The 111,799-nt window shown below is 37.0% G+C and overlaps 1 protein-coding gene across 3 annotated transcripts; it reads right to left on the bottom strand.

The window, feature by feature from the left end:
* Nucleotides 1–18,131: 18,131 nt before the first annotated feature.
* FAP (fibroblast activation protein alpha) lies at nt 18,132–89,428 on the bottom strand. 3 transcript variants are annotated; one of them, XM_007183178.3, is made up of 26 exons: nt 89,147–89,425; nt 88,729–88,813; nt 72,698–72,796; nt 71,640–71,734; nt 70,651–70,725; nt 69,034–69,086; nt 65,630–65,702; nt 64,805–64,925; nt 63,743–63,897; nt 61,618–61,721; nt 59,330–59,465; nt 55,636–55,680; nt 49,484–49,588; nt 49,315–49,385; nt 46,889–46,942; nt 45,130–45,254; nt 41,180–41,227; nt 35,967–36,065; nt 35,426–35,495; nt 34,488–34,682; nt 28,998–29,052; nt 21,998–22,097; nt 20,860–20,924; nt 20,286–20,358; nt 19,950–20,023; nt 18,132–18,532 (listed from the first exon to the last, which is right to left on the bottom strand). In XM_007183178.3, exons 1-26 carry the CDS (start codon nt 89,150–89,152, stop codon nt 18,431–18,433), a joined length of 2,283 nt encoding a protein of 760 aa, XP_007183240.3. In that variant the 5' UTR covers nt 89,153–89,425; the 3' UTR covers nt 18,132–18,430. The 3 variants fall into 3 exon arrangements, 2 of the variants coding, with proteins under 2 accessions (XP_007183240.3, XP_057407539.1); XR_009009078.1 differs by lacking the exons at nt 18,132–18,532; nt 19,950–20,023 and adding an exon at nt 22,583–22,665 and having other exon boundaries at nt 89,147–89,428; XM_057551556.1 differs by lacking the exons at nt 18,132–18,532; nt 19,950–20,023; nt 20,286–20,358; nt 20,860–20,924 and adding an exon at nt 22,543–22,665 and having other exon boundaries at nt 89,147–89,428.
* Between the last annotated feature and the right edge of the window lie 22,371 nt (nt 89,429–111,799).

Genomic DNA, 111,799 nt, shown 5'->3' on the forward strand with positions numbered 1-111,799 from the left:
TTGCAACAAGAACTAATGCTTCTGGCAACTTGAACAATCACAACTAAGAAACTAAGAGATCACTGTCATAAAGAAAATTAATGCTTGCTTCTGAAGTCTTGGAAGTCCCCTGGTTGTTTTATAATTGGACTGAGTCCAGGACATGTCATTCACTGCTAGTGACACCCTAGACCAGGTTGTAGAATACCTCGCATCACAAGCAGATGCCTCATGAAGCCATGGGATGCCAAGGACATCATGATGCAGTGTGGATGGGCGGGGTGGGACCAACATTAATGTGGCCAGAATGTCCCCACAGGACAAGCACCCCTATTTTCTGAATGAAAACCTCAAGTCCAGTGTTTGTCATGAACTTCCCTCTGCTACTTTCAACCGACCATGTTTACTTTGAGAAGTGGGGATTTCAATCCAAGTTTGATCATGCTTATCCATAAAATATTTGAATGAGTATTTTTAGCAAATGGCATTTGGTTTGAAATAAGTATTTTATAAATATTATCATTTTAAACTATCAGTCTTTTCTTTAACATCTTAGCCATACTTACTATCTGTCTTTGGCACTAAATAAAACATGGAGACTGTAATACCTGTGTGATATTTTTTTTCCTTTGAAATATTAACTCTTTTTAGATTAAGAGGTCAGTTAGACAAAGCAACACAATAGGCATTACATATTCATCCTTCTTCATTCATCAACATTCAATTATTAATTTGGCATTTTGCTGTGCTTCAGTTTATCTGGTTGGCAAACTTTGGAAACCTTGCCAAATATATAGGCAGGGTCTTCTGATTATAATTTTTAGTGATAAATTTATGCTTTCAGAAACTTAAAAATTAAAGCAAGCATTTCTCTTTAGGATTACGTCATTGCTGGAAAGTCAGTTGAGAACTGTAATTCCTTCCACACAATGTCCCTAACGGTTTTACAGTATCTTCTATGATGTCCTCTGGAGGCAGATACGGAGCAGGTGGTTTTCTGCCCCTGAGAGAGCTGGTAGAAGAAACAACCATACAGAAGAGAATGCTCGAAGTCCTCTCCAGGCAACAGAATGAGCTCTACTGAAAGAAGTAACTGATTTTTAAAATTGTATTTATTCATTGTGCAAAAGTCAACAGAATTGTGAAAAATTTAAGAATAAGGTTGTTTGAATACCACGACTTGAGAAAGCAAATATTTGCATTATTTTGGTATCAAAATCTTACTCAATAAGAGAAGACTTTCCAATTACTTCCCCACCCCTGCTTTAGGCAGCCTACAGAAAGAATCTGCAGTTTTATAAGAACCTTACATTTCTACTCAAATTTAAAAGGAGATATGGTACCAATAGTATTTCCTGAATAGAAAGTCTTTTAGAAAGATTAATCTTTGACCTAGGCAAGGTGACATACAGTGTATCCCTAAATACATTGGTGCTTTAGGCCAAATACTTTTAAAACTGGCTAGATCATTTCCTCTCACAGGTGTTAATTAGTGTGTGGAAAAGAAACCATACCACGTAATCATTTACCCATTGAGGATCTTCATAAAAGTGTTCTTTGTCCTTAAGAGCTTAAGTAGGTACTTTAGAACATCTGATTTTCTTTTTTAATGGTATTTACTATAATTTCATTTTGGAATGTAAACATTTTAGATATTTTATTTATTACTATTGGTCCTCAATACATAGTAAGTAATTATTAATCTATGCTTTTACTCAGCTCCATCCACAGAAGTCCCAGTAATCGATGATATTTGCTCTCTGCACAAAATATGCTATGTCTTATTTACAAAGAGCTGATTTCATGGACTTTGATTTGCTGATAGCCTTATCAGCCTTATTTGAATATTTGAATGATGATGTTAATTCTGCTCTTTTGGAAAACCATATGTTTTCATTGGTAAGGAGCAATTGCTGTTATAACCTCTCTAATGGACACATTTCTGCTGAATTTAAAAGACTCCTTCTGTTCACAATAGTACACACATTTATCAAATCCAAAGAAAAATATTTGTTTTTCAAAATGTTACCGCTTATTTTTAAAATGCAGTTCTCATAACAGTTAAATCTTGTAGTAAGTGCATTGATTTGAATCTTTGTTTTTCTTTCTATTTTGTATCTTTGCATTGAATTATTTCTTCAACTCACTTTGCGGCTACAGTATGTTGAAGTTTATGTAAATGCATTTTATATCACTTTTTCATCTCAACTCTGCCCTGTGTATTATAGTAATAAAGTATAAGATGAAAAAACAGCACTATAATTCATAATACTTTGCCCCCTTATGAATACTTAACTGGACCCCAAACAGGATTTTCAGTCTTACAATCTGTCAGTATTAATCTTACCTTCTGACACCAGGAGGTGGGACAGAGCAGGTGGAGAGCGAGCGAGCCCTCTTTTTGGGACTTTGGTGTGCAGTGTCCTGAGCTCTGTAGTTCTGCACCGAAGCGCACTGCTTTTATATCCTCTCCAGTGTTGTTTAGCCTCACAGATATTACGCTGACAATATAAATTTTTCATCTGTGAATAATGGGTTTTTGTTACAAACAATTTCACTCGCTCACTCACTTTGCTCATCTGCATTCTACGTTTATATTGGGTGGGAAGTCAGAGACCAGGAAACTTTTTATTTACTCTTGTCTTTTTTTTTTTTGCTGAGAATGATGGAAAGGGCAGCTTGGAGATTCACCTTTCACTCTTGATCAGGCATGAAAATCACTTAAGTACTCTAAAGTGAATTTTTATGCTGCAGACAAAAGAACGTGAAATTACATAGTCCGTGGCCAACCCACTTTGAGCATAGCCTTATTCGAGGGTCTTATAAGCCCCTCTTTGCTATTTAGTTACGATGAATTTATCTTAGTATAATAATCTATTCATCCTTTCATCTACCCAAATAATCAATCACTCACTCAAAACATACTTATTAAGAATCTTACACTATACGAAATTAATTTGTATTAATTACTGTATTTCTTACTGTATTATTTTGTTGGGGAAGTTTAAAGAATATCAGTTAAGACCTAATGTGTCCTGTTGTTAAAAATGGGATTCAGGAAGAAAGGATAAAGCAAAGTGAGGATTAAACATCCAAGATAGGTGATGGTAATAAGACGGGGTCTAGTATTTCGTTTTCCTTCTAATGGATATTTAAAGGCTAACTCTGCTGATAAGAGAGTTGGACACTAATTTACAAAAGAATGAGTTACTATGTATACTGTCATATTTACTGAGCTTTGTGATCTGCCACTTAGGACTTCAGTGACCTATGGGATTTAGCAGATATGAGTCTGGTCACCTTAGAGAAAGAGAAAAATGGGAAATGATCTGGACAGACAGCATGACGACAGTGTTGGTGTAATTAGATTTTAGTTTGGCTGCTATCAACAAGCTGTGTGGCCTCAGTCAAGTCACATACTCTCTTTATGCCTCAGCTGCATGTTTAGAAATGAGAGTGTTGGTTAAATGACTCTTCTAAAATAAAAATTTGTTTTCATTTGACCAAATCATTGCAACATGTGTTAACTAGATTCCAATATTCTAATATAATCGACCGCACGGTGAAACTTGCACAGAAGTAAATCATTGAGATAACTGTAGAAACATTCCCAATGAATTTAAACTGTTCACTTTGTGGATTGGACCCACTGTTGGATGTAGAGCTATTTAAAGGCCATAGAGATCAGTTCTCTGTGAAACTGGGGGACCTCAGGAAGAAGTATTTGTGCTGGTGATTACTGATGGTATATCATTAATGTTAGCCTTGCTATTCAAAGTGTGGTCCAAGGACCAGCACCACTTGGGAGTTTGCCAGAAATGCAGACTCTCAGGGCCCAAGCCCAGACTTAGTAAGTAATTTGCATTTTACCAAGATTCCCAGGCAATTCATATGCATATTAAACTTTGAGAAGCACAACTGTGTAAAATACATATCTCATTTTCTTCACCTTCTCCCCGTGCTGGCTCGTGTTTTGACCTGAGGACGGCTTTCACCAGCAGAGGGGGTGAAAGAGCAGAGAACTGTGGGCACACCTCGGGGCTGTCTGGATTAACAATTAACGCATGCTGTAATGATTTGAAAGTGTGGATTAGTTTACTGTATGATCAAATTGTTCTTCCCTCTGGCCTCAATCCTCATGAGTATATTGGCTATATTTTTATTAAATTGTTTGGCATTCAGTTCTATTTTTTCCCCTTTACCTATTTGAGTAGATGTTTCTTCCCCTCTTTCTCTGCCTCTGTCAGTCAGTCTGTCTGTCTTTCCTTTGCAGAGGCTACTTGTTTGTGGGAGCAGCCTGAAGAAGGGGGCTCTGCAGTGACGTATATAAGGGCGTTAACATGGCGCCTGGCATCTCAGTAAATGCCCTCTCCCAATATATCACGAAAAAACTTCTTTTTTTCCCTCCACTCCGCTTGCTTTCTATTATTTCAGAAGTGACTATCTCGAGTTTTTTCAGGAAATCTCCTCTAGCGTCATCTCCAGCCCAACAACACTGATTCTTGGGGGTCCCCAATACCATTAATGATAAGCGTTCTGAGAGTGCAGAAGCACTAAGAGTGCCACTGAACAAGGCACTGCTCTCCTCCCTTGGAAGGGGAAATCAGGCACCCTAACAGACATGGTGTCGTCAGAAATTAAGACAAACAACAAGTGCAACTTGGACTAGTGGATCTTCTTGCAATGACTGTCCCAACATCAACATCCACTTGGCCTTCAGTTCCCATCATCGCACTTATTCAGTTATTTAGACGTGAGGCAGGGAAAGTGGTGGCCCTGCATTTATATAACTAGTATTAAAAAGCTTGTCTGGGAGCAGGGAAGTTCTGGGAGAAGTCATCTAGAGTTCTCCCATCAGGCTGTGTGGCGGCACCTGAGGTATGGCCACGTGATAGCTATGATATGCCTTCCGGAAAGGTCAATTTGACTTGATAAAGGTAATTTAAAACATGACTATTATATGGAGTGGAGTGCAAAAATGTGCATCAAATTTTAAGGTGAAATAAGTTCCTACTCAAAGCTCTCTTACTTTCTTTACAGGGCCGCGTGCTTGGCTTAATGTCCTACTCTCACCATCTTGAAATTCTTAATAATTTTTGAACAAGGACTCCACATTTTTGCTTTTTACTTGGCCGCACAAATTAAGTAGCAGATTCTGCTTAGGACCTCACCTCACAAGATCATAGGGTGCAGGGGTTTTGCACGTTTATTTTCCTCAGCTGTTCAGGAAACTTGAGTTGAAATGCTTGAGAATGGCAAAGATCCAGGTTCACAGTGCACTCTGGTAGCAAGACTATGGTCGAGGGGAACGCTCATGCATTGCTGATGGGATTACAACATATCACAACACGTTTGGGGCACAATTTGGCAACATTAACAAAATTACAAATACCTATCACCCTTGGCCTAGTAAGGCTAAAGCACCATTCTGGAAATTTATCCCATCTATATTCCTACCTATATATGTAATGATGTAGGTAAAAGTTTCTTCATTGCAGCCTATGAATAGTAGTAACAGGTTGGACCCAATCCAAGGGGCCATGGATAGAGCAGTTTTTATAAAAAGAATGAGGAACCTATTTATTCGCCAATATGGAAAGTCTCTAAGATATGTTGTTAGGTGAAAATAGGAAGGTGTATTATGGATATATAGTAGGTTACCTTCTGTGTTAGGAGAGGGAAGGAGACAAATGTATGTTTATTTACTCATCATTGTGTTTAAAAAAATTGGAAGAATGCACAAGAGATTAATAAAAGTGCTTACCTGTAGGAGGCAGTGTGGAGCTGTGGGCTAGACAGGAAGAGTACAAAGAATACTTCTTAATATATATTTGTTATGCCGTCTGGAATTTTTTACCATTTCATTTCATTATTTATTCAAAACGCTTAAAAATGCAATTTAAAAAGGGATGAAAGCTTAAACTTTAAAGCTAACTGTACAGCTACACTTTGACCTAGTAATTCCACTTCTAGGTGTTTTACCCAAAAGAAATGAAAACGTATATCCACGAAAAGACATGTATAAAAATATTCACAACAGCTTTATTTACAACAGCTAAAAACTGGGAAGAACCAAACTATCCATCAACAAAAGAAAAAATAGACAAATTGTGGTATGGAATTCATATAATGGAATCCTACTGAACAATAACAGATATTGGCAGCAATATGGATGAATTTCACAGATATGATACTGAGTGAAAGAAGGTGGACACAAAACACTGCATACAGTATGAATCCATTCATAGAAGTTGCAGAAGCGAAACTAAGGTTAAATAAAACGCAGAACTGTGGTTGTCTCTTGGAAGAGGAGGATAGTCTGGGGGTAACTTTCCAGGGAGGTGGAAATATTCCATATCGTGAAAGGGGTGTGTCTTACCAAGGCATGTCCAGTTGTCAAAATAGTGCAGCTAAGATTTGTGATTTCAATTTATGTAAATTTTAACTGAAAGAAAAAAATAGTAAAATTTAAAGTGGTATGGAGAAGCATGGCAGAATATTGATAATCGTTGAAATTGACTGATGAGTTATTACAATGAGGTTTTATTATGTGATTCTACTCACTTTAGACACGTTTGAAATTTTCCAAACTAAAAAGTTAAATTCAAGCTATAATAAAATAAATGTGTGGGTGGGCCATTAGCACCAATTAATCAGTTACTCTGGAAGCTAAAGAGTTTGACCCTTCAGTTACCAAGGATGAGCTAGGTAATGTAAATGAAGTTCAGAGACACGTGGGGGCAACAAAGCTTGGAGGTAAATTGGTAGCACAGGGCCAGGCCTGGGTAATGGAAAAAAAACTTCAAGAAGGCAGGGTGTGAGAACCACCGTTCAGAGGTAGTGGAATAGTGATCACAGCTCCTTCTCAATCATTTTCAAGGCCTGTCCCTAGGGTATGCCTCCGCCCTCATGTAAGACTTAATAGTGACCACTAACACTTTCCCGATGAGTTTGAGGTCCATTTTGGTTTCTTGGAGGTAATCCTCTCCATATGCATGTTATTCCTCTTCTCCATAACAAGGATCTTCTGAAAATAACCCACGAGCCTGCAAAAGATCACCCCTCCCCACCCCCAAAAATTGTCTATAGAATATGAGAGAAAAGTTTACATTAACTCAGGTTTGTTTTTTTTTTTAACTTGGAAGAAAAAAAGTAGCGAGTCATTTAACAAAACCCTTTGAAACTTTAAAAATTGAGTACATATAACGTAATGATCAGATGCCTTTCACGTCTCCTGAGTGTCTTGATGAACACAGGGGTCCAGAGGCAATAAAAGAAGAACATCCAAGGCGAGTTCTGAGTTTGCCAGAGGATGTGAGATAGATTTTTCCTGAGAGATATTTAAGAAACAGGTCATGACCCTTTCATCTGGAATAATTCCAAAGAAGCCTGCTGGGTGAGGGGAAATTCCATAATAAGATCAGCGGACAGTTTTCCCACCCTGAGGCTCTGAGACCCTGTAGACAGTCCAGCTCACAAGTCTGAGGAGGGGACCGTGCGGCATCATGGCTTTGCATATGTTGATTTTATCTCTTGCTAGATCCCTGGTATAATGAGATGTTTAAAATTGTTCTAAGTTTCAGCTGTTATTTTTATTCATGAAGGGAACAAGAAAGAGAAAGAAAACAAAATCACATTGATACAAAATAATCATACCTCATAATTTATCATCAGAATATATATTTATATGTACAAATACATATATATCATTGAATACATGTGTTATGCTTCTATTTTTCCCATATTGTGACTATAAAAAACAAACCATATGTCATTACATTTATCCAACCTCTTGCTCATCTGGAAAGACTTTTTTCCCTCAAGCTTCTAAGAGTCTTTAATGTGAACCAATGAAAACATTGCAATTTCTCAAAGGCTTCTGTAAAAAGAAGTAACCTCAGCCATTAGAATATTGAAAATTTGAAATCTGTATCCTAAAAAATGCTGAAAATGCAAAATGGAGTTATGAACACTTTTTTTTAAATTCATGATGTCTTATAATCAGGCTCGCCCCCTGCCTGAAACTTGCTCAGGGCTGGTGCTGCCACATTATATTTTATCAGATGTACCGCAAAGATATGCCCAGTTTTTTGATGATATTGAAATGATATAATCATAGACTGAAGGCTAATTTATAAAGCCCTCTAGGCTATTGTCATATTTTTAAGTAGAATTTTATCTAATTTAAAACAATCCATTGTTTGACTATGTTATTCTTCAAACATAGAGAATTAATTTCTACAATTTCATTTCGTAATAAATTACCCCAAATAATTTATCTCTGAACTCAGAAACAGTTCTATGGCCTCAGTACTGTGTTCTAATCCTGACTCCTTCTGACTGAAAAGTAAATTGTTTCTTTGCTGGAACGCTGTCAGAGGAAGTAAAGACTGAGTTTTCACTGCCATTTGAATAAAAATCTTTTTATCCTCATAGAGCACACCAGAGTATTAACTGTGAGCCCTGTCGAATGCTGAAGAAAAGTAGATTCTCCCTTTCTTTCTCATAAATCTAGTGCATGGTCAGAAGTATCCTCCTCCATAAACACTGATCAGCTAACTCTAGAAGTCCAAGTCTGGATGTTAGACCTCTTTCTCCACCGCTTCCTCTCAACACTAGGCATAATGCATAGCAAAAAAGGCAACTCACTGAATATCTTAAATTTGGGTTTGATTTATTAAGCAGCAATTTGCATCTAATGATTTTCTGGACAGTTGTCCTACATAAATGTATCATTTAGGACACTTGATATTAATGAAAACAATCAAGTATAAATTATAATTTCAGGGCAATGTTTGACTCAGCACATGGATGAAAGCGTAAAGCCATTCATTTCAGTGGGTAGCACGTTATACCAACCATCCGATGAGGTGATTACTTTTTTACATTTTCACCTGCGATTCATATATTGGCCTAGTTATAGGCAACCAATGTAGAAAATATTTGAGGAGCAAGTCCTCTAAGATAATTGAGATAGCCACCATTTATTAACGCCTACTAAAAGCAAAACTCTCTGAATATATTATTGTTTCATCCTCATAATATACAGTGAGTTAAATATTTTTTCCTCCATTTTACAAATAACGAGGCAGGGGCTTAGAACAGGCAACCAAGTTGCTTAAAGCCGCATCTGGATCTGAATCCAGATCATACTGCCTTTCTAGAGGAAGGCTCTACAAAGCAGTGGTGGGAATCCCGGCAGAATCTCCTAACCTCCTCAGAATCTGCCTTGACTTCTGCCTGAATCCATTCACAGTGGCCAGATGGCTAAGATAGCAAGAGCACTAAAAAATAAACAATTGGCAATTCCAGGTATTTTATAGTTTAGCTTTTATTTTAAAAGTGTATGATTTTTGGTTTATTCACAATGTTGTATAACCATCACCACTGCCTACTTCCAGAACCTTTTCATTACTCTCAAAAGAAACCCTGTACCATTAGCAGTTATTCCCCACTGCCCCTTTCCCAGCCCTTGACAACCACTGAAGTACTTTCTTTCTGTATATTTGCCTATTCTGTGCACATATCCTATAAATGGAATTGCTCAATACATGCATGTAACTTCTTTTACTTAGCATAATATTTTCAAAGTTCATCAACGTTGTAGCATGAATCAGTACATCATTGCGCTTTATGATTGCATAATATTCCATTATATGTATACATAACATTTTTGTTTAACTATTCATCAGTTGATGAACACTTGGTTTGTTTCCACTTTTGAGCTACTGTGAATAATGCTGCTATAAATAATTGTCTGGACTATGCTTTTAATTCCCTTAGGTAAAGTAGAATTCTAGAAGAATTCTAAAGAAGAATTCTAGAAGTACAAATGATGGGTTATGTTTAGCTTATCAAGAGACTGCCAGAGTGCTTTCTAAAGTGACTGTGGAGATTCCATTTTTGAAGAATCAGATCCATGAGTTTTGGAGATGTCACCCAATTGACTTTTCACCCTTTCCAACAGCTACAGATTTTACTTTCTGATGAAGAAGCTGGAACATTGAAAGAACATAGGATTGAGAGCAGAGTAAGGGAATGAGACAGGTCTTGGCAAAAAGAGTTTGTTCTTATAGTTTTCTCTAGATTGATGTGAAAACAGAATGCAAGGAGCAAAGAAGGAGGCAGTCTGAGGTTGGGTATTGGAAAGAGTCATTTTGGAAGAACTGCTATACTGAGTGCGGTTGAGCAGGAAGTTGGAAGAACAGAATTTAAGAGGCAGACAAGTGAATATCTGGTATTTGAAAAGTCTGTTTTGAATGCTCTTGAGGTGTAAGGTATGACTTAGTGGGTGAATTCTATGGGTTTTCTCTCTTCCACAACCAGAGGTGTGATGGTGTGAATGACAGGTGGTTAAATAAGTATAACAAATTTTAATTTTTTCTTTAATTGAGAATAAAAATATTCCTTTTATTGGCAATGAGGATGGATCAAAATAAATATTTATAAAGCACCCAAGAGCCTAATTTCCTAAAATATACTCTTCTTTTAGATTAAAAACTTGAGTCTACTGATTCTAGAAAGGGTGCTGTAATTATCATAGATTACTTATGCTGAAAATCTTTACAAATAGAGTTTTTAAAACTAGATTTTTAAAAAAAATTATTAAGATTAAATTCACATAACAAAACCAAACTGTTTAAAGCGAACAATTCAGTGGTATTTAGTACATTCACAATGTTGTGTAACCACCAACTCCATCTAGTACCAAAACATTTCAATCACTGCAAAAGAAAATATGCCTTCTCCATTAAGCAGTTTCTTCTCATCCTCAGGAAACTACCAATCTGTATTCTGTCTTGTGGACTTACTTATTCTGGATATTTCAAATAAATAGAATCATACAGTAGCCCTTTGTGTCTGGGCTTCTTTCACTTAGCTTGTTTTCGAGCATCTATCACGTTGTAGCATCTATCAGTACTTCTTTTTATGGCTGAATAATATTCTTTATATGTATAGACCACAATTTGTTCATCCATTCACCCATTGATGGACGTTTGTGCTGTTTCCACCCTTTGACTATTGTGAATCAGTGCTGCTATGAACATGTATGCCTATACAAGTATTTGTTTGAGAACCTGTTTTCAGTTCTTTTGGGTTACAACTAGAAGTGAATTGCTGGGTTGTATAGTAATTCTATGTTTAACTTTTAGAAGAGCTACTAAACTGTTTTCCACAGCAGCTGAACCATTTTACATTCCTGCCAGCAGTATATGAGGGCTCCAATTTATCCATATCTTTGTCAATACTTCTTTTCTTCTCTTTTCTTTTCAATAACCATCTTTGTAGGTGTAAAGTGGTACTTCATTGTGGTTTTGATCTACACTTTTTCTGATGACTAAGGATATTGAACATCTTTTCATGTGCCTGTTGGTCATTTGTGTAACTTCTTTGGAAAAATGTTTATTCATGTTCTTTACCCATTTTTTAATTGTGTTGTTGAATTGTAAGATACACAAGGCCACACTTAGCTGTATCAGTTGGATCCTGGAAAGTTCAATTCACCCATTTTGAATGGTCACCTAGAAAAATATGATCTTAAATGTACAACTTTTGGAAGATATATTTCACTGGCTTATTTTTGATAACTCCAAGTTTACAATCTGAATTTAAAAGAACCAACCAATCAAACGTTCAGGGTTTGAACTTATAATCTATCTGATCAGGAGATAGAAACAGTGTAAAGCATGAGTATCCTTGTTTTACAATGTGAAAGAAACCTCTAGTACTTGAAATATATTAATTAAGTGAAATATATTTTTAAAAATACTTTAAAAAAAAAAAAAGAAAGATGCTAAAATAATCAATAGCATTCCAGAGACTTATCTGACTTTTTTCAGTCTCAACATTTTGTGCTAAACTTACCCAGTCCGCAAAGTCATCTAGGGGCAGTGAGAATCAGGGGTAGGTCCGTGCAGTAGGCTGGTTTCTATTTCCTAACCCAAATTATTTTTTGTTCCAAAGACCGATTTCTTTTTCTTTTTTTTAAGGTACATTCTCAGAGATTACTTCTTTTTTTACTACTTTTTTTAAAATAATAAATTTATTTATTTATTTTTGGCTGTGTTGGGTCTTCATTGCTGTGTGCGGGTTTTCTCTAGTTGTGGTGAACGGAGGCTACTCTTTGTTGCGGAGCATGGACTCTAGGCACACGGGCTTCAGTAGTTGTGGATCGCAGGCTCAGTAGTTGTGGCGCACAGGCTTAGTTGCTCCGCGGCATGTGGGATCTTCCCGGACCAGGGCTCGAACCCGTGTCCCCTACGTTGGCAGGCGGATTCTTAACCACTGCGCCACCAGGGAAGTCCCAAAGACCAACTTCTTAGATCTCTGGCTAAGATTCATGTCCTCCCTAACCCCATTCTCCTGACTGTGGATCACCTGCTGCTCAGGGATTTTTTCTTTCTCTTCCCTTTGAAGGGGAAAAGGCAAGTTTCTATTACATACTCATTTCCTGAAAGGATGAGATCTGTTTCCACTGTGAGATCACACATAAGGATTCTAGTTTCATAGGCCTTCCTATTGGCAAAATGTGGGAATACATTCAGCAAATGTTTATCAAGCTCCTTCTACCTTATTCCAAAGTCTATCAAGGCCCTGGGTGCAGAGAGGTGAAAAGACAGATAGGGTCACTCCTTATAGAGAGCTTATATTTGAGTGGGAGAACTAAGTACCAAGCACATATCTAAATAAACATGCTTTATAGTGCTATCAAGTTATAAGTTGGTTATAAGTGCTATTAAGCAAACAAAATTAGATATTGTGGTTGGAAGTCTCTGCCCGTGGAAGAAGCAACATTAAATCCAGTGACCATTAAAGCTAGAGAAGTTCTCTCTAAAGTGGTGACACCTGGGCTGAGACCTCGATGGGCAAGGACACAGCCAAATGAAAATGTGAGAAATCCACATTCGAGGCCCTGAAACAGAAATAAGCTTGGTCTGCACAGAAAACCAGGAAGGAGACCAGTGGGGCTGGAGTTTGGAGAGCAGCGGGTGGAGGTAGAGCCTGAGAAGAAGGACCCGTGTGGTGCTTTGTAGGTTGTTTTGTGAAGCTGGGTGAGGGAACTGTCCGTGTCCTTCAAGCACACATTTCCTCGGTGGCCTGTCTTCCCCCAAGGTGTTTCCACTACTACTGTCAAATATTGACAATATTACTATTGTCAAATGATTCATTCAGGGTCGATGAGTTTCCTTATCCTACTGGTTCTTCTTTAAAGGCCACATTGTTTCAGAAAAAGACAGAGATTCATTTTTAAGTGATGGATGATTCTGATACTTCTACTAAACTCACTGATATGGGAAAGAAATGATTGGCTTCAGATTAAACTATTAATTTCTTGAGAATTAATTTACTGAAAATACCAACTAAAAAGTTGGTTTACTTTATGTATCTAGGCAGACCCCTACAAAATACTTACTATATGCCAGACACTATGAGCTCTATGAATAACAACTAATTTCAACCTCCAAATAATGCTATGGGATAGGAACTATTATTATTCCCCATTTCACAAATAAGAAAACCGAAGCAGAAAGAATGTATGAACACTCACCAAAGTTACACAGCTAGTACGTTGCTGAGCTGGGATTGAAACCACGTAGTCTAGCTTTAGTATCTGTGCCCTTACCTGTTACAATCCACTGCCTTTAAAATAAGTTATAATGAACATATTATATTTAAAAGAACTGGCACGTGAGCGATCTTGTATTTCATTTGAAAGGGAGGCCTTTGCAATATTGCAAAGTATTGCTTTAATCTTCTAAAGAAAATGAGAGAGCAGTATTGTCTCCTGTCGGTGTATAAAAGTACTTGCATGTAGTATAGCATCATCTCTTACAGCTGGAAATTTAGCGAAGTGTCAGTGTGATACAAGCAAATTTTATGACCTACCTAAAATTTTCTATTATGTCCATGAATATCTGAAAGGATGTTTCAATAACAAACTGAATCATGAGTGAATGAATAGTAGCTTTTTAGCAAATAAATAACATTTATATCCTTTTAAATGATTTGTTAAGACATTTATTTCAAAAATTCACCCTCTTTAACAATGAGAAAAATTCCTACCCCCAATAAATCATGGCTAGCAAAGATGCTCCTGCCTTTGCTTGTCAATGACCAGTAATTATGAAAGTAGGAACATGAGTTGTCAAACCATGGCAGAATGACCTCGGCTTGATTACGCCTCCCTCTTATGAACGTGATACGGACTCTGTATAACCACAGAGCAAAGGCTGTACCGCTGCACCAACGAATATTTGTTAAATCATGTATTGTCAAAGCCATTTTTAAAGTGAGTACAGTAAGTAATGGGGTATTAATTAGAGGCCAATAGAATGAAATCATACTGCTCTAGCTTGCCAACGACATACCTGTGTGTCAAAAAGAAGTGTCTGTGACCAGCATGCTAGTATTGCATGCCAATAATCTGAGCAGGTGGTCAGTAGAGACTTTTGCCAGGAGCCAGATCTTTTTCCCCATGAATAGCTTGGTAAGGTCCAGGCACTCATTTCTCCCTGAATTAGAAATTATTTCACTTCAGATTGCTAGGGTACCTGTTCATAAAGCCAAGGAAGTGTTTTTAGCAGTTCTTTCACAAGCAGAGAATGACTTCCTGTGTTCAGAATTTTTTAATCTGTTTTATTAGATAAACTCAAAATATCTACTTTACTGGATACATTTAAAATATCTGTTAGGTGCCTTCTTTCTTCTTTACAAACAGGATAATTGAAAATGTTGTTTTGGTGGAATCTTCTCAGAAGACCACATAATCACCATTTAAATTAGCCCTACTTCATTTCACATTTGCTTATTTTACTGTTGTTTCCCAGAACTGTATTTTTTTTTTTACAATTAGAACATCTGAATTTTAATTACATTACCATCAAGAAGCTCATTAAAGTCACTTAATTGGCAACATTTCAAAAAAAAACCTTAGCTGGGTTTAATATATTTTAAAGAGTTACTGTCAAAGTATAATTTCACCATTACAAACAGCTTGGCAACAACATTTGCATAAAGATCTGTCAGTTTCTGAAAAATGCTCAAATGTTGGGAAAATCAGATTCGTTAAGTTGCCTTTACTGAAACAGTCTAGAAATGGAGAACTTGTCACATACATTCATCTTTGTAACCCCTGCAGTACCCAGAATACTGCCATGCACAGTATAGGTTCTCAAAAAATGTTTCTTGAAGGAAATAAATCATACATTTTATACTTTGGAGAAGATTTTTTTAAAATTTAAACCTCAATCAAAATTCCCTCATTTGTGTTAAATTTAACAAGATACCCATTTTTTTGCTGCTTTTTTCTCATTCACTCTGACAAATATTTGATGATCATTTAGAATTTTGAAACCTTTAAAAATAGCTCTAAGGCCAGCATTGCAGGGTTGAAATTTGAGGTTATTTTGAAATGGCATCATTTTTTATGGTTTTCCTCTTACACCTACTAGAATCTCACCCCCGGAGTACTGATGTCATTTGAACTTGCATTGTAGTTACTCACATTCATATCTCATCTTTACAAGCCTTAAGCTCTGCCCACAGATATGCATACTGTTTAACATACATGTCTTCTGCGCGGGAGGGTCACCTATAGTACCTGAGTCAGTGGCTTGCAATTGCATTTGTTGAATGAATGCATGAAAATCCCTAGTTTGCGATATGTGAAGGATGATTCTACCCTGCAGCATGAATTAGGATGTTGGGACAACCTCCTCCCCAAATCACATATGAAAGAATAAAATGTGGCAAAGGTTAGTTATTATTATAATTCACTTCCTACAAATGGAAAAGGTAAGACGTTTAATCATCCCTTTTAGTTTCGTATTTTCTACTAAAATCTTTGTACTTTATGTACCTCTTATTTTCCAAGCCAAAAGAAAAATCTAGTAAAGCTGTACAAAATGTGAACGTTAAAAAAAAAATTAAAAAACAACCCTGCCAGTCTAGTTGCTGCCTTGCTCTGCACTATATCCTCAAAGCCTTGTCAGGTATACAGACAGCCTCAATAAATGGTTGTTGAATGGATGAATAAATACATAAACACACACTGATAGTCCTGAGGAGCGCCTGAGGGGTCAGGGGAGACTGCATCAACGGTGATGTAGAAAACCCGAGTCTTCCATGAAGACAGAGTCGTTCAATCATTCACTGGTTGGCGAGCTTCTACCATATGCTATGTTCCAAGATATGGTCTGTGAAGATTCCTCTAGGATAGCACCAACGAATAGCACTTTCTGTGATGATGAAAATGTTCTACATAGAATATCTACAATGTTATTTTACAGACCATGGAGAATCCCTGGAAGTTTCTACTTGGGAAAATGACGCAGTTATATCTGTCTTGTAGGAGTTGCCTCTGTGGCAGTGGGAACCAAGGCGTGAGGCTGGAGACCACTTCTTGCACATTGATATTAAACACCAGATTTGCATATTCCACAAAGGCAGAAGATAAGTCGGGGTAACAAGACTTCCTTATTATACAAATAACAATTACAAAATTGCCCTGCTGTCTCCCTTAACAGAGTGTTAGAAAAGGATTGTTGGCTCGTCTCCCTTTCCTAGCTGGAGAGAGCGAATGGGGAGAAAATTATGCAGAAATCTCCTGGGCTTGCTTCACAGGCCGCTCCATGTGGAACAGAAAAGGAGAGTAGTGCTTCCCTCTGACCCTGAGGGCATCAGCAGTTGTATAGATGTGCAGAGGAGGGGCTGTGGCCAGTCCTGAATCCTTGAGGGTGTTGCCCGGGCTCCCTGACCTCCACCAAGTACCCTTCCTGACAGGTGAGGTGGGTGGGACTCTGTGGCCTGAATGGGAGCATGATTTCAAAAAGTCATAGGAGAAAGAGTGCTGGACTGAGAAAGGTCTGAAAACTCTAGAAGAGTCTGTGGTGTATGGCCTTTGAGGTCCCTGCCTGCTGTAAGTTTCCATGCCTGGACTGGTTCTTCTAGTTATACAGCATGACAGAAGGTGTGAGGGTCTTCTACCTGACACTGGGAAGAATCAAACCAAGGATGGGGGGGCTTCCCTGGTGGCGCAGTGGTTGAGAATCTGCCTGCCAATGCAGGGGACACGGGTTCGAGCCCTGGTCTGGGAAGATCCCACATGCCGTGGAGCAACTAAGCCCATGCGCCACAATTACTGAGCCTGCGCGTCTGGAGCCTGTGCTCCGCAACAAGAGAGGCCGCGATAGTGAGAGGCCCGCGCACCGCGATGAAGAGTGGCCCCCACTTGCCGTAACTAGAGAAAGCCCTCGCACAGAAACGAAGACCCAACACAGCCCAAAAAATAAATAAATAAATAAATAAATAAAATTAAAAAAAAAAAAACAAAACCAAGGATGGGGAAAAATCATCCAGGGCAATTGAATGCTGGGAACCATGTCAATGGAAAGTCCCCTCGGCAGTGGCTTCAAGATACTTTCAGCATTCATTTAAGACATCTTCTGGTGACCTGGTGTGGATCTTTTTAATTCTGTGGCCATCACAGAGATGGCGTACTGCCTGTGTTTCTAATTGATGGGGACAGTTATGGACAGAGCATTGCCTTTGGGATTGCTGGCATTATGGTTCTTTTTTTTTTTTTTTTTTCTTTTCCAAAATAAACCCTATAACATAGAACTAAAACCCCAGAATAATCTCACAGATGTAACATTTTCCTTCTCCAGCTGTTGATGTCCATTTTTATCTAATTTTTTGTTTTATTTAGTTTGGTGTGGCTTAGCAATCAGAAAACAGTTAACCATTACTCATTCTAAAAAGGGATCCAAAATAGGAACATTTCCAAATTTGCAGCATTTCTTAAAAGGAGCCTGTATCCAAAATTCTGACTTTATCTTTATCAAATGCTTTTGGCAATGTTGAAGAAATCTTCTGGGAGAAATTTAATAAACATTTCTTGGAGGGACAGCACAGAGTGCAAACGTCAGGGTGCCTCTACACAATGCATTGCCAACCTGATTTCTGAACAATGCTTTTGCACACTCTGAACTGTGGTTTCCAGCATTTGGAGTTCTAATTACAAAAACCCAAAACTGCTTCTAGATTCTTCTCCTCCATGACCACCCTAATATTATTCAAGCACTTGCCTAACATAAGCATTTCTTTCTCTGATAGAAACTGGAACCTGAAATTAATGCACACAGAGAAATTCATAGCATTTTAACTTCTGACTTTATTCTTTTTCCCTCAAACGAACAGGTGATAAAACACTGCCTGTGTCCAAAGCGAAAGGTATGGCATCCTTTTCTCTTCTTTCACAGAGTGCCAGAAAATGTAAACAATATTTAGGTTGAACTTCTGAGTCCTCTGAATTTTCTGTCAGCCTTCAGAACAACATTCGTTTGTTTGTTTATACCAACATTTAACAGCATAAAGAGTAAAACAAGCAAACAGTCTGAGGCATTTATAGGAAGTGTTCAGATTGTGATACAGTCTTGTATCTGCATCGTTTTTACTCTGACGAAGAAAAACATTGCTTTAGGAAGTGGGTCATGTGGGTGTATAAGTGCTTCGTAGACAGGCCGGATATGCCATGGTTCTGGTCTGAGTACCACTGAAACACAAAGGGAAGAAACCTATTTTATTCCTGCAGACACGCAATGCAACCAGCTTTGGCTTTTTGTGCTCTCAAGACCTGATAATTTTTCTAATATTATGGCTGGAATTCTACCTAAGAACACTTGCATAAATAAAATAGGTTACAGATAAACATTTAGAACAGGAAGATTTAAAGCCTTTTCATTAACCTTCACTACTGTTTCATATTTTTCAAACTTCTATTTGAGATCTCAGTGGCTGAACTTCCACAGCCGCCAGCATCCTGGGTTCCAGAGCTGGGGTGTTAGGTCAGTTACTTTGCTTCTCTAGAGCTTGGTTTCCTCATTTGAAAAATGAGGGGGTTGGATATGATTTTCTCTAAGGCTCCTTCTAGCTCAAAAATTCCATGAATCTAATTCCTATCTGTGGCAGAAAATTCACAATATATATAACTGTAAACACCCTCCATAGGAGTTAAAAATAGTATCATTAAAAAAAAAAAAAACAGGGAGATAGTATTACAAATTTAAACTTTATTGCTGGACAGTTGCCAGTAAGATTATTGTTTTCACTGAATAAAGGTGGCTAGTGGTTATTGATGTAATGCTATATACTTATGAGTTGAATTTACTTTGGGAGTCACAATTTCAAAAATGGGTGAAAGGGGTAAAAAAAAGATCAGAAAAATCTTGCCTCACCCTCTTTAAATTATTTTAAGAAACCAAATTTCCAAAAGATGGGGGTTTCCTTTTCTAGGTGCTTGGGCAACATAAGTGAGGGAGAATTTATGTTCCCTGAAGAGGGGGAACAGTGGCCACCAGGAATTGTCTCCCTTGCTTTGGCTTTTGCCTTATTTTCCTCTCTGTTTCCATTTCCCATTCTTCATGCATCTGGATCTCACAGCTAGCTCATTTATTCATTTACTCAGTAAACATATGACCTTCTGTGATGGGCCGGTCACATGCCAGGCACTGAGAACACAGAGATGGAAGGATTCTCTAACCGTGGAGCCGCGTGATTTCAGAGAGCCTCTAAGGTCTCATAACATTCTGCGATTGCTTCTTACTAAATAAACAGAATCTTCTAGCCTCTTTGAGCCTCTCAGATTTCACAGGGACTCTACGCACATAGCTACACTTAATACGTAGGACCACAGAACTATTGGATGTTTGAGCTAGAAGATCCTCTAATCTTGTGGATGCCTTTATTTTATATATGACTCAACTGGGATCAGCAGAGGTGACATGGTTTGCCTAGTGTCCTTCAGGGAGTTCATGAAAAATCCAAGAGTTATTTGCTAATGTCCTGTCTACTCTACCTTACAGCCTCCTTGTCAGGTTTTAGTGTTAAAAAAAAAAAAAAAAAAAAAGAAGAGTCCTCCTTTTAGCTTAGGGGTCTAAGGCCATGAACATGAGTAAAACAAAATTATGTACCATTGCCTGGAAATCCACTTGTGCATTAACCAGAGCTTTAGCAATCTGTGCTGAGTTTTGAAAGTGCACATTATCTGCAACAAAGAGAGAGAGTTAAAGTGCTGTTAAATACCAGAAAGCACAGAGTGACAATGTACCGCCTGGAAATGAGCACCAACAATTATCTAGTCATGCAGTTGACATTGTCAGCAGTGAGTAATCACACTCGCTTATGGAAATGTCCCTGACTCTTAGGTATTGACCCTGAGCACAGGCATAGGAGGATGCTTAATGTTTCTTAAACAAAGTGATGCTGGCTCAGTATTTTTATGTGTAAGAGTCTTGCTTAAACCTCACCATCTGCTGTTCCGTGGATGAGAAGATAGTCTACATTTCTGAAATATTCTGCTCTTGCCATCACAGTTGAATTCTGGAAAAGGGGAAAAATTAACATTTTAGTTGCTGCAAGTTCTAATAGAAGACTAGCTAAATCATTGTGCAATGGACTTAGCACCAATACTGAAATTATGTATTGCTTTGGTTGATAAATATTTAAGAGTCAGAGCAACACATTTTCATCGTCATTTGCATTACTTCCATCTGATTCTTAGTTTGAAAAACTGAAAGTTTATGTGTCATATGTTACATATGAGTGAGACCTTAGGCATAAATGATGCCCGCTCAAGCTGTGTAGGAGTAGGGGGTGGGGAGGAGGATGAGGAAAAGGGAAGTTAGGGAAGGAGGATGGGGAAAGAAAAAATAGAATCCAAAAGGAGTCAATTCCTTTTTAGTGAGGTGTTTTGCAGCTGACAAAAGATCATCATACTTGCTTTGGGGACCCAGCAAAACTGTAAACTCTGAATGACTGCTTTACAATTATTTAGCACATTTGAAATAAATTAATGACCTAAATCAAACAGAAAATGCTTACTTTATAATGCTCGAGATTATCATCCTTTGTTGGGAGGCCCATGAATCGCTCTGTGTAGATAGATGCTGTAAAATATATGAGCATATGAGTATGTTGTTTGCATGTGATATGTGTCATTTCATTAACCAACCAGACCCCCCCCCCGAGTTTGATAACTGCTCCCCAATTTCCCAGGTGGAGCTGCCGAGGAAGGTTCTTGCTTCCCTTTACTGTAACGCTCCACCCAAGTCATTCGCTCTGCAAGTTGCCTCAGTAGGGCTGGAGAAGCAATGCAGGAGAAGACTGTGGAAACAGGAGCAGCTAACGATAGAAAGGGCTGCTCTTAAGCTTTTTCACTTCTACCCAAAGTTCTTCAGTGGGGAGAATGTAGAGCTAGGAATGACCTCATTATATTTTAAAAGAAATGACAAATGCAGCCACCTCTAGTACCTTTATTGGTGTCTTAATTAATTTGGGATGGAACTATGTCCCCCAAGTCCTCCTCGAACACACACACACACACACACACACACACACACACACACACACGTTTTTCTCTGAATGGAGATTCCCTACAAGTCACAATTGTCTCATTTCCACCACAACACAGGGAAGAGGATCTGATGAAAGCTAATTTTCATGCATTTATTAGAGTTATTTCCAAATAATCATCCTGCATTGATGTTCATCATAAAAATAGGCACACACGGAAGGTGGACTTCTTGAACAAATTTTTCTTTCTTTGATTTCTAGAGCAACGTAACAGGCAGCTGCAAACTGTGGCGTGGCGGTGATTTGCCTGGTCCCGTCCTGACTTTCCCTAAGATGTGCTTAAAAGCTAGTTCAGCTGCACCTGTGTGTCTGTGAAAACATAGAGTTAACTCTGATTTTCAAGATTTGGTTCATCAGGGGGCACACGGTTTCTGGAAGAGAATAACTTACATTGGGTTTTGGAAGAGTTCTTCCTCATCTTAAAATTGCTGTGATTATTGCAACATGATTATAATGAATCATATAAACAACCTCATTTATAGATTATATTTTTCCCAGTGATGCTGGGGTGAATTTTACTGCATAATTTGTTTTCCTAGCAACCTTAAATATAGAGTAATTATGTGTTAAATGTTTTCGCAGCAACATTTATGAAATATTTCCATACCGTAATATTCCCAGCTGGAGACTGGAGCGACCGCTATTCCACATTTGAAAAGACCACTTCCTGAAGCAAGGGCCAGCGATGAAACATAACCTCCGTAGGACTATAGAGACATTGTTACAAGTCAGTCCCAGATTGACTCTCATAAACTCTCTAAGGTATTTGGAGAGCAATTCTACTCACAATAAGTGCTGATGGGGGCTGGGGAATATGGATAGGGTAGATTAAATGTCTATCTTGCACTCTTGGTAGCAAACTCCACCAGACATGACAACAATGTCAGCTTAGTCAGTTACAAATACTTGGTGTGCTGATCCGAACATGGTGCGGGCAGTTTAAGAGATACTATAATTGCAATTTTTCTGCAAAATTCTTTTTTCCCCCCTCTATGTTTTTCCAACCAGGACCTTGCTATGGCAAAAACAGGATTTTTACTTTAAAAAAATGCACAAAAAAGAAGATCATTCCCCAAAAGTAAAAGCAAGATACTTCCCACAACGTGCAAAAAACTCCTGTGAGGCAGCACTTATGTCTGTATATTTACTCACTTATTTTCATAACAGAACAGCAAGGGAAGGACACAAGAACCTTTTGAGTAGTTTAAGACACGGCCAGAGTTTGTGTATAAGGTAGTGTTCCGTATTCTGTTTTGAGGATTTCTGGCATAGCAGCTGAAAGGAGGAAAAGTCACTGGTGTCTTTAAAAATCTTACATGCCCCCCCTCCCCAACTTAATGGAAAAATAAAGTAATACAAAAGGGGATACAAATTGCAGAGTCTGGAGTAGGTTTAGCACTCATCAATTTTCTTCCCCAGGGAATTGGTAGGTGATTCAGAAATGTGACCCTCATAACAGAAGGAGATGTGTGCCTGTGTCACTTGGAAATTTGAACCTTTTCCTAAAAATGAAGAAATGAACAGAGCGTCACAGTAAAGCTCATCTCTCCCTGGAAGGCAAATTTGGTCTGTATTAACCTGCTGGGAGAGAGATGTTTCCTCTAGGAACATGGATTAAGCAGCGTTCTGGGACATGGACCCTCCTCCCCCCTCCCCGCCACCCCAAGTGTGCGTGCTAGATTAGGAAGTGACTCTCGGTGCTTATTCTTGCCCCAACACAGGAACGTCCTTACAAATCAAAAGAGGACAGTGTGACTCTCTAAGGGTGTGACTTGCTTTTAGGACTTTATTGCCACAAACTTCTGGGAATCATTTGCCCTCCAGTCAGGAGAGATCGTATCATCCCTTGTTACAGAAAAGTCAGTCTTGAGAGAGGGTGAAAGAGAGAGTGGGAGTGAGAGCCCTGCAGAGCAAGGGAGAGACAGGAGACAGAGGTGGTGAAATCAGGCAGCAGGTCAGTGGCCTGGGTCTAGTCTTAATCCGTGAAATACATGGCCTGAGGGAATAAACTAAACCATCTTGCTGAATTCAATTGTTAGAGAAAGAATGCTAACTAACTAGTTTACATACAGTCTTATGTTTCCAACTCTGGGGAAACTTATTGAGGACCCTTGGCTACAAAACACAGACTAAAAGTGGCAGCTCCAATTATACCATGGCCTCCTTTCATTATACTTGGAGGAGAACTAAAATGTGTTTTAATAGAGGAAAAATATATTTTAAAATAGAAGGAACATGTGGGTTTAAAAATCATTTTGATAAGTGCAAATTCTCTATCAGGATCAAACTTTCACTTAAAACATAAAAATAATCTGTTTTGATTAGCAGGTTAGCAACAACTATTACTGAAACAAAAGATTTCTTCTTCCTTCTTAATTTTTGATTTAAATGAAAGTAGAGTAAGCTTGAGTCCTTTAGAAATATGATTACTGTTTATGGTTTTATTGGAAAAATGTGATCACTGCAAATTATAATACTGGGTTCTGCTTCTCCTCTCCTATGCCCCAGAACAGAAAATAGCATGGAGTGACATTCGAAATCAAAGCATTTGCATATAGTAAAAAGGGTTTTGAACACTTCCGTCCAAAATCTTAGGAATTATAAAAATATTAATTTGTATCTATTCAGTGATTAGATAATAGGGCAGTATGTAAATAAAATTGTCATGCTTTCAACATGAATACAAATTGCCTCTAGGAATTTGTAAAAGCAAACTAGTGTAGCAGCAGCACAATAAAAGAAGGTGTACTTGAAATTCTCAGGCAGCTTAGAAAAGCTGTTTCTATTGTAGAAATAAAGAGAAAAAAAAACACCCGAGCTGACTTTTTTCTGCTCTCCCATGGGTGGGGCTCCAAGGCAGAGTGGGTGGCTGCAGAAAGAAAAGAACCCACGGAGCAGATTGGCCATGAGAATTCTAGAATTTTGTCCTTTGCACTTAGATGCCTTGCCATTTTGTTTAAATGAAGGATATCTTTAAAAACATTCTTAGAAGGGCACAGAATTTTGAGGGATTTATGGAATAGTACTCTGATGGGAGCTATAATGCAGATTGGAACATTTCACCTACAGACAATAACAATAACTAGCTAATGTTTGTACGGCCAAGGTCATTGCAACAGTCTTTGTGGTCCCACAGGCTCTGTGTCCTTTCTCTCCCCCCTCCCACCTCCCCTTGCTCACTGGCTCTCTTGACGTTCTTTGAACTCTCCAAGCATGATCTAGCCCCAGGACTTCTGCAAATGCTGCCACCCTCTGCCTGGAATTCTCTATCCCCAGAAATTGGCATGGCTCACTCCCTCCCATTTGAAGTCTTAACTCAAAAAAAAAAAAAAAAGCCTCACCTGTCCTTCTAATCTAAAATTGCTCCAATCCTGTATGATGCTCCTTGCTCCTTTCTTGCTTGGTTTTGCTTTTCTCCATTGCACTGATCATCGTTTAACATCCTATATATGTTATTTATTTATCTTTCTTATTGCCTTTCTCCCCAGCCATTCCCAACTCAATAAAGGTAGAGATTTTTGTCTGTCTGGTTAATGAATGTCTCCCTAGCACTGACAATACAATCTGAAACACAGTGGGAATAGAATAAATATTTGTTTAATATATGACTTTCCTATTAACTCATCTCTCACACTGACTTGATGAGGAAATTATTGTTGCATTTCGTGATGAGGAAACTGAGGCTCAGGATAAATTTAGAGTAAGCGGTGGAGCTGGGACTCAACTGCAGGATGCCTGCCGACAAGCCACTTCCTCTATATCCTTACATTAGGGCAACCTCTTTGGGAAGTTTTAAGTTCAGAGTCTAATATAGTTTCATTAGAGGTGCATTTGTCCTACTTTTACATCGTTGATCACACATAGCGATTCAAATTGCTTATAATTAGTCACTGGAAGAGAAGGGAGCTAAGATTAAATCACGAACTAATGCTTATTCAACACCACCTGGCTAGGTCTATATTAACAAAGCAAAGCCCATAAATGAGGTTGTTATTCTAATAATTTAGGCAAAACCCCTGCTGCTCTTCAATTGTCAGAATAATTGCTTCAATTTTTCTTCATATAAATTAAGGTTGTTTAACCTCAGCACTATTGACTTTTTGGGCTGGATAATTCTTTTTTGTTGGGTGCTGTCCTGTGCATTGTGGGATATGTAACAGCATCTCTGGCCTCTACCCACTAGACGCTAGTAGCATTCCCCTAGTTCTGACAACCAACGACGTCTCCAGACATTGCCAAATGTCCCCTAAGGGGCAAAATTGCCCAGGTCAGAACCCCTGTCATAACAGACACTTCCTAGGCATAGTGCTGTGTGCATAGTAGACGGCTAAGAGGAAGCTAAAAAACAGACTACTGGACTTTAATTTGTGTGCCAGAAAAATGAAAGTGTAAGATAAAAAGATAAAAATGCCTTCTCTCCCCTTCTTAATCTGGATAATGGAGGGAAATGTAAGATTTGCAACTCATTGACCAATTGACCAAAGAAAAAAAATTGCGTGGCTAGCTTTAGAGTATTTCTCAGACCACTAAGATATCTAATACTTCATAGAAACAGGTACTTATGGAACACAGTGATAGCTAAACAAACCCACATGGTCATTCTCAACGTCTTTCTCTTTCCCTTCTCCAATTTCCCATAGGTCTCTGCTTATTATACTATAAAAGAGCACTCAGAGCTATGACCTATTCCTGCCCCCTTCTTCACTGCCTAAATTCAGGCCCTTGGTATTTGTTGCCATTATCACTGCTTTCTTAGCCCTTTGGACCACTCGCACTCCCAATATCAGGCTACTCTTCATTCTGCAGCCAAGAGTATCTTTCTAAGGCTCCAATTCCACTCCCTATTGACTTCAAGACCACCACTAAAAGAGGTACCCATGGAGTCAAATACTTTTTCGTAATACTGTATTAAACAAAGTTTAACAGGATTCTTTACTATAGGGGCTATATACACTATTATATAGACTTCAAAGTTTACCAAATTATTAGACCAGAGAACATTTCCCCCAAATTTCCTGATACTAACATGACACATTTCGGGGAACATTGACTTACAGGATTAAATTCAGTTTAAACAGCATCATAGATATGTGAGATGGCCAATATTGCGCTAAACATTTGAGAAACAAAGTTGAAGAAAGACAAAGTCCATTCCTTGATTCTTGTGAGAGCAAACAATGCACAAACAAGATAGAGCATGGCAGTTCCTATAAAAGTAGTATAAAGAGCTATTGGAGCACAAAAAGTCATATCTGAGTTGGGTCTTAAAGAACAAGTAGGAATTTTGTGTTTTGGAGAGAGGAAGACATGGGGAATGGGAGAAGAGGACAGGCATTGCAGGTGTAGGAAACAGGACTGATCAACACATGGGAAAAAGGAAGCACAGATATAAGACAAATTATTCATAAAGTGTGGGGAGAAGTGGAAGGAGAGAGACTGGAAAAGTAGGTTGCAACCAGATTGCCAAGGGCCTTGCATGCAAGGAAATGTGTTTGGGCACTAGGCTGAGATCAACATGTAGCCCTAGAAAATATGTAAGCAAAAAGGCAACATGGTAAGAATCGTGTTTTGGAACAACAACTTCATTAGCAACATTGGAGTGTGTGAGACCAAAGCAAGGAGGCTAGTTAAGAAGCAACTGGAATAGTTAAACCTGTACCACCCAACCTATGGTCCACGTAAGTGGACCCTCAGACTCCACCCTGGAGTACTGGTCGGGGGTGGGTGTTGCCTGGAAACTGTTTTAACACGTTCTCCAGGTGATGCTTATGCAAGCTAAAGTTTGAGAAGCTCTGATTTAGGTTACATATAAAGAAACTTGAACTAAAGCAATGTCAGTGGGGATGATGAGAATAGACTCAAATGTTTGAAGGCAGAATTGATAGAATTTACTAATCAACAGAGTATTGGAGTCAGGGAGCAGGGGAAGCTGAAAATAGCTCTGAACTTACTAATTTGGGTGACTAGGTGTGTGGTGAGGTCCTTATTGAAGATGAAGACTTGTTTTAAAGTAGACTATAATACATTTAACTTGGGCAAGTTAAGCTTGAGGCCTCTGTAAGACACTTGGGAAATAGGATCAGTAGCCATTTGAAACGTGGAGCTCAGAAGAGAGAGGAGGGGGCTGGTGGCAGGCATCATCATCTTTGAAACCACGTGGGTTTCCCCAAGGAAGTGAAGAACAACAAGAATCAAGACCAGACCCAGAAAAACACTGACATTTAAGGAATGGAGTGTAATGATTACAGAAACATAGAAAAATAAGAAGAGAAACATGTCACAGAGACATGGATAAAGCTCACTCTCCTTCACATGATGAGTGGGTTTCTTAAATCATCCCACACGCATGGTTCTCTACCAAACCACTTATACCTAGAATGTTCTAGAAGTGAAGTTAAAAGGTGGCTTTCGGTTATTTCAAAGCCTGAAGTAAAAGCAAAGTGAAGTTCTAAGAGAAATGTTAATATTATATGTAAGTGTTCAGTTCGAAATGTGAATCTTTCAAGGGTTTACTTTAGGAAATTTCATAAAAATGGATGGTAAGAAAGGTCTTCTCTGAAATATTTCACTATAAAAAGATTTCATTTATTTCCACCCATTTGAATTCCATTCTGTTTAGATACTTAACATTTGATAGTTTTAAGAAGGACCAAATGGCTTGAAGTAACAACTTTCCACAAATTCATAACAGTTCTTCATCTGGTCACTGAGCTGAGAGATGAGTGGAATCCTGCAGATTCCCTTCAATATTGGGTTTCATTCCCTCCATCTTGTGCAGGCCGCGCTCAGAGAAAACAGCCAAGAAAAACAACCCAAGCACAAATGGCTGCAAATTGACTTGCAAATGTACAAATTCAGACCAAAAAGTGAAACAGGAAATCTTCTTTGAAGGGTAATTATCATAATTTATAATGGGCAAATCTAAACTCTTTCCCATATTTCTCTAAACTTTCCAGTGACTTCATTGCCCGTGACTGATAAATGTTGCCACTTCCTTTTAATGTGTGTTTAAAAAACCTGTGCAGCTCTTCAAACGTGGGAAATTATCTCCATGATCTATAACTAGTAATAAATAATTATTTCTCTCCAGTTAGCAAAAATTAACATTAGGTCTGGTAAAAGAATTTGATTACAAGAAAAAAAAAAAAAAGAATCAAAACAGCCAAGATATAACTAGGATAGGCTAGGTCCTAGGAAATTTATATTGTGAAAGTTTCTATAATTTCAAACTTTATCTTAGCTTTTCATGAAAATGAAGTGATGACATATAAAAGAAAAGAAATATATTAACCCTAAAATAACAAAGGAAATTAAAGTTCTGATGAATACGGCTCAGTTCAGTATACTCTAATACCAGAAATTAAGTGAAAATGTGTCGATTACGAGTTAATTTGCTATACAGGTAAGAAACTAAATGATTGAAAAAAAAGGAACAAACACTTAAAGCCACCACTTTGAAGCCCAGATTATCCAAATTGACTGTTTCCATTGACAGATTAAATTATGTTGCAACATTAACATTTCATGAGAAACCTTATAAGCGAACACTTTAGAGAATGATGATTGCTGAACCAAATAACAGGCATAAAACATATAAAACAACTCACCCAGCCCCATATGGCTATTCTTTTTTCATCAATGAAACCCATTTCTATGAATTTTCTAAAGTAAAAGAAACAAATTTTTAGAATTTTAAGTGCGTACACATGACATTTACTTCATTACACACGCATAGTTAATCCAAAGATTTAATAGAAACGCTACATTTTCTTTGTTTAAACACTTGCATAATAAGGCTGCATTTACAAATAGTTAAAAGAATATTATCATGCTTACTGCAAGGGATAAAAGGATCCTTTAGACTCTCTGGTACATCTATTGAGTAATACGTTCAGGGCTGTAAGGCCTCCTACCCTAACTGTGCTGGTGATTTCCTTGGGACTCAGGTTAAGAGACAGGCTCATATTCAGCAAATGAGAATAGACTGAAAGGGGAAAATGTTTTTTAATGCAGTGAACAAGCAAATGGTTAACTCAGGTTCTAACACTAGAGCCACATGTTTTTGAGTTTACTATTAAATGCACTTAAGATATTTTAAAGAAAAAAAAAGAGACACTGGCTCATAGTAACAAATTTCCAAATCTCCAGCTTTTGGGAAAAAGGATTTCATTATTGCTGTTTTAAAATTTATTAATTTCTTATGATTCTGTTTGCTTAGATGTTAATGTAAAAGAATTTCAACCTAAAATGGGACTGAAGAATATAAATGAAAAATTGCACACATGTGCCCTCAGGACTGAGAGGCTGATTTCCATATATGCCTGATTTCCAGGAAACTGGTAATTTTGAAATTTTCTTAAATGATAGGGAGTTGGTCAGGGGTTGCCTCATATCAACCTTGGGAAGTTTTGCTTATGGTTTCCAGAGGCGTGAACAAGAAATGACCCAAGTTGGGTTGGTTTCTCAAAATATGCTGACTTGAGCTTTGTTTGTAGGACAGGACTGCTTTTGTCTGCCCAGGGAGTAGTCAAAGCTGGTCTCTGTTTGTTTTGATTTTAATGGACTCTCACTGAACTCTCCCCTCTTTCATTCCCTCCATATAAACACAGCCTTCCCCAAACCCTCAATGGATGGGCCTATAGCTTGCTACAGTTTGTGAGTCCAGAATTTCAATTCCTCTGCTATTCCTGAATGAACTCATTTTTTGACAATTTTGAGCTTGCCTTGTTTTAACCTTTTATGTAGGTTGACATGCATTATAATCACTGTCTCATTTTTGGTCACATCCATCCATGGAAAAATATCCATCCCTCTCCCATTTCACACTTAGGTACCCTCAGTTCATCATGGTTTGGACAATTGTATGCATCTTTCAGGATATGGACATTATTCATTCAATTTCCCTCACAGAAGAGCCTCCATTTAAGAATGAGTTTGAAAATAAATCTATCCTTAGGAGCAAGGGACCACGCTGAAGGACAACCTTCAAAAAGTCCTGGGAAGCCCTCAGAAATCTAACTACATCATTGGTACAAAAAAAGAGTGTTTTAGGCTAACTTATTCCACGCTTCCTTGATGGCTGGTGTTCTAGAGCAATTGTGATTTATTTGGGGAACGTTTTAATAAAAACTCAAGAAACTCTTAGAGAAGCAGAAGCAGTGGAAGAAAACAGCAAAGTGGATGAGCCATTATAGAGGCCTGGATGGGACAGTGAAGGAAAAGAGGGGAAGAGACAAAAGTGACACTCATGACCCCAGAAAAATACTATTTTTTTGGTTGCCTTAAGTGACGTTAATGCCCTTTCTCATTCTTCTCTGGAACTAGGACCGAGTGATTTGCATTAGTTAAATAATGGAATTTCTTAAAGGGATTTCACAGCAACCATTTTGCTCGTTGCATGGATTCAAAATGCATGTTTCTGATGCATAGAGGAGTTGGGCAGATGCCCGGCACAAACAGATGGGAAGAAGCCCCGTCAGTCACAGCTTACTCGACACTGATTCTGAGGGACACTGAAGAGTCTACAGGGGAGAAACGCAGTAGCAAACGGAAAGTTGCTACCTGTGTTGATGCTTGGTCACAGTAAAGTAGAGAAAACGGTCAGCAAATTGTGGCATTTCGGCAATTCTCCCACAAACTTCAAAAGCCAAGTGAAAGAAAAGAAGGTTCACTTTCTTTGTCAAAAAAATAATCTTGCTGCTAGTGCTTGAAGCCAGTTCTGAGCCATAAAATCAATCGTGATTTTATGATCTCCCAGAAGCTAGCAATCATATTGCCTTGCATCTGGGGTAAAAGCAAATAACAGGTGATACATAGGAACAGGAAATTCTTAACAGCTCCCTTCCTAGGTTTATTCCGAAAGGATGACATTTACAGGAAATGATAGTGCAATAGTTAACATGGAAATGAAACATTAACACTTACTGTGGAAGGACTAGGTTAAAGGTTAGCTAGATAATCTGAGACTAACAAGCCTCTATAAAATTTACCTCCAAATTCTGAAGACCTTCCAGGAGGGTTATCAGAGATACTGTTGACAATGTGGTTAAATCAACAAAATGTTAATAGCAAGTGAAAAAGCATTTTTTCTAATTTTGGAGGCTGGACTGGACTTTACAACTTTTCTCTCATAAAAATGCCCTAAATCTAAGGTCAGTTCGAAATCTTAGTAATCAATTACTATTATTCTATTTTGGAAATGTTCTTATTGATACCATGTATAACAGTATGATATATTTTTTTCTCATATAATCCTTCTTTACCGCTAACCCTGAAGTTATATAAAATTTCAAAATTGTGGGAACGTCAAAAATGCCAAACCTACCTGAATGAGCAGATTTGATCCTATAACTACTGACATTTTAAGGGTCTCGCATATGAACCACTTGCAGAGGAGCCTGAAGAAAGCAGGTCTCAGTTTTACTTAAGCTTTGACTTCACAAGCATATCCTTTGGGGCTTTCTCTTATGTATAGTCAAAATTTGTGCAGTTGTAGGGCCTCTCTTTTTTTCCGGCTTTGCTTTGCTTGAGTCTGTTTCTTGACCCTGACTAGTATTTACTGTGGTTTCTGAATATGTACTTATGATTTTTTTTGGTATATAAAAAATTGAGCCAGATTGCATTTCATAAGAGATCCCAGGGAAAAATTTCATTCTTTGAGGGGAGGTAATTTGAGGACTACCATAGAGGAATTACAATCCCAATTCCTCAAGTCAGACATTCAGTGTCTGATTCCTAAAACACTTCTCAGGAAGATATGTGATTGAATTATTTCTAGAATTATCACTATAAGTCTATTCTTTTAGCTTTTGTTTTCTCAAAGCATAGGGTTTCAAGGCTTCCCTTTCCCTTTTGCAGAATAATGGTTTCAAGCAAAGCCAAGGCCAGTCCCCACTGGCATCTCCATTGCTGTATATGTGCTTTGCCATACAGCTGCCCGTGTTCACTAAGGTGAATACAAAAAGTTCCATCTAATAGCCATGTTCCCTTGAGTGCATGTGGTTTATTCACTCTTCAAAAACTGTAAGTGCACTGAATGTTGAGATTGTAAATTGCACAATTTTATACAGAGTATTGTAATAGCATATACTAATATTTCATCTGTTCTTGAATGGCTGAGTCAATGAGTGAACATATGCCTGATCTATAGTAGGAAGACATTCTTCAGGTTCCATCCTAAAAATGGCTCAGAGAAGGTAAACGTAGCCAATTACCGCCTCTGGTCCATCTTCTTTTCAATTCTAAATGCCAAAGGCATTTATATTATTGTGAAAATCAATAGAATTTGTGGCTTCGTGTCCTATATGTTAGACACCAGAAATAACAATTTTTGTTAAGGTCTATACATGGGTTTCATGTTTAAATTTTCATTTCATCCAAGGAAAAACATTAAGAAGCTATCAGTTCTATCCGTTCTGTTTCTTGAGGTATTCCTCTTAAATTTGAATGCTGCATTTTTCGTGGTAAATAAATGCACAAAAATATAATGATGTATGATGTTAATGATGATTGTTTTTTAACCAGTGCCAAAGCAAACCACTTTTTAGCTCTACCAACTTTGGAAAGTTGAATTACAAACCATAATTTACATCTCTGTCTTTTGATGTTGTCCCAGGATTACATGTCCTTGGTGTTTATTGCATGGTTTAAATACAAATAAATGTGACCCGACCCACAATGCCAAAAACAATACCGTAAAGAATTAAGTCTATAATGCTGACAATTGTGTTAATATTCTTAAGGCGTACCACAGTCTTTACATGAACGATTGAATCTCAGAGTTTTTCTTTGAACTATCTTTTCTATGACTCTCCATCAGGCCGAAGACTCCCTCAAAAAAGTTAAAATAGTGGAAAGGCCAAAAATCTGGATCAGTAAGAAAGACGGAGCCTCCTAGAAGTTAGGTGTGAATGATGCCTACAGATTGTATAGTGTTATTTAATAATTTATTTATCAATTTTTCTGATTTTACTCAAATAGACTTTGTTTTTAACTGAATGTTTTAGGTGTAAGTGTGTGTCTATTACAGTTCACAGAATGAAAGAAAAATTTGAAAGCATATGGGTTATGATTACTTTTCTATTTAAAAAAAATAATTACTTGTGAGTCTAAATTCTGCTTTGATTAGAGACAAGAAAATACAGAAAAGTGTTGTCTGGGCCTGGCTCCTTGTTGTTAAATATAATCTGTGTTGTGTGTGCTGCATTGAACTCAATAACTGCTAATGATATTAAGATGATAAAAGACACATACTAATTAATTTTCTAAATTGCTCTTTGCTGTGAAACAGTGTCTGACCTTTAGACATCACTCATGAACATATATCCATGACTAAGAGTACAGTCAGCCTGTGTTAGCTTTTACATTTACAAACTACTATTCTCCAACTTCACCTACTCACATCATAATAACAGAAACCCAACAACTGTACAGAAATATCCAGAAGAATCCTGCACAGTGTTTGCAAATTAGGAACAATTTTGGTGACTCTATTCTTTTTGTTTCAGGAAGAGATGATTGAGCCATAAATTGTGGTTGAGAATGTAGTTGGGAAGAAGAACTCAGATTATAAATCTCTTTCCCCTAAATGTTTCTGTAAATTTCTATTATGTAAAAGAAATTTTTTGTCGAATGAAAATAGGAAAACACATTCTTGCTAAAATAGCTAGTTTAATTACAAAAGAATGCTAATATCTATAAGTATATAGTGCTGATGAAATCTTGCGCCATTTCTAAATTTATGAGGTAGAATCCACAAGGCTTGAGCAAATTCAGATGTCTGGCTTCCTACAGACCATCCCTAGAGTTATACAAATTTTTCTGCTAATTGTGAGCCATGGTAATGAAAGTCTGTTAGAATGACTGAAACATGGAAAGAGAGTGTTTATCATCTTTCACCATAAATCATTTTTCTTCTCTCTTCCGTGAATAATTTTTTCTTATATTGGGTAAAAATATCACTTTAAGGTTAATGATAGCTTTAGATGAAGTTAGGAAAATAGACAAAAAAAACTTAAGACATTAAGGATGGAGAAACCCGAGAATGACTGCATGACTTTTGCTGACATCAGTTTCTGTTTGAATGAGAAGGCGCTCACCTGACAGCTGTGATCTGGTCCTCAACTTCATAAACACCCAGCTTTCGATACACTGCATACAGAAGTTTGTCCCCTTGGAAAGCTGTTCCTCGACCATCCACCAAGGCAATGACTATCCCTTCCTTACTTGCAAGATACGATATCCAACTAACAGCGAATACAGACCTTACACTCTGACTGCAGGGACCACCATACCTAAAGAAAAAAGAAAAACATAGAATCTCTGACTCTTTTGTGAAACTCAACTTCCCATCATGGCCAAGAATTGCCTTTAGTATTTCCCAGTACATTTGTATGATAAAATTTCAATAACAGTGGCATTAGAACTGGCTCAAAATCAAGAGAGGACCAGGCTTTTCCCAGAGGTTTGCTACAAGGAAGTTGTTTTGGGACACAGCCTCTCCTATTCCCCAAAACGGATACATCTAGGGTTGGCATTTCAAGGAATATGTGTGGGTTTTTCGTCATTTCTGCCACCTGCCACTTGCTAAAAGCAGGCATAAGATATACTAAAAAAAATGCATGGTGTTTTAAGCAAATTGTGTGTAGGTCAGCACTGATTTTGGGTGTGATTCCACAAAATGTATTCCATTCCCTTATTTCATTTCTAACTCAATTACATAAGATGTTAAGATGATTTACAATATTTTTTGGCTGCAATTTCTCTATCTCAAAGGTATTCTGACACATTAGGCAATTTGCCATACAAAGGAAATTCAAAACATTAAACGCAAGCAAGTCCATCTAAAAATCTCAAAACTTTCTCAGGCTATTTTAAATAGCCATATTTTATTTACTCTGATTAGTTGGGCAATATATAAAAACAGCATCAATAGGAACTGTTACAGAGGAGAATGGTTCATTCTATCTCACAAATGTGTATTTAATCCAACATATTTTCAGTAAATAGTTTTTAAACCAAAGAAAATATTACATACACTTGAATTAGCAAGGGATACTTCTTTGATCTGTCAAATTGAGGAGGAAGAATCATCTTGTACCATAAAGCTTGAAAAACAAAAACAGAGAAAAATCTTTGTTCCACTATACTCATAACATTATTTATTTTCTTTAATAACAATATATAACATAAAATCAATTTATAACTAGTAAATTGTTGAGAACAAAGACTATGTTTTACTTGATTTTTATTACATATTTTTGTCCAATTTACAAATTGCTAGAAATGTTGAACTATTATTTTTCTAGAAACAAACATTTTAAAATTAAAATTAGATAAACTCTTTTTAAAAGTATCAGTGTTGAAATGGAGCTATAGAAAAGTATAAGATCAACCTATACACAAACATATGGAAGATATTTCATAAAAATTTAATGTGACAGTAAGATTTTTAAAATTAAGATCCTGTAATATTGTAGAGTTTGGGTTATAATATTTACCCTACAATTTTGTTTTTAAAAAGCAAGATAAGTGTTCAGCTTCATATCTATTCATGAGAAATTTTTAAAAGATCTTACTAATATCATCCACTTCAAGTTTCTTAATTTCCTCTTTAGGCAGCTGGATATTTTTCAAAGCATTTTCCAATTCCTTATTTTCTTCCAGGATTTTAAGTTCTGAAAAAAACATAAAATGTTCATTTTTAATTAATAGAAATTCCATAGGAAAATTCTTTCTTAAAATGTCTTTGGCTTTACTAAGGATGAAACTGAAACTGTATAAGGATTGCTTAAGGAGTTTCATATTGACAAGGATATTTTTAATCCAGCCTTTAAAGCAGGGATGAGCTTATGAAGGACATCAGTCATTGTCTCTTAAATGGACCCTGATGGCATCAAAATACATTTTGAGCAGAATCACAGAAGTAACAATGTTTACTCAGCCACATTTTCCTGTTTTTAACTTTTTTTAAATAACATGAAGCCATGACCTGAGTAGGTGACATTTAAAAAAAATTATTTTTACTGAAAAAGTGGTAGAAGCAAAATCTATACTTCTGAACCTCAAATTTAAAATAATGAAGTATGTTTTATAGTTACAAAGTTTGTTTTAAAATCTTCAATGTGTAAGGTCAAATATTAATTCTGTGATTTTTTTATATCTATTTCTTTCTTAAACTTTTCCTGCTGTACTTGCTTAATATAGGATATTCTTCCTTTCTTTTTTCTTTTTGCAATTGAATTACTGTGCATCCTATTCCTTCAAATCCTTTCTTTCAAGGTAGTCACATATCTTAAAAGAACAACAGTATATACACACTATGATTTCTGTCTTTCACCTTAAAAGATCTCCTAAAAAACTGCTGTTTATCTTTGAGCTTAGTTATGTTTCACACTTTAATTTTTGTAACTGAACAAATATATTGATCTCCTGATGCTGTAGATCAGTGATACATTTGAATGGATTTCTAGCAGTAGAGGACTTTTTGTAAGCTTTGTTTTGACCTGGATAAATATTAGGTATCGTCTAGAGAGAAGTTAGATTTTTGTATAATAAGTGGAGTTTGTGGCTTTATTTTTTAAAAGAGGGTCTGGATGACTTCTGAGATATGTCAGTCCTGTGGTCTCCTTGTTTTTGTGCCTTTTTTAAAAAGTGGTCCTTGAAGATAGGGAGCTGGGGGGAGTACTTGTAACTACACTAAGTTTGCCAAACCACTTCCCTTGTAACTCTCAGTTTTCATATACTCATGGCATTTTGCTCCAAAGTGTTATATTTAATCTTAAAACAAGTATAGATGTTTTGGTATGAGTTGTATAAGATACATAATACATTTCATTTTAACTTTGGACAATCCATTAGGAAAGAGATACTTGTGGCAACTTAAAAGTTAAAACTAGAAAAAGGGATAGCAGGGGGAGGGGAGAAAGATAAATTAGGAGTTTGGGATTAACATATACACACCACTGTATATAAAATAGATAAACAACAAGGACCCTACTGTATAGCACAGAGAACTATATTCAATATATTATAATAACCTATAATGGAAAAGAATCTGAAAAAGAATATGTATATATGTATAGCTGAGTCACTTTGCTGTATGCTGAAACTAACGCAACATTGTAAATTAACTATAATTCAATTTAAACAGTTAAAACAAAAAAGAAAATAAAACGAATACTCAATTATAACTACAATGGAGCCAGCTCTTCCTTCTCCTTGTGTGGGTTCTGAGTGTGGAACTGTCAAGGATAAAGGGAATCTATGTGGAGTAAGCACAAAGAATGGCTGCAATATTTATTTATGTAGACCATGTTTATCACTCTGTAGACAGATACTGGAAGTCAGAGACAACACGCAGGTGTTGCCTCATTGGGTTGACCTTGATTCCTTTTCTATTCTGTTCCTAGCTACTGAAATTTTCTGATTCATGACTTACTGAAATGACAAGTTGAATGGAAAATCTTATTAAAGCTTCTACAGTCCAGGGTTGCATTTTTATGGATAGTAAATGTGCAATTTTCCCACCCCTTGGAGGCAAAATGGAACTTCACAGGGCTGTGAGGAGAGGGAGGGGTGGCAATTGGACTTCTCTATGTGGCTCTGCATTAGCAATGTATAATGTGGCAAGGAGTGCTACAGCCCAGGCTGTACCTTTTACCTTCTTTCACTCATCATTGTATACTCAGCACTCAGCATGCTCAGTACCAAGTGCATGATATGTAGTATGTGCTCTCCAAATGTTTGAAGACTCTTCATTACAATGAAATCAAGTGGTAAGAATGATGGATCATATATGAGATTTTTGTTTAAATCATATTAACTATGACATATTGTTCGTTGATTAAATTATGTGAAGAATCTGCAGAAAATCTGATAAATAAGGTTATTCAATCAGTTAGGTAATTTTAATGAAGATCTGCTCTGCCCAAAGCAACTAAGCCTCAGCTGGGCCCTCCATGTCAAGTGCCAACTCTTCTGGGTTTTTATAGCATCTGGTTCAAGTACTATCTGTTATTTTCCAATGACTTTACCCCACTTTGCAGAGAAAATGAAGCCATTGCACTGTTTTCTACAAACTTTCATATAATTACATCGGTAATTTCCTCATTCTCTCTCATCACAATGCTGGAGATTAATCTCCTCACCTGTCTCTGGACTCCACTTTGCCCACCTTCTCAGCAACCTCCCTCCTTTATGCCTTCAACCCCTCTTGGTCTCCAAGTTTCTTCCATCAGCATTCAACCATGCTCAAATGTTTATCAGCTTTCAAAAACTAACTTAAACCTCTATCAATCTCTTCCAGTCATTATCCCACCTCTTTGCTCATCAGTCAGACCTACTGAAAATAGTCGCTTTTTATTTATTTACCTCCTATGTAGACCTAAATTTGCTTCAGTCTGGCCTCTACCTCCACTGCTCCAAGGAAACTGCTCTGACCAAGCTAATGCTCATCCTTATTTCGCTAAGCTCTTGATTTAGAGCAGGTCTTGCTTCACTCTCTGAAACACTTGACACAGATAAGCACTCTCTTTTTCTTGAGATCCTCTCTTCCCCTGCCTTTCATGACTCCATACTCTCAAGGTTGTCCTCCTTCCTGTTCCCCCTGGGTCTCCTTTACAGGTTCATTTTTTGCTTTCCATTTCTCGTGTTGGTTTTCTGCACAGTTTTACTCTAGGCTCACTTTCTACTACCCTTGCCCACCCTCATTTTCCCTACTCTGCTGCATCATCCATTTCCATGGACTTAGTAACCTTAGTAACCATTCATTCCATAAATGAATGACTTCATGATCATTACCTTCAGTTCAAACAAATCCTCCAACATCCAGATCCCAAACTATGTCACTCCAGGACAGCTCTTCTTAGTTATATGCCATCAGTACCTCAAGCTCAACATTGGAAACAAAATTCATCATCTCTCCAAAATGTTCTCTCCACTGTGAATCCCATCTTTCAGTAAAAAGCATCAATACCAATCCACTTGAGCAAGCTAGACATCCAAACAGCATCAATCCCTCCTTTATATTTATGAGTCTTAAAGTCGATGTAGCTATCATTAGGAAACATTTCCTAAGCCCCCTACCCCAGATGAGGTGCCCTGCTTATATGTTTTTATGCTATCTCTATTTCCCCTATCTTAATACCTTACCCCACTGTGTTGTAACTGCCCATTCACACGTTTGCATTTCCCACTAATCTATAATCTCCTTGAGGATAGGGACCATTTCTAACCCAGTATCTGTTCATTTTAAGGATCTAGTATCTAGTACAGTGTCTGTTTTAATGTAATAGTGCTTAATAAATATCTATTGAATGAAAATTTGGGGCACCAAATGCAATGGAAAATGGCTGAGAAAACTAGAACTAAATAGAAGAAATAACATCTGCTCTAAAAAGCAACTCCAAAACTTATTTGGGAATTTATTAAAAACACAGATTCCCTAGCCCAATATAAGACCTACTGAACTGGAATTTCTGGGGGCGGCCTGAGAATCTGTATTTATAATAAACCTCTCTGGAGAATTTCATCATGAGGCAAGTTTGCAGAACTGAGCTGTAAAAAAATTTGCATTATGTTTTGAGAGTTAGAAAACGTATAAATACATATGACATATATGAGACTGACATGAATACTGTCCCTATTTTGTAAGTATTGGGTGAAGTAACAAGGCTTTGTAAGCAGTACAGAAATTTGTATCTGGCAGGAATATGAGAAGGATAGTAAGAAAGTAGAAACTCATTAAAAAAAGGAAGCTGACCTTTATTTTGCAGTCATGATAAAATGAGAATTATACATTTATGGTGACTTCCATTAAAACCAAAACTTACAAATTCCAAACTATTCTTGCTTTAAAATTTCTCTCACTGCAGGTTGAAATGAGAAATACAATCTATTATTCTTAAAAGTATTTCATTATTAGACACAAGGTAAAAAAAAAACCCAAACTTCAAACTGAAACTAAGTTCACAGTGTCATTATTACAATGCCTGTCCTGTCCTGAGCTCCTGAATCTACTCTGTTTTTCCTCATTGCCTTATTTTCACCTATACTTAGGCCATTGAGCTGGCAGCCAAACTAATTCCAAAGCAGAGTGCTGAAGTCCCTCGACTCCATCAACTTCAACCTTATAATGTTTAATAGTAAATCAAAAGATAACAGAGAACCGCAGGAAGAGTCTCAGGGCAGTTATACACTTTGATATCTCCGCTGAGAGCAAAAACGGTCATCTTTGAGCTGTGAACTATTTTGAACCAATATCACAAATGCGGGATGGAGGAGCTCTGTCTTGATAGAAATTGAAAATGGAAAGAGCCTCCAAATTTCAGGGCTCTCATACGTGGCAACAGTGTGATGTAGCTGTTAAAACAAAAAAGCTAGCGTGATAGTCACCCTCTGCTTCGAACTGGAGTTATATCTGGAACTCTTCTCCAGTTTGGGATGTTACCAAAAAACCAGGTCTTCTTATTTGGGAGGGAGATTGTACTAAAAATCTTAAGTTTCCTTGCAATTCTAAGCTTCTGTGTTTTTGATAAGGGTGATTGGGGAAGACAGGATTAATCCCTCTTATATATTTGCATTAAGCCAGGTTCTTACTGCAAATAATTATTAAATTTCATATGATCAGGTTTGACTCAAAGAATAGGCTGATCTATATAATCATAAGCTATACAATAAGAGAATCCATCACTGTTCCCCTTGTTGGCGTGGGGAAACTGTCTTGCTTCCTCTAGTGTCATAAGAGTCCAGGATTTCTTAGGACAAGACATCAGCGTGGGAGAGAGAGTACCTTGATCAGTGTGGCCGTCATGAAGGGTGGATATTGGGAGGCCTGGGCCTGTGCATAGGATGAAAACAAAAACATGGGTTAGTTTTAAAATAACATTTAGTTTTCAACAAGAACTTCTGGTAGTATTTGTGATTACTGTCAAGCTCAATTACCTCTTTTAATTCTGCAACTATTTTTTTTTCTCCCATAGAGAAGTAAACATCACCTTTTAAGTTACACTGAAAGAACACATGAGACCAGAGCCCAATCAAAGGACAGACATAAGAGAAGAGTTGCCTGTGCACTTTTCCAAGAGTGATCCTAAATAATTAAGATCTAATTACACAAATGGGTCCCAGAAGCTGCAGTGATAAATGGCCTTCTGGGAAGATATGCTGTATGGGCCAGTTTTAACTGTGTTTTTATTATCAAATAACCTTCTCCAGTACCTAGAATGTATTTTCAATCTGGCTTCTTGGTTTGATGTTCAGTTTATTTTGGTAAGTAGAACCCAGCATCTTTTTTTCTTTCATTTAATTACTATATGCAGAAATACATTTATATAGAAAATATTTCCTGTTCAAATATGCTGTGACGGGTCATATTCCCCATGAAACAGACCCAAAAGGAGTTTTGTGCACCAAAAGTTTACCTGGGGTGCGGTGTTGACCTCAGCCAACCCCACTGGGAGCTCTGGAGATGTATGGCCTGCAGAGCTGTCTTGAATGGGGCCAAATGAGCTGGCTTTTAGACCCCAGAATGAAGTGGTAATTGGCTGTGGCCTGGGATGAGAGCAATCTCGGGGGTGGGAGTGGGGGGCCCAGCTGTGAGGTGTCAGCCAGCAGCCCTCTCAGCAGCTGGAGAAATGAGTGATTCAGACCTGAAGATGGAACGTCCGGGTGGCAAATCACTGTCCACCATATATTCCAACATGGAATTCAGGTTCTCTGTGCAGAAATTGGCCCTTTTAACAAAACCTACAAATATTAAACACGATCACTTACTGGAACTATAGAATAAATAATACCTGGAAATACATTTTTGAAGGGTAAATTTGCTCAGGCATCCAAGGAGTTAAAAGCAACAACCATGGAGGTTGGGAGATGTTCATTTGCACTCCTGATGCTTCCTCCTCTGTGGCGGGAGTGCCATTAGAGCATCCTTGGTCCCAAGCAAGGAGAGGGGGAATGACCTATGTGGTAAGTTCTGAGGAAACCGGAGTATGAGTAGCTCCTTCTTCTACCTTGTTCCTGGCATCTTTCAGCCTGCAGAGAACAGGACTGTTTTGATCTGTTCCAGTCTGTAAGTGTGACAGTGGCCGGCCCCATGGGCGAAGCCAGTGGCTATCTAGTTGTACCCATATTTGTGTGAGTAATTGTAATTCTGGGGCGCAGTATTAGGAAGCTTCACACCTTAGCCCCATTTTCCAATTAACCTTTACAGGTAATAAAGCTAATATTGATTTCCTGCCTGACTCCTCAGTCTAACCTGAGAGCGAGGAGAAGCGATATTGTTTATTAGGCTCCCTCAAAAACCAGCAGTTCTTTACGGTGTAGAGTCTCATAATTTTAAAGAATTTAATTTCAGAGGTTTTCATTTTGGTTAGCTTTTCTTCAACGTTATTAAAAGGGACAAATACACATTAAAAGGGACAAATACACATTATATTTTTTGTTAGAATGTAAGGCAATGAGACATGAACCTGAATTTCTAGACTTTAGTCAATCAACATTGACCTTATGCAATTTTCATGGGTGTGCAGTTCCAATAGAGACAACTGGCATATATATCTCTTTTGCCCAAACTATGAGGCAAACTAATGACTAACTGCCCTTGACACAAGTGGTCTGAGGGTGTGATCCAAGTGGCATAAGCATCCTTTGCATTGCTTTTGTTCCATCAGCATCATCAGTATGATTTTACCTATTTCAAAATCCTATTATCTGGGATTTACTCACCATCCCTTTTGGAGAGTTTGAAGTTACATAATGAAGCTTTACTCTTAGTCCTAAAGGGAAAGATTTCAAGGTTTTTCCTATGATGGTGCAGTGACTCATTTTACTGGAGCTTCAAAAACACCAGACGATGTGATGCTTCCCACACAGTATATTTTTTGCTAAATGGGAAATTACCATACTGCCGAGGAAGAGTGAGTGTGGAAAAGTCAGGCGATTCAAGTTCTAGAAAGGAGTCTTTCACCAACTTTTGATGAGAGCTTAGTCTTTGATTCCTTACTCTTCAGGGGGCACTTAGGCTCAAGTAGATCTCAGGAAAACAAAGTGATATAAAAAGTGGTATAGTGCTTTCAAAAAGCATTAAAGCACTGCACAAATGCAGAATGCATATAAATATAAATGCATGTTTCTATGTGTAGGGTCACTGATGTCTTTATCAGTAAATATATCAGCATAAAAATGAGGTTTTGGGTACACTTTGCAAAAGGCAGCAATGTTTTGATCTTCCCTAGAACCTATGTTCATTCTGCAAACCTTCAATGTCTATAATGCACTAATCATTCTTTTTGGACTTATGAATATAAAGATGAAAGGAAAGCAGATTCTACCTTCAGAGAGAAAATAGACAACCAGATGACTCAGGACAGTTAGTTCAATGATACTATGTGCCTGGCATGTAAGCTTTCAATATATGCTGCATAAACACATAGCTTGGGATGAAAAATGTTGCATATAACTTGAGAGGGACATTTAATGTATACCTTGAAATGCCATAACCACAATCAGCACATATGGTCATGAACAACAATCTTTTGACTTTTCAGAGATGCCACTGACCAAACCTTTTGTGAAAATGTTGTATTAAACTGACATCTTGTGCCATCTTGAAGGGAGCATTTGGATTAAAATGCTTACTCATTTCCACGGCTGGGGCTGAGGTTTTGGGCCCAGGTGATTGGACTGAGGAAGTGGCATGTCAGGGTGGTCTTCCATCTGGGAAGTAAAGGAGACCTCAGGGTCCTCTACAACTGAGCAGGGATCTCAATCAGTCAAAGATTCTATTTATTCTCTGAGCTGCCCACCGGAATATGTGGAGTTGATGCCAGAAACAGGAGAGTGGCATATGTTTTGTAATAACCCCCCTTGTTTTCTGTCCCCCCTCAACTCCCATGGAAACTCAGGGATTAATGGGAGTAGGGGGGCGGTGTCGGGACAGAGAATGGAGGGTTAGGTATTTTACAGATCAGTTTTCCTAATCCCCATGATGACTACCAAGGTCCTAATGTATCTCATTGATCTACTGATTGCCTAACCCAACTTTACTACGTGTCCAAGATATAGATGAAAGGTTACACATAAAATGAAATTATCTGGATAGAAATTGTTTGCTAAATGGACATATAGCCTAAACATCCAGGAAATGTCTAGTATATTTTATTACTTGTTTATTTTATACTTGAATGAATTACTTATCATGTTTCCCAAATTTAGAAAGAACATACTAGGTGACAAAAGCTCATTTTCCATCCGCATTGAAGCTATAGTTAAAAGAATTGCTGGCCTCCAAGGCAAAGAGCTCAGGTTTCTTTCCCTGGCTATAGGAGACTGACATTTCTGCAGGTAAATGGGGCTGAAGTCCAGCAACCATTTTATCAGAGGACATTTCTTTTTATGATATTGTTTTGGCAATACAACATCATGGTGCTGTGGCACTTGGTGGGTAAGAGGTTGGGATTTACAGCCAAGGGACTCTTGCTCCCATCTGGCTCTCATGCTTACCAGCAGTGTGGACCTTTAACAAAAGGTCTGTTTCCTCAACTGCAAAAAATGGAGATAATAATTCCTTCCTATCCTCCTTACATTTTTCCCCATAAGCATTAGATAAGATAACCTAGATAAGTTCCTCACATATAATAGGTGCTCAGTAACCTGTAGCTAAGGTTTGATCAGAGAGTGATGACGAGGACAAAGAAAGTGGCAGAGGAGGGTGGAGAATGCGTTAGGTCCATTACCTACCGTAGCAGACGAGTACATAGTACTTGGCATAGTCGCTGAAACTTGCTGTGTAATATTGGCACCTTTTTCTCCTTAGATGGCAAGTAATGCACTTCTTGCTTGGAGGATAGCTTCCAATGCTAATTCTAGAGGAAAATGAAAATAAAACTAAGCTGAAATTTTGAGATTGTATTTATCAAAATGTACTACTCCATGTAAAATGACTAATTTACATATTGACATCAAACTCACTCTATTTTTCTGTTGCCAATATCGTTTAAAGTAAAGGGGGAATCACAGGATTTTGATCTGTCTGATTTTCAGTCCATCTTTGCCTGAATAGGCACAGACTTTGAGAGAGAAGCCCTCTGTGGTTTTCCTGTGGTGGGAGAAATATCTAACACCTCGAATGGGAGCCAAGTAGTCACTTCTCCTAACCATCACTTTCTTACACTTTACAAAGTGGTTGAGAATGCATAGTTCTTCCACGTCCCGTCTTTCTTCCTGTGTTCCCACGGCAAAAGATACAATGAAGATCTGACAGTATCACCAAAAAAAGGGGTCCCTGTCCTTATATATCTAGAAGGGGAAATTAGTAATTAGCCAATTGCAAATAAGAAACATGGTTCTATGTAGCTCCTGTGGCTTTCATTTTATTTGGCAGGAAATTTGGGCTCATGGAAGCGCTTCCTGGAAATGTTCCCTCCACACATTCCTACACAAGCCAACCTGTACTTACCAAGTTTGGGCCCACTCTCTGGGTGACTGGCTTTAACAAACTGCCTCCCGGACTTTACCCCAAACACTCAGAGTCTCATCTGGGGATGACCAGGTGGAATTATGCCAGGATGGAGGCAGAGTTGGAGTCCTGCTGTGGTAGTAAGGTTACCTGTGGCCACTGCAGTGTTCCTTCCGCTGCTGCACCTGACCTTGCCTTGGGCATGTTAGAGGGTGGCCAGAGCCATTGCTATCATCAGAGAGGGAGTCTTCTCAACAGATGAGAAGCCATGATCCAGGAGGGAACAGAGGAATGCAGCAGAGGGAAAAGTTTCTTATTTTCTCAGCTACAGTTAGTAGTATTCATGTTCATATTTTGGTGTGATCTTGGAAAACATTAGGTAGGCAGTTAACAGTAAGGGATCAAGGTCAGCATGCCCAGGTATAAATCCTGGCTCCAACAATATCACCAACATCATAGAGTTGTTGTGGGGATTAAATGAAATTACATATGTAAAGCAGATAAAAATGTGCCTATCGCAGACCACCAGCCCATGGTAGCTATTGTTTTTGTTTCCACATCCAGAAGGGGCTTTAAAGGGCACCATTCCAGTCACCAAGGGGGCCAGTGGACTAACTTAAACACTAATTTAGGGACAGAGGTGAATTCTTTCCAATCATAATAGGCTTATGACAAAGCGAGTCACATTAAAAGAAAGCACACATTATGGGAATAAATACAATGCCTGGTACACAGTAGGAAAATGAATTTCCTCAATTACCTCTAAATTTAGTTGAAATGTTTAGTACCATGTTTATATCAGTATTAAAATTTCTTGATTTTTCTTTTTGAAAACAAACATTTTGAGTCAGCTAATATGTTGGGGGGTGTACATTTTTATACTGATGTGGTGTACAACAGTCTGAATATTTTATTTTAGTTCACAAATTAATTTTATTACATTTCAGCTTTTTAAAATATTCTATACATTCTGAGGACTCTGACAGATTTTTATTTAAATTTCAATATATAAAAATACTAGAATAAATTGATATAAATTACCTATAGATATTTCGTCTTCCAGGGTAGCCTTCAAATTCATTGCTAGAATAAAACCTGAAAATATATTCAGAAGTTATTAAATAAGTATTGATGACTAAATGGTGATAGAATTGTTAATACTAGTACTAATATAGTAAACAATATAGTCCAATGTTCATTTATGAAACAATTAATTGGCACTTATGTACACAAATCCCTGCTGTTCATACCTCTGAATTTTGTGTTCTTACTCTGACTTTGTAAATTATAATTCATATATAAATATATTTATAGCTACATAAAATATACTTATAAATATGTTTATAAATTATAAATTATAGGAGAAATATTAAATTATGTTGAGTACTCTTTTTTCTTGTATGTATATTATACTCTGATGCATTAGTTATGAGTCACACAAAATAAACTAGGATGTTTGATTAATATCAGCCCTTTCATTTCCATAATTAACAGTTTACTGATTTTTTATGTTATACTATTTAATCTTGTCTACGATTCCGAACATCTTTAAAACTTAGTTTACAGAAGCACTGACAGTAGATAACTTTTCTATAAATCAGGAAACTCGTCCACCCAGGGATACCACACAAAGGGCCATGTGAATTTACCCAGAAGCAGAACAAGTCACAAGAGAACACACTTGTTACTTAAGTATCTGGGTCCCAGTTTTAAACTGTTTTACTATAGCCACAAGGTGGGAAATCCAATTTAGTGGCATGATTTTCACTCCTCTGTGAGTTCATCTGAATATCACAAAGCAACTGACTTTTAATTTTTTATTTTTATTTTTAGGATGAGCTCTATTACTAGAGTGTTAAAAGTTTGGAATAACCTAGGTTTGGTTACTAATTTTTAATTCTCAGAACTTTTTATTAACCCAGGTACTTGTATATCCTCACTGAAATAAAAACTTTGTAATTCCCAGTAAAAGGAAAAAACAACAGAATACACCCCACTCCTAGTATTAATTTTACCTTTTAAACCAGCATCCTTCTAAATGTCTTTACTGACTTCACAGGACTCCAAACAACACTTATACTTGCCTTTCCCACATCACCTCAAACTACCTGTGAATAAACTATTCAGTAGCTTTTCCAAACAGCCTCCTGCAGTTTTCTTGTCATGTCAAAGGTTCCACAATTGTCTTTATCTCTAACACTTAGAACAGAGTCTACTTTCCCTTTTTCCTTTTCCTTTTCCCTCACAGCCACTGACCCACCAGTGCTGTTCAGCCTCTCTCTTCACTGTCTGTCTACTCTTCCTTTCATTCATTTGATAGTAGTGTGCCAGGCACTATATGCCAAGTTCCAAAGATGCAAAAAAAGGAGGCATAGTTTTCCCTTGGAGTCCACGTTTCATGGCCACTTTTCTAGTTCAGTCCTCTGTCACCTCAGGCCTAGATTATGACCATACCAGGGTCTTCCTGCTTTCAGTTTTCCCCTACCTCCTAAACATATTATTTCTGAACTGTCCCATTTGTTTTTATCTTGTCACTCCTCTTAACACGGGCGGTTTTAATGGCTCCCCCATGTAAAGTCCAAACTCCTTTGCCGACAGTTCAAAGAATTCCATGGATTAGCAATAGGTTTCTAAAGAGTTTTTATCCAGTGAGGCTGGACTAATGATCCTCCTCTTTTGCTCTTAGAATTCCAGCTAATGGCACGCAGGTTACAAGAGAGTGCCCTGGATTTAGACTTTACTAAAAATAAGGGAAAGGAACTGCACATTCTTGATTAGAGATGTTTGATCATAAATGCTGATTTTAAGAAGATTTATTTAGACAGTACGCAGGATGGACTGAAAAGGAAAGACCTGGAAGGAAGAAGCCCCATGTTGAGGTTAATAATAAGAACCTTAGATTTAATGTGTTTTAGGTTTAAATCCTAGTTCTGCCACTATGTAGCTTTGGCCAAGTTAATTAAATTTCCAAGTATCAGTTTTCTCATCTGTAAAACTGGGATCATCATTTCTACTTTACAGTACATTGTACACAACAATCACTCAATAAATAATAGCTGTTATAGATAATAATCTTAAACTTATATAACAGTGAATCACTACAAGAACATTTCTATATCAAGGGGCTGTCATCATGGACTTCTGAATCTTGCTTATTGCTTCAAGTGCTGGGGGGAAATCTATCTTTAGAACCAGTTACTATTTTAAAATTTTTATATTTTTAATGTAATTATATACCAAGTACCAGAAAAGAAATAACCACCTACTAAATCTTCTTTCCAAAGGGAAATCATGTTGACTAGTTATTAAAGAATGTGCAATCTTAATGAAACCACAGCTGTCTGAACTAAACTATAGAATAAGCAACAAAAATGCTCTTAACTGAAAGAAGTGGTGCTGTATCCTTTGTATGTCCATCAGTGCCAATTAAAACCTGAATGGTGCATCAAGCTTCATGCAATACTTACAGTGAATCCTGTGTTACTCTGAATATATTTATGGCCTCCCACTTGCCACTTGTAATTTGAATAGCATTTTCCTATAAAAAGACAAACATTATGTTGTGTGAAGCTGAGCGTTATTTGAGCAACCTCAAGTGAATGATCTTTGAGGAGATAAATCTTGGAAGGAACATACCACAGTGTCTTTGATATAGTGAATATGTTTGTAGCCATTCTTGTCGCTAAATATTTTGTAGTATGAAATGGCATCATAGCTGAAAGCTGGTGTTGAAACAAAGAACTGAAAGAAATGAACAGAGGTTATGTTCAGAAGACAAACCAAACTATAGATTCTTTAAAGCCATGTGGGGTTATAATTATCGGGACCAGAATGCCTTGCCTCCTCTCCTTCCGTCACTCACACCTGAAATTCCATTCTTTCAGATGGACAGCTTTTCTGGTGCTTCTAACAAGCACTTACATATTCCAACTACTACTTAATTGCTACTACATACCCGTGGGCTTATACTGTTTAGGTTGATTGAATTTCTATGTTCTGAGATTATGTGATTTGAAATAGAGTTAAACGAATCACTAATGAATGTTGATGTTTAACCAAGTCAATCTTCAAAATGTGGCTTTTGACCAAAGTGACCCTTCTGAAGCTCTTTTAACTCTTGATTTGTCTGATGTCAAGCACCTAATGCTAATGCTACAATAAAGACATTTTAAAGATTAAAATATCATGACCTGCTAGCCACAGTTTTTAATGGCAAGAAGAGACTTCTGGACTTGAGAGAAAAATGTAATGCACGACAAGCCAACAGGAGGATTACTCCTTGAACTCAGGGAGCAGAGCAGACCTCATTGCTCATCTCTGACCTCTTCCCAGGGCCCATGCTCTCCGCCTGCTGGGAATTTCGGAGGACCTAAGGAGTCCCTGCCACAGGTCTAGTGTGACCTGAACAGAGCAAGCCACACCTCAGCATCCTGAAAGGTACAGATAACTATAAAGTCCTGCAAATGTCCTCACACAAAATTTTAGCTAGTAATTTCTCCCTTAAAAAAAGAGACTCATTTTACATCTGTTGGTTTCCTTTTTTTCCCAGTCATTGGGTTGGGGAAGGATGGTAATGTGATGAAAGTGTCCCATAAGGAAAGAGCTATTTCACATCACGCAGAGCAGAGCAGAGCAGAGCAGAGCAGAGCAGAGTAGATATTCCTACAAGTTATCCCAAACCAGCTCTCTTAGCTGGAGTGCTTCCACATGACAGCAAACCAAGACTTTCAGATTCTTTAAAACTGCCCAAGCAACAACATCCAAAAGACTACTGGTATCTTTTAGCTACAAACACCTATTTTGCTGATACCATCTTGCTGGGACCCACTTTTGAGCAAAAAGAAAGCAAAGGAAGTAGCTGTAGGCCTCTTTAATGATGGTCCTACCTGTGATTTGATACTTGATGCTTTTTGATAAAAGTCATGATTAGAATTTCATGATAGTAAAATGCAACTTATTTGATGTGGTGTCGGTGGGGTCTAAATAGTGTTCCCCTAAATTCTTTTCAACCCAACCTCAGAAGATAACTGTTGTGGACTGAATGTTTGTGTGCCCCCAAAATTCATGTGTTGAAACCCAACCCCCCAGTAGGATGGTATTTGGTATTAGGAGGTGGGGCCTTTGGGAGGTAATTAGGATTAGATGAAGTCATAAGGTAGAACCCTCACGAATGGGATTAGTACCCTTACAAGAATCACCAGAGAGAGTGCTGCCTCCGCTCTGCTCTCCGCCATTGAGGATACAACAAGAACTTGATGGTTTGCAACCCAGAAGAGAGCTCTCACCAGAACCTGACCCTGCTGGCGTACTCATCTCAGATTTCCAGCCTCCAGAAATGTGAGAAATAATTTTCTGTTGTTTATAAGCCACTCAGTCTACAGTACGTTGTTATAGCAGCTCGAATGGACAAAGACAATGACCCTATTTGAAAATAGGGTCTTCACAGATGTAATCAAGGTAAGAAATGAGATGCAATCATAGTGGATTAGAGTGGGCCCTATATCCAATGACTGGTGTCCTCATAGGAAGAGATGTGGACTCAAAGAGACCCAGGGAAGAAGGCCATACGAAGACGGAAGCAGGGATTGGAGCTGGTGGAGCTCTAGCCAAGGAAGTCCAAGGATTGCCAGGGGCCACCAGAAGCTGAAAGAGGTGAGGAAGGATTCTTCCCTGGACACTTCAAAGTATGGCCCTGCTAACCCCTTGACTTTGGACTTCTAGCCTCCAGAATGATGAATTTTTGTTGTTTTAAGCCAAATTTGTGGTAATTTGCTACAGCAACTCTATGGAACTAATATAGTGTCCTAAGTCTTATCTATTTGGCATAGAATTGATGTTTTTAACAAAATGTAAAATGGAATAATGAGAAACTGCTGTCTCCTTACGTGATTCCTTTATTAGTTTCATTAATAATAAGACCAGCCCTGGTAGGATTTTGCGTATTGAGACTCAGTGAAATTGAGAGCCAAGAGGCCCTGGAATAGGAAATTCTGATTTGCAATTTTGCCGATGGAATTTCATTAGCATAGGTCTGACAAATCACTGTTTCATTTTAGAACGAGGCTTTACCCTCTTAGCCAAATGATTACTTACTAGTAACCACTTTACAGTGTCTCCCTCTCCCTCCCCCCAAAATGAAAGACAAAAACTGGCTCTCCATTGTCTTAACCACTACAATGGAACTGGGGTCACAAAATATTATAAGGTGCCCTAGTAAAAAAATACTCTCTTTACATCTGCAGTTAGGGAACTCTAAAAAAAAGATTTACTTCTAGATTAAAACTGAAAACTTCATTTTCATTGAAAATAAAAAACAAGAGGGCAGAGTATTATGTTTTAAGATATTAGAATTGGGCAAACAGGAAGAATATTTTTGCTAGGCAAAGACTGTTATCTTCTCCCCTTTTATTGCAGACATCCAAGACAGCTGCTTTAGATGAGCAGGTAACTTGGGTGAGGTAAAGAGAGTGTGAAATATTTCCTCCTTCACCTTGCCAGAGTGAGGTCCATAATGCATCCTGAGTTAAGTCCCTCTCGAGGCAGGTCACGCCTGGGCCCTAGATAAGCGCATGTCACTAGGTGGGCCTCAGTTTTAACAAGGCCCCTTCACAGGTCCCTTTATCATGCTTAGATGTACTGATAAATTCCTCACCTCTACGTGCAAAGCCACTTAAAACATTTTTCTTGGAAGGTAAGGTTATTTACCACCAGTTAATTTCTTGCCACAGTTGGTAAATAACCTGAGGAACTACTTATCTAAGGCTGGTGCCTAAACTGAGTCCACATGCAGTCAAAAGCACGGACTTTCAAGCATCAAGTAGAACATCCATTTTTCCGAGCCAAAGGATTTTGCCAACCGCCTAAAGGAAGTGTGGCATGTTGCTTAATTACTTTAAAATAATTTAAATGTGGCTTTGCAATCTAAGCATTATGTTTTCAGTGTTTGTTCTTCACATTTTAGTAATTAAATATTAGATTCTTTGATTAAATCTTCCTTTTTGTCTGTTCTCCACAGGGTTAAAAAATATATACATATTCAAAGTGAATTTGTTGTTGTTATTTTTCTAATCAAATACCAAAGAAGAAGTTGGGGTACTTCCTCCAAATTAAGACACAATATCTCATGCAGGAGGAAAGGAAAGTGACAAGTAAAGTTCTCAAGAAACTATTTGCTAGTTCTGTGCCTGAAACTAACATGTTAACTACTTTTAGCAAGTCATTTAATCTCACATTTCTAATTGATAGGTGATCTCCAGAGGTCTTTTTCAGTTTAAATCTCTTTGATAAATACTAAAGGAACAACTCCTCTAAAATTGCTCTTTAAATTTATATTAATGTGACTAGCCTGTACACCTTATCCAAAACCTTCATAAATATTATCTGAACAAATGTCTGAAAGACAAACATTTCTAGGTTATTTCTGGGCAATTTTATTAAACCACTGGTTTCATTATAGGTCAAAGGAAGCTATGCAGCATATTACCACACATGAGTTATGACTAAATAAAGTCATGAGTTCAAAAATGTGTCAGAACTTATAAAATCTAATGACTGACCTCTTGAAAGCAGTTGCCTTGGGGAAGTGTGAACTTACTCTTGAAAGCTACCATTTCAAAAAAAATTTGACAATTCCTCTTCTGATATCAGAAAGTTTACTGACTATTGGATACATTTGAAGAGATTGAGATTAGTACACAAGAACAATAATTTTCCCAATAGAATTCTAAAGCTACAGGTATTAAAATGATCTAGTGCAAAATCATATGTTGCAGATACATATTTCACTTATTCACTAGATTTATTTTGGCATGACTTTTGATTTAATGTAGAGACATCATCTTCCCTCAAAGGACACATATGTGCTTCCACTGAGGGTATTTAAAACAATATTCTAAAGCTTTAGAAGGCAATTAATTAATTAATTCATCCATTCATCCAGCTCTTGTTTGCTGAGATTGCAAGGCTGGTGCTATACAAACTATAAAAATTGATAAGATACAATTGTTTTCCTCGAGATGCTTATACATAGGAGATTTCAAAAGATGCATTGTAAAATATTTCAGTGTGCTTTGAATGGTGGCACTATTGTCAGAATAAATGTGTATGGATTCTTAGATCATGTCTTTGATAAGGTTGTTGGTATCATTGTTTAGCTATTTGTAAAATCACATCATTCATGTTACTTTATAGAAACTCTAGTTATACTATCTTCATGGAGAACACAGCTAAAGGACATATTCAAGTTTTCTTTCTTCCCTCATTCTTTACAGGAAATCTCTATAATGGCAGTAAACTCGTAAATTAATTTTTTCCCTTTCTTCAAGTTTTCAAATGCTGATCTAGGAATTATCTTTCTGGAAGGTGAACTTCTGATTGACCAAGAATCCAAACAAATTAGAAAATCCTGTTCTTTCACTGACTACTTCTCATTTTTCCTGTGTTATTTAGTACAGCGTTGAAGAGTGAATTAAAATAGGATTTTCAGGACTTCCCTGGTGATCCAGTGGTTAAGACTCTGTGCTCTCAGTGCAGGGGGCCCAGGTTGCATGCTGCAACTAAGAGCCCGTATGCTGCAGTGAAAAAGATCCCGTTTGCCACAACTAAGTCCCAGTGCAGCCAAATAAATAAATAAATATTAAAAATAAAATAAAATAGGATCTTCCTTTTTTTCTGAATTACACACTTATCCTTGTTACCTTGTTATTTTAGAATGCAATGTACATTTACTTATACAATTAATAAAGTAATAACTATTCTCTAGTTCATGAATAAAACTGAAGTATCTTTAACTGAAGACAGAAAGTAAATATATGTAAGCTAAAATTGCTGACTCCAGGAAAGTATACAGAAAAGAATTTTTACTATCTGAAGATTTTTACTTCACTTCACATCCCATCTTAATTTAAAGTTTTACAAGACATCATCTTAGAATTGACTTCTGAATTCTTTATCATCCCTTGTCTTGGGTTAATGTGTTAAACTAGTTCTTAAGAATTTCTTTTTCCTATGTATGTGTCCAAATCTCAGAAGAAGTAGCCTTTTTTTCCCACCCAAATGCTAGTTGAATTCAACCACATGTGTGTGGTAAATGGAGTATCCACACAGCATTCACTTATTATCTGTCCTATTTTGTATTCTTCATATAGGATATAAGATACAAGTGATATTTTCCTAAAACATGATTTATTTCTACACAAAAATCCTTATAAATCACTGAATAAAACTATGCAAAAAAGTCCAGATATATGTGGTCACCAACCATAACAAAACGCACACTTTCCTATTGGATACCACTTTACTTAAAAACTAGAATGAATATGCATATATATGAAATACATCTAATCATTTCAATTTATATAAAATTTAATAAGCGGTAGGTTGTCTCTAAACCAAGGATACCCAATGTAATTATTTTCCTTGGATTCAAATGGCTAATAATTATTCAGATTATTTTAAGCAAATCAGGGATTGTGTTCTCTTTTGAAAAATGATCTTTATTGTATTTTTAAAGAGGTAATATTAATTATGGATACCAGAGAGTTGATTGAAAAAGTTAAGTTTGGAACATGAGGTATATGATTTGTTAGATTTGTTGATTTGAATAGAATTCTAAATATATACACATTAAAAATTGTCTGGCACAAAATTGCTGAAGGGATCACTACCTTTGTGTTTTTTACCTTGATATTTTTCTATAAAAGCAAGTAGTGCCAGTTTGGATACATTTCAAATACTCCTTTGATAGCTGAGAATTTCATTAAAAGATAAGGAAAAGATAGCAATCATACTCCACCATCCCATCCAGTTCTGCTTTCTTCTATATGTTCCTGGGTCTAAAAGAAAAAAAGATCAAATAAAGCATAACGTTAGGAGGACAGTTTTCCCTAAATATAATCTGGACATTTGAACAAGTTAAGCTGCCTGGTCGGAGTATATTATTGCTAGTCAACTAACTTCACACTTGAGTTTAAGATGACTATATTCAAAATCTAATACAACAACACACCATTGCATACACAAGGATGATCTAAGGGCTGTATCTTATTGCAAACCATTCATAATTCTGGTTAAATTTTCCATAAAGCAGTGACTGGAATTATGACAATATCTATGGAGGCCTAGCACAAGCCAAACACTTGGTGTCATGTAGGTAAAAAGGCATTTCACAGTGGAGTTTAGGTTAATTTTTTTCTTTTCTCAATCTTATGAAGCAGCTAGAAATCTTAAAATTTGCACTGAATCTTATTTTGGTATATATTTTAGCATAGTACAATCAATCATTCATTGAACAAATATTTAAGAAGCCTAAAAAAATGAATAGACTTTTCTAGACAATTAGAGGAAAAACATTCTAGATAGAATGAAAAGCATAGAGACAAGGCCAGCTTAGAAAACCACAGGTGGCTCAGCATGGCTGAATGGAGGGTGACTGTGGGAAAGAGAAGATGAGAGAACGTAGAGGGATCAGCAAGATTGTAGAGAAAATTGTATTCCACCCTAGGAAACGTGGATTTCTCCTGCAGGTAAGTCCTTCAAAAGACTTCAGAATCACAATTTGAAAAATATAATCGGGAACATGATACAGAGAATGGATTAAGTGGGTAAGATAGAGGGAAGCACAAAGATCCATTAGAAGGCTACTGTAATGTTGGAAAAAGGATGCTGCAGACCCAAATCTAGGTAGCGGCAGTGAGGGTGGAGCAGAGAAGATGTAGCCAGAGATACATAAAAGTTCAAATCCTTAGAATGAATTTGTAGGGCAAGTGGTAATTGAAAACCTCTAGTATTAGATAAAAATCACCTAGGAGAATAATAGGGAGTTGTGACAGAGACTGTAGGATAATTAGCAACCATTTCCTGTTTTTGCTAGGACTTCAGGTAGGCTACATTTTCCAGGCCCCCTTCCAGTTGGATGTGGTCATGTGATAAGTTCTAACCCGGGATATGTGAGCAGAAGTGACTCATGCTGTTTCTACACTTAATCTATAAAACCCTCTCATACATGATCCTCCATTCTTTTTCCATCCGCCCTCTCCCACCCCCCCCAACCCCGCGGGATGTTGATGACCAGGTTTGAATAACCTTGAATACCCTTAGAAGCCACTAGATGAAGATAGCAGAAATGTCATCAACCTGTGTTCCTGAATGACTCTGTGAAGCAGGGCACCCCATCCCATACCCTCACCATTCCCCACTTACCTGGACTCACTATTAGATGGTTATATGAATGTGCAAAAAATTTCTATTGTATTAACCCACTGAATTTTTGGAGGGGTTTTGTTGTTATTGTTATAGCAGTTAGCCTATCTTGCAAATACATTAACTTGGAAAATAATAAGATTTCTAGAGAAGTCAGAAGAGGAAGAGCTGGAAAGGAAAAGAACAGTCAGTAAAGTAGAAAGAGAACCACGAGAGAGTACTGTCAAAAAAAGCAAGGGAATAATAAATTTTAAAAACACAGTTTGGATTTTCTCTTACAAGGATAGGCCAGTGTCTCAGAGAGAACAAGTTAAGACAAGACTTAATAAAGTAAAACTTTTTTGATTCATTATTTCTAGCTATTAAGATAAAATTAATTTTAATTCCCTTTTCAGAGAAGAAAGAATACTATGATGTTTCTTCCCCAAACTACAAATTTCTTAATAAATCTTATTAATATAGTTATATTAAGCAATTATTGCCAGTTTCCTTTGCCTCTTTGTTTTGGGTATGACTCCCAACATGAATAAAGTGTTGCCAAGTCACTTAACCTTAAATGTTATTTGTTTTCAAAACAAAACACACACACACACTCACACACACACACACACACACACACACACACACACACACACACACACACACGGTCATGAGTATGGTTACTGGAAAATTCAACCCTGTTTTTCTTAAATCTGAAAATATGTTCCAGGAACTTACCAGACTATTTTGAAACAGAGGTTGTTTTGAAATTCTAAGGTTATTCAAACCTGGTATTCTAAACTTAATCACTGATTTTGGCCATAAAACTAAAGCTTATATTCCAGGGAATTCCACATCTCATTGAATGAGCATCTTATATGTTCTGTCAGTTTGGATTAAGTTGTCTCAGATTTGATAAATTAGAATTTCAAATTCCAAAGCAATCACAGTTTTAAATGCCTAGTTTTAAGAGCTAAAAATTGTATCTAAATGACCAATCTTATAGTTTTAAACGAGTAAAATTAAAGCAATAATTCCTAGTATCTAGATTCAATGAAAACGTTAAAGATATATTCACCCAAAGCTGACTAATCAGACCAATGGCTTTTAATTAACTAGAACAATCAAGTTTTGTTTTTTGTTTTTTTGCCTATGATACTGCATTAAAGCCAAAAAATCTTTCTGCTTTGTATATCAAACTATAAATAAGATAAAAATCAGCTCTAGCATATTCCATCAAAATTAGTCAAGCTTCTTATAGACACAGTAGTGATTTAAAAATATTTTTAGCCTGAGTAATGTTGACTATTATAGTCCTGATATACTTCCAAACAGATTCATATGACTTTTTTCTTGCAAAACATAATGTCCTAATTTCTAGATGGAATTTAGTGTTTTACTTTGATTGCTTTGTGCTTTCTTTCTTCCTTTATAAAATAGGTTTATTCTATATTTGGTTTAATGAAACATTTCTTCATAATTAGATGTCTCATGAAATGTACCCATAAAATTTCCTATTTAAAGAAAACATTCTGTGTTTCTTAGTCTCTAATATGAGTACTTATGAACAGGCTTATTTTGAAGCTTTTCAATTGGTGAAGTAGTTTTTTGACTCATTAATTCAACAGATTATGTTTGGATTTGAGCAATAAAAACAATTAAAACTCAACAATAAATCTGTGCCTAGTTTTTTTTTCTCCCTAAAATTAGCACAGTATTGAGAGCACTCTTCTAAGATAACAGGATAGCAAGATAATTTGATCTGTTTCATGTCATTCTTAGTTATCTACTTTTGATTTTCAAATCGGAGTATTTGGCTTTCCTTTGATAATATTTGTTTACTTTGGAGTTTTTATTTTTCAGTTTTGACATTGAATAGAACATGTTACCATTTGCATTTTTTCTCTAATTCTTTTGAATAGAACACATCTATTTCCTTAATGGACCCATCTTACCTTTTCAACTTCATTATTTTGCTTTTTTTGACTGCCAATCTTATAATCTTAAAAGGATGGATTTCCATCCTAATTCAAAACCAGATACCTGATTTTCCCAGTATTACGTTGTTTCATTTAGTCTTTTTCTCTATTCAGTTTCAATGCTAAAGTCTTTCAAGAAAACAAAAGGTACCTTATTTATTTAATACAAATAATGAACCTCTTAATAGAGAGTGTTTTTCTGCAATCAGGAGTTGAATGAATGCAATAATTCTGCTTTATAATATAAAATGTTAGCTATAAATAAGTCACCACTCTTGTACTTTCATCTTCAGAAACACACCTCTGTGGTTTTAATACAACTTACCTTTGGACAGCTCCATGTCTTCCAGTCTTCCCTGAAATCACATATAGATAAGACTGAAACATTCTGGATTCTTTTCAGCCACTGCAAACATATTCGCTCATCAGTAACCCATGTAAGCCAACTGAAATAATAATCACTGCAAACAAATCAAAACAGACAGTCACAACCATAAATCAATATCACATTCAAATAATTTCTTAATTTGTGCTTTCTAAAGGATGTATTTTATTACTCTGAAATATTTATTCCATAGATAAGGAAGGCAAAACATTCCTTTCTCTGCAGAGAATGTTTAAATATACCTGCTGACTTTTAAAGAATATCTATAAGAGAGTTCATTCATCTAATAGAATTATTTTACACTTGAGTTTTCTCCCAGTTGGGATTTTTATATCTCAGGAAAAAATGTAAGACAGAAGGCCAAAGCTACTGGTCAATCTAGAGGAGAAAAAGCATTAAACTGGTTATTTTCCCATAGCTAAACTCAACTTTTCACTTCTTAACTAGTTGAAAGAGAGCTACGTGGGTAAAAGATAGGCAGGCTTGTGTTGGAAGCTGAGTTTTAGCTGTGACCACGGTCAGGGGTTGAAATTCGGGTTAATAAAATGGAGATGATGTATGCAAAGTAACTCAAACAGTGCTTGGCACAAAGTGGATGTCAATGAAAGGCAGCAATGGTTACTTGGCTCTGAGGGTGAACTTGTAGTTAAGAGAACAACAATGTAAATGAACCACAGAATGTTGGACATTAATATAAATGGAATCACAGAGCTAGAAGGGGTCTCTGGCTCAGATTCTGGCTTTATCTCCTACTATTTATACTACCTTAGGCTAATTACTTAACATATCCATGCCTCTGTTTCTATATAAAATGGGAATAATAATAGTACCAATTTTAAAGCTTTCTGTAAAGATCTACTGAGAACACTTAAAGCGCTTACAAACTATGCGCACTACATAGTGAGTGCTCAAAAAACGTTAGCGGGCTTCCCTGGTGGCGCAGTGGTTGAGAATCTGCCTGCCAATGCAGGGAACACGGGTTCGAGCCCTGGTCTGGGAAGATCCCACATGCCGCAGAGCAGCTAGACCCGTGAGCCACAACTACTGAGCCTGCGCGTCTGGAGCCTGTGCTCCGCAACAAGAGAGGCCGCGATAGTGAGAGGCCCGCGCACCGCGATGAAGAGTGGCCCCCACTTGCCACAACTGGAGAAAGCCCTCACACAGAAACGAAGACCCCACACAGCCAAAAATAAATAAATAAATAAAAATAAATGTACTAAAAAAAAAAAAAATGTTAGCTATTGCTATTGTATCGTTAGTATTTTACAGATGCTTAAACAAGCCTCATGACTCCTTACATGATGCTCTTCCGATCATTCTGCTTGCATCCTAAGGAGAATGACACATAAAAAACCAGATGTATTCAGTCAAGTTTTCATCAACTAGATTAGGGTGGGGAATAATGGATAATTTAAAAAAATTAAAGCCATTTTTGATTATCTGAGAGTGGATTCATCTTGGCAAAGCCCAGCAGAGGCCTCTGATGAAGTTTTTTTCCTATTAGTGATCAATCATCTGGCCCCGGCTGACTTTCCTTCCCGAGGCAGGAGGAGAGGAGTCGAGCCTTGGCCTGATAGGGTGTGGGAAGGGGTAAGGAGGACCACCAGGCAGGGCTTGAGGACCCCTCCCCTTTACCCACTTCAACCTGAATGACCAGGACTAATCAGACAAGATGTACATAGGGCACCATGCTGGGGAAGTGAGAATGCTTCTGTCCCCGTCTGCCTGCAGTTAATCCCAAAACAGATAATTCTACAACCAGACCGTTTCAAATAGACTGCATCCTAGTGAAAAACGCTAATAGTTGGAGAGGATTGGCATGTCTTCTCCTGTTCGTCATACACGTGTGATAAGCATGATCTACAAACCCTGGGAGAAAGTAGGTCAGACTTGAAAGAAGCCAGGGTGAGGGTATATACGAATTTTACTATCTCTCTGTTTGTCTCTAGTTTACACTCACACATCCAGAAGTAGCGCTTAGACTGACCACCATGGTCATCTTTATACGTGTGAAAAGGGCTAATATTTTCAAATCAATTTAAGAAACTTATTTGTGAATTTCAGTTTTTGTTATATATTTAGCTGGGCATGCTAATTTTATGTATTTATTTATTTTTGCTGTAGCATGTACATCATAAACTCATTAGAAAAGAAATGTAAACCTTGATGAAGAAATTTCAGTGTTAAAATTCAGTTTGAAAAGTGGGAAGCAACAGAGATTAATATACCTTGAGGCTATCATTGCTGGAACTGGCACTTCTCTGGGACCTACATGCTCGGGATAAGTGCCATCAACAATAAAGATCCGAACAATGGGGTTCTTAGCTCCAGCCTGTGAAGAAAATGGAGATATATAAGCACATAAAATTCTAATTATCACCAACATTTTAAAGACAGTTTAGGAACTTAGGTATATTTTTATAAGCTAACAATGTTAGGTATATTATTGTTGAAAACATTCTAATTAGAACATGACCACGAATTTCACTGCAGTGCAATTACAAATATTGTGCAACCAGTGTGAAAACACATATTCTAAGTGATCAATGAGGGAGCTTTGATTCATAGGGAAAAACATTTGGGCTATAAAAATGCAGTTCCATAAGTGATATTCTCTTTTCTGACTTTTAAGACAGATATTTCCCATTATTATTGTTATTGGGATAATTATAATAATATTTCTTCATGTGCCAAGGGGAGTGCTGAGGGGGATTGATTTGGGGAAGGGAGGGTAAAGAATAGATAATGAAAGATACCTTTTGCTTTTACCCTGTAATTTGGTCTAGGACAATTACCAGACAGTCTACTAGCTGGTTACATTATTACTGCCATCAATACTCCCAAATTAGGAAAATTCCACCTCAAAATAAAGTGTCATGGGATTTACGCTGTTCTTGCTTTGTGCTTTACGTGCTAGTATATGCCCTAGATTTACATGACAGTATAGTTCATGCCCAGACATCTTCTTAGAGTTCTGTGATTTTACCACAGAAAAAGAGAATCTTATAATTGTCAAACAGTTTAAATCCACAAAATTTAGATATATAGCCATAAATGGCTCCATGCTGTTTGGCTTTATCTAAGAAATTGTCCAGGCTCTCCTCACACCTTCCTGTTTCACTCTGAGGTTTAGGTGGGGCTTTCTGCTTCTTTCGAGTTGTCTCACTTCTCAGTTCAATGTCAGATGTTTCAGCAACTTCAGCCTTCAAAGAAACATGAGAATTTGGGTCCTGACTTCTCTGTCAGTGTGAGTTACTACTCAGTTCTGGATTTCTTCATCTCTTCCTGCACCCTACGGCCTTCTAAAGATCCAAGTTCTTTTACATCTTTTGGGTTCCAAGTATCATACCTCTCACTTCCAAACATCTCAGCTTTCAGACTTTATATACAACCCCTGAGGGGTCTCTTACCTAAGCACTCATCTCCTACCCATTGCCTTTTCTCAAAAGACTTTTAACATAGATTTTAGACTATCTGGAATTTCTATTTCTCTCGCTATGGCCACTTTGACTTGCTTTGGAATCCACTTGTGTGTAAGCATATCCATCCCGTCTTTGTCACATATAGGGACCCATTGGCTCCATCTATGACAGTGTTCCCCTTGGCAAGGGAAAACACTAGTGACTTAAGAACAAAGAGCTAAATTCTAAAATCACTTCCACTCCTTGTGCAAGAGGAGAATTTATGATTTGATGCCCTTTCAGATTTCCTGTCTAAATTAAATTAGGATACGACGTTTCTCCACCGTGACCTGGCCATTCTTCTTTTGCATACAGGTTGACTCTCTTGAGACATGGGACTGCATGTGAAGTATGTAAGCTAAGGATTCTAGTATATTTATATGAGAAACTTAGGGCTTATACCATGTCTAATTCCCTCAAAGAAGGACCTAGGCTCATAAATTTAACCTACCATGTATGTCCAGAAAAGACCATAACTCAGGCTTACTTCGACCCGACAGGAACACCACATTCAACATTTTAATTTCTCATTCAACTTTGAATTTACATGAGAATTCAAGAGGGAATTGCAAAACAGAACTTTACCCGAATTTGGAGCATGAAATATGAAAAAAATTAAAATTAAGTTAAGCTTGTTTTTCCTCCATGATCTAGACCATATGTTTTTCAAAGACTCTGCAATGGATTTTGCAAAGACTACTTCATCCAGCCCAACCAGATGTCCAAAGCAACAGATGTCCACATAAATAATAGAGCACAGTACAATGTTTGCCTTACAATGCACAAGGATAAGAAGCTCTCCAAACTTGTTGATCCCACCTCTATTCATGGTATTGGTTGCTCATTTTGACACCAGGGAAATGGAAGCATCTGCTAAAAGTATTCCACATACCTTTGGGTATGGAATATTTATTGTTCTAGGATATTGTTCATCACCATAATAGGAATAGGCAATAACTGGTATCTCTGTATCATTAAATTCTGCATATGCCAAAAATTTTCCATTAGGAGACCACCAGAGAGCATATTTTGTAGCAAGCATTTCCTCTGAAAAATAAATACTACCATATTAATTACTATGACAGTGTACTGTTAAAATCATCATAAATACTTCAAAATACATTGTATATAGCCATTTATTAACTGAAATAATTTATTTAATGTGGATGTGACATATGCCATGCTTTGGTTATCAAAAGATAAATGATCTAGGTTTAGAGGAATAGTTTAACTTAATACCCCATATCAAACATCAATTAGTCTTCTGGGGAATTGACATTAATCAGAAATGTAATTTTTAAAATAAATAGTAAACGTCTCAACAATAATTAATTTTCCCTTTTGGGGCCGCTTCTGATTTTTACAGTCATCTAAAGTAGCCAAAACAAGGAGAACTGTACTTATACTACAGAGTGACATAAATTTGAAAGTTGACTTTCTCTCCTGGGAATATTTTTTAAAAAACCAGTTAATTCAGTTATATACATTTTTAATAAAGGCAAGGACTAGAAGACCTTTTAAAGTCCAGTTAATTCCTAGATACTACATGACCCAGAAAGAGGACAAAATTCATGAACGCATCAAGAACCGAGAATATTTTCCTGCAAAATAATACAGACAGTTGTTTAGTTTTGGAAAAAAGGTTTATTTTGCAAGAAAAAACAAACCCGAGAAAATGTGTTAGAAAACTAACACAGCATCTAAGGACCATATACTTCTTGGAATATAAATTATTACTACTACTTTATAATGCTCATGAAAATAAATTCTACAAGTCAGATGACAAGATTTTGTTCTTTCAGAATTTGCACGTCCTGTTCATAACCTGATAACAGCTTTCAGAAATGCCACCATTCATCTCAGTAACATACCACTCATCTAAACGTTACTAAACGTGTGCGATTATTTTCAATTAAAAGCCTAACGGCAGCAGTAAAAAAAGAATACAGCATACCTTCATAAACCCAGTCTGGGATTCCATTAAATATTTTATTTTCTTTTCCATTATATGTTATTTGAAAAGGTGGGTCTTCTGGTCTTTGTTTCAGATAGATATTGTTTTGATAGACATATGCCTAGAAGTGGTGGTAAGTTAGTTAACAAGGAGAAATTTCATAAGAAATACAATAAAACCTGCATATTTGTGTTAATTATTCACCTAATACTTTTTAAAAGAGTGATAATCCAGATGCAAAAAGCTTCATAACTAAGATATCATTTTAATAGGTCAAGAAACCCCAACGAACTTACATTAACATTATGATTTTTAACATAACATAAAAATTATGATTTTAAAGTCTATATATTAAATAGAGAATAAAGTCTACTATTATATTCGTTGCCTTTATTACCTAAATAAATAATTGTGTATATTGACAGAAAGTCAAATAAATCTCTGAATATTAATAGCTAGCCAGATCTAATCTTTATTTAGAGTCCTTAAATAAGAGCTTGGACAAAATTTCATGTTGTCTGAAGCTAGTCTGGGAAACTTGTGAAAACCATATTTTTCCTGAGCTTTCTGGCACAACGCATTCTGGCTGAGTATAAGGATAAAGTTTTTGACTGCGATATTTAAAGAAGTCTATCCATGAGCTTGAGATTTTACGGAATTCTCAGATGGGTTTCAATTTATCAAAACTCTTCCCGTTTTTAACCACTTAAAATAGTCATAAATGTATTTTTTTTTCTTTCAGGCATGGAAATTTAACAAAGGCCAAAATCAAATGGCTCCTCTTTTATTTGAATGATTAAACACTTCTATAATTTAAACATTTACTAATTTACTCCCAACAGGCGACCAGCATAAATACTGAATTGGACGAGGAAGCTCATTTCTTCTTATAAACTCTCTAGAAGAAAAGAAAGAAAATAAATAAATACACTTTGCTGTTCAATGCAAATAACAGGTATAAAAAGAACAAATAAACAAACAATAAACATAAAGCATCATCGTTTCTGCTTCTTCAAACCTAATGGAAAAAATGTGACAACATGGGACAGAGGACATGGGGTAGTAGTTGGAATTCTTCACTAGTTACTTACAGGTCATTTAACTTCTGACCTTTTATATTGAGGTGAGTGGATTAAAGGCTTATAGACTGAAAAAGTGGGAATACCTCCAGAAATTACCTAATGGAACCCCCCTCATCTTATAGAAAGTAAACTTGAGGTTAGAGAAATGATATGACTTTTTAAACATCATATTGCTAGCTGTTGGAAGACCCCTCATTAAACTCAAGTCTTTTAACCCTCAGGACTGTAAAATGTGTACACACCAGGCTGAGATGGTTGCTGAAGTGCCTTCCAGCTCTGAAATTCTATAATTGTGCTGAAGTTTAATATGTACTCTTCCACATTTTCATTCACAACCGCCATCTCTGTGAATGCATATGCATTTCAAATTTTTGAAAATAAGATGCCATTTGACAATCTCCCCAGGGATCTGACTTGAAATCAGAAAAGGAAAGGAACATCTGATCTCAAGCTAAACTGAAAAAACAGATCATATACTGGGCAGTATGCCTTAAGCTTGAAAGTCCTCCACTCCACCCATGGGGAAATTTCAAATATATTATTGACCAAAAATCTCACTTTGATGCTTAGAGTCGCCCTGCAAATACTCAATCGACTGACTTGCACTGTGGAGTTTCTACAGTTCTTCGGCAAGAATGTGTTCAGATTTTTATAAGTGTTAAAGAGTTGTAGGATGCCGTGCTTAAGTTTTGACTATTATTTTCTTGAAGACTGTATGAATAGTTTCATCAAGAATGCTTTTGTGGAGATGCAAAACAAGACCTGCCTCCGAAGTATAATGTGAGGAGCCTGAAGGAAGACTCCTTGTCTCCCCCCTCCAAAAAAAATCTCTCCAACTTGGACCTAACATATGCTTGATATTTCTACTTTTCCCATTCTTCTAAATTTTGGACACCTGTGAAGACTTGCAACGCACGTTACCTTGATTTAACTTATTAGGTCATGAAGTATGAGGCCTAGCGACCAATGAGGGAAATGGCACTAGACAGATCAGCTTTGATTGGAGAAAGAGTGATGGCCCCGGAGGAAGGAGACTATTGGTGCTGCAGTGGGAATCCTGATTGCTGGAGGGCAGTTTATGAGCACCAGGCCCCTGGGAAGTCTGGAACAGATCAACATATGAGGGCACAGGCAAAAGAATGTCCCAGAAGAGAAGACATTCATCCCTGGTTTACAATTCTCTCTCAAACCAGTGTCCACATTACCTTTGACATTGTAACACTGCCTTAGGTTTCCATATACCAAGGAATCATCTATGCAAGCATGCAGACAGCACCAAGCTGAAAATCTCAGTGCACAGTTTCTTCATGGCAGGCAGGTCACCACAGCTGCCATTGTCTGTGTTTTACAGTATGAGAGAAAGCGGAGGAGCGTGCTTTACAAAGGCTGTCATCCCCTCAGTAATCCTTCCCTTGCTTGAAATCAGAATTATCTTCATTTTCTCTATGGTAGATTTCTTATAAACCTTTTGAAGGCACATAGAAGACTTGGAATGAGTGATATTCAGTCTTGCCTTGAATCTCAACAAATTTGTCATTCTTCCCTCCTTAAATTATGGTATATTTACCTGATAAAAAACCAATCTGGCAAATTAGATAGTTGTGCAAGAAAAAAAACAAAATAGTGGTTTGATTAAATTCACTGTACAAAAGCTAAATATTTAAAATGATTCTAGGCCATAAAGCTTATACAAACCATGATTGAAATATTAGTATTGTCATCTCCTTTTGTAGTGCTGTTTAATTTGGTGAACCTCAACATAGGTAGGATGTGGAGAATTTCAAAATGATTAAAAGAAAAACAAAGAAATGATTAAAGCCTTAAGAAATTCTACTGAAAGAGTAAGGTTTCCACTTCACTAGTCTAAATGTTTCTTGAGAATAGGGTTGGCACCTCAAGCTCATTTGTGTCTCCCCACATATGCTTTTCACATAGTAGGTGCTCAATAAACACTTCTTGAATTTGGTAACAATGTGGATATAGAGAAAAAGACTCAGAGTGCATTAGATGGATTTAGAGTCTACGTTACATAGCAGTTCCTATTTCTTAATTTGACAGTTTAAGAAGATCAGAGTTATTCTTTTCTGAACATTTAAAAGAAGTAGAAAGATAAAGTTTTTTTAAATTTTTGTGTTCTTACTAGACAAAAGGGGAAATAGACCATAAGATTTTTCAGTACCTCTTCAAGCCATACAATTATTTTCACTTTTATATAACAGCAAATAGGATATCACATTAAGATGAGTAATTTAACCAATTCATTGTCCATACTTAGTCAGAAAGATTTTTCTAAAGTGCAAATCTGATCATGTCATTTCCCATTTAAAACCGTTCAGTGATTCCCTATTGTCATCAGAATGAGATCTAAACTCTTCTTAATGGTTTCCTCATTATTATTTGGCCCATGATTTCTGGCCTCAACTCCTTCCCAAACTTACACCACCTCCTACTAGTAAGCATGCCCTCCTCCAATTTCAACTCAACTGACCTACTTTGAGTTTCCCAAACACTTCGTGCTTTCGTTTCCCTTTGGGCCTTTACATGTTGTTCTTTCTGCCAGGAATTCTCTCCCTCAGCTCTTTGCCTACCTACTCATTCATTTAATTTTTTTTCTTTTAAACTGTAAATATTTCAAATAATTAAACATAAAGATAAAGAAAATAATATAATAGATGACAATTTAGCATCTAAATTTAAAAGATATTATCATTTTACATTTTAAAAAACAATTCGTTTAAAATTAATTAAATTTAAATTAAATGCTGCATCTCCCTCCCTTCTGCTTCCTTCCAATGAAGGAGCCCCCTCTCCCCAACATTGTGTATCATTCCCATGCATTTTTGGTACTTTTATAAATATGTGTACTTTTATAAATTATATATTTATAATTTGGTGTTCAAAAGTAGGAAAAGTAAAACTATAGAGTGTATAAAAATGTAAGATATTAGTCAAATAAAAAGAGGTGAATATTCCAAAGGAGTATTTCTTTGAATTTCTTAAGTTGTATAGGTATACATATATTGTAAAGAAGTAAGAAATTAAGACCAGAAACAAGAGAACGCAGTCTTAATCTCAAATCAGAGTCTGGAGTGAAAAAGTCTCTATATGAGACTTAAGTAGTGTTAATAAAAAGACATGAAGTTTTACCCATTTGTAAGATGGTAGATGTGATACGTTGCTGTATAAGAGTATCTCCAAAGCTGTCAGGAAGAAGAGGCAAAGACAAATCATGATTCTTAAAAAGCTCAGGTCAATAATGTATAATCATAGGTCACTCAATTCAAGCTTCAGAATTATAAAAGGACTATTTTCACAAGGCACTAGGAAAGACATATTTCAATTCTAAATGAGTCTCATTTAAAGAGTTTTACTGGGGACTTTTGTGCTGTTCGTCCAAATTCCAGAACTAATCTCAGCAGTGATTCAACCCTCACTCCATAAAAAGCATATCCAAAGACATTTCTTAACATAAAAAGCTTTTCTCTGACACACTCTACCCTAAAAAATGTTCCCTTTATGCTTTACCTTGATTGAAGTAAAACCACTATAATTTCCAAGTCCCATAAAGATTGCCCTGCACCTGGGTAATTATTATGATAATAACCCTTTAAAATTGGGTGAAGAGAAGTTATTCGACATATAGTTTTGTTGCAAAATGCTTGCTTTTCTTTGAGCATACTTTTTTAAAATAGTAGAGACTGAAAAAATAAATAAGAGATATATAGCGTATAATTCCTCCAGAAAAAAACTGCTCGTTTCTCATTAAGTTTATTTGTGCTGTGGTTAGTGAATAAAGCAAGTATTAGTCTGGATTTTGTTTCCTAAAGGGCTTTCAAACTTTGGGCAAAGAAGCTCCCGTGGATTGAAACATATCTTTCTGAAGATTGCAGGTGACCAAGACCTGGTCCGTTGGAAAATAATCAGCTGTCTGAACAATGGGGGAGGGGCAAGCTTGACTTTTCATTCTGTGTATTAAGGGAGCTTTGCATCTCAAGTAGAATATGAAAAATGGCAGTTAAACAAAAGGTTCTTGATCTAAGAGTAACTATTAGAAGTTGAATTTGATAGTAAATTCTTCTTCCCTTTTACCAGCATAAGTAGAAAAAATAAGGTGATTATCTTCCATCCACAACTTCATTCAGGAGGGGGAAATTAAGTAAGGCTAAATAGTCCAGCTATGTGGGATTCTCCTACACTAGGCTTTCGAAGACACAGATTTAAACCCCTGGTCTACCAGGGTTAATTTATATATATATATATATATATATAAATATATATATATATTAATATACTGACTGTGGAGAAAAGGGAACCCTCTTGCACTGTTGGTGGGAATGTAAATTGATACAGCCACTATGGAGAACAGTACAGAGGTTCCTTAAAAAGCAAGTGAATTAAATAAGGTATATCTTGATTTTTCCATTTTCAATAATAATAAATATCAACAAGGTTAAAATATGTGAGAATTGACTAATGATTTGTGATACCAAATAACTTTTTTCTGATGAATATCAGTGCCCCCAAAATAAGTTTTTCCCTTAAGATGAAAGTAGTTTCTACTACTTGATGATAACCAGACAAGAATGTCAAATTCTGAATTATTTGTATATGTTTCTGTTATGCTTTGGGGGCTCAGCTAGAATTGCATCAATTTCTTGAATATTTAGAGATAAAGATAGACTCTTGCTTCCTCTTACTTTTATAAACCAATCTGTGGGCTAGTAGGAGATACAATCAGATAAACCCAAATTAAATAGTCAATACCTTTGAATAATCACTTTCTAGATATGCAAATTGTCGATCAGGTGATAAACCATAATTTGAAGCATTCACACTTTTCTGAAATTATGAAGAAGTTGATTAGAATACAGAAAAAATAACAGAGCCATATAAATTTCTAGTTCTAAAAGAATATTGTATCATCGATATACTCCCACATATACATTCAAAGCAATGTTTTAAAAGTTTAAGTAGTACCTACTGTATACAAAGAAATTTACTACACATTAGGGGATGAGGATGTGATAAATAGGATATACTTTGTGATTTCAAGAAGCTTATAATAGTAAACTTCTAAATAAATAACATTACAATTCAGAAAATTTTATAAAAGAGATATAGCATTGCAAAAGCGTTAAACAGGAAGTGATTGAATGCAAATAATGAGATGGTTTGTTGCACAGAGAAGGAGAAATATCAGCTGCACTTGACTCTAAACGATTACCAGGCTCTTGAAGGTAGAGAAAGTAGGAGGTCTGAGAGTCTAGGAGGACAGAAGAACATGTGCCTATATATCATAGGACCAGTCACTGAGCCTTTATTAGGTACTGTCCTAAGCACTTTCAAATGTTACTTCATTTAATTCTTATACTAACCCAAAGAGGTATTATTATTCCTACTTTACAGAGGAAGAACCTGAGGCATGGTGAGGATGGAATAATGTGGAATCTTACCCAAGGCTCCGTAACTAGTAAATGACAGAGCCAGGATTTGAACCTCAGTTTGCCTGACTCTAAGAACTGAGTTTGTTCATTTTATCTCATAGGATACCTGTTTCACAGAGGAAGAAAAATGCTAGGTGATTTGAGCAGGCAAGGACAGTAATCTAGTGTGACTAGAAAAGAGAATGGGAAGATAACTGTGGTGGGGGATGGAGCTGAGAAGGCAGGTTGGGTCCAGATCAGGTGCTCAGTGTTCGGACTCTGTCCTTTGGGCAGAGGTTTCTGAGGAGGAAGATGATGGAGGATACATACCATGGTGGCATTACTCAAAATAGTGTATGATTCTCCTGTTTCAATATTATAAAATACTATATTATTATCTGTAGATTGACGAAGATATTCTTGTCCTTGAAACAAGAAGGAAAACAAAACTTGAAATGATCTCCCTTAACAGGAAATACATTTATAACAAAGAGAAACCTCTCTTATTTCACATACTGACTTTCTTTTTCCTCTCTGTCTGGTACATATTGCCTTGTCAAATTTAAAATATGATAGTAAGTTGATGGTGGAAGGGAGGAAAGGGTTGTTTTTCTGCATTACATAAAAATGCCATATTTGCTAGTAGGAGCCTTATTCTAACCAGTTCAGGGTGCTTAGGAGTAAATTTGGATTTTCTCTGTGTTACAAAGAGAATAAACCAGTTTAAAATTGTATGTTTCTTCTGCAATAAAAAAATATATATTCCATTTAGGCTGTGTTTGACTTAGTTTAAAACCTATTTTATATGCTTATTATTTTCTAAAGAGAAAATGAAAATATTCCATTTTGTTTAGTGGCACTTTAGATATAAATTATATATAATATAAACAATTTAGTTGCTCTTACCACTTGTTTGATTAGACTCATTTGACAACATACTATTTTGAAAAACTATATGTAAATACCAATTTTATGAACCTTAAAGGATTTGTCTTCAAGTTAGGATTTGTTCATTTCTCAGATTATCTAGATTAACAATGGAATTTTTCTTTTGGTAAAATTCTCATGACCTCTTCTAAATAGGTGCTTATTTCCCATTCTGAAAAGCTATATCATATAATCAGCTTATTCTAACAATGCATTCTCAGATTTTACTGTTCTGCTAAAGCTACTACTGTTTTGGCATCATTACTATTGGGCAAACCCTGTCTAAATAGTTTTGTGAAAAAATGTTTTGTTGGCCACTTGACTTATCTAAATCATTGCTGATTTTATCCATTTCAACTAAGATGGCTTATGTTACCATAGAGAATTGTTGGCAATAAAAATAAAAACCAAAAATCAGACATTTAAAAAAACCCCGAAAGGTAAAGAAATAATTCACTTACCTGAAATCCAGTTTGGAAAAAATGTTTTATAAGAAAATGTCCCATTTAAAATATCCTTCAGTGTGAGTGCTCTTGTTGTACTTCCTTCAGATTTATGAACTTTGGGGGAGGAGGAAACATACTATTACTTAAAAGAAGATGAATAACTCAAACGTCTCTCATCTGTTATTCCTCATATAATGAAAAGATCTGCCATTGCTAAATCCTTGTTTAACTCTTGTCTTAATAGCTCTGAGTATTATTTCCTTTTTGATAGACAAGCTAATGAGGCTTAGAGAAGTAGTTTGGTTGCCTGGAAAGGAATACTGGCAGGAAAATCTCGAGGAGTGTGAAGGGGACCATGCTGAGCAACAGGGACATTATTCTTCAGACAGTGAAGAATTTTCAGAGGTTTTTAAGAAGGAAGATGAGATGAGGTTCCAATAACTCTAGGTCTTGAAAAGCTGGGATTGCAGACCATGCAGGTTTGACTAAAAACTTAGCCTTTTAAGCAGTTCATTGTAGTTCCTCACATATGCTAGGTTTGGATTTCTACTGATTTATCAGTGATATATTTTAGCATCCCAATTGGTCAGATGACATCATCCAGAATCCTTACCTTCAGACATCTCAAGAGAGGCATTAATGAAAGTAGGTCATTTCTTATCCTGGCTAGGGGTTTTTATAAAGAGAAAATGGACCAGAAGAAAAGAAAACCACATCATCTATACAAATGATCTTGGAAATTCCAAGAGTAGAGGTTTTCCATATAAAAACTAACCTAAAGTAGCTCACAAACCACAAGCAAATTTCACCTATATTTGAACCCTCCAAAACAATTTTATGTTTCAAACGTGATTTCCATTATCAGAACAAATTCATTATAGAGCCCTGAAACAGTCAGATATACCAGAAACTGTGGCAACCAACTTCCAATCCTTCTTCAATCCATATTCCTGTTCTCCATCCCTCCCACCTTACCCCTTCTCCAGGCCATCACTTACAGAACCAAAACTTAGAAAAGTGTCCTATACCTTGAATAGCATATATGAATCTGGTATTTGTTCATGTAAAAATAAAACTGTCAGAGATGAGCTTAAATTTATATCTTCCTGCTAAACACTTCCACAGCTTTCTATGACTCTTAAGATAAAGACCAAAAATGTTAGTCTAGACTATAGGCCCTAGCTGGTCTGGACTATAGCTACCTCTCCAGCCCCTTTTTGCCCCATTCTCACTACTTTGTAGACTCCAAACATGCTGGGATTTCAGTTTCTCAAATACTAATTTCTTTCTCCAGGGCTACTGAATCTCTTCCCACCCTCTCCCTTCTCCTTATAACTTCTCTTCAGCCTTTAGTGCTTAATATAAGTGCCACTTTCTCTGGGAAGCCTTTCCTGACCCCCTGGTTTAGGTCTGGTTCCCTTGTTATACATTACCATAGGCCAGGTTCCCTTTTTAAAGAACATTTGTCTTGGTTTGTAACCTTGTATGTATTTGAGTGATTATTTTATTCATATTTCTTCACCTCCCACTGTATTCTCAAAACAGTCCATAAGGCCAGAGACCATGTCTAAGTTTTGCTCACCACCACATCCCTAGTGTCTAGCACATAATAGGCATTTAATAAATACTTGTTGAATGAATGTATACATGAAATGAAGGATTGATGGGTGGATGGATGAGATTTGTGCCCTCTTCTTTACAGAATGGTTCTACTACTAATTTCCTATATGACTTTATAAGTTAATCTCTGGCATCACAGCTTGCTCATCTATAATATAAAGGACTGGACTAGAAAATGCTGATAATACCTTCCAATTTCACTACATTAGGTTTTGAAATTTGAGACACAACATGCTCTATTAACCTTATAGTCACATAAATGTACTGCCATGTGATAAGGTCGAATTGACCAACTGGATAATAGCATCTTCTGCAGTTTTAACTGATTCACACTGATGTATGTATGCTCCATGCTTTTGATTAGGACCATGAGTTATTTTCTTAATTTACTAAAAATTATCCTGGTAGCTATAAGAACATAAATGGCTGATGAACCCCTATGCAACGAGGCACTAAATACTTAATAACATTAGATTATTCTAATAATCATCTTTGTACAGGTTCTTTGCATCCTAAGTAAGGTTGTACATGCCATACAATTATTCATAATGAAAGTGCTTCTATTTAATTAAATGGTCTTGTGCAAAATTCATACCACTGATTTTATAATTCCCATTCTATAAATAAAATACTACCATTTTACTGCAACAGCATTAGTATAATTGCTAAGTATTTTAATTCAATTTTATTTAACTCTCTTAAGAGCAAATTGCAATCTGTTTCTAATATAGTCAAGGGGAAATTCTAACACTATTTACAATGGAAATTATTTTCCTTTTGAGATATATTTAATTTGTATCCTCACAACCCTGAACATATAGATGAAAAAAATTTTAATTTACAGAATTCCTTTATTATGAATACCAAGAAACTAGGTAATTGTTTTTCTTTAAACTTTTTTCAATATTAATTCAATAAATGAATATAATCTTGGTGATATCTTTTTTTGTCTACCATAAATAATGGTTTGATTATGGCTAATGACTTATATAACAGATTTTCCTATTTAAGTATCCTTGCATATAATTTTCCTTACTTGCAATTACGTTTAATTGAGAAATTCTTAGCTATGATTAATCTTCATTTTTATAGAAGGTTAAATTAAGTGAGCTAATTCAACTGAAACGTTTAGCTCTATGCTTGGCAGTCAATAAATGTTAGCTTTTGTTATTGTCATAGCTTATCAGTAGTCTTCAAATAAGTATTTTTGATCATTGTTTCTCAAACTAATTTGACCACTGGGACTTTTTTTTTTAATATCTATGACTCATTAGTAGATATTTTTAATATCTACTAAAATCATGGGTATGGGTAATGCAGTTTCAGATTAAGCTATTAGTATATATAATTAAGGTTAACTTTTATTCTAATATAATGGAATTCATCAGTTATACTTAGAACATCTTGGTCATCCTAGGGCTCCATAAGTGAAATAGTCCAATTATGATCATAAATAGGGTTAGTACTAATATCCCACATATGGATAAATAAAATTTATAAAAAACAAGAGTTTCAAATTATTTTAAAAATTCCTACTCATTTTCCTCTTTTAACATTAATAATCATGCTGATCCTTATCAGATTTCCCAAAAAGATTTCAAGGGTTAGTTATTTACTCCTTTTCACCTCTAATTTAGATTATCCTCGAAAGTTACATGAGATTATATTTCATATTACTTCCCAGTTAGTCATTTATTTTAAATGGGTGCATAGTAGCTATAAATACCAATGATCTATATAGAGAACTTAACATGTCATATTATAACTCAATATCTATAAAGCAATTTAAATATATATTAATTGTACTACTAATTACTGTAATGATAATAAGCCCCACCAGTGCCAATGAAGTGATAAAGGGATATACAGAACACATCCAGAGGAGCCAGCTGTGTTTATGCGGAAATAGGCTTGTGGCACAGATTTGGGGTAGGTGATTACTCCTAACCTCACATGGGCTCAGAAGGTGTGATTATCCTGGCGTCAGGCTGGGCTCACAGTGATACCAAATCTAATGGGGAGAATTTAAATTAGGCATTCTTTTCTTCCTGCTGAAAATGACCACATGTTCATAAATGCAAAAGAGTAATGTATCTACTCTAAGACGAGGCTTTAGGTCACATATTAAGGGTTATAAGACATGTACTTAGAATTTCCGATCCAAGTTCTGGTTCTTTGTACCAGCCAGGACAGTGCTCGGCATACAGTGGAAGCATGATAAATATTTGTTGAATGAAAAAATAAATCAGCTGGACAGATTTTATTTTAGTTTGTTGTCACTAATTCTCCCCCAAAGATACACCTGCCCTTACTCTTTATCCTCCTATCCATGTTGTAAATTTCATGTATAATTCTACCTGGACATGCCATCATTTAAATATGTATCAAAATTTTGTCCTTGGAGTTAGCTGGAGTGCTTGTTTGAAAAGCAAGATTCCTAGTCCTTATCTCAAATCTACTGATTCAGAATCTCTGGGGATAAGGCCCTGAGTTTCAGTTTTTACCAAGCCCCACAGGTGATTCTTCTGCAAAGAATCCAAATTTAGAGATTTCACTGAATCTATTGTACTTGGTTCAATGTTCTCCTGTGCCTGTCGGTGGAATTGCTCCTTGCTTATAAACCCCTGGTAGGTGGATGGGTCAGGCTTGCATAGCAATTCACGCTTCATGGACAGACTCCCCACAGCTAATGTTAATCATGGCTTTCAAGGAATGTTAATGGTCACCTGTAAGGTTTATGTCCCTATTCAGTCTTCTTGCTCATTGTCTAGATGGACTCTTCTTTAGGTACATTCCCTCGGCTGATCCTTAAGTAGTGGAGAAAGGGCAAAGGGACTGATTCTGCCCCAGATTAGATTTAAACAAGATAACAGGGAAAGCACTGGTAGGGGAAGGGGTCATTGTTTTCTAGTGTTTTGAATGTGTGTGTGTGTATGTATGCATGTGTGTGTGTGTTTCTGTGTAAATCAGTATAAAATGCATCTCTATGGCATCAATCACACTAAACAAGTTCTAGTCACCTGAAAAATATTCCACTAATAATTACTGAATGAATACGTGGATTTTCATGCCTTTTTCCAAATAATGTTTTAATGTTGAATTATAATCTTTTGATTATTTTGGAAGTTTAGTTTTGGCATCTATAATTTTTAAACTCTAAGTAGCTGAGCAGAAGTAGAAAAGAATTCTGAGAGCATCTCTCTCTTCCATACGTAACTGACACTCACTTAACTCACTTAATTAATTAACTCACTCACTCACTTAATTCTTGATAGTGCCCCTATAGTCAATTTGGCCCATCTTTAGCACAGTTATTTATACACTGCAAAACACTCCGATTTACTATAGTTTAATTATTTGCGTTTTCAACGTTTTAAAGCACAGCTGGAAAAAATTTCAATTATGAATCCAAGAAATGACAATTCACAGAAATGATTCCCAAGTAAATAATGATTCACTATTCTCCTAATTCTTTCTTAAAACTTTGTATTTATTCTTTATTAGGGTTCTATTTCTATTTCTGCCATTTAATTTTCTAGTCCTAAAAAATTGCAAATAAGTATCAGAACAGAGACATCTGATGTCAGCTCTAATATTCATCATAAATTAAATGAGAAAATATGGTTTATTAAGTGCGCACACGAACGGCTGGTAGGTCTTTTTGTTCTCACTTTCATACTTGTTTTGGAACTGATGCTTATGAGGCCACCTCAGTGAAAGTGACATGGGCTCCCAGGCACACTGCACCTGTCTCTCTGCTGGCTCTGCAAAGATGCTGTCCTCAAATAGGCAATGTCTCCAGCCATTGCATCAGCTCATGTTTGTTTTTGGAGTGAGCACCACAGGGGCAAATGTCGGAGATACTTGGTTGGGAAATAAACTATTTAAAACTAATATTATATTTGGGCAAAGACTGACAACTTTGAAAAAAATGGAACTGAGGTAGCTTTAGACCAGTAATAAGTGTTATAATTTACTAAGTTCTAATAAGTACCAAGCACTCTGCATGCATGGTCCCGTGAAATACTCACAGCAACTCTCTAAGTACTATTATTAACACCATTTTACAGATTAGGAAATGGAAATTAGAGAGTTAAAGTAACTTGCCTAATACATAACAGAGCTGGGGTTTAAATCCAGCTCCATCTAATTTTAGAGACTGGGCACTTTACCACTACCTTTTGATTTAAAGTGAAAGCATACGTGTAATAAAACAAGACAAAACAAACACAAAAATAAGGTCAAGAACCAAGCAACACACAAGGGGGGTTGAATAATTATACCTCAAAATGAACGTTAAGAGAAAATGAGACAATTTGAGTTTTGTCAAAGCAAAGAGGTCGCTATAAGCTTTCAATGTCTCACTGAAGAATGTAGTAGCTCTCAGTTCTGAAAGAATTTCCCATGGTTCTCTCTACAGATAACACTGATCAACATATGTTATTCAAAGGTATTGTCAGGTTTAAGTTCATTTTGTGTATTATGTTATTGTTGTGCTATGTTAATTAGGGCTATTTTTTTCGTGATCTCTGGAGCAGTAAAGGCCATAGGGTATGGTCAACAAAATGCACAAGAACATGGTGGTAAATGCCAAATATTTTGGTGACCCGGAAGATGAAAATAAACCTCATCTATATCTGAAGGCCCACTCAGTCTCCTTTGCCAGCTCATCTTCCTCTAATCTCTGCTTTAAATTGTGGTGTGGCTTATATTAGTTTTACTTGGGACCTCAGAAAGAGTCACCTTCCTCTACCATTTAATTCTCCCAGGGTTTCTATCACATATTCTTAGCTGGCTCACACCCACCCCCACTGCCACCCCTCACCTCTCACTGGATTTCTTCTCTGAGATCCAGACGATATATTAAACTTCCTCTTTAACACCTCCACCTGCATATCTCACAGGCACTTCAAAATTAGTATGTCTAATAGGTAACTAATGAGAACCTACTGTATAGCACAGGGAATTCTACTCAGTGCTCTGTGGTGACCTAAATGGAAGGAAATCTAAAAAAGAGTGGATAGATGTATATGTATAACTGATTCACGTTGCTGTACAGCAAAACTAACACAACACTGTAAAGCAACTATACTCCGATAAAAATTAATTTTAAAAAATCAGCATGTCTAAAGCTAAGAAAAAAGGAATTCCATGCTGTCCCTCCAGATTTCTCCAAGTCAATGCAACTATCATCCATGTAGTTCCTCAATTCAAATACCTGGGAGTTTTCCTTGACCTCCCTCTTCTTCTACTGTCTTTGTCCGGTACCCAGGTTTGACAATTCTATCTCCAAAATCTCTCTCAACTCTCTGCACTTCTACTGAACCTCCAAGGCCAAGCCATTTCTCACTAGGTAGGCTGTAATGGATACCTATTTGCTACACCTGTAATTTCATTCCTAGTATTTCATTGTGGTTTTGAAATACATTTTCCTGATGACTAATGATGTTGAGTCTCTTTTCATGAGCTTATTGGTCACTTTTATATCTTCTTTGGGGGAAATGTCTATCCTTTGTCTATTTTTTGAATTTGCTTATTTGCCTTTTATTATTGATTTGTAAGAGTTTTTAAAAAATGTATTCTGGATGCAAGTCACATATCAGATGTATGTATGTGCAAACATTTTCCCCCCATTTTGTGGGTAGTCTTTTCACTTCCTTGATGATAGCCTTTGCAACCGAAGTGTTAAATTTCAAAGAAGTCCAATTTATGTACTTTTTCCTTTGTTGCTTGTGCATTGGGTCGTATCTAAGAAACCACTGCCTAATCCAAGGACAAGAAGATTTATTCCTAGGTTTTGTTTTTAAGTGTTTTATAGTTTTAGCTCTTACATTTAGGTTTTTGATCTATTTTGAGTTAACTTTTATGTATGGTGTGAGGAAGTGAGTCTAACATCATTTTTTGTCCATTTGTTGAAAAGACTTTCTCCATTAAATTGCTATGTCATCCTTATTGAAAATCAATTAACCATAAATGTAAGGCTTTTACACTTATTTCTGGGCTCTCAGTTCTATTTGATTCATCTATATGTCTATCCTTTTTTTAAAATTAATTAATTAATTTATTTATTTTTGGCTGCGTTGGGTTTTTGTTGCTACGCTCAGGCTTTCTCTAGTTGCGGCGAGTGGGGGCTTCTCTTGTTGCGGAGCAAGGGCTCTAGGTGCATGGGTTTCAGTAGTTGTGATACGCGAGCTCAGTAGTTGTGGCTCGTGGGCTCTGGAGCGCAGGCTCAGTAGTTGTGGCGCACGGGCTTAGCTGCTCCATGGCATGTGGGATCTTCCCACACCAGGGCTCAAACCTGTGTTCCCTGCGCTGGCAGGTGAATTCTTAACTGCGCCACCAGAGAAGTCCCTATATGTCTATCCTTATGCCAGTATCACACGGTTTTGATTATGTAAGCTTTGTAGTAAGTTTTGAAATAAGGAAGTGTGATTCCTCCAACTTTGTTCTTCATTTTCAATATAGCTATTATGGATCCCTTGCATTTCCATACAAATTTTGGAATCAGCTTGTCAATTTCTGCAAAAAAAGTCATCTGGGATTTGGATAGGGATTGCATTTAATCTGCAGATAAATTTGGGGAGTATTGCTATCTTAAACATACTGTTTTCTGATCTATAAATATAGGATCTCTTTCCATTTATTTATATCTTTTTTGTATTGTTTATTGGTAATGTATAGAAATCCAATTGATTTTTTATATATTGATCTTGTGTTTTGCAAATTTTCTCAACTTGTTTATTAGTCCCAATATTTTTTAGTGAGTTCCTTAGGATTTTCTATAAACAATGTCATCTGCAAATAGAGATAGTTTTACTTTTTCCTTTCCAGTCTGGATACTTTTTATTTCTTTTCCTTATCTAATTGCCCTGGTTACAACCACCAATAAAATATTAAACAGAAGTAAGAGCAGGCATGCTGTCTTGTTCTTGATCTTAGGGGAAGAGCACTGAATCTTTCACCAGTGTGATGTTAGCTGTGAGGTTTTTGTGGATGCCCTTTATCAGATAGAGGAAATTCCTCCTATTTCTAGTCTGCTGAGTGTTTTTACAATGAGAGGGTGCTGTGTTTTGTTAAATACTTTTTCTGTGTCTATTGAAATGACCATGTAGTTTTTGTCCTTTTTTCTATTAATATAGCTTATTATAGTAATTGATTTTTGGATATTAAACCTTGCATTCTTGGGATAAATTTCACTTGGTCTTGGTGAATAGTCCTTTTTATACATTGCTGGATTTGGCTTGCTAGTATTATGTTGAGGGTTTTTCCATTTATATTCATAATAAATATTGGTCTGTAACTACTATTGGTCTGTAACTTCTTTTCTTGTAATGTTTTTGAATATTTTTGGTATCGCAGCAATACTGGCCTTACAGCATGAGTTGAGAAGTGTTCTCCTTTAGTTTTTGGAAGAGTTTGTGAAGGATTGGTAATAATTCTTAAAAAGTTTTGGTAGAGTTTACCAGTGAAGTCAGCTGGGCTTGGGGTTTTCTTTGCAGGAAGTTAAAAATCACTAAATCAATTTCTTCAGTTGTTATAGTTCTATTCAGGTTTTCTATTTATTCTTGAGTGAATTGTGGTAGTTTGTATCTTTCAAGAAATTTGTTCTTTTCTTCTAAGTTATCTGATTTTTTGACAGTCTTTCTATCCTGTTCCTTTGAGTCCTATCATATCAGTTTTTCTACCAAGTATAAAAACCATAATCAGTTTGAAAAAATTTTAATTTAGATACTAAGCAACCCTATTTTTTTTATTATTAACAGGAATAAAGTTTAATAAAGATTGTAAATTATTTTGTTTTTACTACATAATTTTTGTTAATTCACAAGGATACTGAAATGAAAAATAAATTCTTTGCTCTCTATATAATAACCAATAAGTAAGTAAAAGACTGATTAGTATTGATTATCCCATGGAAATATTATTTTAATTTATGCCTAACATGTTGCTAGATTTTAAGGCTCAGTTTGACTGTCTCTGGTTCTTAAGAAACTTTAGCCTTGATTCTACCTCCCCTATTTGAGCTTTAGAACATGTTTTTCTCAAGGTCTATATATGACTAGATATTCTTGTGTAAGTTGTAACAATTCGCTTTGGAAATCAGAGACAGGTAAACTCCTCTGTATAATGGGAGTCATCCAAAGACTTGGATTATTTTCTAAATTATTTAGAATTTGACAAAACTCAAAGAATTTCCCAAGATTCATTATCTGTGATTTAAAAATCCAAGTGCAAAGTAGAGAAATATAATCTGCAAGGTTGATGTGTTTACACTCAACTCAAAAGCTCTGTTATGTCCATGAACTTTCTGAAACTTTTCCTCAGCACTTTAGACTTCCCCATATTTCCTCCAAAAGAACAGTGAATAAATAAGCTTAAAACTCTTAAGATATTTGAGGGAATCTGTTTCACAGTTCTGAATGTTGATACTGGGAAAATTTTAAGCCTTAAAAACATACTCACATCTCCTTTGATGATAATTTAGTCTCACAAATACCTTATTTTATAAAAAGTGATTGTTGAGGTTACAATAGTAGTAATAGTAACAATAATGATAATAATAATAACAATGGTTTCTGCCTAAAATATAGACATTCTAAATGATATTTATTCTTATAAAATATTGATTTATATTCTGTCTAAATCATCTGTGACTTCAGATATCTTCTGAAATAAATTATATAAGGTATTACTTACCTAAGTAAGCAATCACTATAAATTTTATATATGTGTGTACAGTCATGAGTACATATGTATATATGTATTTTCCTGTGTTCATTTGTTTACATAATTTTGGCCTCACAGCTATCAATCTCCTTCTGATTCCCTGAACTTCCCAAATATACTTTCCTGCTTCAGAGCCTTTGTATCTTCTTTTCCCTCTGCATTGAGGGTCTAGCCCCCAGCTTGCGTCCTTCCGTCCTTAAGGTCTTGGCTCAAATATCATCTCAGAGAAGCCTTCCTTGACCACTTCTGTTATGAACTGAATTGTGCCCCCCAAAATACATAAACTGAAGCTCTAACCCTCAATGGAACTGTATTTGTAGATAGGTCCTTTAACAAGGTAATTAAGATTACATAAGACCATAATGGTGGAGCCCTACTCTGATAGAACTGGTGGTGCCCTTATTGGAAGAGGAAGAGACACCAGGAGTGCACATGCACAGGGGAAAAGCCATATGAGGACAAAACAAGAAGGCAGCCATCTACAAGCCAAGGAGAGAAGCCTCCAGAAAAACTAAACCTGACTATACCTTGATCTTGGACTTCCAGCCTCCAGAACTGTGAGAATATAAATTTCTGTTGTTTAAGCCACCCAGTCTGTGATATTTTGTCATGGCAGCCCTAGATGTCTAACACAGCCTCCACTCCAGTTGTTTTCTGTAGCACTGTTACGAATTTGAAATACTCTATTAATTCACTTATTTACTTGTTTATTATCAGATTGTCCTTTCCTAAGGCCAGAGACCTTGTCATTCATTCCTTATACCTGTGCCTGGTATTTAGAAGGTGCTCAATAAATAATTCGTTGAACAAATAACCAAAGTATCCAGGAGCACAGTGGACTGGGCATTGTGGATATGGATAACTAGGGATGCTAATCTCTGTTTTTTCATATTCAGTAGATTGCTATTTTTAATCTCAGGAAGAATACTATAGCTTCTTCAGTCCAAAGGTTAAAAATCCAAGTGTTTATAGGAGTCAAGCAGATGTTGTAAGTGAATATGGTACCTTGTGTAAATAAAATAGAAAGTATTGTCTGTTTTCTATTTTCTAGTGGGGTATGTAGCAAACTGGAGAATTCATTGTCAATCTAAAGACCACTGCTTCTCAGCCGACTATTACCTTGGGCCCAATGTTGCCAGATCTAATATTTAAAAAGAAGCCAAAAGTGTACATTTTTATGTGAAATCTTCTGATTTTAAAAAGTTGACAACTAATACAAATTTGTATAAAACACTGCAGGCCAAAACCACCACCACCACCAACAACAACAAAAAACAATAAAAGAAAAAGTGTGCAAAGGTAGACAGGAGGACTTCAGGGAGACCTGAGGCTAGGCTAACGATGGTTCTCCTTTCACAGCAGGTACTAGAGGCTCTGCCCAGGAGAACTTGGATTTCTCCACACTACATAATCTCCCTCTTCCTTCTCTCTCATTCAGTCTTATTCTGCACCCTCACCCACCTCAACTTCCTTTATCATATCTCTTCCTTTCTTCAATCTTGCTTTTGCCTCAGAGCTGCCAGTATCCTTTATGAGGGCCTTGCACACAAAATTTCTGAAAAAATATTTGTTTTTGATCCAAGGAGGTGGGGGATAGGAACAGGGATGCTGCCCAGGGATAAGTACTCCCTACTCTCAGACTTAACAAGAGCATTGTTGAAATCAAAATACATCACACAGAAGGCCTAGTTGCCATCTTTGTGTGCTAGGATGGAGAGCACAATAAAATGGTAGCTACCATTTATTAAGCTGCTACAAAATGTTAGAAATCTTAGAAAAAAATTGTTAGTGTTTATTGAGTGCTTGCTTATCACCATGTAGGGAACTCTATACTCAGTAGAAATCAAGAAAAGTGCAGATAGCTCCCACAATTCCTTTCACAAAGGTCCAGGAATTCAGAAACTATAAATCATGAAGCAAGGCCATATAGAATTTACTTGCAAAATTCTGTAGCTTCTGTTACTTTCCAATTCTAGCTTTTTGTTTGTTTGGTTTTTGTTTTGTCACCTCTGTATATCTCTTGAAACAAAAAGTCCTGTGTTTATCCTTGGGGTTGGCGAAAATGAGGAAAAGGTGAGGAGCTTAGTTTCCACTCTTGGTTTGGTTGCATCTTTACACAGGAAGAGGAGTGATGCTTGGGAAGAAGAATCTCAAGAGAAAAAATAGAGCTAGGAGAAGAGAAAGGGAATCGGTTGAAGCAGTAGGCTGAGGCCAAGGAGGACGGCCTGGGTCTAAGGGGTGGAAACTCATATGTGTTTCCCATTTGGTGAAAATAAAAATGGGAAAACTTGGCAGTTCCAAACAAAGTTGTCTGTTATTTTTATTATTATGTGAGTGAGCTAAACGAATTGTTCTCATTTCACCATTCCATTGCCCTATTTGTTCCTAAAATCCTGCCTAATGCCTCCAAAGCTCTTTTCATCCAGAGATTGGTGTTCCTGGGACCTGCTCCCTCCTTGGAAAAGCCCCTCTCTCTTCTTCTTTCCCTTAGACTCAGTGGTTTAAGTGAGCCAGTGGTCTAAGTGAACTCCTGATCTCATATTGGTGGTGATGACTGAGCATCCATACTGGGTTCTTACCATGCTTTCAGAGGAAAGTCTAAATTGCAGTACCTTTGTTTCCCCAACTAGCACAATGATGGGCAGGTGGAACTCAATTAGTTGAGTGGGACTAACTAGTGGGACTTCATTTGTTAATATATCAATAAATGAATGAGTGTTTCATAAGAGGGTCTTTAAGTTTCTCAAAGGAAGACTGTTCTTATGCTAGCACATAAATCCTGGGTTAGGAATACGAGGGCACTTAAGGCAAATGTGAGGTAATCGGATTTCTGATGAAGTGTGAAAAGAAGGCTAAAGAGAAGCTTATTTGGCTCTGAATTTTCCATTCTTCCTTCCCCTTTCTCCTTCCCTTCTCCTGCCTTGCCACCTCAGATCCTCCCTCACCAGCCACTGGGCAGATGTGAGACTGAGAACTGGACCTGAAGTTCCACACTGGGGATGGCTGAGGAGCAGGGTGTGAGGAGAAAAGAGGGAAGTCATCAGGGCACACTTCACATCAGGGCTGCCTGGACCACTGACTCGAGGCAAGAAGAGTTTCAACCCTGGTCCTGCTCAGGAGAGTAGATAAATGAATAGTCCCCGTACAATTCACTTAAGTGACATTCTGATAAGTTCTTCAGCAAATTTAGAATAGAAAAAGAATGGTATTATGGAAAAAAATAGTTCTCAGCTTTTTTATGATTTTCTGTTGCTGAAAGAGTACGAAAATTTCATCTGGGACTTCCCTGGCGGTGCAGTGGTTAAGAATCTGCCTGCCAATGCAGGGGACACGGGTTCGATCCCTGGTCCGGGAAGATCCCACATGCCGTGGAGCAACTAAGCCCGTGTGCCACAACTACTGAGCCTGCACTCTAGAGCCCGCGAGCCACAACTACTGAAGCCCGCGTGCCTAGAGCCCGTGCTCCGCAACAAGAGAAGCCACCGCAATGAGAAGCCCTCGCACCGCAAGGAAGAGTAGCCCCCGCTCGCTGCAACTAGAGAAAGCTCATGCGCAGCGAAGAAAACCCAATGCAGCCAAAAATAAATAAATAAATAAAATATTAAATTACTTCAGAAAAACTTATAATAAATAAATAAATAAATAAAATTTCATCTGAAGCTTAAACTGATTATTTCACTCTATCTGAAAATTACTTTGCTCTGAGAATCTCCCGTTGGTTGAAACAGAAAACCAGCTTATAAAGAACATAGGGGGGCTTCCCTGGTGGAGCAGTGGTTGAGAATCTGCCTGCCAATTCAGGGGACACGAGTTCAAGCCCTGGTCTGGGAAGATCCCACATGCCGCGGAGCAACTGGGCCCGTGAGCCACAATTGCTGAGCCTGTGCGTCTGGAGCCTGTGCTCTGCAACGGGAGAAGCCGCGATGATGAGAGGTCCGTGCACCGCGATGAAGAGTGGCCCCCACTTGCCACAACTAGAGAGGGCCTTCGCACAGAAACGAAGACCCAACACAGCCATAAATAAATAAATAAATAAAAATTAAACTTTAAAAAAAGATTCCAAGCTAACAGTCACTATGGAGAACAGTATGGAAGTTCCTTAAAAAAAAACAAAAAAGAACATAGGACTTTTATAATATATGTAGATTATAACATATATCTATGTTAAACTTGGGGAGAGGGTAAGCATTGGGATTATATATAATTAGACAAATATCTATGAGTGTGTATACTTATATACTATAACTGTAGTATATTTTCTATTAGAAATTATGACTCTAACTCCAAAGTGCAAATGCAACCCATCCTTGCCTGTAGACAAGGTGCAGGCTCACCATAAAATCCACACACTTTTGTTCTCAGAACATTTGTTTCTGAGGAAGCAAAGTGTCCATTTCAAGTATTGGGGGGGTTTTCTTTAAAATTCAGGAACTAATTTTGAATGTATTAACATCCAAAGTGTCAGTAGGAACTAGTTCACTACCTGACAATTGCTGGTGTGAGGAAAATATGGCCCCCAAACGAGGAAAGACACCAGTCTGAAAATAAATTTAACTTGAAAAAATATAAAAAATATGAACTCAGTCTGTCTCAACAGCCTCAGAATAATCTTGTGCTAGCAGAGAGGAATGAGGACTGAAAATCAACACTGAAGATACGAAAACATTGCCTTCATTTTATTGGTTAACCTCTTCATTTTGTAATTCTGTGAAAATCCCATGAGCAGTTTGAATTTTTCAAAATATTTGTCTATATTTCATTTTTTAAAGCAACAAATCATTCAGGACTCATACTTTCTTTAGCTAAAGGCTGGTCATTGATCTTCCTTTACTGTCAGTTAGCTTTTAACCAAAGATATTTTCCACTTTAGCTATCATAAGATTTTAATATTTGCTGGTACAAACTTTTTTCCTTTCCCTAGACCCCAAGGCAGAAGACCTGTTATTATTGTATATTTTTCCTGTTTTAGAACTTGAGCTTCTTTTCAGTTTCATAAAAATCTATTTCTCTAATATCACTGAAATATTTATAGACAAGAGTCTTAATTTAAATCCAAACTAGCCCCCAACATCAGTCTCCCAAGTTTTAGCAAAGTGAGATCAATCTTAATCTAAGCTTTTCTAAAAAAGATAAATTTATAACTAAACATAACACTTGCTTAATAATATTTAGTCTTCTAACTTGATTTTCTTGGCTACTGCATCTAGAACAACAATTTCACTTTTTCTATGCAGCTATTCTCGAGATCTCTATTCTTGACTGCCTCCCTAAATTTTTGGAAAGACTCATAATAAAAATTTCCATAGGTTCTGTTTTAACTTTTCCATTCTTACTCATCTTTACTTTCCATGAGGCAATCCAATAACGAAAGCAATGTTAGTTAAAAATATTGTCTCTAAAGGCCTGTCAAAGCTTGGAATTTAGCACATACTTTGCAGAGATGTAGGGGTGATATAGAAGAACACTCAGGTTTTTCTATTGCTGAAATAATACTGGAAACCTCTTCCTACCCAAGCCTTAAATTCCTCAGTATTTCTGGTTGCTCAACAACATATCTGGGAGCTTCTAAGTCTTCTTAGAAATAACAGATTTACTTTGGAAAATAAGCACTTAGGAAATGTTCGATCACTTGTGACCAAGCACTAGTGCATTTTCCGAACTATTCTAGGCAGACAGAGCAAATTAGAGAAAATTCTTACCTCTTGAAGGACGTAAGACAATGCACATCACCAATAAGGCAAGCACAGCAGAAGTGGCAACTCCAAGTACAATTTTTAACCATGTCTACATAAAATAAAGAAAATTAGACATATAAATGGTTTCTGCTAAATAGTAGAATTGGCAAGCTTTTGTTTACACCTAAATCCTCTTTCTCCCTCCCCATAAAGCTTTTGATTGTCTTCCACTGATCTGGCTATAATTGCTGGAATTCTTCCAGCTCTGCAAGGAGAAATGTTTCTACAGTATATTTAGAACAAATTTCCCAATCCCAGCCCACTCCAGGAAGTACATACTTATGTACAAATCCTCACCTTCTATACGATAGAAAACTCTGATCGCGCTCAATTCAGCCAGCCCCCATGCTTTTAGCAAGTATCTGAGGCTGCATATACTAACCTTCATTTTTTCCAGATGTTTTTGAAAGTTAGCTAATTCTGACTTCAGAGCGTGGGTCACCGGATCTGTGAAAACCGTTGAAAGAAGTAAGTCTGTCTTCGTAGTTGGAAGCCGAAGCTAGGGCAAGGGTTTTTTTTCTTTCCACAGACTTTTGAATACCGTGCCAAATTTCAAAAGATTTCTGTAAAATCAGAAACAGATTTTGGGGGCGTTCTTGGCCTTGAAATGAACTGTGAGTGGCTCAAGGGAGGTTTTATAGCGTTCTCATCCTTGTAAATTCTACACCAACATCTGCTTACGTTGCCACACGGAAGTGTTTTTTTTAAATTATTTTTTACAAGTTTAGGTTTTTGTTTCATTTTCTTCTAGAAATCACTTACAGATCACATTGGCAAGTCATTGGGTTTTGGATAACCTTTCTATTTGCAACCAAAAGAAGAATTTAAAATAATATAAATTCCAGGTGTGCACGGTACACATATATCTCATTTTTAGCAGAGGAAGAAAATTAAAGTCACATAAGATTTTGTGAGAAAGACACCACATTATTGCAATTTCTTTTCTTCCTCTGGGAGATTATGAGGTACTGCAGACAGAAATGTTTTTCTTTCAGCACAATTTCTTTGTCCATATAGCACCATATGCACTTTCAGTAAATACAGAAGTTTAAAAATTCAACTGTCTAAACCCACGACTGCTTTACTTTAAAGAAATAAAATGCCATCTGGTGAAATTTAGGATGGGTTAGGTGTGTATGCACAGGCCAGAAAGATGGAAAGATCAGTAAGAATAATTTACCAGCAGACCTTTGAAAGAATGAAAATGGCTTTGCAAAAGTGATATTTTTGCTTCCCTCTCAGAATAGCTTCTGAGAGAGGAGAACAGTTAGTAATTATAAAGCCTTTAAAATAAATAAAACAGCATTTGAAAAGAGAAGTAAGTTGTATGTACAATTTCATTTTGGCTAAATTTACATAAATCCAAAGCAATCGGTCAACTTGACGTCAGTAAAATGGTAGTCTGAATTAAAACACACACACACACACACACACACACACGCACACACACACACACACACACACACCAGTTTCTTGGAGTGTATTGGCTGGTTCAATGCAACTCATTTGGATAGATTCTGTTGTTCCACATAAATACAGTTGTTAACCTACTGTCTTTTAGTTCTTCCACTAATGGTTTTCTTCTTTGGACATTTGTAATGGTCTCAACCTTACTAAAACAAACTTCATGGTGAGCTTTCATGGATTTTTCATGAAAAGTAATGAGGAAATGTTCCTGAAATCTTTTGCTGTTTGCTTTATTCAACTGGTCTGATTACCATGGGAGGCTTTCTCCAGCACAGAGCAGGACGGTGGCTTATGAACTTCCTCTTAGACATTCTCCAGACATCCCTCCCTGAATTCCAGCCTTATGAAAATTCTGTTGAGGAAAATGAGTCATTAAGCACTTACTGGCAGAGAGATGTGACCACCCTGAGTTGGAGAGGAGCTCCTCCGTCCTTTCCAGTTGATGGGGCCAGCTCTTTACAAACTGAAGCAATCATTAAGATAAACATCCAAGTTATGCTATATGCTTGTAGGCATCTCCATGTGATTGTGAGATCCTCAAATCCAAGATAAAAGCCACCAGCCAGGTCCCAAGTCAACTGCTCCCATGTGGGTCCTCTTGGATTGATTGCCTTCTTTGGAAAATTCATACAACGTGTTCTCAGAAGTTCTGTCCCAGCCTGCCAAAGCCCCAAAGTCCACAAGTACTTTTTAGTGAGTTATTCCCACGACTTTACATCCTGAAGAGAAACTGACTATAATACATGATTAGAGCGTGATTAACATGGTTGCTCTTGGCTTTAGCAATTAAAAATGCACTGACGTGCGACTGGTTTGAGTACCACTTAGGACTGCAGTCAAGTGTAGGTGTCTGCAAGAAAATCATTTTGACTGGATCTAAGGAGAAATCAGGGTGCTTTAAGAGGGAGAAATTTAAATTGAAACTGTTAGTGAGAAGGAAAATTATAGTCTAAAACACATTTCTTTAGTTTTGTTTGTTTTTTCCTTGGATGGTTGGGTGATTCAAACTGCAGCTTCTGGAAAATTCTGACTGGTTTGAATGGTTTCAAGAAAAATGAGACTGACTGCAGAAATAAAGATGTCAAGATTTTTTCCATCTGATTCCATGAGTTAGGGATACATTGCTTATAACAGAACTGCAAATGTCCATCCCTTTGAGATAATGTGTAAGTGCTCTAATTTTCATCCAAACAAGTACTCCCACAAAAAAATTTAGATTCTTTTAATATTATAACATCTTCGATGACTTTTTCTCCTTTTAGAGTCAAAATGAAAATGCTTATACTAACATTTTTTAAACATTGAGGAAACTGACTACTATTCTTATTTTATACAGTTAGTTAATATCTAGTCAACATTTTTGTTGGGAAAACAAATATGAATAAGCCACAGTCTCCATCTTTAGGAAGCTTACATTCTTCTACAAGCTTGGCAAGTAAGTCCTTACATATCTGATTCTTTTCCCTCTCTGGAGCTCTTGCTGAGAATGAGCCTGAAGCTAAGTTTGTGCTTAGGAGAAAAGAACTAACTTTTCTGGGTTTGTTGACTGCTGCACGGACTCAGAGGAGAGACAGAAAGTAAACATGGCTCATGTTTGTGATTCTTAATTCAAGTCCTATTTTTGCCAAGACTGGGACTTTTCTCAGAAAGCAACTCTGGATCTATTCATTGCTGCAAAAATAGAAAGTATGACTTTGGCTTGTAAACAATTAAGAGCAAGAATTAGGATAGTAGTGGCTCAAGTGAGCTTTTTCCAGAGATGGACCTTATAAGGCTTAATTTAGAATATGATTGCATTTTAGTAAGCCCACTGGATAAGTTAACTATAACGTAATTCCTTAGCTTGCTAAGAGAGCTTTCTAGAACTATTTAGTAATAGCCACTGTGTGTCTGCCAAAAATGATTTTGATTTAGATGTTTTCCCAGAAAATACGTTCAGCTATATATTCCTACAGTGTGAAGGTTAAGATGATGCTGAAAGCATAAATAAGGATGTTGTGTTTTTAATTGGGGGTAGGGAGATAAAGAAAGAGACATGCATTCATTAACCAAAAGCTAAAATAGATTATTTAAGGTTGAGTGATACTCTAAAATAAAAATTTGCTCCAAAGAAGGCCATCCCTGCCCATTTGATTCCTCAGATTTGGTAAAAATTTCCTGTCAACTGTTTTATACAAAGTGCTTTGATACATTTCATTTAACTCATACCAAAACTCATTTTAATGATTACGAAATGGAGCCCTGAAAAATTAGGTAACTTGCCCAAGATTCCAACAGGAACCAATGTTACTATGTTATATTGCTTCTTTGTGATAATTCCTGAAGCTGATTCCAAAGTAATAAATATGTTTTTAAAAATAAATAAATAAAAATTTTAATTAACATCTCATTGATTTTCTTTTGAAAGACATCTTAAGGGGGTGATGGTAAAATAATTACAGCTAAAATATGCATAATCCTCACATCTTCAGAGGACATTGTTACACATGACTCAAAAGACCACAGTCTTACTCTGCAGGGACTGTGTCCAAAATGTTAACTTGGTTAGAGTTTTATTAGAATTGAGGTCTAATAATCAGAGCAGTAGTTATATAGTACCTGGGGTTAGAAGGTCTTCCTCCAGGGACTTGTTTAAATTAAGGGATTCATCAGAATACCCAACATCAAAGATATTTGAGACCTAAGCTAAGAAAAGCTAAGATTGGGACTTCCCTGGTAGCGCAGTGGTTAAGAATCTGCCTTCCAATGCAGGGGATGCTGGTTCGATCCCTGGTCAGGGAACTAGATCCCACATGCATGCTGCAACTAAGAGTTCGCATGCCACAACTGAGGACCGCACGACCCGCAACTAAGACCTGGCACAACCTAAATAAATAAATAAAATAACTAATAATAATAATAATAAAAAGAAGAGCTAAGATTGTCAAAGCTCATAGTAACTATCGCATAGTTGTAGATCTGGAAGACGTGACATAACAGCATCAGTGAAAAACGATACAGCTTAAACTACTTTTGAATCTGATCTGTTTTCTAAAACCCCAGTTGTTACAAGAGGGAGAATATGAAGCAACATGCCTCCTAGTTTGTAATTGATACCTACTTTCTTTTTTTTTTTTTTTTTTTTTTTTCCTACTTTCTTAATAGATGTTATAATTAGATGCCAGTGGTTTATTATCCTCTAATAATTAGCGCAAGTTCTCCTTAGTGGCCCAGAGAGTTAACAGTCAAGTTGGATTAGAAAAGAAACAGCAGGGAAACAACCTGTTTCTTTGGGTGTTTTGATGCAGTTTAAAAATGCAAATATTGGACTTCCCTGGTGGCGCACTTGTTAAGAATCCGCCTGCCAATGCAGGGGACATGGGCTCAAGACCTGGTCCAGGAAGATCCCATAAGCAGTGGAGCAACTAAGCCCGTGTGCCACAACTACTGAGCCTGCGCTCTAGAGCCCGCAAGCTGCAACTACTGAGTCCGTGTGCTGCAACTACTGAAGCCTGCGTGCCTAGAGCCTGTGCTTTGCAACAAGAGAAGCCACCACAATAAGAAGCCTGTGCACCACAACGAAGAGTAGCCCCCCTTCACCGCAACTAGAGAAAGCCTGCACGCAGCAATGAAGACCCAACACAGCCAAAAATAAATAAAATAAAATAAATAAATATAAAAAACTAAAAAATAAAAATGCAAATATTACATTTCCTTAGAAGTAGTTAATCAATAGGCTTGATCATATTAAATAGTTTAAATGGAATGTGTAAGCGTTTTATATACTTTGATAAAACTTATTAAAGACACTGCTATTTCACTAGCATTTTAGAGTAGAGAATATTACTACTAATAGCTAATGTTTATTGAACACTTTTATTAATCCTGACCTTTTTCTAAGCACGGTACCTGTACTCTCTCATTTCATCTTCAGAACATTAGTACCACTATGATCTTCATTTGAAACATAAGGACATGGACGCACAGAAAATTTAAGTAACTCCCTCACAGTCATATAGCTTACGACTATGTGTTCATGAGCGATGTGGGCAGTAGCAATGGCACATGAACCCAAACAGTCTTATTCTATAACACGATTTGATTGGTCCATGTTTAAGTTTCTGCCAGGAGGGTATATATAGGTATAGTGATGGGATGTGTAATCGAGACTGGATCTAGGAGGAGGTAAAGAAGGAGGAAGATATTAGATGGGCTAATAAGCTGGATATCTTGATGAGGCCAGTGACAGAATAGGAAGTAAAGAAGTTGTTCCCAGAAAGGAGCAGGTTTCAGTTTAAGATTTCAGTTCAAAGTGCTGACAAGGTCTAGGGTGTGGATACAGAAGTAGTGACTGAGGAGGAGGAAAGAAGTGAAGGGACCTAGAGATATAAATAGTTGTCAAAACAGTGAGAGGCAAGGGAGTCATTTGAGATGTATATCTGGGAACTTAATTTACCTCAAATTATGGCAATACTTGTGGAGGGGGAAGAAATACACTGACTCACATTCTAAACTCTTTATAAAAGAGTTGGAGAGATTCCCAGATCAAACTGGTAGAATGAACATGTACATCAATTTCTTTGCCTTCTGAAACACCATTAAACTGATTGCAAAAGGAAGAAAAGGATAAGGCATGTAACAATGGAGAGATGGAGAGAGTATCACCAGTGGATAAAGCAGAGCAGAAATAGCAACCCCCTGGGACACATCTAGAAAGAAACTTGCATGGAACAGTTCCAGAATTGAAATGGCATTTACCACTGAGGGTAGGAGAGAGAAATGGTGCTGGACAAAAGGAGGCTAGTTAGATATCCATATACAGACTCTTCATCTCTGGATGCAAAACAATCTGCAGCTGAGCATTTACCCCAGGCAAAAAACAAAAGATTAAATTTTAAGAGATATTAAACTACTGTTGTGGAGTACCAGAGGAGCCAGCTGGGAGTCAGTGCAACAAAGTAAATTCAGTCCTCCAGCTCAAGGGCTTCCTGACCTCTTATCCTTAAACAAAACCCACCAGCTGACAAGCCCCACCTGCATACCAGGGTCTCTCCATTCTTCCCTCATTCTTATGTCTGCTACAAAAACCAAGAATCAGTAAACAAGGATAATATTTTTTTTTAAAAAAAGAAGAATCCAAACCTTAAAACATGAAAGAAAAGTAAAGACACTAAGAAGGACAAGTAGGAAAAAAAAAAAAAAGACACTCAAGAAAAATAGAAAAAAATGACCAGGAAGATAATTATGAGAACAGAGGACAACCTTTAAAAAAGCTTGAATTCAGCGATCCCATTTCTGGCTCATATCCAAAGGAAGTGAAGACAGGATATCAAAGAGATATCTGCACTCCCATGTTCATTGCAGCATTATTAACAATAGCCAAAATATGGAAACAACCTAAGTGTCCATCAATAGATGAGTGGATAAGGAATTCTGGTATACATATACAATGGAATATTATTCAACCATGAGAAAGAAGGGATCCTGCCATTTGTAACAACATGGATGGATCTGGGAGGCATTATGCGAGGTGAAATAAACTAGACAAAGAAAGACAAATATGTCATGTTAACATTTACATATAAAATCTTAAAAAAAAAAGTCAAACTCATAAACACAGAGTAGAAAAGTGGTTGCTGGGGGAAACAGGGGGAGCTTGGTAAAGGGTACAAACTTTCAGCTATAAGCTGAATAAGGTCTGAGGATCTAATGTAAAGCATGGTGATTACAGGTGATAACACTGTATTGTACAAACAAAAGTTGCTAAGAGAGAAGAACTTAAATATTCTTACAAAAAATGTGAGGTGATGAATGTATTAATTAACTCAAGGGGGGGTTCCTTTCATAATGTATATGTATATCACCACGATTTATACCTTAAATATCTTGCAATTTTACTTGTCAATTATACCCCCAATAAAGGTAAAATTTAAAAAAAATTAAAAAGCTTGAATTAGTATCCTCACTGTGATTCAATAAGATATTGCCACAATTTAGACAACAGGTTATGATAAAGTAATATTAAAAAAACTCTTACATATTGAAAATACGACTGCCAAATTTTTAAAAATCGATATAGGTTTTGGGAAATGAAATTGAAGAAATCTCTCAGAATAGAAAGACGAAGATGGATAATATGAAGAAAGAGGTAAGACACATAGAATATAAACTCAGAAAATCCAACATCCAATTAGTAGGAGTTTGAGAAAGAAATGTCAAAGAAAGCAGAGGGAAAAGTATTATTATAGAATGAAGGCAAGAGAATTTCCCAAAGATGAAGAAGAAAATATATCTTCTGGGCCTACAAAATGCCCAGGGCAAAATATGAGAAAAAACTCATACAAAGACATATAACTGTGAACTTCTAAAATATTAATTACAAAAAGAAAATTCTAAATTCTTCCAGAGAGAAAAAATTGCCTGCAAAAGAAGCAAGATATAGACTGACAACAAATTTACCATCTGCCAACTAGATGCTGCAGAACAAAGGTATAATGTTTTTAAAGTTCTGAGAGAAAATGCTTGTCATGCTAGAATCTACTTAGTCAAGATAGGAGTCAAATATGAGGACAAAATAAAGATAGTTTCAGATGTATGAAAACTCAGAAAGCTTACACCCCAGATATCCTTTCTTAGGAAGGAACTTGAGGGTGTATTTCAGCAAAATGAGGCATTAAAGTACTGAAGTCATCATTCAGGGGAGAGAAAAGCTGAGCCAAGAAAGAAAAAATCTGGTCTTTGAAAACCCGATGCTAGCATTGTGTGAACCCCTGTCTCCAGTCTTTTCTTAAGACAGATCTATTCCTTTGCATAACTAATTTTTTCTAAGTTTGAATTGTTTTTCATGCCACTTGTAAATAAGAGTCCCAATAGTCACACAACTGATGGAAGTAATTGATGGTATGTAAAAGTAGGATCTTAGAAACATTCTCAACTAAGCAGCATGAGAAGTTCTGTTAGACCCACAGAGAAAGAAACGTAATCCTGCTAAACTACTTAGCTCAAAAGCAATACTTACCTAGTCACAATAGTTTGAGTGTTTATTGGTTTTACATTTTTACAATTCATGTGGACAAATCACAAAAGACTATTTTGTAGTCAGAAATTATTGATCAAAATGATTTATTTATTATTTATATGTTAATAAAATTAAATGTATAGCTAACAAAGTCGGAAAGTGGAAGGGGGGTGAAGAAACACAGATAGATGGACAGGAAAACACATGCCCTCATCTCCCAAAGCAGGCAGTCAAGAGATCTCATCCATGATGAACAGAATAAGAATTGGAAGTACACATAACTGTCCCTGCCATGTCATCTCCAAATGGTATTGAGGGCACAGTGTAGGAAGGGAATATTTACCTTAGTAGAAATATAGAACCACGTGATTTTTCATATTGTTCCAGAAAGTTTAAAAGATAAATCTGAAAATTCATATGATGAATTAGCAGGTCTTCTTCACTAAGTAGTCTCATACAGTAGGTGACATTTGTGGATTTGCCTGGGTAAACTGCCTGTTTCTACCATTTACCTATTTTTTTCTATTGTGCTATGGAGCAAATGTGTCTGGCAGACGGTGTAGGGAAAGATTATGATAGCAAAGTAAGATTTATGGATGAGAAAATAGGAAAGGCATTACCAACATGGGCTCAAGTTTTTGCTTGTGTCACCTTCTCAGTGAGGCTGAATCACTCCCTTAAAACTGACCCTCCTCCACCTCCAGTTTTTCTTAGCTTACTCTTCTTTTTTTCCATAGATTTTGCCACTTCCCAATATCCTGGAATATGTATGTATGTATTATTTTTACTGCTTATTCCTCTTTACCTCACATACTATCTCCATTTTTGGCTTGTTTCACTCATATAGCCCAAGGACATAGGAACAATTCTTGGTGTAAAGTAAGTGCTTAATAAATATTGTTATCTGAATGAATGCATGAAGAAGAATATAGAGGATTTGGTGCTCACTGGCTGCTCACTGTGGGCCCAAGCTAGATATGGCTCAAAGAGAGCACCTCCAGGTGTGACCAGTAAAGGGCCAAGCTCATGATTATTAAACAATCAGATATTAACAATTGTTATCTTAACAATTACCGCTTAATCCTTGTGTTACTGTTTCAGGGTGCCTTTCAACATGAATTGCAGTTTAGTTCATTATAACATGGAGAATTAGTAATAGGAGATTTTGCTGCAGATATTCAGTTATTTTTTTCCTGAGAACTGAGGAAAGGTTACCAACTATGTATGAGAAGTATCTGTTTTATGGATTAGTAAAGTGAGAATTAGTTGAACTTCATGTCTACTTCCTTTTGACATTCTAATTAGTGAAATTTCAATTAATACGTAATCTAATCAATTCCGTGTTCCACTCTGATAATTTTTCTAATGTTGACCTGAAATAAATAGACTGCCAGATATTTCTCCAGCAAAGACGGGTTTATTCGGGATCAGCAGAGAATTGCTATTTGGGGTCTGTGACCATGATGAGCCAAGTGCAAGTTCCCCTGCATAGCAAGCGAAGGAGAATGCTTTATAGGGAGGAAAAGGAAGTTGAGAGGGCTGTAGTAAACAAAGAGTCCATAGCTTTTCATTGGCTGAGTCCTCGCCAGGAAAGAAGAGTACTTTTTCTTCTTCCTGTTGGGCTCTGCTATCCTTGAAGGGCGTGAGAGCTCCCTCTTCTGGTCTCCCAATTGTATTGAGGTTTCTGTTTATTCATATTTTACATCTCCCCCTTTTGATCAAGATCTTTCTCTGAGGGACTCCCCTAGCAGTCCAGTGGTTAGGACTTCGAGCTTCCACTGCAGGGGGCACAGGTTCTGTTCCTAGTCAGGGACATGTCGCATGGCACAGCCAAAAAAAAATCTTTCTCTGAATGCATTGCTTATCAACAGTTAGGTTTTCTGGTTTCAGTGACCTTTTATCTTTTACTGTCAGAAAGGACATTTCCTAGGTATAATATCTTATATATCATACCTAGTGTCCAGATTAGAAAACTATTAAGGTCACATTAGAGAAACAAGGAGGAGTAGGAAGGAGAACTCCCAGGCATTTTTTGTCTCAAGTCCATATGCTATCAAGATCATAGACACTGAAGTGGATTAAGGTTTTACTGAGCTCTGACCGCCACAGCAACAGTCAGCTCTACCCACCACCAGAGCCTCACATCAAGCCTCTTAGATAGCCTCAACCACCAGAGGGCAGACAACAGAAGCAAGAAAAACTACAATCCTGCAGCCTGTGGACCAAAACCCACAGTTACAGAAAGACAGAGAAGATGAAAAGGCAGAGGGCTATGTACCAGATGAAGGAACAAGAAAAAACCCCAGAAAAACAACTAAATGAAGTGGAGATAGGCAACCTTCCAGAAAAAGAATTCAGAATAATGATAGTGAAGATGATCCAGGACCTCGGAATAAGAATGGAGGCAAAGATTGAGAAGATGCAAGAAATGATTAACAAAGACCTAGAAGAATTAAAGAACAAACAAACAGAGATGACCAATACAATAACTGAAATGAAAACTACACTAGAAGGAATCAATAGCAGAATAACTGAGGCAGAAGAACGGATAAGTGACCTGGAAGACAGAATGGTGGAATTCACTGCTGCGGAACAGACTAAAGAAAAAAGAATAAAAAGAAATGAAGACAGCCTAAGAGACCTCTGGGACAACATTAAACGCAACAACATTCGCATTATAGGGGTCCCAGAAGGAGAAGAGAGAGAGAAAGGACCAGAGAAAATATTTGAAGAGATTATAATCGAAAACTTCCCTAACATGGGAAAGGAAATAGCCACCCAAGTCCAGGAAGCGCAGAGAGTCCCATACAGAATAAACCCAAGGAGAAACACGCCGAGACACATAGTAATCAAAGTGGCAAAAATTAAAGACAAAGAAAAATTATTGAAAGCAGCAAGGGAAAAACGACAAATAACATACAAGGGAACCCCCATAAGGTTAACAGCTGATTTCTCAGCAGAAACTCTGCAAGCCAGAAGGGAGTGGCATGAAATACTTAAAGTGATGAAAGGGAAGAACCTACAACCAAGATTACTCTACCCAGCAAGGATCTCATTTAGATTTGATGGAGAAATCAAAAGCTTTACAGACAAGCAAAAGCTAAGAGAATTCAGCACCACCAAACCAGCTCTACAACAAATGCTAAAGGAACTTCTCTAAGTGGGAAACACAAGAGAAGAAAAGGACCTACAAAAACAAACCCAAAACAATTAAGAAAATGGTCATAGGAACATACATATCGATAATTACCTTAAACGTGAATGGATTAAATGCCCCAACCAAAAGACATAGACTGGCTGAATGGATACAAAAACAAGACCCATATATATGCTGTCTACAAGAGACCCACTTCAGACCTAGGGACACATACAGACTGAAAGTGAGGGGATGGAAAAAGATATTCCATGCAAATGGAAATCAAAAGAAAGCTGGAGTAGCTATACTCATATCAGATAAAATAGGCTTTAAAATAAAGAATGTTACAAGAGACAAGGAAGGACACTACATAATGATCCAGGGATCAATCCAAGAAGAAGATATAACAATTATAAATATATATGCACCCAACATAGGAGCACCTCAATACATAAGGCAACTGCTAACAGCTATAAAAGAGGAAATCGACAGTAACACAATAATAGTGGGGGACTTTAACACCTCACTTACACCAATGGACAGATCATCCAAAATGAAAATAAATAAGGAAACAGAAGCTTTAAATGACACAATAGACCAGATAGATTTAATTGATATATATAGGACATTCCATCCAACAACAGCAGATTACACGTTCTTCTCAAGTGCACACGGAACATTCTCCAGGATAGATCACATCTTGGGTCACAAATCAAGCCTCAGTAAATTTAAGAAAATTGAAATCATATCAAGCATCTTTTCTGACCACAACGCTATGAGATTAGAAATGAATTACAGGGAAAAAAACGTAAAAAAGACAAACACATGGAGGCTAAACAATACGTTACTAAATAACCAAGAGATCACTGAAGAAATCAAACAGGAAATAAAAAAATACCTAGAGACAAATGACAATGAAAACACGACGACCCAAAACCTATGGGATGCAGCAAAAGCGGTTCTAAGAGGGAAGTTTATAGCTATACAAGCCTACCTAAAGAAACAAGAAAAATCTCAAGTAAACAATCTAACTTTACACCTAAAGAAACTAGAGAAAGAAGAACAAACAAAACCCAAAGTTAGCAGAAGGAAAGAAATCATAAAGATCAGAGCAGAAATAAATGAAATAGAAACAAAGAAAACAATAGCAAAGATCAATAAAACTAAAAGTTGGTTCTTTGAGAAGATAAACAAAATTGATAAGCCATTAGCCAGACTCATCAAGAAAAAGAGGGAGAGGACTCAAATCAATAAAATCAGAAATGAAAAAGGAGAAGTTACAACAGACACCGCAGAAATACAAAACATCCTAAGAGACTACTACAAGCAACTTTATGCCAATAAAATGGACAACCTGGAAGAAATGGACAAATTCTTAGAAAGGTATAACCTTCCAAGACTGAATCAGGAAGAAACAGACAATATCAACAGACCAATCACAAGTAATGAAATTGAAACTGTGATTAAAAATCTTCCAACAAACAAAAGTCCAGGACCAGATGGCTTCACAGGTGAATTCTATCAAACATTTAGAGAAGAGCTAACACCCATCCTTCTCAAACTCTTCCAAAAAATTGCAGAGGAAGGAACTCTCCCAAACTCATTCTATGAGGCCACCATCACCCTGATACCAAAACCAGACAAAGACACTACAAAAAAAGAAAATTACAGACCAATATCACTGATGAATATAGATGCAAAAATCCTCAACAAAATACTAGCAAACAGAATCCAACAACACATTAAAAGGATCATACACCACGATCAAGTGGGATTTATCCCAGGGATGCAAGGATTCTTCAATATACGCAAATCAATCAATGTGATACACCATATTAACAAATTGAAGAAGAAAAACCATATGATCATCTCAATAGATGCAGAAAAAGCTTTTGACAAAATTCAACACCCATTTCTGATAAAAACTCTCCAGAAAGTGGGCATAGAGGGAACCTACCTCAACATAATAAAGGCCATATATGACAAACCCACAGCAAACATCATTCTCAATGGTGAAAAACTGAAAGCATTTCCTCTAAGATCAGGAACGAGACAAGGATGTCCACTCTCACCACTATTATTCAACATAGTTCTGGAAGTCCTAGCCACGGCAATCAGAGAAGAAAAAGAAATAAAAGGAATCCAAATTGGAAAAGAAGAAGTAAAACTGTCACTGTTTGCGGATGACATGATACTATACATAGAGAATCCTAAAACTGCCACCAGAAAACTGCTAGAGCTAATTAATGAATATGGTAAAGTTGCAGGTTACAAAATTAATGCACAGAAATCTCTTGCATTCCTATACACTAATGATGAAAAATCTGAAAGAGAAATTATGGAAACACTCCCATTTACCATTGCAACAAAAAGAATAAAATACCTAGGAATAAACCTACCTAGGGAGACAAAAGACCTGTATGCAGAAAACTATAAGACACTGATGAAAGAAATTAAAGATGATACCAACAGATGGAGAGATATACCATGTTCTTGGATTGGAAGAATCAACATTGTGAAAATGAGTATACTACCCAAAGCAATCTACAGATTCAATGCAATCCCTATCAAATTACCAATGGCATTTTTTACGGAGCTAGAACAAATCATCTTAAAATTTGTATGGAGACACAAAAGACCCCGAATAGCCAAAGCAGTCTTGAGGCAAAAAAATGGAGCTGGAGGAATCAGACTCCCTGACTTCAGACTATACTACAAAGCTACAGTAATCAAGACAATATGGTACTGGCACAAAAACAGAAACATAGATCAATGGAACAAGATAGAAAGCCCAGAGATTAACCCACGCACCTATGGTCAACTAATCTATGACAAAGGAGGCAAAGATATACAATGGAGAAAAGACAGTCTCTTCAATAAGTGGTGCTGGGAAAACTGGACAGCCACATGTAAAAGAATGAAATTAGAATACTCCCTAACACCATACACAAAAATAAACTCAAAATGGATTAGAGACCTAAATATAAGACTGGACACTATAAAACTCTTAGAGGAAAACATAGGAAGAACACTCTTTGACATAAATCACAGCAAGATCTTTTTCGATCCACCTCCTAGAGTAATGGAAATAAAAACAAAAATAAACAAGTGGGACCTAATGAAACTTCAAAGCTTTTGCACAGCAAAGGAAACCATAAACAAGACGAAAAGACAACCCTCAGAATGGGAGAAAATATTTGCAAATGAATCAACGGACAAAGGATTAATCTCCAAAATATATAAACAGCTCATTCAGCTCAATATCAAAGAAACAAACACCCCAATCCAAAAATGGGCAGAAGACCTAAATAGACATTTCTCCAAAGAAGACATACAGACGGCCACGAAGCACATGAAAAGATGCTCAACATCACTAATTATTAGAGAAATGCAAATCAAAACTACAATGAGGTATCACCTCACTCCTGTTAGAATGGGCATCATCAGAAAATCTACAAACAACAAATGCTGGAGAGGGTGTGGAGAAAAGGGAACCCTCTTGCACTGTTGGTGGGAATGTAAATTGATACAGCCACTATGGAGAACAATATGGAGGTTCCTTAAAAAACTAAAAATAGAATTACCATATGACCCAGCAATCCCACTACTGGGCATATACCCAGAGAAAACCGTAATTCAAAAAGACACGTGCACCCGAATGTTCATTGCAGCACTATTTACAATAGCCAGGTCATGGAAGCAACCTAAATGCCCATCAACAGACGAATGGATAAAGAAGTTGTGGTACATATATACGATGGAATATTATTCAGCCATAAAAAGGAACGAAATTGAGTCATTTGTTGAGAAGTGGATGGATCTAGAGACTGTCATACAGAGTGAAGTAAGTCAGAAAGAGAAAAACAAATATCGTATGTTAATGCATGTATGTGGAACGTAGAAAAATGGTACAGATGAGCCAGTTTGCAGGGCAGAAGTTGAGACACAGATGTAGAGAATGGACATATGGACACCAAGGGGGGAAAACTGCGATGAGGTGGGGATGGTGATGTGCTGAATTGGGCGATTGGGATTGACATGTATACACTGATGTGTATAAAACTGATGCCTAATAAGAACCTGCAGTATAAAAAAACAAACAAAACAACTAATACTAAACTTTCATTGGGTTATTTGTATGGAAATATGTTAATATAAATGTTTCAGACATTACATGAAATTTCTAAAAATCTTATATTTGCATTTGTATGGAAATATGTATGGAAATATGTTAAAAAAAAAAAAAAAAAAAAGATCATAGACACTGGAGATCATCTGAAGCATTACGTCATCATCAAAGTTTTGGCAACAAACTTCCAACATGCCTAGTCTGGATATTTTAGGAAAGCTGTCTTATCAGATGTCATCTACTTCAATTCTCTGAAATCTTTACTTTTAGGTCACCAGATGATGATCTAGTCAGTGTTTGGTGCTTTCTTTAGGTGTGTCTTGTGAATCCAAAAGTCTATTCCTTGGAGTTTGACAGCACAAGGGTTGGTTAGTAGTACCTGCTAGGGGCCTTTTGAGAAAGGTTGAAGAGAGGTATTCTGGAAGTGCCTTTTCCAGTAGATGAATCTCCAGGTTGCAAGGTATGATGCTTAAGGTCTTCATCTCCCACGGGCACACTGTGAAATTTTTGCTCTACCAAAGCATGATTATTTTTATTAAAAGCAACTAGGCCTTTGCAATATTAGACTATATCTCCTTTTAACAGTCGTGTGTCAAAAAAAGCAGGAGCCAAGTTCACTGGGCATCCCATGACTGTATCAAAGGGTGAGAATTTGTGAGTTCCAAAAGGGGTGGATCTGAGATTTAGAAGGACCAATGGCAATGCTTTTGGCCAAGGTATTTGGAGGGCTTTGACCAATTCTGCCAATTGAGTTTTTTTTAATAATGTCGTTAATGCATTCAGCTAAACCAGAGGATTGGGGGTAGTAAGCACGGAAAGATTTCCAGATCAGACTTCAGGATTTGTGAGGAATTAGGCCTCTCAGTAAAAGCCCAAGGCATTACTATGCAGGTGAATTATTTTTCTTCTCAAGTGAAGGCAAAAATGTATTGGCTAGCTTCACCAACTGTAATACTAGAGAATGTGCTGCATAATCAGTTACAGTAAAGAATTTACTTCTGGTGGGAATGGATGTTAGTAATGTATGAGAGTTAGAAAAACAGGGTGTCAAGGGATAGCACTGTTGTTTATTGCTTGGAGGTCCTGGACAAACCTCCACCTTTGGCCCTTAATTTTTCTCACAGGTAAGAAAATGGGGCTAGTATGAGGGTTAATGAGGCCTTGAGCCTTGTAATCTTTTGTTATGGGCTTTCTGCTTTATAGGATTTCTTTACTTATAGGGTATTGATAATTTTGGGAAGAGGTCTTGAGGATTCTATTTGAAACTTGATGGAAGGTGCACTGTGAATTTTGCCCACTTCAGTTGGAGATTTTGCTCATAAGGAAAGTGGTAGCTGATTCAATAGGGACAAAAGGTCAGTGTTTTCAGAAACAGCTCTAGTACCTTCAGGGACTGGACAAATAAATAATGTCAAAGGGTTATTTAATTCACCTGGTTGATTATTTTGATGACTACTATCGAATCTCAGAATTATTTTCCACTTTTGGGAGAAAGAAATTCCAGCATGATACTTCTCTAAGAAGTCTCAGCCTAATAAATGAATAAGGAGGAAAGGGGGTGTATCTCTCAAAGGGTCTAAACAAAAGGGAATAAGTTCAGAGACAGGAACCTCTTAAGGTTCATTAGAGATCCCCACTATTTGGACTGTTTTAGTACTCCAAGACAGGGGCTGCTTTGTTGTAGTGGGGCTGAGCACCAAGAGTGTGGTTCCGATGTCATTTAGGACTGGAAGAGAGTCATCCTCAGTCTAGACAAATGTTTCTCCAAGCCAGTGAAGAAGATTGAGAAGAGCCCCTGTAGTTCCTCGGAGCCATGTCATTGAGAATCAGGAGGACGTTGGAAAGGCTGATTAGAAGGCTGAAGGTGCCTAAAGTGCTTAAATTTGTAATAATCTCTTTTTCAATGTCCTGGCTCTTTATAACAGTAGAAGAAACTAGGAAGGTTTTGTTTTGTTTAGGACCCTTCATTTGCTGCAGTTGAAGAATTTTGGCCATATTTTTTTGAGGTGACTCATCTGGAGTTTGAGAGAGCTGGTTTGCCAGATTAACTAAATCTGGAATAGGCGTAGTTTCCCATTCCATTCTGGTCCTTTTTACTAGAAGGGAAAGGTCACAGTTCAGCTCATTAATAAGCATAAAGTTAAATGCTACCCGGGTAGAATCAGCATCTGAAAAAAAAGCCAGAATTTTCTTTAAAAATAATCTGAAGTCGATTGTAAGAATCATGAACAGATTAATCAGATTCTGTGTGCAAACTTGAAATTTGTTCCAACCAACAGGCTTTGGAAAAGCCCTAAGAATGACTCCATGAAGTTGCCTGGTGATTGCTTGAGCCTGATCAAATAATAAGTTAGGGGGTTGGTCTCCCATTTGTAATTTTAGAGATCTTTCAGGATTTTCCCAATTAGTGGTTTTCATCCAATGCTGGGCTTGACCTTCACTGACAAACTTATGAACTAGCTGATAAAGTCAGAAAAACCAGGTCAACAAGTTTGAATGACTATATTAAATTCCTCAGCAAATCTGTGAGGATCTTCAGTTACTTTTGAAAAATCTTTGGCTATGGCTCGCAGTTCAGCTTTGATTCAGGGGATATAAGAAATTAAAGGTTTAGCCTCTGAACCCACAGAAGGCTTAATTTAAAAAGGACAATTTCTGACAAGTTCAGAGGAAAAGGGAGTGGGAAGAGTTTCAGAAAAGGGGAAGTCTGGCAAGAGAATGAGTATAAGGGAACTGAGGGTATAGAGGAGACGTGGGTGGTGTAGAAGGAAAGGAGGAAGATGGTGCTGGTGACTGGTGCCTCAGTTAATCTTAAAAATCTTATTTTGCAGAGAAGCAATTTTAGACTCCTGATAATGTTGAGAAGCCTTAAAATACCAATTGAAATAAGCATTCCACTAAGCTCTGGAAATTTTTGAGCTATTGCAGTCCAATTCAGTTTTAAGGAAATTAAATTTAGAGATTCCAAAAATTCTTCATAATGGCCATTGATATTCTAAATTGCCTTTGGTCAGGTTGGTCTATTTTCTTAGAAATGAACATGAGGAAAAAGCACACTTTTTAAACATAAAATTGACCAGAGACCTTGTAGGGGGACACCCTCAAAATATTTAGATAACTGGGATCCTATTCTCAGAAGTTTTTCTCTCGAGTAGAGAACAATTTTCAAACAGCTTAAACAGCTTATAGTACAAACAGCTCAATTCAAACAGCTTGCAAGCAGTACCAGCCAATTCTAAGGAAACAGCTTGGTCCCAGAAGAGTGAGGCCAAAGGCTTTTTCAGCCAGTTTCCAGAGAATAGCCCCTTCCAAATGAATAGGCCAAAGGCTGAAAACCAGCACTTTCAGAGAAGCAGACCCTGTTCCCAAAGGAACTGGCCGAAGGCTTTTTTAGCCAGCTTCAGTTGAAACAGACTGATCTCAAAATCAAACCAAAGTGCCAAAAAGGTACTCATATACAGAACAAGGCTTTAACCAGAAAGACAAGACCTTAAAATAGATCTCAAATAAATCCTGGAGAGCTTCAAATGCAAAGAGGATGTGAGTTCTGATCCAGGAGAAAGAAGTGCTTTCAAACTCCAGGGTTGGCAAGAAGGCAGTGAGTGACAATGGGCTCTATTGTGGGTACTGCACCTGTTTGCTAACCAACCCCAGAGATTTGGAGGTCTTCTCTGGTCCCAGTACAGGTCAACATTTTGGTAGCTGGAAATATTTTATTTGGAGATAAATAGACTGCCGGATATTTCTATCTGGCAGTCTATTTATCTCCAAATAAAATATTTCCAGCTACCAAATGAACCAAATAAAATATTTCCAGCTACCTGAATGAACCAAAGATAGGTTCATTCAGGATCAGTAGACAACTGTAATTCAGGATCTGCAACAATGTAAGCCACATGCAAGTCCCCACACAGCAAAAGAAGAACTCTTTTACAGAGGGGAAAAGGAAGTTGGGAGGGCTATAGTAAACAAAGAGTCCGTGGCTTTTCATTGGCCGAGCCCTTGTCAGGAAAGAAGAGAAGGCTTTCTTCTTCCAGTTGGGCTCTGCTATCCTCCAGGGCATGAGAGCTCCCCCTTGTGGTTCTCCAACTGTACTTAATTGAGGTTTCTGTTTATTAATTTTTTACACCAGCAACTTATAGTTTAAAATATATACATATAATAGTATCAGAATATTATAATTAATTATAAGAGCAATCATTTGATCAAATTCTAGAGATAGAGAAAAAAGTCTGTGGGGTTCATGTGCCACATTTGTGGGACTTTAAAAACTTTTTTTTATTGAGGTATAGTTGGTGCACAATATTATATAAGTTTCAGGTGTACAACACAGTGATTCACAATTTTTAAAGGTTATGCTCCATTTATAGTTATCATAAAATATTGGCTACATTCCCTGTGCTGTTCCATGCTCATGGTGGATGACTTGGTGTAACAATCAATTTGAATGGCAAGGCTTAGCTGATGTGGTCAAGGAGTTGTATGGGAGCCTGTGGGATCCAAAAAGACTGTGGGCTGTCTGGACCATCTGGTGGCTAAGGGATTGTGCTTTTCCTCTAATTGGCACAAACTCTGGTGCAGCAAGTTCTCCCTTTCTTGCTGCCTCCTCAGAGCTCATACTGATGAACTGTCACAGGGAAGGAAGTTGTGAAGAAGGATGAAGGAAACAGCAGGCAGGAGAGAGGAAAAGCAGATGGTGGACTCTGTGGAAACACGCAGTCTGGTCAGGCATGAATTTGCTGTCCTATAATGTGATGCCACAACTGGTTACACTGAGGCATGAGCGCAAAGCCACAATTTCTCTCTTGACGAACACTGAAGGGCAGAGAAATTACTTTTGTTGTGATACGGAGGCATGGCCTTTTATTCTGTTGTTACCCTGTTCCTACTGTAACAGGAAAAAGGAACAACAACATTGCCTTCTCCCATATAAACTCCCATTTCCTGATGGAAGGTAAAAGAAGAAAATCCCCTTTGTTGAAAACAGGAGGGGCCATGCTTGACTGCATGAGGACTTGCTCTAGTTTTGTTTTTATTCAAATAAAATATCCAATGTGCGTTACTAGATATTTTCAAACGTATTCTTACAGCCCGAAGTATTATTTATGCCAGAATCTCCTTATCCCTATGATTCACACAATTTGTCCCTCGCTAAATGTAGGGTCCCTCCTTTGAAAAATCCGTAGTCACTGACCTCTGGGTGCCATTACAGTATCAGCCTAGTGGTAAAGCCTAATATTTCATAGAAGCACAGAGACTTCTATGGTTTCAGTATTTCTAACATGGTCATATCTTAGTTATAGACAAGATAAAAATACCCAGAAAAAAATATTTTTTCATAATACTTCAGGAAAACATCCACTTGCTCTAAAATTCTTTTCTACCGCCCCTCTGAATGTTTCCAGGACCAAAGAGGCAGCAAGGTTTTTGAGGAAAAGACACACTGTTGACCTTGTGTAAGATTTTATCCAATCTTGAATTTGGGGGCTAGAAAAGATTTGCAGGACACAAAACACTTTTAATCATTATTTTGCTACCCTCTATTTAACAATTAGGTAATAGAATACTCCAGACATTAAACCAGTCACAAAAACTTTGGTAAGAGAAAAAAATCAGATGGAGAATCAAGAACTAAGTACCTCATCCTATTTAGAGGACTTGAGGTAGAGGGGCGGGGAGGGGAAAATGATGGGAATGATGCCTTCCTTCTTCCACTTCCCTAGATCATAATGGTCTTCGCTGTAACAGTAATCAATTGATTATGACTTGGTGAGATCTGGAAGAAAGCCATCTGAAGTGCTGTGCAGAACAAACTGTCATTAACCTGGATGAGTGTGTGTGTGTATGTGTGTGTAAGACAGAGATATGAAGTCATCCAAGAAGGCTAAAGGAGGAATAGTAACAGCCAACAATCTCCAGGAGAATAAAATCAGGTGTTTGCGAGTCACAGATCTCTGTGTGGCAGACAAGCCCACGTTTTAAGACAAGGGGGATCTTGATTTCCGCCTTCAACAGGATTGATTTCCCCTTTCTCATGCTTTGACCCAGTGCTGATTCATCCCAGTTTTGACCATACCCTTTACTCAGTTGTCACTTTGGCCTTTGGGAGACAAAAGATACAGGAAAAAAAATAAAGATAATGGAAGTGAATAGACATATAGAGAGGAAGGGTCAGAGAGGGCTCTGGCCTTGTTCACCTGAAGGTAAGTCTAGTTTAGTACATGGATGTCAATCAAAGCGTGCCTCCTGCTTTGTCCTCCCTTCACTTCAAACAGTGCCTATAATCTTGCTTTTGTAGAATAAAGATTACTTTATCTTCTCTCTTTACCTGGGTTCCCTGGAAACAGATTCTGAGATGGAGAGATGCAAGCAGGGTTTGTTTTGGGGGTGAGATCGAGAGTAGAAAGATCTCTCAGCAGATCCACCAGTAGGCAAGTGAGGAGGGCAGGATGGGGCAGTGGGAGATGCTGGCCAGCAGTGCAATTGCAAAGGAAGCCGCATTATACGGGGACCTCAGGAGCTTGGATGGCCCTTCACAGTGGTCCCAAATGAAGTAAGGGAGGAGAGGCTTGTGATCCCTCATTCATCAGTCATTGGGTTCAGGCCACCCCAAAAGGGCATAATCTTAAGGGAGAATGTTCCCAGGGCCTAGGGTAGTACCAAGTGAGGGAGGCAGCCGTGGGCTCTCGGGAGCCATATTCCCAGGGCTGGGCCTGGGGGTATCCCCGCCCTGAAGAGGGGATCTGAGCAGAGAACTATGGTGTCCATTATGTTCTCTCACAAGTAATTGTTTTACCAGATATAAAAATATGCAAACGCAGGAAGGTAAGACTTCGGAGAATTAAGAGAAAATAAGAGAATTCAAAGTTGGATAGTAACTTGAAAGGAGAAGATCGGAACTTCACGTTTAAACTGAATTTTATCTATGTCCTTCTTAAAGAATAAAATGTCTAAAATGACACTGTCCACTATACTGAGAACTAGCCACATGTGTCGATTGAGCCCTTGAAATATGGCAAGTCCAAATCGAGATGTACTAGAAGTGTAAAATGCACACAACATTTTGGAGACTTAGTAGGAAAAAAATAATGTGAAATATCTTATTAATAATTTTTACATTGATAACATCAATATAATATTTTTGCTGTAGTGAGTTAAATAAAATGTTATTAAAATTAATCTCACCTGTTTAACTTTTTCAATGCAGCTATTGGCAAATTTTAAATTAATTATGTGTATCATATGTGTATTGGACAGAGCTGGTCCAGAATAATCTGAAATCCTGACAAAGTGTCATGATCTCAAG

Source organism: Balaenoptera acutorostrata, chromosome 8, assembly GCF_949987535.1.
Source record: "Balaenoptera acutorostrata chromosome 8, mBalAcu1.1, whole genome shotgun sequence".
NCBI lineage: Eukaryota > Metazoa > Chordata > Mammalia > Artiodactyla > Balaenopteridae > Balaenoptera > Balaenoptera acutorostrata.

Excerpts from the sequence above, each read along its gene's own strand:
- FAP (XM_007183178.3), bottom strand. Across the intron at positions 34,683-35,425 it reads TATCCCTTGCTAATTCAAGT|GTATGGTGGTCCCTGCAGTC; the intron begins GTATGTAATATT and ends TTTTTTCTTTAG. Across the intron at positions 20,359-20,859 it reads ATAATCTCGAGCATTATAAA|AATTCAACTGTGATGGCAAG; the intron begins GTAAGCATTTTC and ends CCCCTTTTCCAG.